We start from the raw sequence: 103,508 nt of genomic DNA, 5'->3' as shown, positions 1-103,508 counted from the left end.
GCTGGTAATTATAACCATATCCAAAAGCATATCAAGCAGTTAGCTAAAAATTCTGAACACATTGAAAACTAATATCCTTTAATTTCTCCAATTTGGAATTGGGCTGTGGGATTTTTATTGGTTTTTTTCTCTGTAAGGAACAGAAATATGTTTTCAAATGTTATTTGAAATGAAAATGACAGTTCTCAAGGAGCCATATGACATCTGAAAAGCTTGTTTGGGTCCCCCACAAAAGCAAAGTTTCTAGTGCAATAGTAAAAGCATGAGGTAGAAGAGGGGATGAAAAAGCACGTAGGCGAGCACATAAAGGAAAGGAAAAGCAGCAGACACTATGTCATAAAAATGGTGTTTCACCAAGGTGTCAGAAGAGGCAGGGCTAGGTTAAGTTTGAGCACAGCAAGGTAAAAAAGAAACAATTGTAGGAATGCCACTAAAAAGTAGGCACTAACATAAGTGTTGGACAGTAGCCACTAGTTTTCTTTGTAATGAAAGTACATTTCATTAAATGCAGGATTTGGTTTAGTGAAGTACAAGCTATGCAGAGATGTGAAGATTACCAAATGAGAACACACTGATTTTTAGAATATTTGGCACATCAGTGTGACAGTTTTGATTTTATCCCTGAAAAAAAAAACTTAGGATGACTATAGTAAATTTACCTTACAATCCCATTCAAAATGGCATCATAATGCAATCTCATAACTTCTGTTTCTAAAAAGTAACATTAACCCCAGGCTCTTTTCTGTCCTGTAACATTTCCTATATTGGCACTGAAAACCTAAAAGTTGTTCTCCTCAACTCATTGTGGGTCCTGTTTCAAATTATGTGCTACTTCTCACACCATACCTTTTTTTTCTTAGGAAATCCTGAGCAGGAATACAGCCATTTAAAAAAAAAAAGCAAGTATCTCAATGATCAGGTAAAGGGAGGCAGTCCTAATAGTGTCCCAGAGAAACCTGGAGGCTACAGTCTATGATTCTAAGGTTGACTTCCCAGCTAAACGATTAATTTGACTACCTTTCTTCAGATTTACTAAACATTAACATTTAAAACAGCTTTATACTATATCCACTAAAAATTTAGAAAACATTTCCAAATTGTCTGAGCTATGTAATGGCTGGGAGGGTAAAATTAATTTCAGTCCTATGACTACCATGACCCCATAACTTGTATTTACCTGAAACCCGACATCAGCTATAAACATGACCGAAGGCTTAGACAGGACTGAAAAAATGGGAAAATATTCATCATCCTGCCCATGAAAAATATGATGGTTACTCCACCATCACTGATAGTTCCTCAGAAATCAGTTAGGATGATCATGAATAACATACCTTACTTCTAAGGTTAAGGCCTGTTCTGCTGCAGCCATTAGCTCTCTTCTCTAAAGACAGCTCCAGCGACTGCCTGATTGATTAGCATTTCAGCAGGCCCCTTAAACCAGACAGAAAACTTGTGGTTTAGTGTACTGCCAAGTACAAGACCAGGACATCTAGAATTACAGATTGAGTAGCACAGCACAGGTGATTATCCTTGGTAAACACAAGACCGCTTGGTGGAAGAGAATAGCCAGCTGAATGACTTCTCAACACGGTCTGTGGCCAAAGCCAGGAGAGTTCTCACATTCACTCTCGAAAGGTTTGTGTATAATGATTGAGATAGCTGTGATAAGACTAAGGACATAATTAATATTTCTCACTGTATGTATCAGCCTAATCACTAATGCATTCCCTCCCCTTCTCTTTTAAATTGTAAAAGTAAATGAAAAACAATCTGGACAGAGAGCATGTCTGATTCTGATTGTACAATGCATTGCTCAAAGAGGACAGAGTATGCAGAAATAACCTGTGTACAAACACCACCAAGTAGTGAGAGACAATGCACTTGTGCAGTGCTGGAATAAAAATATCCCGTACATTCTCTACAATGTTTCTGTGTTGGAAACATAAGTGAATTGTTCCTCTTTGGATCCCACAAAGAAGCACTGGTTAAATTAATCTTGAGACTCTGCATGACTCCTACTATTGAAAGGAAAAACAACTCAGCTTCTCTGCACTGTTAAATATCCTGACACCTCTAGGGATGAAATCTGTCACTTATAATATGTCTATAGCATATTTAACAGAATGAAATTAAACTTGACTACAGCAATATAAACACATAATAGTAAGAGACTTCAAAACAAGCAGCGTGTTGCAAACATCACAAGACTTACACCTTTACGCTCAAACTAGATTTTTTTTCATAAGCTAAGAACATAAGGACTATAAATACTAACAGTAGTGTTTATGTTAGGAGGTCTCCAAATACTTTGCAAAGAATACACAGCTCATCAAATAGAACATGCTAGCCAAAAACATGATAACCAAGTCAGAGATGGAACAATCCCAAGCTAAATTAGAACAACTGCAAATTATATGGCCTCATCCTCAGTCTTTAGAGTAATGCATTCACCTGTGCCCCACTATCAATTTTTATTGAAAGCATCTGCAAGTTCTCACTACAACACTCTATGGTCCAAGAGAAAGACAAGTGTTGCTAAAAAGAAAACAGTATCTTCAAGTTTGCCCCTCTGGGGATTTTTCAGTATAATGTTACCTGTATTATTATCTAAAACATAGCGTGTTCCTTTTGCAGTTCTCATGAAATCCAAGGAAAAAAGGATATCCAGCTTTGATTTTCTGGACTAGAAAATGTGTCTGCCTTGTATGTACCCTGGGTCCTGTTTGCATACATGCTGTAATCCTAACACATGTTCTTGTTTCATTTTATAAGGACCAGTGAAAGAGTTTGTATCCACTGGCTTCTTTACTGCTCCATAAAGCATGCCTCTTCTGTAATCAAAGTCTGTGATAAAAAAAATAAATGAGCCTAAGGAGGCTAATTCATACCTCCTTCCTCCATATCCCCCATCTACTCCATCCTGTGTTAAGGAGTCTGTATTTGACATTGCAAAAAAAAGTTTTAGATTATTTTCTTCTTAACAGACTAACCTGCATGCAGCTTGCTGCTTTTTGTGATCACAGTCCTGTTTTAAAATAATGGAAAATCAGTAATAATTTGCCAGCAGTGAACAATGCACCATATCCAGTTTGGCAACACACTAGAACACATTAGTGGTGGGCAACACTATGAGCTTTTGAACATACAGATACAAATAGATATTGTAATACAAGCATCCTAGGCATTTTCAGAGCATCTCTGCCTTTCACATTCTGCTAATGTCTTTCTTGCTGCATGATCTGACTGCTCAAGCCAGAACTTGATTTATGGGACTTTACCTCAATGGAAAATCTGGAGCACTGAGTGACACACACCCCTCTTCTTCTTTTCTTCTTTTTGCCCTACAAGACTTGCTCCCCTTCCAGGACATAAACACAAGGGTAGCTCTGCTCCATGTCCAAGTCAGCCCTTCCTGCACCCTACCTACCTCAGCACACCAAGGCACAGCCACAATGAAGCTGCAGGGTCTCTCACTCCAGCTGTACCAGGGAGAGATACAGCATGGCCAGGTGGTATAGAGCAGCTGAACCTAGTTAAGGGTAGCCAAGGAGGACAGAAGACAATATCATTAGGGTACTGTGCCTAATAACTTTGATGTCACACTCATTTACCTCATTAATCAGTGGATATACTTAATTTAACTGTAGTGTGTGATATAGATCTACTGCAGCTGGCACTAAGCCACAGCAGCATTGATCAAAGAGTAATGGCAGGAAAGAACTTCTATGCAGAGTGGACTAACACCAACACCAGATGAGGTCAGCCACAGCTTTACCTGCACAAGCTCAAAAGCCCCTATGGATAAAACACTATGGCCTCTCCAGACAGCTTGTTCCAGTGCTGCACCAAAGAAATTACCAGTCTGTACTGATGCACAGGGCTAGTCTACCCCCTCACACTTCTCATCATTGAAATTCATGTTTTCTGTTAAGACTGATTCTGAAGTTTCTCAAAGTCTCTCTGAAGTTCTACCTGTAGGCCTGTCATACTCTCCTACTGAATTGTACTGTCCACAAATTGGGCATCTCATCACAACAGACTCAGCATAACCCTCCCTAGAGAACTGGGACTCTGCTTGAAACCACTGTGTGTGTTTATTTAGTGGGGACTTAGTACAGAGTAAAATCATTAGGAGAAAGAGATCAAAAATTTTCCAAGGCCCCAGCAACTGAATTCATCCTAAGTTTAACATTTTCAGTGGTAGTGAGGAGGGAGACAAAACAAGATCCACTCGGGTCCTGAGAAATAATAATTTTGATTCTTGCCCCTCTAAACATAGCTGGTTCAGTTTTTTTCCTACTGGAAAATTCTTTTAGTGTCCTTAAAGAGCATGGGTTTACCTGTGCACTGAATTTTGCCCTGTCTCAGAAACTGTAACAATTACACAATTAACTATTATCCTGCAATCTGTAATACAGTATTCTGAATGCAAGTAAACATGAAGTAGGAATCAATAATATTTATTTTGTCATATATGCACAGCATGGACGAACTCAACAAAAAACTATGCACGTGGAATCCCGGGGCGGTTTGTAATCAGCTAACAGAAGGTGCAGCCGAGACTAATTGTTGTTTCCAGCAATTTTCAGGATGATGTCTCCAGGATTGAGAGCCAAACGCTGATTCAGTGAGAGCATAGCACCACCTGCTGCCGAAGACAAGGCTTCGGAACGGAGGAAAAGTTTTTGCCATCTTTCCCCGTAATATTGCTAGGTTTAATTAAAAAAAAAAAAGAGAGAGAGAGAGAGGGGAAGAATTACCTCTCTGTATAGACCTCATCCTCTTCGATTATTAAAGAAGTCTCCAACATACGAAACTTACAACGTTTCTGCACCTCAGACATTGCACAGAGACTCCTACTAGGTGTTTCTTGGCCATTTCAATTATTCTATCATGTTCATATTCAGTGCTGACAAGGTGCTTCTCTAGAAAACATCCCTTTTAGATCTTGTACACATGGGCAGTTTAGTATAAAGCAAGGGATGTAGAAGGATCTGTGTCTTCAATGTGTAATTTATTACAATGATGCAACAGATAAGTGACCAAGATGCTTACAGTAATTTAACCTCAAATAAATGTACAGTAGTTATTTTTGTGTGGTTCTGCCTTTGGTTCATAATACTTAGCAGGTGCCTTCCTGTACCGCACCTCTTCCTGATTCACCAGTCCACTCATGGGGATGTGCTCTGCTCTCTTGAGATCTTAGAAGCCTGATGTCAGCTTTCTGAAAAAATGCTGCTGTGCAGCCAGGTGTATTGGGTTTGTGTGGCAAGGTTTTGGTAGCAGGGGGGCTACAGGGGTGGCTTCTGTGAGAAGAGGCCAGAAGCTTCCCCCATGTCCAACAGAGCCAATGCCAGCCAGCTCCAAGACAGAACCATTGTTGGCCAAAGCCGAGCCCATCAGCAATGGTCGCAGCACCTCTGTCATAGTTAAGAAGGGATAAAAAAGAAAAAAACCTGTGCAGTTGCAGCTGGAGAGAGAAGTGAAAATACGTAACAAACAACTCTTCAGACACCAAGGTCAGGGAAGTTCAGACAAACTAGTGTTCCTGAGTCCCCCTTCCCTATCTGAGTTGCACCGTCTCTATATATGTACAAAGAAACTTTAACATGATTATTAGTTTTGCACTGAAAGACCTTTTAATAGCACATAGTTCCATAACTGAGCAAATGCATCTATAGGAAGCCAGACAGATAATGAGCTGGAGAATATAGTGCATAACTGTGAGGAAGCCCACCTAGAAGAAAGTTAAGAAGAACAACTGGAGCTATTTTTAAGGACAACTTTATTTACCAGAAGGCCAAAACTACTTGAATGTTTGGACTGTAGTGGTAAAAGATCTGGAGATCTTCAGGGACATGGTCCCAGAAGAATAAGAAATTCTCCTTCTGTTTGAATAGTCCTTATTCCTCCATGCTCAAAATAGTAACTCATTTGCCGACTACCTCACTTCTAATCCAGGACAGCTCTACCATGTCATACCCTGCCAAACCATGTGTGCAGTGATGGACAGTGGTCTGAGAGAACAGCTGGTAATCACAGAATCACAGAATCATCTGGATTGGGAAAGACCTTGAAGATCATCAAGTCCAACCGTTAACCTAACATTGACCGTTCCCAACTCCACCATATCTCTCAGCGCTGTGTCAGCCCGACTCTTAAACACCTCCAGGGATGGGGACGTCACCACCTCCCTGGGCAGCCCATTCCAACGCCTGACAAGCCGTTCTGTAAAGAAATACTTCCTAATATCCAGTCTGAACCTTCCCTGGCGCAACTTGAGGCCATTACCTCTTGTTCTATTGCTTATTACTTGGTTAAAGAGACTCATCCCCAGTTCTCTGCAACCTCCTTTCAGGTAGTTGTAGAGGGCGATGAGGTCTCCCCTCAGCCTCCTCTTCTCCAGACTAAACAACCCCAGTTCCCTCAGCCACTCCTTGTAAGACCGGTCCTCCAGACCCTTCATCAGCTTCGTTGCCCTTCTCTGGACACGCTCGAGTAATTCAATGTCCTTTTTGTAGTGAGGGGCCCAAAACTGAACACAGTCATCGAGGTGCGGCCTCACCAGTGCTGAGTACAGGGGTAAGATCACTTCCCTGTCCCTGCTGGCCACACTATTGCTGATGCAAGCCAGGATGCCATTGGCCTTCTTGGCCACCTGGGCACACTGCTGGCTCCTGTTCAGCCGGCTGTCAATCAACACCCCCAGCTCCCTCTCTGACTGGCAGCTCTCCAGCCACTCCTCCCCAAGCCTGTAGCACTGCTGGGGGTTGTTGTGGTCCAAGTGCAGCACCCAGCATTTGGCCTTATTGAAGCTCATACAGTTGGCCTTAGCCCATCGCTCCAGCCTGTCCAGATCTCTCTGCAGAGCCTCCCTACCCTTGAGCAGATCAACACTCCCACCCAACTTGGTGTCATCTGCAGACTTACTGAGGGTACACCACTCGTGACCGGCTGCCAACTGGATTTAACTCCGTTCACCACAATTCTTTGGGCCCAGCCATCCAGACAGTTTTTTACCCACTGAAGCGTGTGCCCATCCAAGCCTCGAGCAGCCAGTTTTGCCAGGAGAATGCTGTGGGAAATGGTGTCAAAGGCCTTACTGAAGTCGAGGTAGACAACATCCACTTCCCTCATCCAATAAGCAGGTCACCCTGTCATAGAAGGAGATCAGGTTTGTCAAGCAGGACCTGCCTTTCATAAACCCATGCTGACTGGGCCTGATCATCTGATTGTCCCGCATGTGTTGTATGATGGCACTCGGGATGAGCTGCTCCATCAGCTTCCCCGGCACTGAAGCCAAGCTGACAGGCCTGTAATTTCCTGGATCATCCTTCTGACCTTTCTTATATATGGGCATCACATTGGCCAATTTCCAATCTGTCGGGACCTCCCCGGTCAGCCAGGACTGCTGGTAAATGATGGAAAGCAGTTTGGCGAGCACCCCAGCTATCTCTTTCAGTACCCATGGGTGTATCCCATCCGGTCCCCTAGACTGGTGTATGTCTATGTGATGCAGTAGGTCACTGACTATCTCCTCCTGGATTGTGGGGGGGTCGTTCTCCCAGTCTCTGTCTTCTGGCTGAGGAGGCTGGATTCCCTTAGTACAACTAGTTTTGTTATTAAAGACTGAGGCAAAGAAGGCATTAAGCACCTCAGCCTTTCCCTCACCACTTGTTACCATGTTTCCTCCTGCATCTAGCAGGGGATGGAGGCTCTCCCTGGTCTTTCTTTTGCTGTTGAAATACTTACAGAAACATTACTTGTTATCTTTGACTGCTGAAGCCAGATTAATTTCTAGCTGGGCTTTACACCTCCTGATTTCTGCCCTGCACAGCCTCACAGCCTCTTTGTAATCACTGTGAGTGGCTAGCCCCTTCTTCCAAAGGCTGTAAACTCTCCTTTTCTCCCTGAGTTGCAGCCAAATCTCCCTGTTCAGCCAGGGTGGTCTTCTCTGCTGCCAGCTTCTCTTACTGCAAGTGGGGACAGCCTGCTCCTGTGCCATTAAGACTTATTTCTTAAAGAGTGCACAGCCTTCCTGGACCCCTATACTCTTGATCAGGCACAAATCATTACTCAAAACAGACTGCTCAAGAGCCCTTACTCGCTTCAGCCTTTCCCCACTTCTGATATCCCATTGCAATCACTGCAGACCAAATAACCAGGTCTGATGAAACTAAAGACCCTGGAGCAATCTATTTGGGATCAGCAGTTCTCCACCTGAATAGGAGATTCCATCAGTCTGAAGTCCCCAAACCCAGAGTCAGCATGGCTTCAGACCTCAGAATTCCCAAACAGCTGTGAAGCAAAAAGACAAATCAGCAAAAGACCATGAGGAGTTTTATAGCCAGCCTAGTAGACTAGAACATTTCTGCATCTGGCATATGCTGGCGCTTTCTCCCAACATGTTTTTCACACCTTCTAGTGACTTAAATTCTGAAGTCACAGACTTGACTCAGTACCAGAATCTTTCAGATTTTCTTGTATTCAAACAACACAGCAAACACTGAAACAGTTATCAGACAGTAACAGACAGTGAGTCTGGCAGCCTAACCCACAATTCCCTTTACAAAACAATATGCATATATTATATGTGCTGTGTCCACAGTTTGCTTTATAGCTGGTTCACATACTTACACTAATCATGCATCTGGCATGTGTATCAATTCACAAACTGTCCTTGCTATTGTTTGAAGCAGTTTTGGCCTGTGAGTTTTCTTCAAGTTACATCAGTCAAACATCCTGTTTTGGTTAGTTCTCAACCCTAATTACTTATGTATGTCAACATCAGTACTAGCATTCTCAGTGTGTAGCTCACACACAGCTCCTGTATAATCTTCTTCCAATTTGAACTTCTCCTCAGCCAATAAACATACTTGAAGTGAGCTGGTCCTAAGCCCATAGTTCAAGCACACACACACAAGACTTCTAGTCTATCAGGGTTTCCAACCTTCTAGATCTAAAAGGTGCCTGGATACCCCTGATATATAAAGGCTGTCCTTAAAAATAAATCTGTATGAAGTGGCTAGGATAAAAGAGAAGATTGGTCTGGCAAAATCTGGACATACAATCACCATACAGAAGACGGTGTATAAACTAGGTTAGGAATTTAGAGTGCAGCAAATTACTCCCTGCTAGTTTATTCCATTTCCAAACTGTAGAATCTTCACAACCTTTCCCTATAGGACATTAATGTGAGCAGCTACTTGTAGTGTAAAATTATCATCCTACCTTACTCAGTCACAACACCTCCTTATAGGCAGGCCCGTCAGCTGAGGCACCCTCATTTACCTGAAGAGTAAACTACTGCATGTAAGGATTCAGGCTCGTCTGCAAAGGATATGTATTACTCATACTTAAAGGGTATGTTCCATTACTCACATAGTGGAACAGCTGAACTGCTTACAACCATGGTGAAAACATTTACTTGTAATTTAAGTCAGTTTCAGTTAATGTAGGAATTTAGCTTAGCTTGGAAATGCAGCAAGTAAAATATCACTTGGTTTCCATATAATGGGAAAGTCACACTTCTTGCTAACTGTGATAAATTTCTTTCAAAAATGACTGGATGGGCCTTTAACATACTCTAAAAATGTCTTCAGGAGACACTAATGTGGAATTCCCAGTCTGTCAATTCACACCCTAGTTTACTGGGCAGTAACATCCCCACATGTTGACCAGACTACAGTGGCCACAGATCACTTGGTGAAAATAAGTCACTATTTCCTCTCTGCTGCTTTGTTATCTCTGAAGTAAGAAGGGGAGTTAACTGCAGAGACTATATGGTAAATTTCTGTGCATACCTGGAAACACTGCTGAGAGATCTCTAGTCACTTTGAAGTGACTGCTGTAGCCACAGCAGAATTGGAAGAACTGACAGCCACCTTTACCATTTCCTGCTGTAAAAGATACTGCTGTTCCACCATTTTGGTTAGTTAGTACTTCTAGTACTCATTCACTAGGTATGTATAAGCTATAAAGTTGTGTAAGTCTTTACAGGCATAGATAAGAGTACATTCCCATTGTACAGAGTTTACAATCTAAGCAAAAGGTCTACAATAAAAGAGGATCAAAATACATTCCTTTCAGGAGCACAAGATCAAACTTACAGAACAGCTAAGGATGAAGTATGATAGATTCCCACATCCAAGACTTTGAGTTAATACTGGAGCACACTGATCTTTAATAAATACTCTCATTGCTTTCCTAGGTTGTCCTATGAATTAGAGGTATAAAGTCATAAACAATTCACAGATACTTTAAAACAGCATTTGCTAATCATAATACAGTCTGGAAGCATAACCATATCCATTATCATTAAAGTCTTAGCTATCATTTGAGGTATGAGCCTACCTACAGATTTCAAAAGACAAAATAGAACAATTCTCCCCCAAATTGTGACACTTCTTTAATCCACTGTAATGAGTATCTAAAATAAGGTGTACCTCTTACCTAAAATCTACTTTCATCGTCAAAGCCACCTTACACAAATGAGGTTAAAAGGTCTCATCCGAGATGTTTTTGCCATCAGTGTTCCCAACTGTTATTGGCCCCGTTTCCTTATTTCTACAGATAGGTGCAAAAGATTCCTTCCTTCCCAAACTCCTGCTTCATCCACATTTATTCCATTTACTACGTCTCATCTTGCCTCTCTCCTCCACTGCCAACATCCATATCTCATTCTCTAAAAAATGCAAAAGAGACAACTAGTAATTCTGTAAAAGACAGAAAAGTTACTCAAGAATTAAACACCACAGTGCATATTCTTCAGGGAAAGGAAATGACCATGCCACATCTTGCCATTTACATGTTCTACTAGGAACTTTCACTCAGAAAGCCCGTATCTCCCAGACCCCTCCCCTCAGACTAATAGGCAATAACTCCCCTGGGAATATAAGGAACCATTTGTTCTGCTGGTGCATGTAGTTGTGTTTCCATCACCAACATCAGGATTTGTTATTCACGTGGCAGAGGGGGCATACTGTGTTTGTTTGAGGAACGGGGAAATGGAAAGAAGCTCTTTGGGTTGTCATGGGGTTTGGTTATGAGGTTCATAAGATACAAGGTAACTAAAACATGGTGCCTGGCCAGGGAGCCTGTCATTTCCTTGGCTTTAATAATAATGCAAGTGTGGCTGTTTTCCCTGTACCCTTCTGACCAAATATTTTGTTTGGAGAATTAATCTAAAGGAAGTTGCTTCATATTGACAACTGATTTATGCCATGCACATAATATTTTCTTTCTGCTTTGCTAGCTGTCTTTAAGGAACTGAAGGCATCAACTCTGTGTGGTTGGGATCCATTCAGTATTCCAGATCTTGTGTTCATTCCCTACGAAGGAAGTACAGAGGAAAAGCACAGACACTCATCAGCCTGTTGCTGTCTAACCTCAGACTCCATTCCACATCTCTGCAGTATACCCTAGTCTCTGTATTGTTTTCAGTTTTCCCCTTGATATGCTCCTTGAATCGACTAAAGCTTTATTTATTTTTTTTTTTTTTTTAAGAGCATGAATCACACTGATGTCTTCTCTCCTTGTGCACATGCTGGAAACAATTACAGCCCCAGTCCGCAGTTTCATCAGTCTGCTATGGTCAGTGGAAACATCACTGAAACCAGCAGGCCTCTGAAGACACTGGCATACTGGAGGACTGAAGCCTGCTATCAAATAGTCTTCAATTCTGCATCTCCTTCCCTCTACTCCTTCCCTGTGAGGTTAGAATTGCATCCCCAGATGCAATATAAAACTGGATTGCATTACAGCAATTCAAACATAATAGTGTCTAAAATACCAATGCAAACTCTGATTGCTTGTGGTTATTAAAGACACTACAGTCAGGTTTCCTCAGAAAATTAGATAGTGTGTTCATGTCTATCAACTCCACCCTACCACACGGTAACTTTCAAATCCTAGTGGCCAATTTCCAGTTAAACTGGCAGCGAAGTAGATGTCTCAGAGATAGTAAGTTCCTACAGGTTTGTCCAATATACAAATGAGTAAAAGAAATAATCTATATTCATGGACTTACACAAAGAAAGATTACCTGCTCTCTTTATATGATCATCAGAAAATCTACCCAGAGAAGAAGAAAAAAAAAAGCCAAATTTATTTAAATAGTTTTCTGTGCACAGAATAGCTTATTTAAAGAGTGACAATAGCAAATAGGTGAATATTTATTAGATGACTAATAAATAGGTTCACTTAATTGGTATAGAACAGCCTTGCTCTATGGAAGCTACAAACACTGAAAACAGACCTGAAAGCAAAAATCCTCAGTGCATCTACAGCTACCAGCCCTTTGGGATGGCCAAGCTGGTTAACATTTACCTGTAAACAGAAGACTTAGTTTAGTATCTTATAGTCCCAAAGCAACTTCAGCTACTCATCCTTGCCTTCTACTTCCCCAGCAGAGTTTACTGATTTCTCAGTTGTGCCAAAGAAACCTATGAAATAATTCAAACTTTCTAAATATGCCTAGAAAGATGAATGGAGATAGGCAACATGAATAGTTGAGTCAGCACAGGTGAGGAGACAGTCATACCCAGCAATTTGATCAGCAAAGTGTAACAATTGCCTCCAGGAGGGCCAGAAAAGGCTGCACTGCTGTTTCCACCTATATCACAGAATGCTGGGGGACAGGAGGGAGATCTACAAGCGTTGTGTGCTGTGTGCCTGTTTGGTATCACATAATAAAGAAATGCTTTTTACTTATGCATGACAAGATTAAATAACATTCTGCTATGGATAGCTTGCATCACACTGCTTCCATCAAACCTTCATGCTCCAATTGCATGGATGGGCACAGCAAACGCCAAAACCAGCATGTTTTGTGATTCATTGCCTTCAGATGCAGTTCACAGTCTAAACAGGCCTGGCATAGCCCCAACCTTCCCCCCATCCAGCTGTTTATTCTCCTTCTTTCCAGTGTGCCAGCACTTTTTTTGGAGGGGGGTGAGATTAGATCAGCTCCCCAGACCTGCTGAGCGTGTGATCACATAGATCTGACTGTGTGACCGGGAGCAGTGCTGGGGACACCTGGCAGCTGGCACTCACCTCCTCTTAAACTGCTGTGCATCCCAGCCCTGCAGTGATTCATGAAGTGGGTGAAGCACCAGCGTCTCCCAGGGAGACCTTCCAGATGGTAGGAAGAGCTGCTCCTCCAAACTTGCAAAGCCTAAAGAATAGGATGAACCCTACAGAAGAAGAGGGGGTTTGCTTCTTAGTAATCCTATGGCAAGGTATCTGTGTTCTTTGCAAACAGATGTAACCTTCATTATGAAGACACTTTTTTAAACTTAAGAGCCTATTTTATAACCTGGAGCATGTGACTGTATACAGAGTTAACCTTCCACACAAGGAAGATGGCGGATGGAGCGATGGCTGACTGGCTCCCCAGTTACACTGCAATAACAGCATGCACGTGTCAGCTTCCTCATTGCTATGGGTTTAACCGGTGCATCAGCTGAAGCAACAGCCCTGACACTTCAGTGTTTGCATTAACCATTCAATTAGAGGTGGCTTAAATCCTGAATACCTCTCCACTGTGACTTCCAGCTTTCAAACGCTGGATTTGCCTTCTGAACACCTCACAACAACTTTACAAAATTTGTACTGGGAGCTGTCAAAACACCTAGGTTTTTTGGTTAAAGCTTGAAATACCTCACTGCAACTGAGACTCCTTATTATTCACAATATAGTTTATAACGCAGTCTGCAGAAAGTCTGTTAAAAAGTAATTTCTGCTGAGACTGAAATTGTTTTACAGGAGTACAAGAGATGCGTTACAGAAATGAAATCACTCAGAGTTTCCGACCCAGCAACGCTCCCCCGTCATTCTCGAGCGGTTTCACAACCAGTCGGACGAAACCTCCCGGAAAAGCGGCCGCTCCCCTACCCCCTTAGCCGAGGGGCCGCCGGGGAGGCAGGAAGGCGGGGCCGCCGGCGGGCGGCCGGGCGCCGAGGCGCGCTCCGCAGGCCCGCCCTGCCAACCCCGTGATGGCGGAGGCGGAGCCGGGCTGCTCTTCGAGCGGCTGCCCGCGGGCTGAGGGAGTCGCCGCGGCGCCATGGGGCTGGTCGGGCTGCTGGTGGGGTTCTTCGTCCTGCCCGCCGTGCTGACGAGCACCAGCCTTCGCCGCGGCGCCCCGCGGACTCAGCCCGTGCCGGAGCCGGCCTCCGCCGTCCCCGAGGACTCGCTGTGGCCACTGCCGCAGTGGATCCGCACGTCCCGCCGCCAGCTGCAGCTGGCCCCGGGTCGCTTCCAGCTGGTGCACGGCGCCGGCTCCTCGGCGGGGCCGGCCTGCGGTCTGCTGCAGGACGCCTTCCGCAGGTGAGGGGGCGGGGGTGGGGGGTGCTGCGGGCGGCGGCCCGGTGGTGGGAGCGGTGACCTCAGGGCCCCGCCGGCGTCTCTGCTTCCCCGGCAGGTACTACGAGTACATGTTCGGGCAGTCTGGCCGGCGGAAGCGGGGCCGCAGGCCGCTCGGCGCCCGGACGGAGCCCGAGTTGTCGCAGCTGCAGGTGGTGATCGAGTCCCGGGATCCCGGCTGTCACAGCTACCCGCACCTCGCCTCCAGCGAGGCCTGTGAGTACCGCGCGCAGCCGGTCACCCCCTTCCTCTCTCCTTCCTCGGCTTACACGGCATCCTTAGCGCTCGTCTTCCAATCCAGTGTAAAAGTCAGCAGGTTTTTTTTTTTTTTAAGGAACTGAAAATCATGCTGAGGTGCTTGAGAACATTTCACGGCCATGGCACCCAGAAGATAATTCGTGCTCTTGATGCTGTGGGAAATACCAGCCCGCAGTGAATCATAAGCCGCTTAGAAGCGTAACCTGTGATTTCTGCAGTTCAAATAATATTTAACTCATTTACCTGCTGCTGCCCTTTCTAGTAACAGTCATTAGGAATCGGAGCTATTATGCTGTGCCCGGTTATGTATGGTGAGATCTACACGTAGTCAAGAGATCATCCTTTCAGTACAGGGTGTTGAGTTAAGGCTGGCTTTGCTTATTCGTCTGCTCCCCTTAGAGACAGCTACATTTCAATTGAAACTATCTACATTGGCTATGTACTTGGTTTCTCTGTTTTTCCAGGAGCATCAGAAAGTGTTCATTGAACTTCTTGCAGTATTATAATCCACTTTCTTTCTATCAGTAGATACAAGCGAGGACTTAAAAACATGATGGTTATGTTGGATTTTTTCTGCTATGCTGCTTTAGTTCTATGACTGAAGTCTAGAGTGGAGAAGTACCCTAAAATCAAGTCCTAATTACCACAGAAGTTTCTTAACAGAAATAAGGATGAGTTGATAGATTGGGTTTTGTCTGGGCAGGTTAGCAGAGAATTCAACATACTCAATTCATCTAGTTCTGTCTTGAGATAATCTTCTGTAGTAGACAAGGCAGTTGTTTGGTATCCATGGTACAAATCCTTAGAAAAAGATCTTTTTAATCTTAAATCATACATCTGCAGCAGGATTAATTCTACCTGACTTGTGATAGAATGTACTGATTTTAAGTTTACTCAATTGTTCTGGTACGTTTAGCCAAGTAGTGCAATTTTTGTGTGCAAGTTTATTGTATGTTTCAATGTGAACAAGGTACAGCAGCAAAATTGCTAAAGCTTTAGAATTTCTCTGCCAGTCAGGTTATTACACTGCTTTACTACTAGCTGAACTTTGAACTGCCTTGTGAACTTCAGATTTTAACCAAAGCTGGTTCTTCTCTTCTGTCAGGGCATCTTGTCAGACCATGTGATTTTTAGGTTCCACTCTTCAGAACGGAGTTTTCCCTTTACTGTAGGAAAGGAGTTTCCTGTTACAAATAACACAGAGTTTTCCTCATGTGGTAAGCTGAGCTCTTCAGACGTCAGCAAGGTTTTAATTTTCTGCTTTTTATTAGGATAGCTTGTTCATGGAACAAATGCTGAAATATGCAGTTATTAGTCACTTGCTGGATTCAGCAGTTTGGCTCGTTTTCTTAATAGAGATTGTATGGATGCGTCAGTGACTATCCTGTAGCAAAAGTATTGGATATGTAATCAAAGTACAAGTTATCTGCCCTTCTCCCAGTAGGCTTGTGTAAAAGGTTCCAAATAGCCATCCAAAACTTGTTGTTCTGCATTCATTTAAGATATGATACATATTCAGAAAAAAGCCTGCTGTCATGGAACTAAATCCCTGACTGAATTCCAGTTTACCACAGAAAAACCCATGGAGATTGCAGTAGTCTTCTCAGTTATCTTTCTATCTAGAACTTCCAGTGTATGGAGTCAGTGCTTAGGTTAAAATGGAATCTTGAGGTACTTTCTTTATTTGTTTCTTCACTAAAATTTACTGAATCATCTTAAATGGAAAGCAAAACTACTTCAAGTTCCCCCTTTCCCCTCCCCCCCCCCCCCCCCAGTATTTTGTAAGTACTCAGACTTAAGGGAGGATTGTTATGGATACCTTTGGATACCATTCTTCATTCTACTCACCTTACTTAATCTCACTGCCCCCGTACATGTGCTCATTAAATGGTGGGGTCTGATTTTTTTTTTTTTTTCCTTTGTAATTAAACCTTTATAGCATGCACCTAAGAATATTACTTGACAGGCTGTAATTCTGAAAAATATGTAAGCATAATCTATGTAACAGGAAGGTAAAAGGAGAAGTAAACTTTTGCAGTTAGGTCTGGCTTAGTTATTCAACCCTGTGTCTTAAATGCAAAAATATCATCCGCTGTGTTTTAAATCCGTTTGGGTTAAACGTGGCTGGAATTCTGGCCCACATGCAATATTTAGCATTGCCATTATTAAGCACCATATTTGTTTTATCATCTTACTGATCAACTGTTGATTTTCTGACTAGTAGCTTGCATTATTTTGGGAGTACGTATATGAACAATAGCTGCACAGTATCACTGTTAAAAACAGCATTGGTTGGAATTTAAAAAACAAAGGGAGACATGGCACTTGAAGAATCCCTTTAATGCCTGTTAGCATTGTCCTGTCAATCCATGATTTCTTGAGGAATAATCTTTTTTTTTTCTTTAGATCATTTAACTGTAACTGAGCCTGTGGCTATACTGAAAGCAGATGAGGTATGGGGTGCTTTAAGAGGTAAGTTGATACTTTTTCTATAAAGCAATATGTTCTGGGCTTATAAAAACTCCATGACAGACTAAGAACCAGCTGACCTCTGAGCCTTGTCCTCATTCAGTCCTTCATGGGAAGTAAGCTTGGGCATCGAAGCCAGAAGGATACCCAGATGTGTGTTGGTCAGTCCCTCGGTCCGGATGCTCAGCATCTCAGAGCCAGGGGCACACCATAAATGCACTCTTGTTGTAATCAGCCAAGCCAACCAATCCAAGGTGCTGAAAAGTTCTCTGATCTACAGTGTGAACAAATTATTCTGTGACTGCATCTAATAACTGAACGTACTGAACACATCACCAACAAGACCATAATGCTGAAGTTTCAGTCTGCTGTTCTTACTGGAACGTTAGTCTAAATTAGCAGATTTTTCATGTTGAATTAGAAACTTCACCAGTTCCAGAAATGACAGGAATGACAGATCCATGACACCAGAAATTCCTACCTTGCTCTCAGTAACATCCATAATTCAAGGATTAATTTGGTACAGCTGAAGTGTAGTGCTAATATTCAGTATTTGTGTATAATGGAGAGTTTGAATGGTTCTCTCTTCAGAATTTCTTTAACTGTGGTGCTTGAGCAATTAAGGAAACTCTGCTAAAGAGAAAGAAACTTGGCTACAAAGCATTCTTTCAAGCTATGTAAATAGTTATGGTCCTGTTTTTAACAAAAACTTTAAGGACAAGCACTGGGTTGTCCTCCAGATACCTTTCTTGAATTTTTTTTTTGTTGTTTTTCCCAGGCTTGGAAACCTTCAGCCAGTTGGTTCATGAAGATGACTATGGAAGTGTAAGTACAGCTGTTAGCTAAAACCACAGTCCTGATAACAATAATGTTCTTTATTAGGTGCTCTTCTAGAAACAGCATATCTACTAGTTTCATTAAGTACTTTTTCAGAAAATGATCCTTGGAAAGCTGTTAACTGAAAAGTATTTCTTGTTTGAAATTAATATAAAATGGTAATTCTAATTTTTAAATCTTGTTCTCATAGTTTCTTGTCAATGAATCTGAAATCGATGACTTCCCGAGATTTGCTCATAGGGGAATCTTACTAGACACTTCAAGGCATTATTTACCATTGAAATCTATTCTTACAAACCTGGTGAGTGGTCAGTTTTGTATCATTAATAATGAAGGCTTTTTGTTCTTGTGTTGTGCCCGCTGAAGTAGGTAGCAACTGGAGCTGGTGTGAAAGGAGAACCTGTCTCCTCTGGCTGACTTCTAAAAGGACAGAATGAACTTTGCTAAGTGAAGGTCAGAACATGTACCAGAGAGGAATTGAGTGGGCAGACAGTGATTAGTGAATCACTAGGAGGCTGGGATTTGTGGTACCTTGGGTTTTCTGTATTTTCTGTTCCCTAAACCAACTCATGTATTTCTTGGAAGCATGTTTTCGAGATGTCTGACTGTCACCAAGAGACACACAGGGGACCTTGCAATTCCTAGCTTCAGTGCCAGTGGTTGCAGGAAAATTCCAGTCTTTTTAATAACCAGGCTTTGGTAGTCTTTTCTTAGACTGCTAAGAGCAAGCCAGTAATTAAATACTACAGAGCAAGGGGGGAAATCGGAAATGTTCATTGGAAGCTACTGATTTTTCACTGCATCCCTTTGAAAAGAAAAAAAAACAGACAAAAAAAACTTTCTCTGAAAAGCTTAAGTAAGCACATTGAGAATTCTATACTCCCACCTTGATGGGAAGGTGGTGAATTTGTGTAATCGTACCAGCCAAAGCTGTGGGATTTTCTGTTTTGTACTTCCCTTTTCTGCTGTTGAAATCCATGTAGCAGTGCTTATTTGGTGGGTTGAAATAGAGGGGCCTTTTTGTGGAGTAACATGCAGTTTCCTGTCTTGTGTCTGTTGTGCTTTTCCAAGATGAAATAATATTAGAAATTTCCCTTCCATGGTGCAGAACTTCGCAGAGCAGGCTTAAGATGGGCAGGAGGAGTGCAGGTAAAACCAGTCTTAATTTCCGACATCATCCTTGAACTGTGCTCAGAACAAATGCTCCTGCCATGCTGCCCAAGTTCCAGAAGGCAAAGGCAGGGACTGGAAGAATGAAGAACCATCCACTGTAGGAGACTTCTGATCAGGTTCGAGACCATGTAAAGAACCTGAAGGTGCGCAAGTCCATGGGACCTGATGAGATGCATCCATGGGTCCTGAGGGAACTGGTGGATGAAGTGGCTAAGCCACTATGCATCATATTTGAAAAGTCGTGGCAGTCTGGTGAAGTTCCCGCTGACTGGAAAACAGGAAACATAACTCCCACTTTTAAAATGGGAAAAAAAGGAAGGCCCAGGGAACTACAGGCCAGTCAGTCTCGCCTCTGTGCCCGGCAAGATCATGGAGTGGACCCTCCTGGAAACTGTGCTAGGGCACATGGGGAATAAGGAGATGATTGATGACAGCCAACATGGCTTCACTAAGGGAAAATCGTGCCTGACAAATTGGGTGGTGTTCTGTGACAGTGTTACAGCATTGACGGATAAGGAAGTAGCAACTGATGTCATCTACTTGGAATTGTGCAAAGCTTTTGACACTGTCCTGCACAACATCCTTGTCTCTAAATTGGAGAGACATGGATTTGATGGATGGACCATTCGGTGGATAAGGAATTGGCTGGATGGTCACACTCAAAAGAGTTGTAGTCAACGGCTCGATGTCCAAGTGGAGACCAGTGGTGTTCCTGAGGGGTCAGTATTGGTACTAGCGCTGTTTAACATCTTTGTTGGTGACATGGACAGTGGCATTGAGTGCACCCTCAGCAAGTTTGTTGATGACATCAAGCTGTGTGGTGTGGTCAACATGCTGGAGGGAAGGGATGGCATCCAGAGGTAGGCCCATGCAAACCTCATGAAGTTCAACAAGGCCAAGTGTAAGGTCCTGCACATGAGTCAGGGTAATCCCAAGCACAAATACAGGCTGGATGATGAGTGGATTGAGAGCAGCCCTGTGGAGAAGGACTTGGGGGTGTTGGCTGATGAGAAGCTCAATGTGACCCAGCAATGTGCACTTGAATCCCAGAAAGCCAACTAAATCCTGGGCTGCATCAAAAGAATTGTGACCAGCAGGTCAAGGGAGGTGATTCTCTCCCTCTTCTATGCTCTTGTGAGACCCCACCTGGAGTACCCCAACATAAGAAGGACATGGATGTGCTCAAGTGGGTCCAGAGGAGGTCATGAAGTTGATCAGGGGGTTGGAGCATCTCCCTTGTGAAGACAGGCTGAGAAGGTTGGGGTTGTTCAGCCTGGAGAAGAGAAGGCTCCAGGGAGACCTTATAGCAGCCTTCCAGTACTTAAAGGGGGCTACAGGAAAGATGGGGAGGGACTCTTTATCAGGGAGTGTAGTGATAGGTTGAGGAGTAACGGTTTTAAACTGAAAGAGGGTAGATTCAGATTAGATATAAGGAAGAAATTCTTTCCTGTGAGGGTGGTGAGACACTGGAACAGGTTGCCCAGAGAAGCTGTGGCTGCCCCCTCCCTGGCAGTGTTCAAGGCCAGGTTGGACGGGGCTTTGAGCAACCTGGTCTAGTGGAAGGTGTCCCTGCCCATGGCAGGGGGGTTGGACTAGATGATCTTTAAGGTCCCTTCCAACCCAAACTCTTCTATGATTCCATGAACTTGCCCCTCCATGGGAATTTCCCACTTCACCTTTGAGATCAGTCCCTGTTCAGGATTAGGGTTTGTGTAGTGTTTTATTTGCAACTGAGGGTGCTTCAAAGACTCAAGTAGTTAGTTGTATCAATATTTTTTTGGCTTTTCTAAAAGACAACAATGTCCAAAGAGTAACTTGACTTTTGAGAATTGCATTTCTGACCACTTTTGTGTTTCTGTAACTGTTGCTATTCTGTTTTCTTTCCTTAAATTACATCTGTGGCTGTAATACTTGCCCAGAGCTACATTTTATGCCATTTTGCTGGTTTAAGAACAAGTGTGCTTTTCCTCCCACCTGTGCCTGCTTGAATCAGGCTAACCTCAAAAAGAGCAGCAGTAATCCCTTCACTGATATGTGGTAATTAGATGCTTAAGGCAGCAGTTCAAATACATTTCTTGTTTAATGTTCAGCTGTGGTACTGTATTTCCAGGAAGGGCATTGTCCTTGAGGAAGGAGTGGCTGAGATAAAGGTCAGGAGATGTAATTTTTTATGTGGACAGATGGTATTTGATAGAAATGCATGAAGACATGCAGTAATTAAAACTTCTGCCTAATAAAATAGATGAGAATTTTTGGGAATGGACAAGGTATAAATCTTCCTCTGTATTTGGTGGGAGTTCCTGAAGAGATTTTGTCCCTTCTTTAAACACAGCTTGGTGGAAATAATTGTATTGTGGCAAGGGATTGGAAGCAACTGAGTTGAAATTACTCAGTCACAAACGATGTAGAGAATACTTACGCTGTCTGCTCGCAGCACACACCACTTCTATGACTCTTAACAAACTGCATAGCTCAGGGTATGTGTGTAACTGTCATAATTCTAAAATAAGTGTGTTAACATTTATCTTGATTATCAAGCTCAAAAAAAGGGAAGTACTGAAAACATAAGGGGAACAGTATCTTGTGGCAAAAATGTTAGTGACTTCACAGAATCCATTTCAAATGGATGCAAAATAAACCATAGAAGTAGGGATGTACTAAATAGTAGGAAACTCTCTCATGCTGTTTAGTTTTTGTGTCCAAAGTATTTTAGTAGAAAAGTATAAGCTTTTCTGTAAGCTGAAGTAGCTGATGGTGCATAGAGAATTACCCGGATATGTTCTGAAGTGGAAGAAATTAATAAGTGTTAATAGCAGTTCCCCTTCTACCAGCCAGTGTAGCATGATCAGATCAATAGCTTGTTGACGTGAGTGGTGCAAATAAATGTCAGAGGAATGGAGCAGCTATATAAATAGGCTGGTGCATTTTGGTCTATGCTTCTAGGATCAGTGAAACATGGTACACTTTTTCTTTGGTTTTCTTTGTTGTTGTTGCTTTAGGCACGCAGCATATACTGGGACAAGACCACATTTTGCATAGGTTTTCTGTGAGAGTGAAGTGCTTAACTACACTTTATTGCTTTATTTGTTATAGGATGCCATGGCTTTTAACAAGTTCAATGTTCTGCACTGGCATATAGTAGATGATCAGTCATTCCCTTACCAGAGTATTTATTTCCCTGAGTTAAGTGACAAGGTGAGTAAACGTCATTGGAGCAGGGTGGGAGGGCAGAAATCTGGCGCATATTTCATGAAAATAAAATGCAGAGCCTAACGATGGTTGAATACATATGCCTTGATTGATTGTGAAACAATACCAGAGGACCAGCAAGTCCACATTTAGGATCCTACCTGAGTGTCTGTGTGGATCATATTTAGACCTTCCTTGGTGGATGCCTGGTAAATGACCTTCCTCACTCTTCCATGCAAATTTGCTGGTGACAGTGATCCTCAGTGTTTGCAGGCCTTCAGGCAGTAATGTTGTGCAAATAACCTGTTGTGGCAAACACTGCTTGGATTTCTGTTGGCTGGTTTGTTTAACTTCCTGCCACTCAAAACAAATGTAAGAGTTTCCTGTCAGCTCTCAGTTTGGAACCACTCCAGTAGTACTTCTGCCCTGTCTGAGATCTAGTTAACTTTACAAAACACAACATACCTGTAAGAGGTTGTTTTCTAAAACAAATACATTGCAATGTATCTCTTTATTTCCTGATTCACCACAGATTTTGCTAGTTAATGAAAGCCATCATGAGGTTCTTGCTCTGTCATGGTACAGTAGTAGTCGAATCAAGCATGAATAATTAAGTAGACTGAGCCTAAGCACAAGATTTGTGATTCTGTTTTAAAATGCATGCTAGAATTTGACCCTCATGAAAATTATGTAGGCAGTGCTTGAGCAGATGCCATGATGAGTTTTATAATTCAGAAATTGTAGATGTTGGGATGGTACAGTCACATTATTTTTTCTAATAGTGGCTGTGAAGTTCTGTCCTATTCCTCACTGACAGATGGAGAGAAAGAGATGGCTTTTGTCTCAATAGCCTCCTTCTTGAAAGGCTTCTTGTTTACCATTATCTTTTTTGAGTAACTCAGCTGTGGAAACCATTTCCAGATAAATGGAAGCTTATGGTGCTATTAATCATGAGGAGTCACAATGCTTTTCTTGTGTAGTCTGGCTCTTTAGCAAGCATCTGTTTCACCAAACTGTAGCAGTCTGGGTCATTTGTCAAATTTGTTGGCTGTGTGCAAGTGGAATAACACTCAAATTCAGTGTCATGAAACAAACACACTCTGACGCTAAATTGGGCATTGTATCAAAACTGACAAGTAGAGGTGTTGCAAGAAGACACCATTATTTCTGACTTGGCCAAATTTTTCCATTAGTCTTGCATGTCATGTAACAAAGGCCCTATGTTTCAGAACTAATGATGCAGAGGTGGAAGGAAAAATTAACTTGCCTCTGTACAGAAGAACTGAAAAATATATCTTTCCAAAATCTGATGGAATAGAAACTAGCTTTTCTGGTTTTTTCAGTAACTGTGAACTAAGAAGGAAAGGACAGTCTCCTCAGGAGATTTGTCTTAGTGTGGAAAAAGGGGTTAACTTTTGTGGGTTTTTTGTTCTTGTTTTGTTGTTTTTTTTTTTTTTTCGCCTCTAGTCAACCAAAAAGTTCTGTCAGTGCAGTTGCACTTGTGATAAACCAGAAAAGGCCAACTTGTAAAACTGCTCTCCAGTCTAAATTACAACACTTTAATGCCAATTTTGTGAGCTGCTGGCATAATTTTTTGTAAACTGTCTCTAAATGTGAATACTTTACAGGGAGCATACTCCTGTAACCACATCTATACTCCTACTGACGTCCGTCTGGTGATTGAATATGCCCGGTTAAGAGGCATTAGAGTTATCCCAGAGTTTGATACCCCAGGACACACGCAATCTTGGGGAAAAGGTATGTCCAAAAAAGTATTAATGGTTAAAAGATTTTGGTACATAGGGTGTAGTAAGCAAATTAACTTGTTAAAAAGCTGCCTTTAAAGTGCTTTGAAAGGCCCTTGATAAGAGGTGAGCAAGGGTCAGACTCAGTGATGGTCATGACCTTTATGTTTTATAGGTGCTAAAGTGAACAGAGAAAGCTGACACTTCCTGTGCTGGATGTGTGTGTGAAGGCACAGATATACTCTCTCTGCCTTAAACTTGATGTTGTTACCCCCCAGTCAGTAGTATTCTTTGAGTTTAGAGTAATAAGGCAGTGGGTAGAAATAGTGAGTTGCTGTCTCTAGAGATTTCTGCTTTGGGAAGGTTCTTTCAAAGTGGTTGATGTTTCTGTCTATTAGTAAAGTGGTAATCTGCCAGTGTACAATACACAGCAAAGTTCGATTCACAACACAGCTTCTTTGCTCTCTATCTTCTGGGTTTCAGAGTAGTAATTCTCTTGATAGAGAATTCTTGAATCCTGAGAGTGGTGGTGTTTACCTGTACTCAAGGACTAGGGAACCTTGTGCATTAATTCAAGGTGCACTGACTGTAATTAATGTAAGATGGTTTTGGCCAAGCTGGAACTGGTAAAGATTTTTCTAGTGCTTCACCGCTTTAGCTTTAGACATGGAGTGAGTCTTGTGCTCATCCTGTGGGGATGTGGCCATAATGTTGGAAGATGCCCTTAGACTCTTTGTCACTAATTGTCACTAATTTAAAATGAGGAGGAAAGGAACAAGGCAAAGACTAAATTTGCTAAACGCTCTTTCTGAATTCTTCATCTCATGTGGTCTTTGCTGTTATGGAGCACTAATGAAAGCCAGTGGCTTGCCTGGTGATATGTGAGGTGGTCTGTGTTCATATTAAGAGCAAGGTTCAGCTCCCTTGCCTAAAATTAATTGTTCCAAATAGCTTTTTAAAATGTGATGCACAGGAGCCAGTTCTGGCTTTGCCTGTGAACCTGGGTAGCTATGCTTTGTTTGCATTCAAATTAAAGATATTAAGAGAGAAGTCTTAAGGTATGCAAGGAGGGTAGTTGGAGCAATCTGCCCCCCACGCCCTGTTTGGGAGAAATATGCTCAGAGTAGGAAACTCACAGCCAGGAAGGTGCTGCTGCAAATAAACTGGACTTAGGAATCTCCAACTTACATATAATAACTTTTTCCTATTTTGTTATCCTGGCTCATCTTCAGATACCTTGACTCAAAAAACAATGCTTAGCTTTGATGTCTGTCTAGGGTTTCTTTCTTGTGTAGAGGTAAATTCCTAGCAGACTGAGGTGGGACATCTACCCTGAGCCATATACGTCCCACCTACTTAGGTGTTAGCAGAGTAATAAAAAGAGAAAAGAGGCTTCTGGAGTGCACTCATTAGATTTGGCTTCCTTTTAATTGTCTTCCTTCCTAAATCCATTAAATATTTCTTATTCAGTTAATCATCCAGAAGCTATTTTCCAGGTATAGTGACGTGTTCCATAAATTAGCATATGTTAAATCACAAATCTAAAAGTCAGAGTCCTGATTTCCAGTTAGAGGTTCTTCAACCTTGGGCAAGTTGTTTTATTTCATGCTGTCTCTATTTGATTATACTTAGAATAGATGAGCACTTAAGTCATGAATATTAACCTTTTTAATATGGGTAACTGCCTCTTCCTGCTAGCAGAGTTAACATACCAACATGGAACTGAATATCCTCTATTAATTGTTTCTATTAGGTCAAAAAGATCTTCTCACCCCTTGTTACAGTGGAGAACAGCCAACTGGGTCATTTGGACCTGTGAATCCCATTTTGAATACAACTTATGACTTCATGACTAAATTCTTCAAAGAGATCAGTAGTGTATTTCCAGATGCATACATTCATTTGGGAGGAGATGAAGTGAACTTCGATTGTTGGTATGGTGACAGTTCAAACAATAAATATCTAGTGCCTCTTATACTTGCATAAATCCATCAATTATGGAACTCAGTTGTGTCAGGTTTCACTGCTCAAACCAAGGATCTCTACTCATACTTCTGTAACTATTTACAGGCAGAGCATTTGTGATCCTCAGAAAGCAAGCGATGTGCAGAATTTTGCTTTGACTAGTAGTTTCACAAATGTTCAGGTACTCCGAAGGATTTCTTTATGAAAAGTAACCTGGCAGGAAGGAGAACTAGTATGGTAGAAAAGTACTGTGTAAGATAATTAACTTTTAAATGCTTTGTGTTAAAGGAAAAGCAGTTCGTTCCATTGAGTTCTGCCTTCCAGAAAATCTGCTAACATTAAGTATTACAGTACTGACTTTTGTGTGCTTGTATTAAAAGTATGTAATGTATTAATGGAGTTCTTCGATTGGTTATGGATTTTGAATATTTTGGAGTCTGCTGGAGTAACTAAAAATACGGAGTTTGGAGCAGATCTAATTGGATGAGTATTCAGACTGGTCCAGTTAGTATTTGTGTGCTCTCTTGAAACATCAAATCTGAACACTCTTTTTGAAAAGAAAGAAAATTTCTGACAAATGCTTTATCACAAAATTGTTGGTTTGCTTTTGGGGTATTTTCCCAAATTCTTGATTTCATTCCTGCAGATCCCCTTGTACTATGGCTGCTCAATTTCCAGACCTGCTGGCAACTTTCCCACAAAGTCATAGAGAAGCCAGGAACCCCAGAGCTCTTAGGAGCTTGAGGCAGCCTGCCAGAGATTGTTGGAGAACAGGGACTCCAGTAGTTCTACCAGAGAAGTAGGACTATTGGCTTTATTTCAAATTGAAACGAAACTGTTTCAAAATACCTAAATCACGTTAGCTTGCCGCTTCTGCTCTGTTGTGCACTCCAGGCTATGGTGTGCATAAGGCATCAGCTAGTGTGCTGTGCATAGGTGGAAATGTTTGGGAAATCTGGTTTAAAACAAAACAATTTTTTTTTAATTATTTTGTTGTTTTTAAGGAAATCTAACCCCGAAGTGAAAGAGTTTATGAAGAAGCAAGGATTTGGCACTGACTATGCTAAACTGGAATCTTACTATATTCAGAAGTATGTTATTTTTTTAATTCTTGCTCAGCTTTTCACAGCCACTATGTGAGGGTGGTGTTGAGGTGCAGGTACTGAAGCTGATTTAGGTGAGCCTATAGTGTTTTCAAAAATTGCCATGTATTGGGGACTACCCACTTTCTTTTATTTTAATACATTGAATTGAATTTTACATTCAATGTAGGCTAGTTCTACATATACTCTGAATGTGTTTGGTATCTTAAACTAGGTATCTGCTGGAATGTCAGCGCACAGAGTGGGGTGGAAAAGTCCTATGGTTTTTGCAGCTATTTATTTCTCTTGTTCTTACCAACATAGATTTAGACATCTGTATGAGTTGCTGGTAGTTCTGCACATCCGTTTGTGCTACTGCACGTGCATTTCCTTATACATGGGAGAACATGCTCTTCAAAGCAGAGCACTGAAGACCAAAAGCAGAGAAACCTGTTTTTTCTTGGTCCCCTATACTAGTGCTAAGAAAGGCCTGTGTGCCGTAGGGTAGAAAATGTTGCTACTTTGTGTGCCTGTACTGATCTCGTTGAAGTTCACAGACACGAGCTTATTTCTAAATTCTAGGATTTTGGACATTGTTTTCTCCTATAACAAAGAATACATGGTCTGGCAAGAAGTGTTTGATAACAAAGCGCAGGTGAGATGGGAAAACAAATAAGATAATCTTGCATAACAGCACAATATTGTGGGAGACTTACAAAGTAGACTATTAAGTAGTTACGATTGTGTCTCTTGATAGTTAAAACAAGTCTGCTGACTTTAGCAAGTCACCCCTGGTGTGGGGCCTGCCTTGAATTTATCGTTTTTTGAACATGTAAACTAGGTAGAACAGGAACACTAGCATTGAAGTGCTTTCTAAAGGTGAACACAGGTAATATAATAAACTTTAGAGCATCAGAGTAAAGGGTAGGGAAGTTTCTATGAATTTCCAGGTTTTTTTTTTTTTTTCTCCTCACATAACAGTGCGGCTGGTTTAGTGACACCAGGTTGTCAGGTTTTTGGAGCTGGTCAGATAACTGGTGCATGTAGGAACCCTCTTAGGGCATTAACTGTCTATCGTATAACCTAGGCTTCACTCTAGGGTGAGCTTTGTTAAAAAAAGAGTTAATCAGCTTTTGACTGGGGGGAGGGAAAAAAAAAAAGACAAAAGGTAGCTTCCAAAATGTTCCTCTTCTAAACAAAATACCACACTCCCTGTTTTGAAATCCGTCATCCTTTTTCCTGATAACAGCAATTAGGATTGTCTTTAATGTTTAGAGTTTTTTGTTTTTCCCACTTTTAGCTGAAGCCAGACACTGTAGTTCAAGTGTGGATGGAAAACAACTATGCTCATGAACTGAGCAGTGTCACTGGAGCTGGGTTCACTGCTATCCTGGCAGCTCCCTGGTACTTAGACTACATCAGTTATGGGCAAGACTGGAAGAAATACTACAGTGTTGAACCGCTCAACTTCCCTGGTTTGTTACTTTTTATACGCATGTTCTGTGCATGAAAGTCTTTGGTTCATAGTAAGGTGTAAATAGGAAAAATAAGGCTCTTTATAGAGTAGTCCATGCAGTTACTATAATCAGATATGCTGTAATCAAAGGACCTCAATGTCAGCTAGAACTCTGGAAAATTCTCAAAAAAAAAAAAATGCAACTTTCCACTTCTTGCAAGAAAAAGTGTTACCTTCCTCAAGCATCTGGCAGTGGTTGTGTGAGACAGGATGCTGGACTAGGTGCACAGATGAATCATCCATTTAGGGGCAGAGATGTCTGTTGGTAGACATTGAATTTGTAAGCAAGTTTCTAGGGTGTTAGACTGTTGTCAGAAGGCTTGTTCTTTCCCTCTGGCTAAAGCTGATACAAACATCTTATGTTTTCCCCAGGGCTTTCATTTTGTGCAAGGTAGCTCTCAGAGCTGATTAGGGCAAACACCTGACTTCATAGCCTTTTCAAGGAATGTTCTGTGTGTGATAGAATGAACAGTTTCAATCAGGACTGAGATCTCTGAAGAATGTCAGAAGGCTGAGGAACGTCTTCAGAATGTCCTTTCTGATAGAGAAGGGAAATGGGTTCACTGGGCAAATGGCCTGGTGGTTCTCGCATTCAGTAACAAGACTACCAAACATTGTTAGTGCTCAGATTAGATATTTTATATAATAAAACAAACAACATCAATCCTCTCGGTATTGGAAAATGAAATTGTTGATATATGCCCATCTTCGGAGCAAATAGAAATTCTGACTTTCTGCTTTGAATTCAGGAACTGAAAAACAGAAAAAGCTTTTAATAGGTGGAGAAGCCTGCCTGTGGGGGGAATTTGTGGATGCAACTAACCTCACACCAAGATTATGGTATGAACTGCTTTACTACTAGATTTTAGAAAGCCAGCTACAAGGAGCATTAATTAATCCATCAGGACTGTGTGTTAGTGGTAACAGTGCTCTGTGCTGCACCTGAGTAGCTATAAAAATTGATGCTTCTGGATATATAAGACCTGGTATTAAAAACTTTAATCCATTCATTGTTACAGACCATAACTACTCTAAAGCTCAGTATATCTTTACAGGCCTCGAGCAAGTGCTGTAGGGGAAAGACTCTGGAGCAGCAGAAACGTGACCAACTTGCAGGATGCCTATAAAAGACTGACTAATCATCGATGCCGCATGCTCCGGTAAGATTAATAACTATAGTAAAGCTTGGTTCTCATGCCTTATAAGCACTGGAGTTCAAGTACAGGCCTAAACTACTGGCCTGGAAATGAAGGGAGGAGAGCTAGCAGTCTAATCTGACTATGTAAATGTCACCCCATGTGTTTTTGTGTCCTCAGAAGAGGAAGAACAGATACGTTAAGACAGGAGTTCTAGACAGTTCTGCAACTAGCATTTGTAGAACTCATTAACTTTCTTCAGTGAAATACTAGAACTCCTCTATGTCTCTGTTTCCTCTAAAGGAAAAACCAACACCATGATTGACTTATTTCAGATAATGTGTGAGGAGTACACAAACAGGAGAAAAAGTAGACTTTTAAAAAAAGTTGTTGTTCATTATTTATTATAAATAATTAAAGACATGCAGCACACAGATGGAGCTGTTTGCATGAGAAGTGAACATGAGAAAGCTGTTCTTTCAGGTATTACAGAATCACAGACTCATCTAGGTTGGAAAGGACCTTGAAGATCATCAAGTCCAACCGTTAACCTAACACTGACAGATCCCAACTCCACCATATCCCTCAGCACTATGTTGACCCGACTCTTAAACACCTTCAGGGATGGGGACGCCACCACCTCCCTGGGCAGCCCATTCCAACGCCTAACAACCCCTTCTGGAAAGAAATGCTTCCTAACATCTAGTCTAAACCTTCCCTGGTGCAACTTGAGGCCATTACCTCTTGTCTTATCGCTCATTACTTGGTTGAAGAGACTCATCTCCAGCTCTCTGCAATCTCCTTTCAGTCAGTTGTAGAGGGCGATGAGGTCTCCCCTCAGCCTCCTCTTCTCCAGACTAAACAACCCCAGTTCCCTCAGCCACTCCTTGTATGACATGTGCTCCAGACCCTTCACCAGCTTCATTGCCCTTCTCTGGACACACTCAAGTAATTCAATGTCCTTTTTGTAGTGAGGGGCCCAAAACTGAACACAGGAATCGAGGTGCGGCCTCACCAGTGCTGAGTACAGGGGTAAGATCCCTTCCCTGTCTCTGCTGGCCACACTATTTCTGATGCAAGCCAGGATGCCATTGGCCTTCTTGGCCACCTGGGCACACTGCTGGCTCCTGTTCAGCCGGCTGTCAATCAACACCCCCAGCTCCCTCTCTGACTGGCAGCTCTCCAGCCACTCCTCCCCAAGCCTGTAGCACTGCTGGGGGTTGTTGTGGCCCAAGTGCAGCACCCGGCATTTGGCCTTACTGAAGCTCATACAGTTGGCCTTAGCGCATCGCTCCAGCCTGTCCAGATCTCTCTGCAGAGCCTCCCTATTGCCTAAGTGTAGGGACTGAAAGGGGTGGATAAGGAGTCCCTGATGAATTTTAATTCATTTATGACTACTGTACAAGTTACTGTTTAACTATTGCTAGTGCTGTCTTTGTATATATATTCACAGTTGTAGAAATCAGTGATTTCTAGGTCTTGAAGTCCAAGATTGACTCCACTTTTAAAAGTATACAGTCAGAGAGTCTTTTAGGTTTTCCCAAATGCTGCTGCAAAGTTGGACTGCAGCAAGAATGCAACATAACATTTCATTTCTCTACAAAAGTTTATGACAAGTCGTTGAAAATCCCAACAGTATGAAGAAGTATTTCAGGCTGGATACACATCAGCTTTTTGGAGAACAAGATACAATGGCGTTACAGTCAGCACTTAAAACTCGAGTGCCTCTGCTTGTGTTCCTGTAGATGTCTTAGCATGATTATCTGTTGGAATCACTTTTAGCTTACAGTATAAACTAGCTCTTTAATTAATCAAGTTGAGCGACAACTCTCATAAGTTTTGACTTGTTGGGTTTATTTCAAGCTGGCTTAAAACAATGCTATAGGAAAATAGTTATCTGAGTCATGAGAAAAATAGATATATGGAGTTAACACATACATGTTAAAAACAAGATTAAAGGGCTTAAACTTATATCACTTAACAGGATGGTGCATCTCTTGGTGGGGCTTAGAGAAAACACCGATACAACTGAACAGTGAAGCATACAGTGGCTGTACCTCTAGGATTTGGGTTTTACAGTGAACTAAGCCATGCTGTTCCTGGACCTGGTTAACTGTTGCTGCATCTCCATCTTCTTCCTTAATGCTGGCACTTGTACTGCTGTACAGGGAGCTGATCCAGATGACTGCAGCTGCTCTGGTAGTGCTAGCATGAGAAATGCAGAATGCAGGGGCAGGCTAAGGACTACTCCCTGTACTTGTTGCACACTTTTTCCTTAAACTACTTTCTGGTGCTAAAACAGCTTTGCTGGCATATAAACCTACAGTGAACAATGCCTGTTATAGACAGACTAATAAAAGAAAACCTCCTGAAAATGATTCATTTTATATAGGCTTTGAACCAGAAAAACACTAGAGAAACCATTCCCTTTCCACTGATGAAATAAGCATTCCTTGGAGCTGCAGTTCTGTTGCCTTTCATGTATATGGGGCTTCCTTAGCATTGTGTAAACTCAAAGAACTGATTTCATCAGTCAGGCTGTTGTAGTCTTAGAGGGTGGGCAGAGTACTCTGTCCCTAATAACTTCTTTATATATGGTATATACAAACCTTGGCAGCTGTAGCAGGCCAAGGAGCCTTTCTGAGTAGAATGAACAGCTTTGGCTTGCTCTGCAGCTGGGTACCAGGGAGTGACGGAGTGGGTAGGTAGAACTTGGTAACAGGCAGGTTATGGTCACTGGAAGAATGGTGGTAGCTCTACCTATCCAAGGCCACAGCTGTTGAAATAGTACCATGAAAAGCAGTAGCTGCTGTTCAGATCTAAACTCAGCTTCCTATGGAATGGTGATGGGAGAAGGGAAACAAGAAGGTGGGCATATACTCCAGAGGCCTAGACAACAACCCTGTCTTTTACTAAGGGACTTATGATTTTTGTCAGATGTTTTGTACCTCAGAGATTTCTCCCCATTTAACATACTGGAATCTCAAAGACCCCCAGCAGAAGGAAAGCTTCTTGAAATGTACTTGAGCAAGCAATAGTTCAGCTGAGCTATTTCATTATCCAGTTTCTTCCATTGCAGCTCTCAAGTGCAATTTGAACACCGGTATATATTATCCTACAAATCCCTGTAGCAGTACTATCTAGCTCTTAACTGTCCAAGAAGCAGAATTTTGACTACAACCCCTTTAACTTTGAAACATCTTTTTATACTATCTTACTGCACCATCATAAGCTACAGGGGAGGGTTGTTTAGTTGTTTTAACACCACATGAGAACAGAATAATTTATGATAGAATAGCTGGAAAAAAATCCTGTTTACTAAAACTGGCTCCCCCAAAAATGAATTAAAATACATAATTGGAGCTGCATATGAAGGAAACATTGGGTTTGGGGGCAGGGGAGTATGCAAATGTCAACTGATTAATTTTTTTCCCATTCTTGAGACTTCTCTTCAACGATGCTCTGCAAAATCTATTGCTTTTGAGACAACTAGTCCTGAATTTCAACTTGTTTTCTAATATCCTGGTACATGTAATTGAAACAGGGAACTGTATACTTAACTGAAGAACAATCAATGGTACATTAGGGGCCTTTTTCACTCCCTAAATAGGAGTGCCATCTGTTATTTCTTGGAAGTAGTTTTGCTTACAGAAAGATTAAAATAAAAATAAGAGTGTCAGTATCTCTCTTTCTGCCTACACAAGCAGCCAGTTGTTTGATTATAATCATACACATTCCCCTTTACTTTAACAGCCGTGGCATAGCAGCTGAACCTGTGTTTGTTGGATATTGCGCCCATGAAGCACGAGGGCAGTAACGGCAGCAAGGATTTCCAGTCAACAACCTGAAGTGCCTCTGGGGTATGAATATATGTACATGCAGTTTGATATTTGAACCAAGACTTAAAACTTTCACTTTTAAAATAAAGTTATTTGACATGCTTCTTGGAGTAGAAATGATGGGTTTTAGCTTTCATTAGATACAGGGATTCTTCACTGTGAGATCCTGAAACTTGATACTATAGTTACCAATTCCAGTTTCCTTACATTCTAAAGTTGAGGGAGAATGAAGCTAAGACACTATTTAAATAAAGAGCAAACTTCTTATTTCAGGGTATCTTATTTGTCACTTTTCTGTGTAACCAGGTAATGGCAAATGAGAACCATTACGGCTTCAATCACTTATTCTCAAAGGTCAAAAAAAATCCTGTCTCAACCTACTTCAAGGTGGTAGGTAGAGATCACTGTCCTGGGAGAACTCTGCATTTCTTGTATTTTGTGCACAGGTCTTACTCAATTGGCAGAAACATCCATTCCACTTAATTGCTAAAGCAATGGTAGAAGTTACACCCAGTCCTGAACTCTGGTTCAAAGTGGTTTCTAACAATACAAGAAGTAATACTTAACAGTTGCTATATTCTTTTATTCAGCTGAAAGCAAAGCCAGACAGCCAGAACTATAAAGTTATTTCATTTATAGACATGAACTCCACAAACTTTACTTACTAAGGTAAGAAACAGTCTTAAGGGCACATTAAGGTGCACTTATTGCTCATTTCTATGAAGAAGATTTACATCACTTCTCATTGCGGGTATCTGTAAGATAAGAATTTGCAAACCAGCAAACTGTGGTTGGATCTCTGGTTCAGCTGCTTTGCAATTACAAGGCTGTGCCAGAAGAACAGTCTCTTGAACCTTCCCTTGGACAGTTAAAAGCACAGTCTGCTCATACAGCTGCTAATTCATCATTTACCACGACCAGCTGGTCCCAGAGAACATACTGGTGTACACAAATAGGGTCCTGAAAATATTTAACAGGGAGGATAGCAAATATCTTGTGTTAGAGTAAAGCAATCACACCAACCCCATCCTTCTCTGAAGAAGTGCACTTTGCTCTTGACTGTTCAGAGCTTGATAACTGGCAAGCTCCAGACTGAAGGTTGCCGAGCCCGATGTTAGAGAACGCAAAACTGTTGAATAGCCCTGGACAAAATGAAGAACACATGTTATTCAGTTTAGGATAAAGGAAAGGTAAATTAGCACAGAAAGTTGCTTAGGTCACGGAGAGAGGGAGACAGTCAGAAATATACTAGTAGAAAGCAGAAATATACTACTAGTAGTAGGTTGATTTTTTAATATTACTGTATTAAAAATGCAGTACATGCATGAGTCAACCTAATAATACACTTTTTAAAAAGTATTCTCTTTAAAATCTCTTTTAGTAGTATTTACTGTTTCTTTTACAGTTGAAAACATGCTGGTTTAACAATCTGAATCAGGCACAAAAACGCTACTAGATTTGTGGGCATTTGCTTCAGACCTTCAATAATTAAAATACAGTAACACACATTCACTCTAAACAACAAGAAAAGTGAACTGAAGCCTAATTATTTTTAAGCATATAAAAAAAGATCAGATTTGCATTTTACCATTAATAAGATAATCACATACCATTGTTTCTGCTAGTGGAACAGCAGCAACCACAACTCTGTTATCTTGACGACTCTGTATTTCTTGAATACTACCTCTCCGCTGTGCAAGGTCAGCGAGTGCTGCGCTGAGATGATCTTCACTTACTGTGATTTCTAGGTTCATCAAGGGCTCCAGTATTTGTATACCAGCTTTTTTCAAAGCCTACATGGAAGGGGAGTTATATTGACTCCTTTTTTTCTTTCCCCCAGAAAATTAATGTAATAAGTACTTACATAAATTCTCTATTTTCAAAAGCTATAAAGTCCCCAGCAAGGGCATTACACTGTTAGAGAAGAATAGTTACTAGATAATTGTGTTCCTCAGCAGCTTACAATTTCACTGTACCTTTTGCATGCAACGGGAGACACAGGCTGATACCATTGTGTGAGAGGTGTCAGGATGCACCGTCAGTGATTGCACTGTCACATCAATATTCTGAACTGGGAATCCAAGCAAGGGTCCTAGGGGAAAACAAAAAAAAAAGAAGAAAAAAAAGAAAAAGAAAAAAGCACATTTGTTTTTCAGAATATTAAGACACATGGAAAAAAGTTTCAGGATTAATTTGAAGTTTCTCACTTTCCTCCTTCCCCTTCCTCCCCTCAAGGGCATGACTACTGGTCTTGTTCCTCATGTTGTGATTTTGTCATTACCTACCTTTGCCAAAAGAGACAAAGGAATGCTGACCCATACTTTCCTACTTGTTAGAGATTTCAGATTTTCAGAATTTTCCTTTGCATCTAATGTTAGTATGTACTATCTTTTAGTTTTCAAGCTACCAAAGAGTTTTTCCTCCTAGGAACATACTAAATTGCTTCTTACAGAAATGTTAGTCTAGTATAGCTGTCATAGCACTTCCTTTACCTTGAATGCATGAATTCATGATTCCATTTTCTACAGCTCCTTGGAGTTCTTTGGGTAGCACTTCAATGACACCCGCAGCATACTCAATGATGGGTTTTGTCACTGCTCTCTCCCCTAACTTGGGCCTCACTTCTAACTCTGAAGTTACAAAGTGTCGTTTATCTCCTACTGTTTTATCCAATATATCTGCAGGGAAAAAAAAGCAATGAAAAAACCATTTGGGAAAAAACCTAATACATAAAATTCATCTGAAGGTTACTCATAATATCATTTAAAGTAAATCAAGCTATGAAACCAGAAACAAGATGTTCCTTCCATACACTGATTTTACCTGTAGCTTGGGCAGCATTTAGGATGGTTTCTCTGTATGCTATCTGAAGAGGTCCCAGATAAGTCTCAATTCCATATTCACGTTTGATTCTGTCATGAATGATCTCTATGTGTAGTTCTCCCATACCACAAAGAATAGTCTAGTAAGAAGAGAGTTAAGAGAGAAGAAAAACATGAAAAACTCAGGTTTTAATACAAACTGTTTAAGCAAGGATTTGCATGCTCTTAATAGTCTATTAGAAATATTTCAAATTCTAAGGAGCCTAGAGAGAAAACAGGACTGCTTTAGGCTGTCTGATATAAACACCACGTGAGAGAGTAACTATCACTACTGTAACCACTATAAAAAAGGTTATCTTACATTACCTTAAAGACTATCTAATTCAAACTTTTTTAAATACAGAACTGTCAAAAATATGCAGAGCACAGGATGACTTCCCTCTGCTCTGTAACACACAAGTGCACAAGGCTCCATTTTAGTTTGGTGCACAGAACTTGGTACATATATGATATGAACATTTAGAGAGCCCTTTTTGTTCAAGAAAATCTCAATGTGTAAATGAACTAAGTGAAGGGTGATCTTGACAGTTCTAAAATAAAGCTTGGTTATAAGCTGAGCAATAAAAGGTTCATCTTACTTGTCCTGTGTCAGGATCTATCTTCACTTTTAAACTTGGATCTTCACGCTGAAGGCAGCTCAATGCGTTATCCAAGTCTGTACATGAATAACAAACATAGTATCTAAAAAGACTTCAGTAGTTTGAGAATCAATTAATGTCTAAACATCACTTTCCTCATAAGGTCAAATCTTATTCTCAGAAGGAATCAAAAGGACCCGAGAGAAGTACAGATTTTGGCAAAGTCAACTTAAGTTACCAGCAACTTTCAACTTCTGATTCTCTCCAACAAATGAACTGCACAGTACAGAGTGCTTATTAAAAAAACCATTTTCAGTGTGATATTTTATACTTATACGAAGATAGAATGAAACCTGTAAGTGCTTCATCAAGTCAGTAAGAAGTACTGCTCCCTTTTTACAGATAGAAAAAAATAGTCAGCTACCTCTTCTATTATTTGCCTAAATACTTCAAGATAAGTTCAAGTTCAGCATGAAAAGGTTCAAATGCAAACTTCTTTTTTTCTGATTTCCCATTACCTTAACTGCTGAGGAAAGCAGCTACAGAATAATCTCACAGATGAGACTGCATTTATCTACCTTATAGGCTTTGAAAAAAACCAAAAGAGAACCAACCAAAAAACCACAAAACAAAACATCCAAACCCTCCAAAACCAGAAACATCTTACAACCCAGTGGTTCAGCCTGCAGTCATGTTGCTCCAAATCTGTGTTCTACCTTGCTCCATTCCATCATGCTACACTGGTACTTACCCTTCCTCCTCTTCACCCCCAACCAAGCTCAGCTTCATTGGAATAAAGACACAGAGTTTAAATTATGTATCTCCCAAAAGAATGAAATCTAGTTCTCTAGTATAGATTCTTGGGAAAGGCAGTAAGATTACTGGTCACACTGCAGGGATGAACCCTAACTAGACACACAGAAGTCTTGGTAAGTGAAAATTTTACACCATAGAGTAAAACTGTGAGCGCTGACTGAAAAAAAGCAACCCACTTTTCAGGGTTATTTGTACTCAGGACATTATGTACCGCATACCAGTGTGACTGCAGCAAAACTAAGCATGACAGTAGGAAATGAAAGTGCCTCCATCTCTTCTTTCAATATGAAGTACTACTTTTCTAGACACAAAAACCAGAAAAGTACTAGTACTGCTTGACCTAGTAATAGCAAAGGGTACTGACAACCATGATGTAAAATATATCATCTGTGCAAAACACCAAAATGGGCCTTATTAGATCACTGACTGATGAATCTGTGCAACTCACGTCAATCAGGTGTGCGGCGACAAGCCTTGTTCCTTACATAAGAGAATATGGTTATGCTTGAATATCTCTTTTGCAGAATATCTTGTCATATTCTTAGGTAGCTATGTTGTACCTTGTTGTTTGGCCACTGAAGGAGGTTCAATTGTACAGAAGAAGACAGGGTCAGGGACCTCAACGCCTGCCAGCAGAAGGCTCTCTACATCACTGGTAGACCTCTTCTCTCCCCCAGCATCCCTTCCAGCTCGGCGTGCTGCAGCTACTGCTGAAGCCTTTGATGACACTATGGTATCTCCAGTGGCACTCTACACATAAACATCCAGTGACCCACAAGACAGAGGAGAAGAGGGGATATGAAAAAAAGAAAAAAAACAAAATCACATACCCTGACCATTTCTCTTCCTCAAAACCACTTGTGCTGAACTCCACTTATTCATAAACATTTACTGTAACTTTCTTCAAATAACTAAAAGGATCTGGAAGAGGAAAAACCGTGCTCAAATTTAGACTAACATTTCTTTGTCCAGTTCACTGCATTTTAAATCTAACTTACCAGACAAGATATAAAGTCACAAAGAACAGTATGGGTAAATGAAAATTTGCTTATGCATGCCAAAGTTGGTTACATTTCAGAAAATATATGCAAATGAGATCTATGCAGCCTCTTCAGACAATAAAACATGAATTAGTAAGCTAACAGAAGCAAGCATGAGACAAACTTACTTGAACTTCAGCTGTTACTTTTGGGTAACTTATCTGGAACATCACTCTCCTTCCCCACAGCATGTCCCTCCATGGCATTACATTGTATTTTAAGAGTTACAATATAAATACAAGCTCAGAACCCTAGTAAAATACACCTTCAGTTTTCAGTCCTTTCCATGTAATCAGCACTGCATCTCCCAGGTCAATTACTGACATTTGTACATTCTAATATTTCATTTTAGGAGGAAGTACGTGTATTTCAAATAAAGCAAGTTTATATATGTCACAATAATCAAGAACACGTCTGAGATACAATACCACAGAAGTAGAAAGCACACTAGTGAAACAAGCTCCCTTACAGAACCAGTATTTTCCATTACCTGTTTTAACCCAACAGTAAGGGCAATGTTGCCAGCCATTAGTGATGGTATTTCAGTTTGCTGATCAGCAAAAGGCAGAAGCAGTCGGCTCATTCTTTCCCTGAAAAGGAAACTCTTGTATTACTCAGGACTTTAAAAGACATTCCAATGTTATACTAAACCACACTTCTATCTTACTCACGTGCAACTTTTGTTAATATTATATACAGCTGATTGAGGTTTCAGTGAACCTGAGTAAACACGAATGAAAACTAGTGGTCCACGACATTTATCATGGAGAACTTTAAATGCTAGGGCACACAGGTCGTCCTCGTACCATTGTCTGCAAAATAAAAAGTACAACAAAAAACATACTTGCAGAATTAATCCACTCAAACTCACATTTACCTAAATTTCCACTCACTTAAGAAGCTATGTTTCTTATTGTAATATTAAGAGGCAGATTTTAAAAAAATCTTAATTTATACCAAAAAATATTAAGCTCAGCAGTTCCAGCTCCAGTAGGATACATAAGATGTCATGTGTCTCAGCCAATACTAAAGATGATCCCTAGACCCTGATTTTGTAAAATGTCAGTATCATCAGATTAAAAATAGACTTTAGAAGTCTAAAGTGCAAGTTTGACAACTGGAGATAGATGTATATAATTCCGGTTGCACTGACCAAAGCAGGTTCAGTACTCAAGTGTATTTTTATGTCCTCACATTTTTTACCGTTATTTAATACCTAAAACCAGTAAACATTTTAAAAGATATGAATGCTCCTTTCATGGCTTCCTACTTATTTTTCCTTCTTCGCCTTGTACTTACAGAAACTCATATGAACGCTCATTAGGTGCAGGCAAGTACATAGTAATAGCATCCAGTAATGGCTGCACTCCTTTGTTCTTCAGTGCACTCCCACAAAGTACAGGTACTGCCTTCTGAGCTAGCGTGACTCTGCGGATAGCAGACTGTAACTGCAAAAAAAGAATTATTTTCTGTTAACATGTGAACCACTATTTAGCCTTAAATTATATTCCAGCTATTAGATATTGCTGACAAATCCCCAGAAGTTAAAAAGTACACTTGCAAATATAACATCACTCATAAACTCCTTTCACTGCTTTTAATGAGCTCCAAACCATAAACCCTAAAACTGCTAAAACACAAGACACTGCTTTTCAGATTTCTAAACATTTCATGCACATCTGCAGCTGTTCTTGTTCTTTTTCTAACAGTCCTTTTAATTCAGAATGTTGTACCTCACCACTTGCAACATGCAGTGTCTGAAGATCCAACCAATTCATAGTGGTTGAAATGCTAATTTTGTTAGTAAGAATCCGCAGCTCGGACACAAACTGCTCTGACTCTACCTGGAAATTCCATTCACCTTTCTCTAAATGCTTTCACAGCAGCCTAATGAAAAAAAGGCTTTTTTTTTAAAAAAAAGCCTTCCTGAACAGAGGTACCCTACTTTTAAAGTTGTGCCCAGCATGTCTGAGGATCATAGTGCATGATCACATAAAATTCATACTAAGCTTGAATATACTTTGTCCTAAATTCACAGTACTATAAATTCACTACAAAAGCTGGTGTGATTTTTTTGTTGATAAAAATGCATATCCTCAAAATCCTAATCTGCATGTGCCAACCAAGCCCTTCAGAATAACAGCTAGTAAAAACTTTGTAAATAATGAAATGTAAAAATTACCTTGGCAGCTGGTATTAAGTCGAAGTTTTCACTATATTCTCCTAGAACCAGTTCAGCAAATTCATCATCCAGATCTGCAAGCTTCAACAGAGTAGTTTTTTATTATTTGGCATACAGCAGTTTCACAGATAAGTCACAAATCTTAGTTATTTAGGAAATATAGCTAAACAGAGCAGGAACAAAGCCTTTAAAGACATCAGAGACCATAAACTCAAGCCACAGAAAATTATGGAAATGAAGGTTTCAAGAAAGGATGGGGTGGGGGGGGAAAATCAGCTCAAAGCTGCTATCAGGCAAAACATCAGTGGGAGAGAGAAGGCTTGTACTTCTCCCTGAAACTGAAAAAGCCTGCAGCCATACAGTGACAGCCATGAAGGGTATAACTGAATAAATTTCAGATCTGCAAACAAGGCGAAGTCTGAGGTAAGCAGCAAGTAACCTTCACAAGCCAACAGATGTACAGCTGGAAAAAACAGACAAGACTTCAGGGTATTTTGACCTTCTTCATGGCAAAGGCTTGTAGGTCCAAGAGCTCATCTGTGTTTTTGAACTGTACCACTTAGCTTGACAAATAAATTAACTACTCTTTAAACCTCATCTCACATACGTCCTTGCGCTGTCATAGACTCGGGACACCCTAAGTGCAGGAAGACACTTTGTCCCCTGCAGTAGCTACAACAGCAATTGACCAAATACTGAAATTAATGACTGATAGCAATTAGAAGTCTAACTAAGCTAATAGTTAAAACATAAGAGATAAAGGAAAGCATTCATTTAATTAAGTGAAAGCAAAGTGTGAAAGATGGCTGCTATTCGAACTACTATATTTTAGTGTTTCTGATAAGGAGTATTAATTGGATAGAAAGCATACCAAAAAATACTTTACTAACACAAGGTTATCTCAATTATCACACTACTGGTCCACCCTTTCCTGCTCCAGGAAGGGCCCAGAAACCAAAGGAAAAAAAACCCAACACTGTTCTTACAAAGCTTTCTATCCAACAATACATTTCTTAAGATAAGCTGAGTAATAACATCCCCATTTAAAACCTGGAAATTTTGAAAATCGGGTTGTGTATGTGTTTTACTGAACTCAGAGCAGTAGAAAATGGATGTCTCTGATTCTAATGTTTCAAAGGAAACCAAAAACCTAGCATCATCTGTTTATGAATTTACACAATGTTATTCAAAGTTGTATGGAGGGCAGTCCTTCCAGCAAAATGGATAGATACCCGAGATAAACATAGTTGTTAGCCTCCCATATTTCTGCTTACAAAAGTATGCATTCAGATGTCATCACTACTACACTTTTACATTGTATAAAAGCAAAACGAATGTAAAAACACCCCACTTTTTACTGGAAGAGAAAACTTGCTTAGTCTCTCTCAAGTAAAACCAACTCTTCTAATATAATTATATAAATTACACAAAATAACATGGGACCTTAAAATGCCAGCTGAATGAAGAAAAACACTCTGGACAAACTATTTCAAATGTTCTGCACTGCTCAACAGGCAAATTATTCTTTTACTTCCATTAATTCTTCCATTCTTAACCCCCTCTAAACTCTCTGCTGTACAAAACCTGGTATCAAGTAGATCAAGTTTCTATTATCTTTCTTAGCTTCAGAGTATGACAATTTATGTTAAAGAAAAATTTATACAGTTTTTTTCTCATCTCTCCCATGGACTTTTTGGATGGATCTGGAACAAGATTTACCAGTGGGATTCAGCTCCCTCTAACACAGTATTTAGTGCCAGTTGACCAGCCTGCAACATCCCATCCAGCTTCTAGCTGCCACTCAAGAAGGGTATGGATATCCTGTAAGTATGGGTCACATCTGTCAGGCCTCGTGTGAATGTCCCAAGTATCTTTTGGCATCTAAGACAGTACAAGATGCTATGTTAGCTAACTGAATGCTAAACCTAGTGTCTGCTTTCTTCGGTTCCTTCTGTATAAAGCAGAGAGTATTTTCCATTTTACACACGTATTGTACAGCCAGGGAGTCCAGCTCTCTAAGTTCAGCATGTTCTGCCACCATGTATTAACATTTCCAATGTGCATGAAGTGTCTTTCATAGATGGAAAGAAAGTGAAGAAAACTTGACATTAGTTCGATAAGGACTAATGCAGAATCTTGCATCTGGTTCAGAACAAATCCACATTCTGGTGCAGTGGGGATCAACTAGCTAAGAAGCAGCTCTGCAGAAGTCATCCAGAGGGTGCTGCTGGACAAGTAAGCATGAGTCAGCAGTGTCCCCTTCCAGTGACAAAGGTTAACTGCAACCAGGCTGCATCAGCAAGAGCATAGCCAGTGGATCAGGGCAGCCAGTTAGTAGCCTCTACCCTGCACTTTTGAAACGGCATCTAAAACACTGTCTACTTTTAAGTTCCCCAGCAAAAAAGAGACTGACAAACTGTGGGAAGTCCAGTGGAAAACCACTAAGGTGGTTGGAGTGCAGCTGGAGGCCCAGAGAGATGGGTTTGTCTAACTTGGAGAGGCTACGGGAGGATGCAAATGCTGTCTCTTACTACTTGAAATGGTGGTGGCAGGCCTGCTTCAGGGAAAAGAGAACCAGATTCTTCTCAGAAGTACACAAGGAAAGGACAAGCAGCACCGTCGTAGATTGCAACATGGTAAATTCCCATTAGGCAAAAAGAAATCATGTTTCACTACAAGGATGATCAAGCACTGGGACAGGCTGCCTAGACAGATTGTACTCTCCATCCTTAGAGACTTGAAAACTCAACAAGGCCTGAGCGACCTGATCTAATGCTGAACTTAGCCCTGCTTTGAGCAGTCACCACAGCAGACACTTCCAGAGGTCCCTTTCAGCCTATTTTTTTCTACTGTTCTAAATGACAGTTTTAAGTATATTATGTATTTACTTTAGAACTTTACTTGTTCTATTAATGTATTTCTGGCATCCTGGACTTCTTGGAACAGGTTGGGATCATCAGCCTCCAGCAGCAGCTTTTGCTCAAAATTTTTTCCATCATCCAAATCAGAAGTAGCTTTCCAAATTATTTGTTCCTTAGTCACAACATCAACCAGTCCTCTGAAGGTCCTGGCTTCCCCAATGGGCACCTGCAAATAGAGTGGAGATTTTAGACAGCTGCAAAAAATTAGAGAAGCAGTTCCATTCAAAAGAAAGCAAATAAACATTTAATTTCTAAGCTTACCTGTAAAAGCAAAGGTTTTGTCTTCAACTTCAGTTCGATACTTTCAACAGCATATGTAAAACTATGTAAAAAAAACAGATACTAAGTTACACAAAACTTAATGACATAGTAAAACAGGTTTACCATTCCTTATTTACAGCAAAAATTACTCCTACAATTATACAAAAATATGCATCTGCATAATCAAAGATGTATATATTATGTAAGTATTAACGTAATTGGCTTGCTCTATGCTTAACAGAAAAACTTGAACTTGGATACATTCTTACGAGGTTTTTAGCAACAATTAAAATAACTGTCTAAATACCTTGCCCTGTTTTTGTCCATCTTGTTCAAAAAGCAAATTCGTGGTATCTGATGTTTGTCTGCTTGTCTCCACACTGTCAGAGTTTGGGCCTAAAGCAAAAGACAAAATAGAAACATCAGTGCCTATAGCTGAATTATACACTCCCCAATACTGCTGAGGAACCTAGTTCAGAGTACAGGAGGGAACTGTGCTGAATGTGTTGTGACAATCCTGTATCTAGCAGCACAGATGAAATCCCCAAGCAGCTTTGCTCATCTCTTCTCTCAGCTGACATCATTCCCCATACTTCACTACAGGCACAAAGCCATGTGGGCAAGGGAACATGGAGCGAAACTAAGCATTACAGGGGATACATACGGGAAAAACTCAGCAGAGACTCAAGATTTCGTTGCCAAGATACTTAAGCACACACAGGCAAGCATTTCTATGGCTGCACATACAACACCAAAAACTACTGTGGTTTTGCTAGTAATTTGTGTACTGCTGAGTCATTTATGATACACATTTTTATTTGAAAGTTAAAACAAGTATCTATGAAAATCAGTTCAGATTCAGAAATAAGTCTCTGTCACAGATTGTTCGTAAACAAGAAACTGTTCATAAAGAGGATGTCTCAAACACCTTGAGTTGGATGCCCTATGGGGGAGAAGCAGAGCAAGCTCTGCGGAGGAGGGGCGGTGGGCTGTTTCTCTCCCCCTCCCTCCTGGGGTTGCCCAGAGACAGAACTCGCCTCACTGCGCAGGTACAAGCCAGAGAAAATGAGACCCTTCTGGAACAACCTACTGCGGATGCGTAAGAAAGGCTATATAAAGGCAACACCCCACGTGTGTCTTTGTCGACCCACCACCTACAGACCAAGCTGGCTACTCTGAGACAACGCAGGATCCAAGGGTGGTGATTCCCCTTTTCCTATCCCCTCCTCCTCTCTTTCCTCTTTCTGCTCGCTCTCCTTCTTACATATATTCATGTGTATCAGTTTTGTAGGAATTGAATTGCGATTGGTTGATCACTGACGGGTTATTAGGAAAACAGTCTCATCCTGGAGGGTTACCAGTTGATTGTTGCCAAATTGTCTCCATTCACTCTCTGAAGTGGTCAGTTAATAAAGTCACCAGTACAATTGTTCCTCGGAGTCACTGTGGTGATTCGGCTCACCCTGCTGCTCTAACAAGTGGAGACTGGCTCTTCCACCCAGCAGGCAGGCTCTCGGGGAATTCAAAAGATTACCCCCCCTTGTAACCCACCATGTGGGACGAGACAGTCTCTTACCAATACATCGAAATCATGCAAGAATTTCCTACCTGGTTTTAGAAAAAAATAACCACAAGCAGATCTAATTGTTTTGTTGTTGGGGGTGGGGGCTGTTACTCAGTTTAGGTTCATATATGACGGTACCTAAATGCTTTCCAATAGCAAGTTAAATAATGTGATTCACACTGATCAAGATTCTCTCATCTCCGATCTATAAAAAAGGTATGTCCCATGGAACACAGCGATTTCACAACATGTAACATTTCTACAGGATTGAACTACTCAAATATTTTATGCTATCAAGTCAAATTCCAGCCTGTCTCTATCTTTTCTGCACTATGCTGTATAGGCTGTTGGGGGGGGAAGAAATTCTGGCTGAAAATTACTTTTCTATGTGAAATCTGAAAATGAGACATGAACAGATATTAATTTCTTTCCACTGGTGGAGCTAGCCAGAACACTCGCCTCAATCAACATTTGTAAAGGACAGCAACAAAACAACAAAAAAACCCCAGACTTCAATGGGAATCCCACTTACTTGCCTCATTACCATGGAAATTCCTGTACACTACAGTACTTGAAATTAAATGCTCCTGAAGCTGAATTTTGATCAAAGCATCAAAAGAGCAACATCTCTGTATTATTATTAATTTAGTCTGATTAAAGTCATCAGACAAAAAAAAAGTCTACCAGTTATTTTTACCTCAACGCCAGCTGAAGCGTCAAACACTGCTATTGCTCCATCCAGGACTCTCAAACAACGCTCAACTTCCACTGTAAAGTCCACATGACCTACAAAACAATCTTCCCTTTATACCATCATAATTCAAGCAGGCAATATCAACAGGTCAATTTTTTTTTTTTTTAAAACCATGTCAAAACAACCCTGTCTTCACTTGCAGAGAAATACACCCATCAGTCCTTGAAACACACAAGACTGTTACATTGCAGTCCCAGAACTGAGAGCAATTTAGTGTGGAAATGTGTAAGCTCACTTTAAACAAGATAGACTAGGCAGCAACAAACAATAATTAGTCAAAGCTGAACAGAGCTTAGTATAGGCCTTTATACTGCTGCAATTCAACCAGTTTTAAATATTGTATCACATTTAAAACTAAGGCCTACATTCTATGACACCCCACCTCATCTACTCTCCCCTAATAATGCAAGTACCACTAAAGTGTTGTACCTGGGGTGTCAATCAGATTGATCCTGTAGTCCTTCCAGTCAAACGTAACAGCAGCAGACTGAATGGTAATACCACGTTCTCGCTCTTGTACCATAAAATCTGTTACCGTGTCCCCATCATCAACATCTGTAAACAGGAAGCAGGATTATAGTTCGGTAGGTAAATAATTCAAAAGCTGAACTTGGAATACAGATGCTGAGAGATATTTAGAAATACTGTCCCTTTTATATATGTATAAGCTATGAAAACTACGCTTTTTTCAGAAAATGATAACATCAGCTCATTTACTCAGGCTCCCTTTCCAGGAAACAAATGCTCTGTAAGTCAAAGACAAGCAACTCCAACAACCTTTTCATTGTTCTTAATCCTAGTAACACCATGAGAAACTTAAAAACTAAAGCAAAGTCCAAAATCATAAACAAACTACAGTTTTTTTTAAAAAAATGACTGCGCTCATTGTATGGAATGTGACAGACATTTTAAAATTTAGTAATTAAAAGGCAATGAAGTTAAAACTAAACTTAACAAAACACAACAAAAACCAAACTAAACAAGTAAGAAGTTGGGTTTTGCTTGTGATTTTTTTGGGTATTTTTTTAATAAAAGGAGAAGCAGTTCCAAATTTTTAAACAAGCAGGCCACCAAGTTCAACCACTCCACAAGCCTAACATCTTTTACCATTCTCATACACAGTAGAGAACAGGAAATTAAATTTAAAAGGTAGCACAAATGGAAGCTGCTGTGACCCTTTCAATCTTGAAAAATTCTGTGAGAGTTGGTGAAGCAAGGAATTCTTCCTGTGCTATGGCTTTCAAAAGAAACGGTTAATTTTTGTTAGTCTGGTTTCTTTACAGGTCAAAAGAGAACTGAAGAAACAGCTTTACCAGAACAGCCAATGAGCAACAAGTAAAACAAGGAGAACCTCTGATTAACTGTTAAACAAATCAACACACTAAAACAAAAATATTCTTTTTGTCTCAAAAAGTACAACTGCCTTAGAATGTAATGGAATGTGCATTAAAATTTCATTATATTGCAGCACAACTTTGGAACAACTGGCTTCTAGGTTAAGTATTCCACCATCAACCTCTAACTGCACTGCATGTTACTGTACACTATTAAATCTCTCAAATTTACTGAAATACAAAAAACATTTCTAACCTCCAAGTGTTCTTATGTATCCAGAATAATACAGCATTCTCTCAGTTGTTGTAGTTTTCCCTGCATCAATGTGGGCCATAATGCCAATGTTTCGGATTCTGCGTAAAGCAAAAACATTGCTTTTACTGTGGTAATGTTTTAGTTCAGTGACATTGTTATTTGTATAAACAATTAATATTCACTGAGAATAGCATACCAGATGAGTAATATTTTTCCTCTGTTGTATATCTGATATAGTATGCAGTCTGATACTGAAGTACATTAGTACTGAAATGGTGGATTTTCTTCAGATCAGTAATACTCAGGAGTTTTGGAACAGGCTTCCATGCTTCACTTCAGGGGAAGGCCACTTCTTGGCCTCATTCTCACCCATCTGCCACCCCACAGACAGAAGCAGCCCCTCCATTCTCTTGTCCATCCCAATCCCTAACCCCTGGTGCCTGAACCAAGCATATATACCCTTTACACCCCAAATACAGCTTCCAAGTTCCCATGAAGTCATCCTTGATTCTGTTCAGTCAAATCTTCCTTTCTGAGGTGCCTCACCAACAGCTTCCAAAACTGCTTCACTAGCTCTGCGCATCACAGGCTTGCGATCAGCCCCCATATATCACACCAGCTGAATTCATGCTTGAAACAGAAGTGGACTTCCAAATCAACTTCACCAACAAGCCATTCCTTTGGCAGCTCAGCCCCTAATTACCTTGCCCTTGTTACTAAGGCCTTTATCTAACATGGCTGAGTGCTCCCATGAACACAAAGTATACAGCCCTGCCCACAGTGGTGGTCTAGTTGCCAAGACATCCCTTCCCCCTCGTTCAGCTCCCAGCAATGACCATGAATTTGGAGTTCCCCTAAGAGCCCGTTTTGTATCTGATGATGCAAACAAGAGACAGTCCAAGAACCTCTCTGACACCAATAACTGTTCTATATTGAAAATTCAGGAAGGTAAAAGCAGTAAAGTACTAACTTTAATTCAGAACATGCACATGAACTATGCACGTGATGGGCATACCAACAACCCATGACTTTTTAATCACACCAATTGCTCTCACTGCCAGTTACACCCAAAAAATAAGCTAGCATGACATACCTGGATATATGAGGATTAATGACAGAACGCAGAGACTTAACATCTCCTGGAGACAAACAAAACAAATCAAACCAACAATTTGTAAGACTGATCCCAATGTAGAAATGATAGATTTTAACAAAATTAAATATATTTAAGAACACTCCTAAAAAACTTAAAAAAAAATTCAGAAGGACTCATGACAATCCATAATCTCTAGCACCTCAAATTTCTAAAGATACCTACTTAATTTTCAATAAATATCTCTCTCTCGTAGAAAAAAAGATAAACTCTTCGAAACAGCTGTAATTTAGAAACAATAGGAAAAAGCGAACACAGAAAAGTATCATCAGCACAGTAAAATCTTACTCTGCAGAAGCAATAACAGAACATGCCACAGTTCAAGACAACTGTGACAACTGTTCAACAACAATCATGTGAACTGGCTATTATGATACCAAATTTCAAAAGTAATTTCACTTTTAAACACTGAAACTAGACAGCATAATTCTCAGGGTGAAAATGCAAACTGACCTAGGTTAAGAAAACATGGGACAGAGGAGTTTTAAATGTGTATTTCTAGAAAGATATTTCCTCTCTCACATCCTATTTAGTTGAAAATAAGCTGCCAAGCTAAATTTTCATGAAACTAATCCATAATTTGCTTACTCAAGCCATTTAAATTGTGTTTCAGGAACTCACTTTTCTAGCACTTTATCTTTGACAGGCCAAACAGAATTCAACAATATTTAAACTAACTTTCCTTCACCATCTACAGATCATCCCTCTTACCAGAGAGACATTAAAGAGGCATATTACAGGTTAATGTCTCCACGAGGAGAAAGACTGATCTTAGGAGAAACAAGGCAGCAGGCTGGAAACTCACCAACACCCCACCCCACCCCAATAAGAACTCCAAGTAACACTGCCTTTTTCCCTTCAGTTTCTTAAAATAACCCACAAAATAACACATCACTATGTTTGAGATTTCTTGCTCATCTATGTCACGGTATCTTTTTGTGTATGGAAAGAAGTTTTGCATCCATGTGACACACTGAGGTATTTAGCACAGCAAAACCAGGGATAAATACAGTAGACAGCAAGAACATTGCACAGATGTTAAGTGTTGGAAGTGTGGGAAAAGCAAAACAAAAAAATCTGTAAAACACACATTTCCTTGACACAGGGTGCCCAGAGCAAGCACTGGACGGGATGGAGGTCCAGTGATTTGTGTTTGTAGTGGCGCCAAGGAGGAATGCAAAGCGAGGTGAAGGCCGCGTGGTCCCATACTTTCACTTATGTCAAGAGATGGTTTTTGCAGTAGCCTGTTGACCTTGTCTCTCATCCTCCCTCTTTTCCCACAAAAAACAGCGCACCCCTCGCACCAAGGAATGTGCTGTGTTGTTACTCAAAAGATAATGGCTTGACTACAGTCCCACCCACTCACACATACACACTACTACCCCGTGTTTGTATCTAACTCGGAGGGACGATAATCCGACACCAAATCGGAGGGACAGATCGACGGGTTTGTGCTCCTCGCCCCCACCCAGAAGGGACACCTTTTGGTAAGATTCAAGCCGTCGGCTACACCGAGTGATTACCCAGGAATTAAGTGTGTGTGATTGCAATCGTTTTTCTTTTTGTGTAGTGCTATATAGCCAACCTGAAGTTTGTGCATTTATCGCAGGCAAGTTCAAAGAATCTGTAGATGTTGCATAAAAATAAACCATACTATTCGTGCATCTGATGTCAGACCTATAGTGACGGTCAATAAATCGTACTAGTCGTGAACCTGACTACTTCTCTTGAATGCAACTGGACCTACAGCATAGGGGCTGTTTGTGTATCTGGTGTCAGGCCTACGGTTATGGCCCCAGTTGGCATACCTATTAAAGAGACAAATCCAGCCACCCCTAGACCCTCTAATCTCTGAGAACTGGCTAGAATGCAAGGGGATTCATCTCTTACCAATTAATTCCCCCCTTAAATGCAACAATAGGCAACGACACAGAAACAGTAATAAGCATCAGAGACTGTGTTGCATTAGCAGCTGAGCAGGTGTTCTTAGATACGTAACTGCAGGTTAAAGACTTTTGCTAGGATATACAGTGCTGAATCCATTAACATTTTTTTTTAAAAAAAGAGAAGTTGGTGATCCCCCAGTTACCAATATTTTCTTGCTGTCTCCATCCTGATGTAGAAAAGCAGCCCTGACTCCCAACGCAATTATATCAATCATTTTTCATTCAATCTCAGTGTAGCTACTCAATAACCAGCAAAAGTTCCTTTTAATTGAAATTTTGTTTTCCAAGTATCTTATTCTTTTTACTCTCTTTTATCCTGAATCTGCAAAGAAAATACACTAATGATAACTTTAAAATTCTATTTAATCAGATTCCTGCCTTTCTCCCCTTGTCCAACATGCTGGCTACCATCAGTTACTTGATAACCAATTAATACTCCAGGCAACTGGACAGGGGTTCCAGCACATTTCACAACTGATCTCTCTACTTATATACCTGTAATTTTTCTTTTTCTTATTTTCTAAAGGCTCTATACCATACATGTACTGAGAAAAGAGCAGCAATACAAAACACTTATTTTCAGTCCCTGAACCTTTTAACTGCTCTGTTCGTTCATCATTCACAAAATTCTATAAGTAATGACAAAAAATAAAACACAATTTAGAAAGTATTCTTACTCATTTTTAGAGTAATTCTTATATTAAGAAAATAATTTAAACTTATCACAGAATTGTCTAGGTTGGAAAAGACCTTGAAGATCATCCAGTCCAACCATCATACCTTGTGGAGAACTGTAGCTTCTTACACTGCAGTTTTGCTGTGTCACACTTATGACTCTCATTTTTGTCTTCCTGAAATACACACGCTTAAAAGGAAAAAAAAAAACATACAGAATATTTATAATTACAAATTATTATTTTTATATATATACAATGATTATATTTATACAGCTACATTTTTGCCAGTTGTAGAAAACTAAACTGAAAAAAATACCTACAGGAACTGATAATGTTGTTAGATATTTATATAAGCTCAAAACACCAGCTATTTGGAAGAAGCATGAAGATAATAGCACTGAGGTTTAAACAAAGTCCATTCCAAATATTATTTGGGAAGTCCAGTAAAAATCCATGATAGCATTAAAACATGTTGTCAGTATCCATGGTATTTTAAATACATCTAATTATTTGTGTAAATAATATAAATTTAACAATGACAAATGTTAGGTAATCAAAATCACAGATAACTAAACGTTTACAGAAAAATTACAAATTGAACTTCCACATTCATGTGAAGTCCAACTCCAACGTGAAATTATGTGTTCTGTTTGGATATCAATTGTTAAAGGAAAGAAGAAAAAAGTTTACTCAAAGTGACTCAAGTATTTATTTTGCTTATAAACTAAGTATCAAAATGTGGGAAAAAGCCTACCTCATTGCACAAACTTGATGACTTCAATGCGTTCACCAAAATTGGTCTCCTAATTCTCAACATTCCAGCTCCTGTCTCTATCCCTGTCAAGATAAGCAAACATTGTACAAAACGTTTATGAGGAGAGACAGGTAGGTAACTATATCACTTCCACAGAAATCAATCATGAAACTTAACTGGTTTTCAAGTTAGATGAGGCTAGTATTTTTCAGGTTACTGCTTTGTAGGCTAAATCGGTGTCAGATCTGTAACAATAGTGTTATTAAACCTTAAAAATGCAGCATAAATGCATGCCCACAAACACTAATGTATTTGTCAAAGAAATCTGCAAACAGTGAAGGAGAAAAATTAGCATCACAGTTTACACTCACGTTCAGATAATCTCTAGAGTACCAATTACTAACCAGCAAAGCATAAATAGCTCTGCTGATCCAGAAGGAGCAAGGGGGACAGGGAAAAGTACGTATTTTGAACAGAAATAACAAAAAATATTAAATAATATGAGCTTTTAAGCATCGCCAAAAGCACTTCGACACAAAGCCCAAGAGCAAAAGCTTCAAACGCATTCTTAGCCGGCTGCTGCTTATTTAAGGAGACACCAATACCCAGCTCCGCTGGTTTTATGCTTCGTGTAGAGGTTCACAATAAATCAAAAGAGTTTGTATGCAGGCTCACTTCCAGCCCCCCATGAGCCACGCGCCCGTTTCGCAGAGCCGCCGCTGCACTCTGCTGACCAGGACAGCAGGACTGGAGCGGTGCCCTCACGCTGCCCGTTACAAGCCACCGAGCCCCATCCCGCCAGCGGCCTAGGCCTTGGTGGCCGCTCCCCGGTAGCGCTCCGCAAACCGTCGCTGCCCTCCCTGCCGTGTCACGAACCGCTGGCACGTCACTCCTCCAGCCCCCACGTTATCTTCTGCCCCCGGAGGAAGAGCTCTAACAAGGCCAAGTCTGGGCTTGCGACGCTGCCCGGCCCTCGCCCCGGCCGGCGCGGCCGCCAAACACCCGGAAGGCGCGCTCGCTCTTCCTGTCCCCGTCGGCCCCGCCACTAACCGCCTCGTGTTCCGCCCTCCCGCCCCGCCAGACCCAGGCGGCAAAAAGCGCCGCTCCGGCGTCCCCCTTCCCGTTTTTCCCCCCTCTTCGACCCCACCAAGTCGGGCGCATAGCCTTCGGGCAACGCGGGCCACCGCCTCTCCGTCCGTAGGAACCAAAGGGCCGCGGGGAAGCGTTTCCAGCCGGGGCATCTTCTCAGCCGGCCCGCCCTTCTCGCTGCGGAGGAGGCTGCAGGCCGGAGGGCTCGGCGGGACGAGGGGAGACGCCGCGGGGCCGCCACCATGGTGGGAGCCGGGACGGCGGGGCACGGGGCGGGGCGGGACGGGGGAAGGGGTGAAGGCGGCCGAGAGGGCACCGCCGCCCTGCACCGAGGGTGCCGCCGATGGGCCGCGGCCCGCTCGGGCCTCCGCCGCGTGTCGCCGGGCCCCGGTGAGGGTGCGGCCTCGGGCCCGGCCGCCCGGTGCGCGGCCGCCGATACCCGTTCACCGCGCTGCCCTGTGCCCACAGCCGCAGAACGAGTACATCGAGCTGCACCGCAAGCGCTATGGGTACCGCCTAGACTACCACGAGAGGAGGAGGAAGAAGGAGGGCCGGGAGGCTCACGAGCGGTCCCGGAAGGCCAAGAAGATGATCGGGCTGAAGGCCAAGCTCTACCACAAGCAGCGGCATGCCGAGAAGATACAGATGAAGAAGACGTGAGTACCGGCCGCTTCTCTGACACCGTCCAGTCATCCTGACATGTGAAGGAGGAGATGAGACGTTAATATAGTTACAAAGAACTACTTATTACTTGGATCATGCGTTACACTTTTAAATAGCTCTCAGGATGTAGGAGAAAGTGTGTTTTGCCATAGTGAAGACATACCCGATTTCCTTTCTTCTCCATGTGTGTTAACAGTTCTGCTCCTAAAACCATTCCTTTAAATAAGTGTTAATGAGCAATAGCAGTGACTAATGTAATTATGACAAAATTGTGAACCATTTACTTAGGGCTTTTACATTAACTTCTGTATTAGCATAGCAAGAAGCAGCAGGCATTTTCTTAACACTGTTAACAGAAAAAGTACAGTAACATACAGAGTGTTTGAGCAGAATATGAGGCTTGTCTTCCAGGATAAATTACAGTATCAGACATAGATAAACAGAAGTCTTTTTCTGAAAATTTTCTCTGTTGTTTGGAAGTTGAAATCAAAGCTGTTAACAATATCCTTTCAGCTAATGAGCTTTCTACCTGTCTGCCATATTTTTGTTGTTTTCCAAGTGTAGACAGTCATTTTCCTCTGCTACTTGTAACTAGTTTGTGGGTCTTTTTTTTTTTCCCTTAAATGGCCTCAAAATTAATGAAACACAACCCCCTTTTACACAAACACATTCCTCAGATTTGTAAGCATTGCTATCAAATCTCGGATGAGTAGTAGTATGTTATTTTTTGTCAGAGAGGAAGGCCACTATCTCAAAGTGCTTGGCTGCTTGTTTTAAGTCATTAAGGAATTTCTGAATAAGATGCATGTCTGTGTTCCTGTCTTGATGGGAACTGACAAGCTTTTGTGCAGTTTTGTGCACTCTGCAGTTCGTCAGTTGTTACATGAAGTGAAATTACTGATTTACCTTAAATTCTTTAGGATTATTCCTTAAACATAAATATGTACTTGTTTACAAATATCTCTTAAAAGAAAAGTTTGAGCAGGCACAAGTTAGGTTAAAAGGATTTATCTAAAAATTAGCCTTTTTTTCCTACTCTTAATACTGGTTTTCTTTCCTTGCAGCATTAAAATGCATGAAAAGAGAAATACAAAGAAAAAGAATGATGAAAAAACACCTAAAGGAGCAGTTCCAGCATACCTGCTGGACAGAGAGGGCCAGTCCCGGGCTAAGGTTCTCTCTAACATGATCAAGCAGAAAAGAAAAGAAAAAGCCGTAAGTAACTTATTAGAGTTCAGACACTTAAAATTACTTTTGACAATGACCACTTTGTGTTGCTGATTCTCAGGTGACTTACAGCCTACAAGCAAAGTCAAAATAAAACCCAAAACCTTGAGTATCTGAGCAAGGTAGGATAGAGTAAGCACATGCAATATCTTGATTTTCATAACTGTAAATGATAATTAAAATAAGTAGCTATGAGTTATGTGGTCTACCCCTGTGCTTTAGCGAAATTTTATTTTATGCTTTGGTTGTCCTCTTTCATTTAGCAGTGCAGCATGTAAGACTATTGACTTCTTTTTTCCGCTCCCTTACAGGGGAAATGGGAGGTTCCTGTGCCAAAGGTCCGTGCACAAGGAGAAACAGAAGTTTTAAAAGTGATTCGTACAGGAAAGAGAAAGAAGAAGGCCTGGAAGAGAATGGTTACAAAAGTTTGTTTTGTTGGAGATGGCTTTACTAGGAAGCCTCCTAAATATGAGCGATTCATTCGACCAATGGTAATGTTCTTGAGCCTTAAAAAAATGTTAAGTAATAATTCTTTTGACTTACTGCTTTGAGTTCCTGTGGTGAGGAACCTTCCTTCTATGATAATGGACTTGATTACTATTGATGTAGAACATTCCGATTAGTTTTCTTGCAGAAATCTAAACTTTGAATAGCCTGAGGGTGGGGAGGTGCCCCTGCAGTCGCAGTCTGTGTTGAAATACTGCTTTTACTCCCGTAACTCGGATGATACCAGCAAGTTAAAGCTACCAGCTGTCAAATTAGCATGGGAAGGTCTTTAGCAAAGGCACCTTGAATAGCTTTTAAAGTTGGAGACTTCTTTTACAAGCTGTTATGATTCTGTCAGCTGCAGAAGCCAACTCTGTTCTAGCACTCCAGAACTCCCTCCTGTCTTCTTAAGTAAGCTTGAAGGACAGTTGTAACTGTATGCAAGTGAAGTGCTGCACCTTCAGCCTGACCTTTTCTTACACAGCTGCAGGAACAGTGCCTGGGCTCTAGCAGCCTGGCAGTGCACAGAAGGAAGAACTAGATTCACTAAGACAGCACAGTTTTTCTATAAATACCTGTTCCTGTTTCCTCACAGGAATCAACAGAATTGCCTATATAGGATGCCTGTTGGATTGTACCTCATTACTATTTTGATGGTTTTACACAGAAGCCTTGGATAGATTTTTACTGACACAGAGAAGTTTATGGTACTTAATGGTAAAGTACCCTTTACAAAGCACAGGTCACTACATAGAAAGTGCTATAAGAGATGGGTATTTAATACTATACAAGATGAGGAAGGTTTTTCAGTTTGACAAGAAAAAAGGAAGAATTTCTAGTCTTAAAAACCAGTAGCACTGTTAAATGTGTTACAATAAATGCCTCATTTCTTCATGGAATAGAAGTCACCTGAGGTAGCAAGTATTCTTGTATTACTATTAAGAATTGACATCCTGAAAATACACGTGAGAAGCTTTATTCAGGTTTTTAAACAAATCTGGATTTTCTACAGTAGGTAGATAGCATTCTGTATTCTAAGTTGTTTCATTCTTCCTTGTCTCTCAAAACATATAAATCTGAGGACATATGCCGAAAGTGTTAAACTAGATTAGCTTGAGGGCTTAAAGCAAATACTAACTCATTCTAATACTCCTTATGCAACAGGGCTTACGTTTCAAGAAGGCACACGTGACACATCCTGAACTTAAAGCTACTTTTTGCCTACCTATCCTTGGTGTAAAAAAGAATCCTTCTTCTCCTTTGTATACAACGCTGGGTGTAATTACCAAGGGTACCGTCATTGAGGTGAATGTGAGTGAGCTTGGCCTCGTGACACAAGGGGGCAAAGTTATCTGGGGTAAGTAGTGAAACTAGCTCTACTGCATAAAACTTTTAAAAGTAATTAAGTCTTGATTGCCTGATATACTGTTAAGACTATGTCCTGTAGTCATAACTGATCCATTGTTAAATGTTAGGTTTGGGCTGTAGCAGAAGCAACTACTAGGTAACTCTAGAAAGGCAAGCTTTAAGTTTTAATCTCAGGCTTTCCATTTACACTTTCAAAATCAAATTAGGTGAAGTTCAGAACAAAGACTCAACTTGCTTGCGTATGTCTCACATTAAGCAATGCTACAAGCCTATAAAGACCTAACCTTGTGAACTCTGAATGATTATGTTTTCAGTGGAAGTTCTGTGTAGAAGTATCTTCATAAGATTTTTTAACAGAGGGGTTGACTTGGACAATAGCAAAACCTGTGATTATCCATTTATAAAAAACAGCCTGAAAAAATATTTTGAGAACCTACATTTTCTGCTCAGCAGAAGGCAGATTTAGATTTCAAAATGCATTTCAGTTTTGGAACAGGAATTCCTTACACTTCAAAGAGACTTGTGGATTGAACTTGCAAACACAGAAAAATCAAATTTATCACATGAACTACTTCAAGCTTTTGTAAACATTTAATTCTCTTTTCTTTTTAGGGAAATATGCACAAGTAACAAACAATCCAGAAAATGATGGCTGTATTAATGCCGTTCTACTTGTTTAAGTGGTGTTTGATACTAAGCATTGGACATGGGCTCTTGTAAAATCAGTGCAGTTTCAACAAGTTTGCAAGACCTCTGGAACCTTCAACCATTCAAGAACATGGACCCCACAAGCCGGTGAGGAACTTAAACATGCCAGAAACAACTGCTCAGGTTTTCATACTTGTTTGTTCAGATGAATACTGTCCAAATAAAGTGATTTATTTTCATGTTTTGCTGATGTGGTGTGGATTTGATCTAAACCTTCTTGGTTTAGCAGTTTCCTGGCTTAGATATATTGTATATTTAATTCAGCTCACATTCCTGGTGGTGGGAAGTACAGCCACTCTTTCCCACAGTGGCCTACTGTAATAACTAAAGGTACAGAAGAATATGCTAACTGGTATTCTGCTTCTGGGAAAGCAGAAGAGCTGGAAGAATGCATTTAGAATCTTACTGCAGACTGACATTAGAAATTAAAACACTCAGTTTGATACATGCCCCTACAGAAGCATGGGCTTGAGAACACATTAGCAGCATGGGGGTGTGGAGGGGGTGGGTGTTAAAGGTGGGGGAGGGCAATAGCTGCCCTCCTACTTTACTCCCATGTCTTTCTCCCATTTGCATCCATGACTGCATTAATGGAGAGAATAAGGACTGGAGAGCATAGCACTGTAGTTCCAGGCAAAAGGAGAACAGTTAAATTTATGAAGTTGTAGGGGTTTTAAGATCTGAAATACGAGAATGGCATGATAACCCTGATACTACAACTACTTGTAGCTATTTTGGTGGCTTTAAGAAACATTCAAGAAAAACTAAAGGTCACAAGCATCAACTGATCAATATGTATTTAGCTTGCATCCTCAAAATACAAGAAACAAAAAAGCTGGTTCTAAACAGGAAGCTTTCAACAGTGGCGTATAACTGCCTCTAATCTTCCAGTCAATTTGTTGCTAAACAAACTTAGCACAACCTATCACTACAAATAAGCATACCATTTTATATTCCTACTTCTAATCAAGTACTTCACTTCAAGCCAAGGAGCTTTTAACACAAATTCTAAGTCAAATCCTTATAAGCTTTGTCCAGTTTGAGGACACTCTTACCCTTCTACATTGTAAGGAGGAAATTTTCAAACAAAACTCTTTAAGATATTTCAGAAGCCAGAATGTGAATAGGTTTGGGTTAAGTTACTAACTAAACTATTAACTAAAGTTAAAACATGCAGTAAGCAGGTTGAGTAGTAGATTACAGAATCAGAGAGTAGTTAAGGTTGAAAATGAGATTCTGTGGTGCAAGCCCCTACTTAAAGCAGAGTCAACTACAGCGGTGTCTAAAGGCCACATCCAGTCAGGGTTTGAGTATCTCCAAGGATGGAGACTCCACTACCTCTCCAGGCAACCTGATTCAATGTTTAAACATAAAACACTTACATAAGAGTGGTCAAATAGAATTCCCTGTATTCCAGTTTGTGCCCACTACCTCTTGTCCCATCACGGGCCTCCACTGAGGAGTCTTGCTCCATCTTCTTTATACCCCCTCACTAGATATTTGTATACAAGGTACAATCCTCCCAGGCTTTCTCTTCTGCAGGCTGAACAATTGCATCTCTCAGCCTCTCATATGACAGATGCTCCAATCCCTTGATCATCTTCATGACCAGATCATGTTCCAGATACACGACTCTGGCCAGAAAGTCAAGCTAGTTGCTTTTGTACCAGCTTTGTAACTTCTCTCACGCTATCTGATAGAGTCAGCACTTTAACTATATCAAAGCCTTCTCCTCTTACAGGCTATTTTGTTAGTTTAACTAATACATTGCCCTAGTCTAGGCTTAATAACTTACTATGATTTTTACTTCTTTGTGTAGTGACAAATGATTTGAAACTAAGGAAGGGTGACAAGCCAGTAGGTCATTTGCTTAGAGAGGGCATTTTGTCAAACGGATGAACCTCCGTTTAAGTTCTTGTTGGTTTACCCTTTATTGCACATTAACAAATAACATGAAAATAATGCTTAAGTTTTCTATAGCTGTCTCAAGAACATTACTACCTTTTGTGTTATAAATACATGACTTGTTGGCTGAGTAACAGAACTGTTGCACTTAAAGTATTTTAATGTACCACACTCTAGGGAGTGTGTTACATATAGCAAACTTTACTACTAAGTTACATCTTGCATAGTTGGTATAAACAGCACAATGCATGCAGTAATGTTCAGAACAGGCTATTCTACAGCTTTTTTTTTATAAAAGTCTGATGCATGAGCTAATTAAATATAGAGAATTGTTTTAATCAATAAAAGATTTTTCAATAATCTTTGGGCTTTTAAAGCTCCCTGGTAGCACAGACTGTAAAATGATGCTAGTTCTAGTGAACTGAACCATTTAAAAACATGCCTCCTCTATAGCAGAAAAGACTCAAATACTAAAGACAAGGAAAAAAAAAAAAAATCACAAAATAGAAGTTTAATTACTACTTCAAAACATTTCAAATGCAGCCAAAAGCAGTACTAAACAAAGGAAAAACTAACACTGTAACAAGGCTCAAGTACAATACTTTAAAGTAGCAACACATCTTTCGAAAGATTTGTAAACAAAGTATCACTAGTTTAGAAAACATCTAACACCACAATTGTGAAAATAAATTTAGAAGTATATCCTCTTGGAAATAAAATTTTGGAACAGACACTTAGAGAAGCTGAAATTTAGGCCTATTTGTTGCTATGTTTAACTTAGTAGTATTGATGACATTGTCAATGATCAATTTGATTACGGACATCTACAAATGAAGTGGTATAAAAAAAAAAGCAACAAATGAAGGTCAAACATAACTTCAAATGTTTCAAGAGTCATTTTGAGTTAAGACATATACATTTTCATGTAAAGGGCTATGAAACATGAGAACAAGTAAGAATTCTGCATTAAATGAAAACAAGACCAAAAGAGAACATGGGAGAAGCAAAGCAAACCCTGTGAAAAATTAACAAGCAGTTCAAGAGAGACATTTGAACAAATGTTGGATTCAAATACAAAACTATTTACCATTTAAGAGCAAGGCTGACGTCACAAATTCATGTTCTTTAAACTCTATTCCTAGACTAAATAAATTTAAAAAATAATACTGCTTGCTTTCACTGTACACATGTAGTTCCACAGCATGTTGTAATAGCATTTGGTATAAACCTGTATAAAGTTCATGTTTTAATCAATGGTTGCTGGTGCAGTAAGGTCTTAAAAATTCTTTACTAGTTTGATGGTAGTAAGACAGACTTAAAAAAAAAAATGTCCAAGCCTAGAAAACACTTGTTTTCCCAAGGTAAAACACTTCAGTCAATACAGCTGTCAGATATGTTCCTTTGCATTAACATAACAGAACGTATACACTATTAAACTACTGTTCCAATGGGACAACCAGTACAGCAATAAAAACTATTCTTTAAAGTCAGTATTTTGATTTTGCTACTCTGTATTTACTGCAAGATGACTGATACCAAAGAAGTTACAGAAATAAACTGTGCCCTTTAGTTAAGTGCTGCTGTGATCACAGATAGAACCATGTCCCGTTTTCAAGACTGTACTGGTTAACAGAATTGCTAATTGCACCCCAACTGCCCACATTCTGTATGTAACAGTCTGGCCATCAGCTACTCTCTCAAGTACCCCAGATTTACAGAGTATCTATCTACTCAAGACTGTATTTAAATATGTGAATTTAAGTTCAGTATTTAAAACTGACTCACTGAAATGAGATCTGAAATTTGATTGTTCTCAGTAGAAACCAAGACTGAGTTAATCCCATAATCTTGTTATATTTAATATGCAGGTGTTTTAAGATACTAATCAAAATCAGTTCCAACTTAACCATGAAAAATAAAAGCCAGATGAGTGACATTACCTCTCAAAACAGTATTCTGACCATAGGGAATACAGGTGATACAACATACCTATTCAAAATCCAGCTAGAAGTAATTGAGGGAACTTCGAATCACTTTTCGTAAGCAAAGGAATCTGCAGCTTTTTGAAAGTGGATACATTTGTATCAATTGAAGTATTCGACAGATTAATCTTTAGTAAAGCTTGCTCTAAAAACAGAAGATGAGTCACAATATACTGTATATAACCACACTTTAAGCCACCAGCTCTCACAAATCCCAAATTCTTAGCAATGCTATAGATGTGTTTTCTATACACTTTTTTTACACAATAAATCTTAGCAGTAAAAGAGAAGTCATACAGAAGATAACAGAAGTTTTGTCTCATGTGCATTATAGAAAATGCTTGGTTAGTTTTAGAAATGCTTAAGGTTCACTTGAATGTTTACAAACAATCGTGAAAGATCTTGAGCATTTACCAGTCATGGTGTTCATAAGGAGTACCTTATGTACGTTGATACAGCTACAAGCAACAGTTCAAGAAACCCAGATTTAACTCAGTAATCCCATGCACCCTGAATCTAAAGTTCAGGTAATTCACATTTCTTTAAAACTGCCTTTTTTTTTTTTTTCCTTATAAACTGCTCTTCACAGATTAAAAAGGAGCATGGTACTTAATCAGCTGAAACAAATAGTATGAATGTGTCTTATACAGTTAAAATACCTTATAAATACAGTTAAACTGTATAAGCATAAAATCCAAACCCAGATTCTTACTTTAGCTTCATAGAGGGATAAAACTCAAGATAGCATTACAACTATTCAAGTGAACCTTGTACTTGGAAGTCCTGAACAGCAACTTCTAGATACCTCTATTTTTCAAAGAGATACTGATTCACTCATCTTAGAAAACGAATATAGCAGGAGAAATAGTGGTGTAATTTCCTGTTCTTTAGAACCACCGTTCCTTGCTATTCTTTAGTTTTTAACCCATTATGAGAGGAGCTTCATTTATGGAAAGAAACACATAGCAAACTAAGGACTAACTTTTGTCACTTTATGTGTGACAAACAGAGAAATACATGGTTTGCCAGGAGAACCTCTGAAAGGAAACATGCACAAAAAGCCTGTTTTTATTTCTGTTTGCATACAGCAAAGTTTGGTTGCTGCTTTTAAGAAAATCTGTGACCTAGGAAGCTATCATCCAAGGGATTACACCCAAGTTAGAAAAAGTGGGAATCAGAAGTATTTGCAAGCAATCACCTGCTAACTCCTAAAGACATAGAAGTTTGGCAAACAAGCATTTGCTGAAACACTCACTAATATTCACACTAATGAATGTCACAACCACCTGAAATGCCAGCACTCACAGGCAACACCCCTGGCAGACACAACAGCCAAGTATTTGGAAAACACAAAGCACTGCTTCCATTCCGACCAAAACGAGATCAAAAGTTGTCATATCCTCCTGCTGTAATTTAACAAGTAATCAGGTATCCACTCAACACATGCAAGTAGTTAGGAAGGCTGTTCAAACAATTCATATAGGTACCGGAGCCTACACTCCATACACTCTGAAAAAAATTAGGCTTACCAAGATGCTCGCTTTGGAAGCTACAAATAGTTTACTGTGTAGGCATCTCTTAATCCTCACGTAAAGAAATTCATTATCAAAGTGCGCTATGGCAGATACTATGCTGACCATCATTCTACTGACTCAGCTGTTTCAAGTGATGCTCATGAAAGACAGATGCTGCTTATGTTGTTTTGATCTACCAAGATATAACTTCTTGTATATTTTGAGACCTAGAATTACAGAATCTTATAATTCTTTTAATCTCTTCTGAGAAAAATCTGTGGGAAAGGAACAAGAAGCAACAAATGATTTTCCTTGTTCTGCTACTCACCACAGTAGAGAACACAAAGTTATTAAACAAAATGCTAGAGTGATGTCTAGCCTCATGGAAGTCTATGGGAATTTAAGGGACCTTAATAGGGACAGGATTTTACACTGAATTTTTCTTCCACAACTGTCACCTCAAAGCACCAAACTGTTCCCTTTGTTAGCACAACTGCATTTATTCAGCATGTGTCCTTTATAAAAGGAGGAGACTGGCTGTTTATTTTCATACTTTGATGAAGCTCAATGTCTAGTGCTTAAAAATTCAAGAAAATTTGAGGAAAGGTGATGAATCCTAAGAGGAAGTCCAACCCAGAAGTTTAAACACGTGTGTTCTGTGTCCCATATGGTTTAGTTACATCCTAGTGTTTTACACAAAATAACAAATTTCTTATAAATAGATGAATTAATAATCAATATTTCATTTTTAAGCTGGCTTTCCTTTTTTCTTGGGTGGGCCTTTAGAGCATTTGGCCTTTCTTCGCAAATTTCTCCGATCTACAATGGGTATCTCAACTTCTGCTTCCTCAGAGCTGCTGTCAGCAGCCCGCTCTGCTGCTGTTTGCTGGTGCTGATCCATCTGCTCAGGAGGCTCTTCTGAGTGCTCTTCCAACTGGTTCTTCTGCCCTTCCTGTCCAGAAGGCTGCTGAAAAGAAAAACCCTCGAGTTCAACCACTATCAAAGAGCTCTGACTCAAGGCAATAGGGGCCTCCTGTGAGTTGTGGTCTGCTTCCTCATCTTGATCTTCCAACGAGGAAGCCACTTCAGGCAATACATTTTCAGAAACAGATTCCTCTGCTGCTTCAGTCACCATAGGGTTGGGCAGGCCATTGTTAGAGGGCTCTTCCTTTGATGTCGAAGCAGCTGCATTTTCAGTGGTGGTCTTTTCAGATTCTTGCTGCTCTTCAGTGCCCTCCTTCTCTACTACTGTGCTTTCTTTAGTCAGCATTTCTGAATCATTTATATTTAAAGCCTGGGGTGGGGGGAGAAGAGGGGTGTGAAAACAACCGAAGGGACAATTCATTGAAAATACAAGAGGCTGAATAACTAGAGCCCCTAGCTAGCAACCCTGGAGGCTATTTTGGCATTCAGTAGCTTTTAGTACTACATGTACAGACAACAAACCAGTCCTTTCCTTCTTTTTGCACAAGACTATTTTGTGAACTGCATTTGATATCCAGAGTTACTCTCCTACAGGTACAGTAAAAACAGTTTGAAATTAATCCCAGGGGAAAAAAAGTTTTTTATTTTAGACATATACAGTTATCATTTTGCTAGCATACAACAATCTACTTTGGCACTATAATCAAAAGCCAGTAAAATCTGTGATCTAGAAGGATATTTTACCAGTAATTAATTGCTCAAACACTTAATCAGGGCAGAATTACTAGACAAAATAAGGATGTGGCTTTTCACTCATATCCAACTAATATTTTAGTAAGAGCTGTTTCTTTGCTGCCAAAGCAAACTGGAGGAATCTATCTTTCTTTTTGATATCACATGCATATATGCCACCACTTCTGCATACTAAACCAGAAATGATAGTATATTCTGTTTATGGATTTATATCATCTGGCCTAAAAACCGCTTCTCCCAAGAATTTCCTATGATGGTAGCAGCTACTTTCTATCTGTTACTTAACAAAAGGAAAAACAGCAAGATATGTATACTCTGAAGGAAAGATGATTTCACATTTTGTTTCAATTCTCTCACCTTCTCTGATACAGTGTCTTCTGAAGGTTTTGCCGGAGCCTCAAGGACTAACGGAACAAATAGTGTTAAGGGTTCTTCTCCTTGACTCTCAGACTGCAATTCTGATTCACCACTTCGAACTTCATTTGCTGTTTCCTCTTCAGCCGTAAGTGAGGTCTTACCAGTTTCTTCTGTTACCTCACCATTAAGAGGTTCTGACGGAACGTCCTAAAAAAACCCCCACATTTCTAAGTCAAGATTATGCCCAGCTGTTGTTCCGTAACACTAGTGGGTGTATCTGTGATCTAAATTTGCAGCTTCATGTGAGAAGCAGATAGCTCGGGTACCTAGAAATGTGTACTAAGAAGGCAGAGCTTAGTGCAGAGTAGCTAACTTAACCAGTGTATTAGTTTAGTGTTGTCACCTGCACTAAATTTCTGACCATAGCTTACACTGTCAGGAGCCAAGCCAAGCAGTTTTTATGCACCTCACAAGCATACATGCTGCAGTCATTCCTTGAACCCAACACAGTGTAAGATCCACTTTCTCATGATCAGGAAGAACATAAAACCCTGGAGGCATTGTTAGGTACAAAGGGTATTCAGATTTAAAATCAAGCTGTTAACAAGTTGTAGATAAAAGCTGGGTTTGAGCATCAAAGCAGGCAAGCTTTAAGTGGAGAAGTAAAAAGAGTCAACAGTAGTCACTGAAGCATACCAGTTATCGGCTTCTTCAAAGAATCTTTTTTTAAAATTAGGGATAGTGGATCAAATCTTGATCTTACTCCAGTTCTCCAGAATATTTGAGTAGGAAGAAAATCAATTACGAAAATTAGGTTGGTAGCCAAGCTAGAAATTCACCTTACTGATGATCCTAGGAACTCTATGGGTCAAAATAAGTACAATGGAATATTCCCTGAAACTAATTCTATACTAGCCTTAGCTTCTCATATATACTTCTCAACAAAGCATCAGTATGAAAAATCAAAGAATCAACACTCACATGGATCAAGGCAGCAAGGACCACATTTAACAGAAACTGTAGTTGTATTCCAAACTTATCTGCTATCTTTATCACATCCAGCTCACCTCCTTCTCACTTGATTCCTCAGAGGGTGATACATGTTGCTCCACTTCTGATACAGACTGGTCCTCATTTACAATTGTTTTTTTAACCTCCTCAACAGTATTGTCCTCAGGTACTTCTGCTAAGTCTTCATTGCTTTCAGACGTGGGAGCAGGAAGTTTCACCCTGCATCAGATATTAAGATACATCCTTTATTCGTTTAGAGTAATACATAATTTTGGTGATCTCAGCAGGGAAATTCTCTCACGAACAATTATAAAGTGCTGTATCACATGCGTGCTATAGGAAGTAGGAATCCAGAAAACTAAGTACATCTAAACTCCTGCTGACTCCTCATCAGGCAAAAAACCAAACCATCAACTAGGAAAAATTACTTTGGCAATTATAAAATGAAGACACCTCTCTCACTTCCATCTTATGGGAATAAAACTCAGAAATTTAAGTTTGTTATTTTAAATTTAGAAAGCAGTAATCAATTACATATTTGGAAGCCACAAAGGTGTGAGAAAGGAAGCAAATTCTCCCACCACCACTGTAGAAGCTGTTTAAAATTATGGAGTTATAAAAGCAAATATGTTTGTATAATCATTGAATATACATATATTACAAAGACCATGACTGGAAAAGAATTCAAGGCGATATACACATGTCTGAAGAAGATTCAATCAGCTAGAGTTTAAATTAGCAAATAGCTAAAGATGAAGCTCTGACGTATCTGATGGGTAGTAGCACCATCTCAAACACTCAGTTCTCATTTTTGAGATGATAAAACTTAGATGAACTGGAAGTATTACACACAAGCAAAGAAAAAAGTACATGCAATAGATTTGCAGGAGGCTTCTTCATGTTCTCACAGTAATGGCAGTATTGGAGGGTTTTATCCCAGGTGCCAGTCTTGAGATTAAGGCACTCCACAGGAGAAAGTCCCTGACAGAAGACGCTGCTGCATTTGCTGATGTGCATGGAAGGAGAGAACCAAGCTGATATCCTGCCCTATTGCCATCAGGATTCCCCTCAGCTCTGCTCAAACGCCACGTTACACATCTTGTTCAAAGGAGCAGTGGCATCTCATTGACTTCATTTTGCGAAGCACAAAATACTGACATTCAATAACAGACCAATCCTCCCACCTAGCAGCCAGCTGATTTTTACTACTAACAGGGCGAAGACTTTCTCAACTTGTGGCAGCATCAGACCATACCATTTGGCCTATCTGAACCAGCTTAGGGCACCACACTGACAGTACAGGACAGCAATGCTGTATCTCTGTAGTTCCACAATTTAAAACACAAAAATTAGCTGAAGACCTCAGCTGCACTTGAAAAAAAAACCACACACAACTAATTTTGTTTAAAGAAATCTAATGGAACACATCTGAGGGATTTCCTAGAAAATAATCAGGTTACCTTCAGTTCTTCAAAAGAGGTTTTTGGGTTGCAGTGGGTTTTTCAGGAACAGAATGACAGAAGGAGAGAGAGAGATGGGGAGGGTGGGCAGTGGCTGTCTATGAGCATCCATATAGCCACACGCAGGAAGAGGGAGGAAGAAGAAATTTATTTATTTATTCAGAATAGCCACAGTTGTTCTTTCTGGATGGAAGCCAGTGCAAATTAGTACTTCAGGCCCTGTTTTGTATAAATTGTTATGGCAAACAAGTGTTACAATTCTTCACACGCCCATTTGGCAGTTATTACGTAGGATAACATCCTTTGAACTGGAGATGGTTATTTTTTTTTTCCCCAGAGATGGTTTTAAATCACAGTTTGTCTAAACAAAGGGCTTTACTTTGAAGATGGGTGGCTCCCTATAACTCTGTTATAAGTGACAAGCAGTAACCTGCTCCCAAACTAAACAGTCAGCCTTTATTTTACTGCAATATGTCACCATAACAAGAGGTCAAGAAGGGACACATCTCCAAAGATCACACATAGCGTTGTGGATACACGTCCGGTTATATTATCACAGAAGAAACTATGCCGTATGAATACAGACGTTTTTACCTTCATGCAGACTCAGTTATAACAGAATACCCTCAGTTGTCACTGCTTTCTTACTATTATTTCCAGTATGTACCAAGCTTTCAGAAACACTACATTTTGGTGTAAATCACTCTTCAGGTGAAGTCTCAATTTTCTTTCTCACATCAGGCTTTATTTTTAGTAATTTTAAAATCAAGCAAGTAAAGTAGGAAGAGAGGAGAGGAAATACCAAGTAGCACACTGAGACACTGATGTAGTTTGTGACTGCCCAAGAAACAAAATAAGAAATTGTGGTGGTTTAGCCCCTGCCGGGGTCTGAGACCACGCGGCCGCTACCCCTCCCCCACAAAGGGAGTGAAATACAAAGCCCCAAGACTGAAATAAGGAAAGGTTCAATACAACAATGCAATAGCAACACAACAAGCAACAACAATAACAGTAATAGTGATAGCAATGAACAGAGCAAAATAGCTACCAAATACAGCAGTTTGAAGCACGATGTACAAAACCACGAGTGCACCTCGCTCCGCGCCAGGAAAAATGTGACCTGCCAGGATGTGACGTCCGCATGGTATCTGAATAACCCGGCTAGAGCTCCCCCCCACTGCTGGGGAAACTTAACCCTATCCTGGTTAAACCAGGACAGAAATCAGTAAAATATGGGCTCTTTTACCTGCTTTCGGTCACATGAAGAGCATTTCCCTTATCTCCTTCTGAAGTTCCAGGTTCAGATTCCTGGCTTTTTTTTCCTATCCTGGGACGTCTGAAATGACTGCCTCGTGTCCAAATGGAAACAGGGACTGTGTTAGGGTCTTAAGAAAAGAAAAATCAAAACAACAAAATAAATGCAAGTGAACATAGGCAGTTTAAGATCTGCATATAATTTTTTCCCCCTAGTATTTTATTAAAGAAACTGAGTGCAAGTAAAACAGCATTTCACGGTGGTACTTTTCTGAATACAAGTACATCTTGTCTTCACCAAGAGTCATAAAAATTTTATCCAAAGTCCTCTAAAAGGTTTATGAGTTGAACCTCAGCACCTTAAAGGAAGGCATGTTTTTATACACTTTGCAGATGAACGTGCTAAGACTAAAAACAATAAAAGAGCCTGTTAATCACAGTACTGATCATCAAGGTTATTTTTACCTTTAGATGTGCTCGCATGGACATCTATTGATTCTTTACCTTTTTGAGAGTCATCCTGTGAAGCAAAAGAAAAGCTAATGTTATCCCCAAAACTTCTGAAATTATTGAAATGCCTTTATCTCCCTACCTGTGGTTGCATCTTTCTAAAGCACTATTTCATAGTAATGATCCTATGGAAGACCAACTACAAACATTCTTAATTTAAGATACTTACACGTATGCATCTTGCCTCTCAAAAGATTTTTTTAAAAAATTATCTTTATTAGAAGGATGAATATTTTTACTCTGCATTTTACTTCTGGTCTCAAAACAGATGAAAGTAACCTGTTATTATAAACAACACTACGAAGTTTTTCTCCTAAGCATTCTGTTATAACAGGTGTCCACAAAATTAAATACTACAAGTCTCTTTGTTTCCCCTTTCTGTAAAATCCTAAGGGCCTACACTACAGTAGTTGACAAAAAAGTGACAGAAAAGTTATTTTCATATTTGTATTCTATTTTGTAGTCTTATATTTATTGTGCTATGGAACAGAATATGGCAGCCCATGTGAAAAAAGAGATCAGACAAGAGAAAATAGAACTTAAGTGATTCAGCAGTAATGCAGGTTACATGCACAGTCACCACAGGGACTGCCTATGTCAGAGTTCCCTGTCCCTAGAGCTTTCTCTCTTGTTCCTCCCCACCATCCCAATACTTCCATTTTTTACTGCAAGTTCTGCTGCTTGAATAGTTTCAAGTGAGTTTTAAAGACATCAGAATCTGTAGACTAATGACAAATTATTCTAGCATCAAAACACACAAAATAGGGAGCACTAAGTGAAAAGTGAAAATGAAAGTTGGGGAATATTTTTCCTGGTTTGGGGGAACATGGGATATTTTATTTTGTTTGGTGGTCCAACAGTTTTCAAAGCACTGCAGAACTGCTTACAGATGATGCAGGTACCAAGAGAGCTGCCACCAACTCTACCAATCTATGAGAAGTTGGAGCACTTTTGTATCTACTATATGCCTCTTCTGGAAGAAAGCAAGAGACAGGGCTGAGTTCTTAACTCACAGCAACAAGAATCGTAAGAACTACTATCCCTCTGCTGTTTTCTTCAAGTATATCCACATAGCTATACAACCAAAACACGCATTTTTTTAGATCCGCCTCTCCCCTACAAAAAAAGAAGGTATTTTTAACCCTAGCTTAGTCATTGGTGTTCCATCAGTGGGAAGCATAACATTCACCCAAGTAGTAACAAAAGCATTGGTCTTACATATGTAGTGCAGATCCGAGCCAATTCAATTATGAGATGGACAAAAAGTATTTTTCATACTTTGTTTTTTAGTAACAATCACAAAAAGAGGTAACAGTCTGTGTACCTACATTTGGCTGTGTTTGCAGCTCAATCTTCTGTTCACTTACTTCAGATACCACTGCAGACTGCTGAAAGTGACCCTCTGCTAGGAAACTCTTATTTCCTTTCTGTGAGGCCTCTGTTGTTAAGATTTTAAAAAAGGAAACAGGTAAACAGAAAATTATAGTACCTTCACATAACAATTTATATAACCATTCCAAATATGATCTCTCAGATCTCAGGACAAATAAAAGATCTTTTCTGCTAGTTTCCATTGGCAGTGTGTTCGCAGAAGTCACTGGTGTAGAGTGTTCAACTTTTACAAAGTGTCAGAAAACAACAAAACAAAAGTATCCATACTTGCAGTTTTGAGCTTTTCACTTTGCAATGTAGACATAATAGATGTTTTCTGGAACCAATATCCTGCTCCCTCCACTTCCCACAGAAGGTTATGATCCTCAGGGTACTTCTCAAGATATAGCTTACAAGCTGAACAAACATAAGAACCACTGCATTATATATACTATATACTCAGCTGTACCTCAGTTTTTAAAGTTTATCTGAAAATAAATTAATTTGCAATCTTCCATTACACACATAAACCACCACAGTAAGAAGTGTTCAACAAAACAGTCGAGTCTGAAATAAACATAATATTGCTTTAACCTACTCATCCTTCTCAGTAAATCCTTTCTTCAGATTTAAACACTTTCCATTATCTTAAACCGCAAACAAAGATGGATGGAATCTTCTTTACAGCTTCACTGGTCACTGTCCCTGCCAATCACAAAACCCATCCCAGGATGGAAGGGCTCTTAGGCAGAAGATAAGTCAAGTGATTTTTGTAATGCCATGTTATTATAGGCACTTGTGAAAAGCACTCCCTGGGAATGCTAACACATTACCACTGCATGGTTTATCATCCACTCACTTTACTTCTGGAATATTTTTCTTCTCTGCTGTCCCTCCACCTGTTTTCTCCCAATACACATACTAAACATACCTATGAAGAGGCAGATGTTGACATTATTCTTTAGTAACTACCAGGAAAACTACAGTTTTTCATCTGTTTCACTAGTGATGCATAATCTCAGTGGACAAGATTCCTGACATATCATTCCTTCAACAAGAAAATGGATTAGTTATGCAATTCCACTCAAGACAGTTTTCTGTTTGAAGCCTGACAAACCAGGTCTAGTCAGATCCAACAACTTGGAAAAGCAGAAAATTTCCAATGGTTAAGGCAGCCAGATGAAAATTTTCATAGAAGGAAGCCTGGCAGCTGGCCTAAGAGTAGCACAAGCCTTGAGCAACAGGGCAAACGAAATGGGCTTCTTGCCTGAACAGAGACCCAAGTAACACTGTTTCCAGAATGTGTGTCATTTCCTAGATGACACAACCCTCTTGGGTTGCTAATGCAAGAGCCATAAGTGTTTTCTTTGTATATTAGAACTGTGTCTTCTTATACCCATTAAAACATAGCCTAGTATTCCCATTTGAACAGAAGTTCTAAGAAAGCATGAATTACATGACCTTGTGAGGCTTAGTTGGTGAGCAAGAAAAAAGTGCTACAAAGAAGATATACATTAGGATCACACAAACACCTCAGCCCATTCTGGAGGCTTGCAGGGGGACACAGTGGTAAACTTCACAGTAGCCAGCAGAGATCAAATAATCTTATCTCATGTGGAGGATTTAAAAAAAAAAAAAATCTAATCAGGAACTACTTCACAAATCAGGGGTTTTAGCCTTCACTGACAAGCAGAACATTCAATACAGAAACTGAGGATGCAGTCACAAATATGGAGCTTGAGTGACAGCACTTTTGGACGTGTAATGAAAGCACAAAGATCAGAAAAATAAAGAGCTTGCCTGTATACATGAAGGATGACAGCGGGTATCGTAGGCCGAGAGTGGCTTCTCTAAAGGAATCCACAAAGTCTTCCAACATGATTAACCCAGACTCTCTCTCACGATGTTTCTTTCGTACAAACATTGTGTCTAGCACTGACAGCTTATAACTCTGACCACGGGAAGAGCTACAAATACTTCCTGAAATAACAGGAGGGGGAAAAATACCCATCAGTACTTCAGCATTCACATGCTGCAGCATGGATTTTAGCATATTCAAATAAAGACTTCTATAATTCATAAAAACTATACCAATCTATATAATTGTAAATAATATAAAATTATTATCTCTAATGTTCATTAAAAATAATTACTATGAGCCATTTATTGACTCTTTGGGTAAGCTTCATAATGTTGCCAAGATATATCAATAGATTAATATGTTATATAGCCTGTAGTACAAGAATAGCAGAAATAGAGGAAAGGCTCACTTTGAAATCTCACTATACAATTCCATAGGAAAACTATACTGAAAATGAAGCTGAAAGAGGGAGGAGGAAAAAGGAGACAATAAAATTCTTGACTTGCATTTTTATGTAGATTACATCACTCCTCAGGACAAATATGAAGACTATAATCTACCTCCTGTTTAAGGACTGAAACAATAATCCCGATTTTTTTAAATGAAACTACAAAAAAATCCTAGGACACTCGACACTGGAATTCTCCCATTAAAAAACCCACATTATCCATAATTAAACAAAGATGAAAGAATGTCACAACACACAGATACTTCAGTATCAGAGGATTCAAAGGGTAGTTATGGACTCAGTGGTGATAGAGCAATGCCACGTAATGGCATTTGGATAGCCCATCAACTATTCAATCCATTTTCAGGCCCTCATTTTGTGAGCTGGTGTGAACTATGCAGAAAGTTGCCCCTTCCTCTAACAAGGCCAAAGAGAAAAACATATGCTTGCCTATACAATATAGTTAATCTTTGCATCCTTGCACTTTTGAGACCAGTGAACATACTTATCTCCATTTTTCAAGCAAGAAAAATGTGGGCAGAGAGCTTACATTACTTGGATACCATTTGGGATACAAGTCAAGCTCCACCACTCCTCTCTAACCATCTGTTTCTGGAGCCATCTTTCTCCACATAGACTACTCAATTTGGAGAATACAGCACACAATCAAACATGGGTAAAATGTTGACAATGCCTAGAAAGAATTGCCTTCAGAGTTTGCTAACTCAGGACAAGTAAATGAGAGAGCATCATGAGAAATATAACAAGTGAGCACAAGAACAACAAAATTTCAGTGCCACATAAGGAAGTGTCCACATCCTAAACTAAAAATAGAATCACTACTCTAATATCCAATTTTATTATGCCACACCAAAACCCACTCCAATGTAAATACTACTTTGTGACCACCACACTACAGCAATTTTGACATTAAAAATACTGAGACTTATACAAAATATGCAATGCAAAATTTCTTTTGAAAAAAGAAAAACCACAAAAAGATAACAAAGGCAATCAGAACAAATTAGCTGGTTGTTTTCTGATCTTGATTACCAGACCAGAATAGGTCAGTGACCCAGACAGTTTACAATTTTATTTCTAACAGTTTGCAAAGAAATACATGCATGTTAAATGGGGGAAGTCTCCAGCAAACCTCCAGTACCATCATTAATCCTGAATTAGTTAACCCTCTCTAGAGATGAAACAAAAATGCCAGACCATTTCTCCTTGATCCAATTATTGATATTCTACAAAGTCCTATCAATGTACTAAGCAGTCCACCCAAATATTTTATTCAGCAAAAAATTAAAACCACAATAAATTCCAAAATAACTAAAGGGAAACTATAATGTTTTAGAAAAAGAGAAAAACAGCAAGTCTGTAGCATTAATAACATAAACCCTGTGAGATCATTTGTAATCTGAGGTAATATATGTGTGGAAGGAAAGGGAATCTTTATTATCACCAGGTATAGCTGAATCTTATGCCTGAGCAAAGTCTCTATGCTGTCATGCTATAAAATGTTTGAATGATAATAACATCTGATTCTACAATCATTTCAGATAAACAAGATCTCTGCATTCTGGAGCTAGGTCAAAAAAAACCCAGAAAAAAAGCACAGCCCAAAACAACCATAAACAATTGCTATACAGAAAAAAAAAAAAAAGCTTTCAGGTATACCTAATTTCTACATTTTAAACATATTTTGTAGAATATGAAGAAATCTAAGAACTTTCTTAGATTGCTAAAATACATAAACATTTAAGCTAGAAATTTTAACAGCTATCTAAGATCTTATGATTTCAGGAAAACTCCAATTCATTAGGCCCGCAAGGCTTGTAAAGTCTACTAAATACAGTATTCTTCAAATAAGCTCTCTATCCACCCCTCCCAAACCCCACAATACTCAAGTGTTTTACCTTTAGGTTTAACAGAATAGAACCCAATAGCCTCTCCTTTTTTCCACATGATCTTAGCATAGTCATTGCTACTGTGACAGAGAAATGGGATCTCATTTCTTTCCATTTCTTGTGTCCGATAGATAATTCGATTCAGAACATAGAGAACAATTCTCTCTCCAACAGACTCCACCTAAGGAAACACAGAAGAACATTTCAGAAGAGTGGTTAGATTAGTTAATACACATCAGGGACTTTATTTTTCAAAGTTGCCAGCTGCAGATGGAGTCAAGAAAAGCTGCAAGTGCTAAAGCAGGATGATGCTCTGCAGTCTGAGGGCAAAGAGGTGCTCAGAAGCCATAGCAACAGGTTAAGTATAAAGCACTACCATCAGGCAGAGGATATTTCACAACTCCAACATCACTCCTAATCCAATGGGTAAAAGCTCAGAGAAGTGCTGGGAGCGGGGTGGTGGGGGGACCGTTTTGATTTTCAGTCAAAACTAGTTTTGGATTTAAGAAACATTCAAACAGCAGTACACCAGCCTGAGAATTCCCAGGCTAGCAGGTAATTGGAGTCCTGCAAAGGAGAAATGATGATCCTCACAGGGTAGTACGACTTGGCACACTCAATCACTGCTGATAGTGGCAGACAACAGGATACAATGTAGTGAAAGAACTAGTTACAACAGTTTCTGTGGCATGAAACAGGAACCAGTACTCTCTTCTCTGTTCTGCTGGGTTCCTTTTACATATGAAATTTAAGTTCACCACTATCCTTCCCGCTGTGAAGGACAAACGAAGGAACCACGATCTCTTCCCAATGCCTAGTCTCAGCTACCCTACCTGTAAGAGATTCAGCTTTCCTGATTTAATCAGCATGGATAGCACATGGAAAACAAGGCTACATGCCAAATTCTCTATAGTAAATTAAAAGATATAAAAATGAAAGATAAATGCCCAGATTCCATGAGTACACGCTAATTGCACTCCTGGAAAAATACAGATTTCCAGTTCTGGAACAAACAAAACTTCATGTTACATAGTAACATAACAAAGGTCAGTGACGAGAAACAAAGCAGATACCATGCAACTTACTTTCCCAAACCTCATGTATTGCCACGGCAAGCCAGCAGCTCCAACTTGCCTATCAAACAGGTTCCCAACAATATTTCTATTTTACTAGTCTCCTGATCAGACAATGATACTATGCACCACTCTACTAAGACATTTCAGTACAACCAGACACACAATGTTCTAAAGAGCAAAGAAAAAACTCTTAACATCATTAATATCTAAATAGCTTACATATGAAGTTACTGTATGAGAGCCACTTTTGCTCTCGGTGCTATATTTACAACCAAGTTCCCTTTCCCCTAATACCTATTCCTCTACTCCCATTGACCTTGCTTTTGACTTGAAACAGCCAACTCATTTCTGAATGAAATGAAAGCATGTAACATCTTACACACTAGCTATTTGCCATTACTTGCCATTATCTTGAATGATAAGAATAATTGCTAGGTGAGTGTTGGAGCACTTTACCTTGTGAAGCCCCTGTCTAGTCGTAACAGATGTTCTCAGAATGTCATCAACTGACCACCACTGATTAGCAAGATACAGGGCTACAGCTTGAAAGAAACAAGTGGAAATAAAAAGTTAGTGAGTCTTACCATTCCAAAAGAAGCATAGTCATTAAAGCTTCTAAACAACTAGGAATAACACTGTAGTAACCAAGTTAAGCATCTTCTAGTTGGCACTATATTAATGCAGCTCTTACTACCTGTACTGGGTCTGGCTGAGCTGGAATTGGTTTTCCCCTATAGCAGCCCTCATGGTGCTGTGTTTTATGTTGGGAGCTGGCAGGGTGTTGATAGCACACTGGTGTTGTGGATACTGCTGAGTAGTGCTTACACAGCACCAAGGCTCTGTCTGACATTTTCCCCCACAGTGGGACGGGGTGGGCAAGATCTTGGGAGGGGACACAACCAGGACAGCTGACCCGAACTGACCAAAGGGATATTCCAGACCATATGACATCTGCTCAGTATAAAGCTGGGAGAAAGGAGGAAGGGGGTGGGGTCTCGCTTGGTCCTCCGAGGCAACCACTATGTGTATTGGAGCCCTGCTTCCTGAGAAGGCCCAACATCGCCTGTTCATGGGAAGTAGAGAATAAATCTGTTTTCTTTTTTGCTTCTGTGCGCAGACCTTTGCTTCGCTTTGCTTATATTAAAACTGCTTTTGTTTTACCCACAAGGGTTAGTGGGGTTTTTTTTTTTCCTATCTTATTTTCTTTCCCCTCTTTGCCTGTTGAGAAAAAAAGGGGGAAGGGGGGGGAAGTGATAGAGCGCCTTGGTGGGAACCTGGCATTTAGCCAAGGTCAAACCACCACAGTCTTTTTTGGCGCCCAACGTGGGGCAAGGCAACGGCAGTTTTAATTGTGCTATAGCTATAGCAGTTATTAAGCGACAAGCTTTGTGCTGGTCATGGGTTTGTTGATTGCGCTGCTTATCTTTATTTTGCTAAGCTCGGGAACATGCTGGAAGAAATTGGGAACATCACAGGTGGTTTTATTCTGCAGGCTCCCAAGGTACTTATTCACCCTTATGTTAGCTCTTTGATACTGTTCATTAATGCTATTCGCTATTGTGGGTTGTGTGGAGCTCCGTATGTTTTTGGTGTAAGAGAAGGTAAATTTTGGGTGAGCCAATACCAAAATGTGCCCTGAGGCGGCCTGTCCCTGGGTGGCAGGGGGAGTGGAAGGATTTGGGCAGATTCCTAGGATGGTTATCACCTCCCGTAGCCTGGGATCTTACCCCTGAACAGGCAAGCAACCCCACACAATTGACACAACACCTGATAGAAGGGTACCTTGCCTATCCCAGTGAAAATCGGCAACTTCTAGCGCTGTACTGGGGCCTGGACTATGCTTATCGAGCTGTAGTTCAGTACTCTCAAAGGACTGTGGATGAGATGGGAACTCAAACAACAATGACAAGAGCAGAGATTGCCCCAGTAGTAAAAAAGATACAATGGACTGTTGAAGACTATGTTGAGAGCATTGGACAATGGGGGATGGAAGCACTGGGATATAAATTTAGCAGAAGCCACTTGACTAACTAACATCAGAGGATCTGTTAACTGTCCTGGTCCTGTCCAAAGAAAACCCCTTCACACTGTGGGAGGAGATAAGGTCCCTGTAGTACACACAGCAAAATGGCTGGGGAAGGCAGTGTGGATTGCTCCTCCTTTGGGAAAAGGCAAGCCCACTCGTGGGATTGTTTTTGCTCAGGGACCTGGATGTACTTGGTGGGTAATGCGGGAGGATGGGGCTACTCAGTGTGTGCCTCAAGGACATTTAACCTTGGGGGGAAAATAATCTGTGGGATGAGTTGTATGTTGCAGGAAGTGATGGAGGAAGTAGGAACGATGAAGAGTGAACCAGACACGTGCAATGATCACCCAAACCTAGCTGGTACTGGAGTCCAACAGGTACTGCTCCTGTCCTGAACATCCATCTTGACAGATGGGAGCCAAGTCAATGAACATCTGGAGGAGTGAAGAAAGTTTATGGAATGGATAAATGAGTATTATGTGGGACCTGGGCATAACGTAAATGGTATGGAATAAGGGGTGGAGACTGTACTGGGTCTGGCTGAGCTGGAATTGGTTTTCCCCTATAGCAGCCCTCATGGTGCTGTGTTTTATGTTGGGAGCTGGCAGGGTGTTGATAGCACACTGGTGTTGTGGATACTGCTGAGTAGTGCTTACACAGCACCAAGGCTCTTTCTGACATCTTCCCCCACAGTGGGACGGGGTGGGCAAGATCTTGGGAGGGGACACAACCAGGACAGCTGACCCGAACTGACCAAAGGGATATTCCAGACCATATGACATCTGCTCAAGTATAAAACTGAGAAAAAGGAGGAAGTGGGTGGGGTCACCCTTGGTCCTCCAAGGCAACCACTATGTGTATTGGAGCCCTGCTTCCTGAGAAGGCCTGACATCGCCTGTTCATGGGAAGTAGAAAATAAATCTCTTTTCTTTTTTGCTTCCATGTGCGGACCTTTGCTTCACTTTGCTTATATTAAAACTGCTTTTGTTTTACCCACAAGGGTTGGGGTTTTTTTTTCCCCCTATCTTATTTTCTTTCCCCTCTTTGCCTATTGAGAAAAAAGGGGGAAGGGGTGGAAGTGACAGAGCGACTTGGTTGGTACCTGGCATTTAGCCAAAGTCAAACCACCACACTACCATAGCACAACAAATGTGCTAAACACCCCCCCATATGCAATGCTCCCTAGTCCAAAACTTGTTTGAAAACTGAGAACAATAAAACCAAGTGCAGATTTTGGGCAGTATGATACACAGAAACTGTCCTTCAGACACAAGCACTATTCTTCACCATTGTGCTCTAGCACCTCCTTCCACTAAAAAATGGGCCTGCCAAGAAGAGTCACATTCATACACGTACTTTAGTTTTGGGTTGTTAATGGATATTGTTATTGAAACTGTGAAAGTGTTAGGGACTCAGACAAATGTAAAAAGGCTGATGGCCATGTGATTAGCAGTTAGGAAGAGTTTGATCTATGGGCATTTGTGCAAACTTAGCAATCATATACATGGCATTAAATGGAAAGAGAAGGAAACATGGAGGGCTAGAAGGGAAGGGAGAAAGGGAGAAAACCCCCAGACAAACAGTGAGATGTCATCTTAGCCAAAGCTATGTTTGTACCTAAAGCTAAAGACAAATTTACACTTGATGCTGATCAATCACTGCTAATAAAGAGTATCTAAATTAATCAGCAAATTAATGGATTCTAGGAAAGCTCAATAAATTCCTTTTGGAGAGTTGAGGTGTACATGAAGAGGTCAAGAGATACATGTTGTACTTGGATTCAGATAAGCACCATGTCATTTTGCTACATATTTTCTGAATTCAGTGGGTCCAGTTCTACTCTGATTAATGTGCAAAGTTTTATCACTTGTATATGAATCCACAACAAAAATAGTATGGGGACAAGAACACAGTGAACAACAAATGCAAAATTGTTCAAGTTATGAGCTACACTAGCATGGAATGAGCACAGGCCTGGTTACATGTATTGTCACAGGAAAGATACAGCAACACAGAGAATAAAATCTTAAAATGAAACCTGTAAGTGAGTCCCTTGGTGCAAACAAACCAAGAACTTTGTGCGTCTGTTCTTCACCATAAAGAGGAACGAAGCCCACAGTTCCCAATTTAATAATAACCTGAAATGAGAATGTACAATACTTAATAGACTCTTGCTAAAACAACATTATAAAATATACAGAGAATGTTTAGCAGGGTAAGCAAGATGAATGTTGAAAACCAAGTACTTAACTATAAAGGACAAGCATCAGACACTGGCCCTTACTTTAGGCATTTCTTCCTAAAGACAGACTACATTATAAGAGCTCTGACCATCAAGCTCTGACAGAGTTAGCTACAATAATTTATACTGTTACAGCTCTCTGCTGTCAGCAGTTTGCATTTATGTGCACAACTGAAGTAAGTCGTGCAAAGAGCCAGCAGTATGTTCACTTCAACTTTCCCACCTATGCAAGCTGTCAAAGACAACAGAAGAATGAGGCAGGCAGTCAAGCACAGAAACAACTGCCCAGCAAAACTGCTGTTTGTTAACATGAGCCCTACTGTGCTACAGTGGGAAGGCTGGATTCAAAAGAATTTTCTTCCCTTAAATTACACACATTTTAGAAATTCCAAAGTTGTGTGCTTGATTTCCCTTCAGGAACAACATGAGAAGGGTCAAATCAACCCACCTTTCAGGAAGTGACTACCTTTGTGGAAATGCATTTTGATCTTTAAATTCACATTTTCAATATTTAATTAACGCATAAAAACTAGACAGACAGTAATGGTGTGGTAAATAGACTTGCTTAGCCAATTCAAGAAGATTATGATATACTATGCCACAAATGAGGATGTTAATGCAAACAAATATTTAGGCATACAGCACCTGCAGAAATGCAGGAAAGTACTCAAGACTCTGCTTCTGCCAAGAAATCTGCAGCACTGACCTTTTGTTCACACAGAGAATCCTCTCAGGTAACTTACTTTTCATTAAAACTATACACCATTGCTTTTATTAGTACTAGTTATAATAGAAATGTTCACCTAGACGCAACCAATATTGATCAACTTATCATGCAAGAATTACTTGTAAAATTATTGAAATTTGCTTATCAAGAATAGAACCCAACCATGAAGGACGCTTAACAGATACAAAAAGAGCCAGTTAACTTCAGTAAAACATGAACCCCTTAGTTATGATGACTTAGTTATGATGACTTAGTTATGATTTTTGTGACTGCATGAGTTAGTGCTTTTTAGGGAACAGTTTGACTCATCAGTTGAAATTTTAAGGTTTTTTAAAAATTGCTTAATGCATACAGATCCATTGCCTAGAAGCGGCATAGCCACTGATGCCCAGATTTAAACCCTATTACAGAATGAAAAAAAGTAGAGCTTAACACAAACAGTAATTTGGAAAATACAAAAGCTTTGCCAAAATAATTATGTAATTCAATATTTATGGACAGGATACTGTAAATCTTTTAAATCTACACGTATATCAAGAAAACTGGGACTAAGGTATTTGCTGGTTCTTACTTTGCCGTGGTCTGGCAGAAACAAGAATTCAGAATGGTTTGGATCCTGATGCCGAAGGTCAGACAAGTAGCCCTCTGCTGAGCTCTCCAAGTCCTCATGACTGCAGGTGTTCAACATATCCACAGGGAATGACATCCTCTTGAGAAACAAGCAACACTATTACCGTAAGTAGTTTGAGAGATATGATGCACAGTTTATCACATATTCCTACTAAACATGTAATTAAGATTACTGAGTACCCACCTTCTGCTACTCTCTAGAGTCCTCTATATCCAAGCCAGAAAGGAGAAATGCTCCAGACATTTCATTAGGATGGTGCCTATTAACACCCAGTCTCTAAAACAGTACATGAACCTAGTCTGTGTTTGTAAGCAGAAAAGGATAGGTTTAGCCTACAGATCCCTCTAGACCCAAACGTGGCAGATTTCCATACAAGCCCCTTGTTTGCAGCACATGTACAATAGGCCACATGCTGCCTTGAGGTGGCAGGCTCAGTTAATCTCCCTGATGTTTTTGAGGCCACAGATTAAGCAGTAAGTGTCCAGTCAAACAAAAAGTAAACAGCCCAAAACATAACAACAATAAAGAGCATTTATTTTGAAGATTTTGCATTTAAATCCATCTCTGATGGAACCAAAGCATTGTTCAGAACTTCTCTCAACAACTGGCCAGTTAGTGTGCCTACCAGGTGGTTGTTTCCAAAAGCATTTCAACTGTGAACAGGAGATACTACAAACTCATAAAAACAAGAGCCCACAAAAGACTAAAGAGACACTTGAAGGTGAGAAGACAAAAACTAAAGCACTGAAGACCAACCACAGTGGCAATAGCTCCTTGAAAGCTCTTAGATTCAAATATTCCTTGTCAAAGCAGTGTCAAATTAAGATGAACAAGAGCTCCTGAAATCCACAGTGTGCTCTTCAGCTAAGGCTCTTCCAGTTCTATAGAACTATACACACAAACAGACCTCTCGGCTCCTTTCAAGCTACGGCCCAAATTTTCATAAGCATGAGCTACCACAAGCTCATGAGAACCTGTTCTGGAGGAACATAGGAATCTCTTGATGTGTGCCATTCAGGTTGCAGGAACTCATCACCCAGCTCTCAAAACCACAACACTCTTCACAGTGGGTTTACGATTCCTAGTCTCCACTATGGAGTCTTTCTTAAAAATTTTATTTTAAACCCTAGTCCCCAATTTTTTCCTTTATCTCCAGCCCCTTTCCTTTAACCCACAAGTCAGTATTCTACTGACACAGGTAAATCCAAAGCAAAAGAACTTTATTTCAACTCACCCAGTAGCAATTAAAAAGTCTGCATTTTAAAAGCTTTTTAACAGCAAGAATATACTGCTATTAAGTTGCCTGAATAGATGACACTGCCTCTTCTACAAAAGAGATTTTTTTTTTCCTGTTAAAGTTGAAAAACAAACTTGGACAGGACTTCATTGGCATTTACAACTGTTAACTTTAATGCTTTTGCTGATGAAAACACTAATGTCTTCCATGAATGCTACTGTTTGAACACATACACACATTCCCCACAGCCATTTCCGTTCAAATTCAGCTCATTCCTTTCCCTTATCTGTTATTTGGATATTCTCTTGCCTCCTCTTCCAGTCTCCCACATTTCTCCTCCTATTGCTCACTGTCCCTTTCAGATGCTTAGCTGGATCTCTTAATTCTCCACCTGTTTCTGTCCACCTTCCAGCTGCCCTTGCTAACAGGACAGAGGGAGAAAAGAGACACCTGACACCAGCCAACTCCATTTGCTCCTCCTGTTTGCAAAAGAAGGGACTTCAAGAGCCAAAGGTGAGGTATGTGTCTTTGAATGCAGCAGCAATGCACAGCAGCCAGAGGAGCTGCTGTCAGGTTAGAAATTCATCCACTGTTGGTCTCCTCACCTCTAGCAGATATGGTTTACCCACCTGTATTACAGTTCTGAAACACACCAGCAATACTGTAGTACACAACGGACTAGCTTGGTATAAGTATGTTGCAAGAGGAACAGAAAGAGAGGTGAAGTGTGAGATTATATGTCACTGCTTCTATAGGAGGATGAGGCTTTATCACCTAGTTACCTGCAACAGGACAGGTAAATTCTGCTTTAAGGGAATACAGACACATGAAAAACACTACATTTCATCTTCTGCATGCTGGTAGAAAAAGGAAACCCCCCTCCACTATTAAAGAAATACCTAAGTGCTTGGATAACTCTGAGAATAACAGATAAATTGAGCTGAGCTTTTGTTATTACATGACAAACAGACAAGCAAGCCACAAGCTACAACTGAAAGCCTCTAGGTAATAATTCCTGACATTTTTTTAGAATAAAATAATGCAAGACCAAAGCAGAAAACATGTAATAAGAAATTCAGTAGATATCTGAGTTCCAACAACTACACCACTACGAGAATAAAAGCAACAACCACATCTTTGCTTATAAGCAAAAAAGACAAAAAAGTCTTTTCTGCTGATTAATAAATTCACTGAGTTACCCTCAAAATCATTCAAAGACCTCCTTTCTGTTTAGTTGTTTGGGTTACTTAATATTATAACAGTTTGATTTTTATCCACTTATATTAGTCACTTTTGACTTTTCATCTTATATCATTTACAGAGAATGGGTTATGCAGAAAAAAAACAATACAGAGCAATCTTCAAGATTGAACCAAAGAAAACCTACTCAGCATCCCTGCTAAATAACCATCTATTATTTGTACCATGCAGTAGATTAGACATGTAAAGTGACAAGCCCTCAAACACTTGAGGTAATGTCTCCATGTTGATGAGATCAGAAATATCTCACAACAAATTCACTAGATCCCTGAAGAAATCAGTAACTATACACTGAAAGTTATCAAGTTACATTAAAAGCATTAAACAGGTAACAAAAGAAGAATGTCCCATGCCAATCTACAGCACAGCATAAGGAAGTAGTTCAACAGTCCAAACGCAAGCATCTTCATTTTGAAAGGCAAAATAACCTACCAAAGACAAACCAAATGACTTCCAACAGCAATAAATCAATACATTTCCCTCACAAAAACACAACTGGCTTGTCAGCATCTTAAAGTAAAAGTACAGATGGCTCCACATCTAGCCAATCTCAAGTAATGCAGGAGAGAGAAAAAGGGAAGGAGAAAATAGCTTTTCAGTTTTACTTGACAAAAGCATTACACATTTTTCTCCAAAGAGCCAGCAGGAACAGAACAGGTCTCTAGCACACAGTCTCTCATGCCCCTTTTTGTTGCTCTAAGCCTCTATGTGTTGCATGACTGTAAAACTGTCAGGTCAAATCCTTGTCACACATTGTGGAAGCGTGCTCTGCTCATGGGGTACCACTCCCATTGGTTAGCAAACTGTCAGGCTGACCAAGCACACGTGATGTAGCCTTAAGCAACCAAACTCATCATGACCATTTGTACAAAAGGCGTATTAGAAGTGTATGTTTGGGAGGGTATAAAATTTATTTTTTAAATGAGGCAAATTACACTTTTCGTATTTCAAGAAAATAAATCTTACACTCATAACCACATCATTTTACTATTAAAGATTGTACATAATACACTCACATGAGCGACATTTGCTTTAATGTGGAATCATATGACTTTCCTCCTTGTCAACATTATGCAAGCTACTATGCGTGAAAAGCCACATCCTTTCTTAGGAACAGCTGCAGCACCAGAGGGTAACAGAGATCAATTCAAGGAACACCAACAAAAAACACATTTAATTGGATGAGTGAACACATTCCTGTGCAACTGGGGCAGTTGCTTATTCATAAAATCTTTATTACTATAAGCATTAAGGTTAAAAAAAATTTAAATGTGGAATAAGTGGCCAACATCACAAATTGTTTAGTTATAAATTATAGCTGAAAGCCCTAGTTTATCTTAGAAGTGCATGAAGGGGAGATGCATAGTACATGCAGCTTCCAGCTCACACACATGGATTCCAGCAGGAATGGAGAGATCTGTTCATCCCCTCGCACACCCTCAATACTGAGTGCCACAAAATAGCAGAAAGATAAGTCAAAAGCTATATTGTTTCTTAGCATGTCAGAGGGCTTAAATACAGCTTAAAACTGGTTTTGGGTGCCTTTATCTTAGGGGAACTGAAGCCTAAGTGGTTAGGCTGCCAGCCAAGGATTTAGAAGAATCAGGATGAATTTCCAGCTCTAGCACTGACATGTTACTTGATCTGCCTGAACTCCTCATCTACAAGATGCGAATAATCGTTACCTCAGAGACCAGTATGAGAAATACTTTACGGAGATCATGAGATACTAGAACACAAATTGTATCAAAACTTGACAAGTAGTGGAAGTAGACAATTGCTTACACAGCACAACTTAACTGCACAGCAAATTTTCCCTTTAATTAAAAAAAAAAAAAAAAAAATCACAATCCACCAAGGACTTTTCAACATAGAATAACTAGGACAGATAAACATGCCTAGTATAACAAATATATGCAAAACTAAATCAACAGCTACATAGCAGGTGCACAATCTTCAGATTTAAATTTGTGTTTAACAAACAATTATAATTTAATTTCCATGGGGAGTAGGGGGGTGTGGGTGTTCATTAAAATTTGAAGTTTAGAGAACAGACACAGGGGTGCTCAAACTATGACCTGCAGAACTCTTCTGCTAAACCAGGTCAACTAATCCAGCCCCAGCCCATAGGACACACATCAAGTCCAGTCCTGTGATGAAGTACTGATCTACTTGGACAAAAAGTAAACCACAGTAGTGCCTGACCTAAGCTTTAATCTATTTAAACAAGTGCTGAAGTATTGGATCACAGAACTCCTCAAGGACTGCCATGCATGTCTTATGAATCATCATGCACCTTGAACCAAGTTCTATCTTAAAAATACAATCCTACCATGATCTCCCAGACTAGCTATAAGACACATCTGGGGCAGCATCATGATGAGACATAAATAACTAATTATATTATCTCCATATATACACTAGATGCTGATGTTCCAGAGAAAAAGCCAGGAGTGCAGAAGTCCAAGCCATGCTCCAGAACCAGATCTGATGCACCAAACCAGCAATCATCTTCTCAGTCAAAGCAGCAGGAATATAATTTCTGGTTTGCTATGTTAGTCTCCCACCTTGCAATGTCCAGTTGCTGGTTTGGTGAAAGCTGTTAAACTACATAGAAGTAGGAAGAAAAATAAAAATTTTTACAAAGTGGTATTTTCAGTCTACTAGTTTCAACTACCAAAAAAAAAAGCATCACATCCACCACTTCTAAAATTGTTAAGTTCTACTAACACTAATTCTATTAACAGACAAATTACATAAATGTGTCTTTGCTTAGACTACCAGCTGTCACATACACAAAACATTTTCATTGCTTTTGTTTCTTCTTTATTCAACATCAAATACTTTAAATTGGGAGGGGTTGTTTTTAAATGTTTTTTCTTGTTTTATTCAAATACAGTCTGAAACATTTAAATAAGTAAAAAGGTTGTTCATCCTTTTCTAATATAAAAATAAGTACATTTTAAACCTGTGCTAAAATAATTAATCATTTAAATATGTATAGATAGTACCCGTCTGGTTTATTATGAGTCTTGTAGTTTGAGACAGAGAAAACCCATCCTGTAATTGACAGTTTAGACCATTATTGTAACCAAGCTTTTATGCTTTATAAATATCCCCATCTCTTAAAACTCTATTAATTTTAATTTGTAATGTAATGTACATACATCAACTGCAGAAGCAGTTTAGGAAAGTTTTTAGGACATTTTAGGAAAGGGAAGTTGTTTTTTAAACAATAGAGTATATATTATTTCTTGAAAAACATACAGGCTTGAAGAAGCAACAACAATATGCTATTTGATCTGCCACACTGAATAGACAACTCAAACCCTCCTCACTCAAATAACTACATATTTAGAGGTAGGTTTTCTTCACTTTTAATTCAAAAAGCTTGTTTTTGTATATTCCTAAGTGGTCTTCACACCATTATCTGCACCATAGCACTAAGGCATATAAATACTATTTCCCTGCAATGTGTTTTAGAGAATATAGACATGTCAATCTTAAATACAAGTTCGTGCCAACTCGATAAATTTGCTCTGGTTTCAGGTTTCTTTTTTTTCCTAAAAGGAAAAAAGTTTTGAATCAGCTTATGCAGCTCTGCTTTTCTATCAGAGGCACAAATCAAACCTGTTGATTTGAATGCAAGTAAACAAACAAAAATAAGCCTCTCCATTCATTTATTAGCCACCACAATTGAACTTTAATTTACTTGTGTAACACAGAATTATGAAATCTACATAAAGGATCTAACTCCTCAGCCCTGGTAATTGCAGTGGAACTCAGCAAGAGTTATGGTCAAAAGGTCTATGTGACTGGGTTCAAACAATCTCTTGTCAAATGAAACATGAACAAGGAAGGAAAAAAGAAAGAGTCCTCTACATTAATTATTTCTTAAATTGAAAATAAATCATGTAAATACTTTTTTTTTAAAGTTTGAAAAAAGTATATTAATTTCATTAAAATAAAATACCAGCTTCAAGTATCTAAAAGTTCATTCTACAATTAAATATATTCAGGATGTTCTAACATGTAATAAAAAAATTAACAGTTGGTAGGTCTAAAAGACTAAACTGTAACCAAGACGTACTAACATAAAAATAGATACTCTTAATGAAAGTATAAGCAGCAACATTAGAGAGTGCTTTTAATCAACAGGTGGTTAGATTTGCAGAAAACATGAACTCTGTTAACAACTACAAAATTATATGGCTAGCGGAAACAGGACAGAAAACTTACCAGTTATCAAAACTGAGGTGACAGTAGTACAAAAAGAACATATTATGCAACTTCACTCTCAAATCCACCTTAGGTAGGTAAGGTTCTTAAGCATATGCCTGATTAAGCACCTGTGTAACACCACTGGCATTTTGCTCAAGTGATTAAAATTAGGTATTTGATTACATAGCCTATTCAATCAGAGACTAAATTCTTAGATATACAAACTATCAACATGTTATTTACATTTTTTTTAAAGTCTCACATTTTAATGCGATTATCCGGTTTCTTGAAAAGCACTTTCTTCAGTAGAGAATTTTGGGAAATTAATATGCACAAGTGCTTCCTACAAGGAAAGTGTGCCAGAGATTTAGTAAATTAAAATTTTGTGTTTGAGACTACTCAGTCACAATTAATAAATCTGAAAAATTAGGTTTTCTTAAAGGAACCTTTCATGCCTTCCCTTTCTGTTTCTCAGAGTCAAGGTGAATATATCTATAGACAAAATGAAATCCATTCCAGTTGTGTTTGAAAATAATTGACATCTAAGAGACAGAAAAATAGGACTAAGTGGGATTATTACTTCCTGGATCCACCTCTCTGACATTTATCTGATCTCTCCTGTGCTCAGCACTCACTCTTCTTTCTAATCTCCCACTTTCCTGTATCTCCCCTTCACCACACAAGACAAACCTGATTAGGGTCTTAAATACCACCAAACCCCATATAGATACCCCTAATAAACCACCTCTCGTCACTGGTCTTTCTCCCTTCCATGCCGCAGCAGTTTAGAGCAGCTCTTTTGCAGTTCCACCCTCAGCTCCCTCTAATTTTGCTCCTTCACTTCATATCCCACAGCATCTGCTCTTAAAGGTCTTAAAGGCCTTCCTATAGTCCAGGACTTGTAGCTCACACTCCCTCCTCAGGTGGCTGGCTGGCCACCTTGGACACACCCAACCATACTGCTCTTGCTGATCTTCCACAACTCTGTGTCCCTAGGTTCACCTCCTGCTTCTCCAGGCACATCTTCATCAAGGCAATAAGATATGTCGCCTCTCTGATTTTCTGCAGCTTTATTTGCCACTTGCTATCAGAAGACCACCTAGTCCCACATGGTACCCATGTTTCTTGGCAACGTGTTCAGTTTTCAAATCTTCATACCTTCCTCTAACATTATCCCTCCAGTTTGGACAGGCCACCTCATAAATAGATCTAGTGATTTCAGAGACAAGAAGAAAAAAGAAAGCTCTTCTCTTGACCATACTTAGAAAAACCCCACTGAATCCATTTAGACTGCTAGTGGACTATCAAGCCTAATATAACTAACATAACACTGCAGTGAGACTGGTGTTGCAGTAACCCTATGTACACATTTGCATCTATTTTTAAAATGCTTGGTTGTGCTGACCTCTCCTCTATCCCCACAACTGAGGTGGACTTCAAAACTGCACAGATTAGATCAGCTGATTGCAGACACACCTTGGCACAGTCTAATAAGTTACTGCTTATCAGTCAAACAAGAGCAACTCTCTTTATGGCTGCTTTGAGAATACTACAAATGCAAATTCAAATGTGATGGTGACCATGGTTACTAACAGTGAGCAGCAGGTTATTAAGCTTTGCAATCATACCCTCCATACCCAAGGAGTTACTAAGACAGTGACCTGAGCTACAAGTATGCCACATGAAGTCTGTGGATGTCATGGCTTTGAGCTGAGGAGCTGTAGGAAATTCAAGGGTTAAGTAGTACTCAAGCTCTTTTTGCCCTTTTAAAATTATCTGTAGGTGTTTTTGTTGTTTTTGTTTTGCTTTTGAAGTCATTTGCAGGGAAGACCTACAACTAAGAAAGCAGCAATTGCCTTTGTTTTCTGGGTGATTCAAATGAAAATGCAGAAAGGGAGGTAGGAATTAACATGTGATCTTCCCAGGAGTATGAGTAAGTCAGAAATTAAACAGGGAAAGCAAATAAACAAGACTGCAACAGATCCCTGTCAGTCAACCCTAAAACTTTCTTGCAGAGCAGCCAGCACACAGAATTGAGAAGTTTCAGAGTCTGACTATATAGCACTATAGCCCATTTACAATAGCTTGAGGATCAGAATCCAGAAGTCAGCACTACAGTAAGTATAACATATTTGGAGAAGTAAGAATTTAAACCTTTCTGGAAAAATTGCAATTCTTAATCTGCAGTAAGGGAATAGACAACTATCTCCAACTGTTACTACAACTATCTTCAGAAGATGACAGATGGTTAAAAATACGGTCTTTAATAAAAGTGAATGTCGCACCTCAATTACTGTGTTTAGTATTGGGCCCCTCACTACAAAAAGGACATTGAATGACTCGAGCGTGTCCAGAGAAGGGCAACGAAGCTGGTGCAGGGTCTGGAGCACAGGTCATACGAGGAGCGGCTGAGGGAACTGGGGTTGTTTAGTCTGGAGAAGAGGAGGCTGAGGGGAGACCTCATTGCCCTCTACAACTACCTGAAAGGAGGTTGCAGAGAGCTGGGGATGACTCTCTTTAACGAACTAACAGTGATAGGACAAGAGGGAATGGCCTCAAGTTGCACCAGGGAAGGTTTAGACTAGATATCAGGAAGCATTTCTTTACAGAAGGGGTTGTTAGGCGTTGGAATGGGCTGCCCAGGGAGGTGGTGGAGTCCCCATCCCTGGAGGTGTTCAAGAGGCGGGTTGACATAGCACTTAGGGATATGGTGTAGTTGGGAACTGTCAGTGTGAGGTTAATGGTTGGACTAGATGATCTTCAAGTCCTTTCCAACCTGGATGATTCTGTGATTCTGTGAATTTTACCTGCTATTTGCACTCAGTGTTCCACAGAGCAAATTCTTTCAGCTGCACACAGATGAAGGCTTGACAGTGTACAACAAAATCATGAACTTCACAGGCAATGCAGTTTATGGACTTACCAAACTAGAGTGGGATCAAGGAACACCAGAAGAGCTAGGGACACAGACCTTGAGAAAGGCAAGGTAGAAGTCAGACGACAATACCACAGATATTGAGAACAATGTTCAAAGGAAGTATCAGGGCTTTCAGACACCATGCTTGGGCCACAGCCATTACTGAGTGTCAGTCTGCGCCCAGTCATTCTGTGAAGAGGTATTTTAAGCTACCATCCCAGGTGACAGACACCATTCTCACAAATACAGTGTCAGGTCTAAGCATTTCCATATGCCCATACAAAACAGCACCAATACTTCCTCACCTTTACAAAGGCCACACAGACAGACTACCCTAACCCAGCTCACAGCTGGACTCAGCAGGGAATATGTTTGTCTTCCTCACCCCATCTTCAGAAGGATGGAAAAAAGGCACATACGAGCTAAAACTATAACACTAGAAGTAAACTCCATCCTCTGAAAAATAAGCATTCAAGAAACACAAATTCAAACCTAGCATCAATATGACTAAGAAGCTAGGAAAGAGTCAGGCATCTGGTAGGCTGTTCCAGATAGAAGAAAAAAGCATGTACTGGTATTTCTTGTTTATGTAGAAGTCCTGTTCCCAAAACAAAGGAAGAATAAAACATCAAAAGAGTATTTCATTGCTCAGAGCCCTCAAGAAGCTGTTCAGACTTCAACTGACTTACATCCTTCTTCTCTAAGCTTTCCAGTGGGACCACACAAATGAGCAGCAGCTCAGGGCACACCACCTTCCCCAAAATGAATTGCTTCTCCCCACTGTCCATACCTACTGCCATCAGAGCCAGTATTTAGCAAACTCCTTAGCAAACAAAGCACATTCCTGAGCAGCTCTGCGTTTGCTTTTGCTTTCGGCAGTCTCATACTTGCAGATGTTTCATTTGTTTCCCACAATTGTCTGCATATAACCACTGCTGTTTTAGTTCAACCTATCACAGCTGCATTATAAAAAAAAATTCATTAACTTGCATTCACCAGCTATCAGTAAGCATGTTACCACAGCACAGAAGTTCTATGTCTAAGAATGTTAGCAAGTATATCTCTAATAGCAGAAAGAAATTCACATACAACCTTCTCCTTGGTGTCACCCTGTCCTTATCTCCATCATCAACCATCCTGGCAACCTTCCAAGAACTTACAGGCTTCTGCATACCACATCTCCCATGCTTCTCACTGTAACACATCTGTAAGATTCAAACTTCTAAGCTACATCTCCCTAGTACCTCAGCTGTCTTGTTATGGATGTACTTGAAGTTTTTAAAAAAATACCTTAAGAGCTTCAATAACTGATCTCTAGAAATACAGACACTACTTGCTTGTTAGGGGTGGGTTGAGAACAAAGACAAGGAAGTTAATCATATCTCTGAGCATATCACCATACCATACTGTATAAAAAACTGGAACAGTATTAGCACTGCTAACTCACGATATTAACCCTAAACTAGTGTTTAGCTTTAAGCCTCAGTTGCAGGAATCATGTTGTAACCTCCAGCTTCTTCAGAAAACTCCTTTCTGCAGCTTCAGAGTAAAAGTTGACAACATAAACTCTCAATGCTGCAGTATCAAAAGAAATAAAATACTCCAACATTTTAAAATCCTTTTGTCTGTGCTGCATTGTAATAACATTTACATTGTTATTGTTAACATCCTCCACTATTTTATCAACTCACAAATAATTCAAATTCCACAAAGTTGTGATTATTGCTGGCTAATTCTACAACAGCTCTGAGAAATGCTATTCAAGTTAGAAAGCCTTTCTATTTGCAGGGTTTGCTACCTGCAGTAGAGCTAGATAAATGGTTGGTCTTCTAGCAATACAGTTGCTAACCTAAACACATTTCACATTTTTACACCTGGTGTATTAGAAGTATAAAGTCAGTTAGGGTTAATGCAGCATTCCATATCATTCAAAGTTCATTGATACTTAGTTCTTGGAAAAGGCCAATGCAGCAGCAGGCTCACCGCCACTGCTATATGCTCGAACTTCTGAACAGGGTATATTCTTCTAGCATTGCCTCAGCGACTACTGGACCACACCTTTACCAATTATTCTTCCTCTTCAGTGATCCACAGAACTAAAGAACCCTATTTAACTACCCTTATTTTACATGTTCTAATGAAGCCTAGAAGAAAGAGTAATGATAAATTCAATTCATCCTGGCCCACAAACAACTTCTAACCATAAGCAGAAGGGAGAGACACCAGCACTGGTCACCAATTATACACTAATAATAAAATTGTAAGATGTTATTTTACTACAAAAAGTACAGGACCAAGAGAGGGACAACTCAGATTTGAAAACAAATCAAAAGTCTAAAATGCTATTTTGAACAGCTGTATAACACAGTTCAGTACACAATTTAGAAAAATGCATCTTCCTGGATTTTCAGTTCAAGGAATCATTTAGTACATATAGATGTATCATTTAAAACAGCAGTAGGTTTTTCAGTTAACTTTGAAAACAAAGAATGAGAGATGTTGTTCCTGACAATTCTCTCTAATTTTGGTGAGACTTTAGGGAAGATTTGAAAGGTCATCACTCTTTTGGGACAGGATTCTTTTACTTATTTTAGGGAGATATTTAAAGGCTTCCTTGAAATCTCAGGCTCAGTGGAGAACACCAACTAAGTTTATAATGATTAAATAAATACATGCTGTCACATCCCATTGTTCAAAAAAAAAAAAAAAAGTCAGCAGTAGCAGACAAAACTGCAAGAATTCCAGAAAAGAGCTATCAAGACACTGTATGTGCTATTTCAGTCATATTTAAAATAACGCAGTAGAGGAAACACATTAAAGCAGGTTTTTCCACTCAGGACTGTTTAATCCATACTGTAACAGCCGGAAGCAAAAGTCTGAGTGTTGAATTTTGCTTGCTTGATTTTTTTAAAACCCATTTCTACTGTATGAAAAAGGTTTTTTGTTTTTAAACAGTTTATTTATGAAATGATTACCTAAGATGCATTCATTTATGAAAGCTGTTCCAAAGAAAAGCACGCACCTCTACCATAGCTGCCCCAAACTACATTTCACAGATCAAAGGATGACTATGGCTTTCTGGAATGTGTAGCTGATACAGTTCAATGACTAGGTTACAACTTCATAAGTCTGGAGGAAGGTATTTATCTGTGAGGAAATGAGAAGTTAGCAACTTGAATAAAGAAATATTTAAGGAACAGCAATGTGTAAATAAGCATAAGTAAATATTACTTCAGCTCTAATATTACTATTTGTATTTGAAGTTTAGAAACATAATTGGTAATATCTTTAAATCATTAGTACTACTTGATATTCATTGATTGTTAGGAGATTAATACTGTGGGAATATAAGGAGAGACTGGTGAGAAGGACTATAAACACACTCAAGTGTCTTGTAGGTGGGGTGTCAAAAACCACACATACTAATTGTTTACTTTTGTGTGCCTGACAGGTAGAACATCTGTGTATAGATAATATAGGCCTGTGATAGACTCAGAGGCACCTTATTGAACATCCTTGAGATTCCTGCCCTGCTGCAGCAAAGATCAAAGTACAGTGGAAAACTATGCCTGTGGAAATCCCTGATATATAGGCAAAAGCAGCAGGTTCAAGATTTTTTTTTTCTGGCTAGCAAGGACTGAGCTCCACAGTGCCTGTGTCCCTGCTTGCATGCCTCTGCCCAGGTGCTGCTGTGCAGATCCCCCAGGTCACAAGATAACAAGAATAAATTTACCCTTTGCTTTTCATCCTTGGTTTTGTGTTTTTTTCTGCATCCTGCCTGTGTCATCTTATACAGATACCAACCCTTATTATACCTAAGAACATAAGAAAGTGAAGGGCTCTTCTACTCTGATAAATTTCTCTAATATCACCAAATTCCACATTCTTTAGTGATTTCATATCAAACATTTCAATTTTTCACATCTAAAAATGAAAACAAAAGCATTAGTAAGTGTCAGTCTTAACACTGAAGTGAACTTTCCATCTTTCACTGGCAAAGATTCTGTACAAAGATTGTGTAACAGGTATGTAACTATAACTATTTAAACCAACCTGCACAGATAGGATGTTTGGATAAGTAAGGAAAGTTCTAAGTTCATTCTGAGTTGTGTTATGTTTACAATACTAACAGGCATAAACACCACCACCACCCCAAAAACCTGGTTTTAGTTATGAAAGTGAAAAGGCATTATCTACCTTAATATGCATATGGAAGAAACTAAGAGTACTTTCGAGTCATTCATTTCATCAGAGTAATGCCCCTTTGCAAAGGAGCTGGTTAAGAAGCACTCCAAAAAGACTTGGTACTGTGTCTTGATCACACATTGTTGGAGACAGTATATTGGAAAAGAATCCCATTTTCCACAACAGTAAAGAAAGGCACTGTGAAACATTTGCTTCCATACAGAGCAGATGTTAAGCAAGATCAGATTGGAGGAAGGGGAATGGGGAAGCAACTGAAACACCTGTCTGCTATATCAGAGTCCTCAGCACCTTTTCATTCATAAAAGTGTTGAAATTGAGACGATCATTAAGGTTAACAACACCTGAATTAAACCACTCTCTGCCCTAATGTTTTCCCTCTATGAAACAGGTGCTAACATGTTTTCTTACTAGCACCATTAAGACAAGAAGTGAGAAGTTCTTCAGTATCTAAATAAAGCAGAGGTCAATTAAACAAGAAAGGTACCAGAATGATTAAGGAAACAGAGAGAAGATGCACTCAGTTCCTATAAGAAGAGTTTGAAGGAGAGGCAAAACCACAATCATTCTGATCTGCAGCAATCTTTTATAGGTCCTCCAGTGAGGCAGCACTGATTTTATTATACTGATCATTTTGTCACAATACTTACACCCCTTAAAAAAACTGGTGGGTTATATAAAAGACTATGACCAATGGTGCAGCCCAACACACAAAGCAAGTATCTGCACTTAAGCAGAAAGAAGAAAAAGTTCCCTTCTCTCTCCTGCACGCACATACACAAAAAAACAAGTATCAGCTGGACAGTGTCTCCACACCACAGGCTAGTTTTCCAAACTCCTCATTACTGATACTGAAAACTCCAAAGCCCAGAAGAGCTTAAAGATCACTCTTTAATGGTTTTCTCTAAATAGGACATTAATGTGTATATAAAATCAGTGAGTTAGTTTATTTCAGTATCCATTAATGTCAGTAAAACCTTTCTCAAGCCGGATTTAACACTCCATAACAGGATAGCAATGGTACACCAATGGATAGCTTAGGCAAGATGCTTCCCCTTGTTTTCAGAGGGAAGAATCAACCCCATCTCAAAGTAAAATTCAAAAAACCTCACACATCACATACAGGAAAACAGAAGTGCATGTGTGTGACTGCACACATCCACACGTACTTGCACATATATGCACACATACAACCATCTTTTGTGGAAGGCATCTATTGTAGCATTGCAATTATTATTTTCATATATATGTGTAAAGTATATGTATGTATAGTTAATGTTCCATACCCGTGTGGCTGTAACACATAACTTACAGAGCTACAACAGATGCCACCACAAAAGATGACTGGTCCAAAGCAACACGGAACACCAAACTTGGCATCACGCAAGCCCCGGCCCGCACCCCGCGGAGGCCAGGCGAGACCAGGGCCGAGGGGAGGCCGGGCCAGGCGGTCCTCCGCGCCCGCGGGAGAGCCTGCCCAGTCCCCCGCGCCTGACGGAGCCGCCACCGCCCTCCGCCCCGCTCCCGCGGCACCGGCGGCCCCCACGGAGCCGGGCTCGGCGCCGCCACGCCGGCCTGCCCGCCGCTGCGATGGCCGCGGAGCGCGGCGCCCGCGGAGGGTGGCGGCGGGGATGCCGGGGATGCGGGCCTGCCGCGGGCGCGAACGAGGGCCCGCGGGACAGAGGCCGCTCCTGTCCGCCCCCCGCCGGGCAGCACGCCCCGCGCCCACCGCCGCGGCCGCCAGGGCTTTGCCTCCCTCCATTCCCCCGGCCTCTGCGGGCGGGCGGCCGCCGAGCCCGCCCTCCCTCCCGCCCGGGCGCGGCTGGGTGCGCGGAGAAGCGGGACGCCTCAGCAGGTTACCCCGCAGAGCCTCACCCCAGCCGGCCGGGCAGCCTCCCGCGGCGACGACAGCAGCAACACAGAGATGAATGGAGGCGGAGGATGCGACGACCGCACGCCTTCACAGCCCTCCCCAGCGCACCTCCGGCGCCTGATATCCTCCGCCCGGCGGCTTCCCCGCCCCTCGCCGCTGACGCACGCCCGCTGCTGCGCCGGGAGCCGCCGCCGCTCGCCCCGCACCGCCCGCCATGGCGGCTGCCGGCGCCCCCGCCATCGCCCTCCGACATGGCGGGTACTGTGCTACCATCGCCCGCCTCCATGGCAGCTAGCGTGGTACCTGTGCCATCGCTCACCACGGCGGCAGCCCCGGTGCCTGTGCCGCGGTCAGCCCCGGTGGCTGCGGTGGTACCCGCGCCGCCACTCACCACGGGGGGCCGGGGGGGGCAGGTGCCGGTACCCGTCCTGTGGCCCTGGCACACAGGGGCAGCCCGGCGGTTCCCGTGGGGAGGAAGGAGCGAGGCCACGCCTAGTCTCGTAGTGCTGGGCAGCTCACCGTGAGGCTGGGGGTGCAGCACCGCCCGGGCCAGCGGGCGCTGCCTCCCCGCCTCCGACAGACACCCCGGGGGGCCGCGGGCCAGCCTGAGGCCTCACCACCGCCCCTGTTCACCCAACTGGGGGGCGACAGCTGAATCACTAGCAGGGGCGTGTTTTCCAAAGTAAAACGGGCAGCCCTTTTCCCCAGCACTGACCACCACCAGGCCACGGCACCAGAGTGCCCACCCCCAAGAAAATCTGTGTGCCGGAGAGCTAAAGAACAAGAAAATCAGACAAGGGTTCTTGCGGGAGGACAGCACTCACCCTCGACTCAGGCTACGCAAGGTACTCTTGCGTTGTAGCTTATGATCCTTTGTTCCAGTCTGGGGAAGTACTATGCACAGCTGTGGTGACACCAGTGGGACAGAGGAGGCTGGGCACAAAATGGAGTCACTGCCCAATGTGGGGGACAGCGGTCATTCCATGGACTTCTCAGTGGTGGCTGCCAAAGATAGGTTTGTTGCTCCAGGGACCAGAGGAGCAGGGATTCAGTGCGTTAATAATGATTATGGGTGAGTCCAGAATAATACAATTCTGCTGAAACTGTCAGATTACAAGAGGAGTTTGGGGAGACAGCATGACCAAAACATTTAAAATGCAGTGATTACCTTAAAAATGGTTTTACGACCAAGCTTTCACAAAGCTTTCTGTTGGCTACAGAAAAAGAGATTAACATGGGAATATCCTTTAGGTAATACTAAAACACATTTATTCCATCAAGAAGACTTTTGAGCTCAAAGATCGACTCATGCACCTCTATGTAGTAGGACCAAGATTTATGCTACCCTAATTTTTCCTCCTAATTAGAGTAATAATGATTATATTCTGCACTTGCCTTTCAGAGAAAGACAGAAAATTTTACACAGTGTTACATAGTGAAAATTGTTCTGCAATATGTAGTAGGAGAAAATAAGGCATGTTGATGGAGTAAGATTAGATTAGATTCCCTGTGTTACACAGTGAAAATTCCCTTTGTTACATAATGAAAAATGTTCTGCAACATGTAGTAGGAGAAAAGAAGACATGTTAATGGAGTAAGATTACATTAGATTCCCTGTCGGGAAATTCTTAAAATTATTAACTCCACTTCCTGTATATTTTGCTTTCATGAAAAATTAAGGAAAGAACCTAGAGACTGTTTGTGGGTTTCTATCATCATTTTTGCTGACAGTTTCATGGAAGGACCAAGCACCTTTGGTGCTTTTTCTGTGAAAAATTTTTCTTCCATTTTTTGTCATGGTTATTTAACAGGTATTGTAAAGGAGATAAGGAGACTTTAACATACACAATGTAATTTAATAAAAATATTTCCCTTCTTAATTGCTTAGGATATGGTTTTACTATTAAAATCCTGGTCATAAAGTCTTTTAGGAAAATAAATATAAAGACAGATCTGCTCTTAAGGCAGAAAAATAAACTCAGACACATATCCTTCAATAAATTATTGCCTTCATGGGTCATGTCCAATATTGTTTAGAAATAAATTTGCATTTAATTTTCTTTTTTTTTTTAAATTTTAATTGTTATTACTTCTTTCATGCCATGTTTTATGTCTGGAAGAACCTCCATGCAAAACCCACAAATAAAGACCCACTTCTGCTTTACCTTAGGTTGTGAGGCTTACAGAACTCTTGACATAAGATGCTTAGTCATGGCTAGTGCTTTTTCTGGTAATCATATTAATTTCACTGTGACTTTGTGTATCCATTCCTTCTCTCCTATATCATGATTACATTGCAAATTTTTAAAAGCATATTCAACCTTACTATCATGACTATTCACATGAATAACATTAAATATATGCAATGAGCGATCTTACAGATCATGTTACAAAGAACTGGGATGATCCGCTGAATATATGTGCAATAGATTACACACACGCACACATTCCCACCTTTAGCTCTCCTTCGGCATTTTGGGTTGCCATGATAATTTTTACAGCAAAGATCATAGAATAGAATCATAGAATCATTCAGGTTGGAAAAGACCCTGGGGATCATCAAGTCCAACCATCAGCCCTACTCTACAAAGTTCTCCCCTACACCATATTCCCCCAGCATCTCATGTAAATGACCCTTAAACACATCCAGGGATGGTGACTCCACCACCTCCCTGGGCAGCCTATTCCACCGTCTAACCACTCTTTTTGTGAAAAATTTTTTCCTAATGTCCAGTCTAAACCTCCCCTGTTGCAGTTTAAAGCCATTGCCTCTTGTTCTATTGCTAATCACCTGTGAGAAAAGACCAGCACCAACCTCTTTACAATGTCCTTTCAGGTAGCTGTAGAGAGCGATGAGGTCTCCCCTCAGCCTTCTCTTCCTCAAACTGAACAGTCCCAGCTCCATCAATCACTCCTCATAGGATCTGTTGTCCAGGACCTTCACCAGCTTTGTTGCCCTCCTCTGCACTCGCTCCAGAACCTCGATATCTCTCTCATATTGAGGTGCCCAAAACTGGACACAATACTCCAGGTGTGGCCTCACCAGTGCAGAGTACAGGGGGACTATCACCTCCCTACTTCTGCTGGTCACACTATTTCTAATACAAGCCAGGATGCCGTTGGCTTTCTTGGCCACCTGGGCACACTGCGGGCTCATGTTCAGCTGCTTGTCAATGAGAACCCCCAGATCCTTCTCTTCCAGACAGCTCTCCAGCCACACCTCCCCAAGCCTGTAGCAATGCAGGGGGTTGTTGTGGCCCAAGTGCAGGACCTGGCACTTGGCCTTGTTGAAGCTCATCTTGTTAACACTGGCACACCAATACAATCTATCCAAGTCTCTCTGTAGTGCCTCCCTATCTTCATGCAGATCCACACTCCCGCTTACCTTGGTGTCATCTGCAAGTTTACTGATAATGCACTCTATGTCCTTATCAAGATCATCAATAAAGATGTTAAACAGAAATGGTCCCAACACCGAGCCCTGAGGAACACCACTTGTGACCGGCCACCAGCTGGATTTAGCTCCATTGACCACCACTCTCTGGGACCGTCCATCCAGCCAGTGCTTGACCCAGCAGACCGTTCGCTCATCCAGGCCATGGGCAGCCAGTTTTTCTATGAGAATCCTATGGGGAACTGTGTCGAATGCTTTTCAAAAATCCAGGTAGATAATATGCACAGCTTTCCCCTCATCCAGTAGACGGGTCATTTTGTCATAGAAAGAGATCAGGTTTGTCTGGCAGGACCTGCATTTCATAAACCCATGCTGACTAGGCCTGATCCCCTGGTTGTCCATTATATGACTTTTAATGGCACCTGAGATGACCTGCTCCATGACCTTCCCTGGCACCGAGGTCAGACTGACAGGTCTATAGTTTCCTGGATCCTCCTTCCTGCCTTTCTTGTAGATGAATGTCACATTTGTCATCTTCCAGTCCGATGGGACCTCCCCAGTTAGCCATGACTTCAGGTAAATCATGGACAGCAGCTTGGCCAACACATCTGCCAACTCTTTCAGCACCCTTGGGTGTAACCCATCCGGTCCCACAGACTTGTGTGCATCCAAGTGGTGTAGCAGGTCTCTGACCACCTCCTCTTCAACTGTGCTGACCTCAATCTGCTTCCCCTCCCCATCTCCCAGCTCATGAGGCTGGGTGTCCAGGGCACAGCCAGTTCCACTGCTAAAGACTGAGGCAAAGTAGGCGTTGAGCACCTCAGCCTTCTCCTCATCCTTAGTTACCATGTTTCCCTCTGCAGCCGGTAAAGGAGGGAGATTTTCCCTAATCCTCCTTTTGCTGTTAACAAATTTATAGAAACATTTTTTATTATCCTTAACAGCTGTAGCCAAGATGAGCTCTAGCTGCACTTTGGCTCTCCTAATGTTCTCCCTGCATAACTTCACTACATCTTTATAGTCTTCATGAGAGACCCGGCCCCTCTTCCAAAGGTCATAGATCCTCCTTTTGTTCTTGAGATCCAGCCAAAGGTCCCTGTTTAGCCAGGCCGGTCTCCTTCCCCTCCTGCTTGTTTTTTGACATGTGGGAACAGCCTGCTCCTATGCCTTTAAGACTTCTCTCTTGAAGTATGTCCAGCCTTCCTGGACTCCCGTTTCCTTCAAGGCAGCCTTCCAAGGGGTTTTGTTAATCAGTCTTTTGAACGGGTCAAAGTTTGCCCTTCGGAAGTCTAAGGTGGCAGTTTTACTAACCCCTCTCTTTGTTTCTCCAAGGATCGAAAACTCAGTCATCTCATGATCACTACACTCTAGATGGCCTCCAACCTTTAATTCCCCCACAAGCTCTTCCCTGTTCACAAGAAACAGGTCCAGGAGGGCACCTTCCCTGGTCGGCTCACTTACCACCACACATTCCAGGAACCTCCTGGATTGTTCCCTCTCTGCTGTGTTGTGATCCCAGCAGATACCTGGGAGGTTAAAGTCCCCCACAAGAACAACAGCAAGTGACCATGAGATTTCCCCCAACTGTTTATAGAAGGCTTCATCCACCTCACTGCTTTGGTTGGGAGGTCTATAGCAGACTTCCACAGCAAGATCTGCTTTATTGGCCCTTAACCTAATCCAAACACTCTCCACCCCATTATCACTATACTTGATTTCTGAGCTCTCATAGCATTCTCTTACATACAGGGCCACTCCACTGCCTCTCCTTCCCTGTCTATCCCTCCTGAAGAGCTTGTAGCCATCGATTGCAGCACTCCAGTCGTGTGAGGCATCCCACCATGTATCTGTTATAGCTACTATGTCACAGTTCTTGTGCTGCATCATGGCTTCAAGCTCCCCCTGTTTGTTCCTCATACTGCATGCATTGGTATAGATGCACTTGAGATGAGCTAATTAATCCAACACCTTTTTGTGAGTGTGGGCCCCATTTCCTACCAGACCCTTCTCAGGTGCTTCCAGGGTTTCTAAACATCTTTCCCTTCTCTCAAATGAAATGGCAGAGGGAGAGCCCTCCCCAGTCCACTATCCTTCAAGCTTTGGCATGCTTTCCTTGAGCTTATTCTTAACAGGCCCAGTTATCACCCCCTCCCACCTCATATCTAGTTTAAAGCCCTGTCAATAAGCCCTGCTAACTCCTGCCCCAGAA

The 103,508-nt window shown here is 40.5% G+C and overlaps 4 protein-coding genes across 17 annotated transcripts; 2 read left to right on the top strand and 2 right to left on the bottom strand.

Annotated features, from left to right (window-relative positions):
- Nucleotides 1-13,976: 13,976 nt before the first annotated feature.
- On the top strand, nt 13,977-33,676 carry HEXB (hexosaminidase subunit beta). 3 transcript variants are annotated; one of them, XM_074857024.1, is made up of 14 exons: nt 13,977-14,328; nt 14,423-14,580; nt 17,029-17,094; nt 17,870-17,916; nt 18,119-18,229; nt 22,195-22,296; nt 23,919-24,048; nt 25,789-25,969; nt 27,005-27,091; nt 27,665-27,737; nt 28,383-28,557; nt 29,348-29,438; nt 29,654-29,758; nt 33,488-33,676. In XM_074857024.1, the coding sequence occupies exons 1-14, from the start codon at nt 14,066-14,068 to the stop codon at nt 33,549-33,551; spliced, it is 1,653 nt and encodes a 550-aa protein (XP_074713125.1). In that variant the 5' UTR covers nt 13,977-14,065; the 3' UTR covers nt 33,552-33,676. The 3 variants fall into 3 exon arrangements, with proteins under 3 accessions (XP_074713125.1, XP_074713126.1, XP_074713127.1); XM_074857025.1 differs by lacking the exon at nt 13,977-14,328 and adding an exon at nt 14,699-14,933 and having other exon boundaries at nt 14,494-14,580; XM_074857026.1 differs by lacking the exons at nt 13,977-14,328; nt 14,423-14,580; nt 17,029-17,094; nt 17,870-17,916; nt 18,119-18,229 and adding an exon at nt 18,295-18,381.
- Nucleotides 31,568-53,705, bottom strand: GFM2 (GTP dependent ribosome recycling factor mitochondrial 2). 9 transcript variants are annotated; one of them, XM_074857008.1, is made up of 22 exons: nt 53,297-53,705; nt 52,869-52,936; nt 52,692-52,774; nt 52,041-52,125; nt 49,255-49,300; nt 48,162-48,259; nt 47,001-47,126; nt 46,515-46,603; nt 44,561-44,649; nt 44,254-44,314; nt 43,973-44,158; nt 41,072-41,152; nt 40,189-40,337; nt 39,561-39,701; nt 39,380-39,479; nt 38,410-38,599; nt 37,034-37,110; nt 36,397-36,535; nt 36,066-36,251; nt 35,550-35,665; nt 35,184-35,366; nt 31,568-34,715 (listed from the first exon to the last, which is right to left on the bottom strand). In XM_074857008.1, exons 3-22 carry the CDS (start codon nt 52,752-52,754, stop codon nt 34,587-34,589), a joined length of 2,334 nt encoding a protein of 777 aa, XP_074713109.1. In that variant the 5' UTR covers nt 52,755-52,774; nt 52,869-52,936; nt 53,297-53,705; the 3' UTR covers nt 31,568-34,586. The 9 variants fall into 9 exon arrangements, 8 of the variants coding, with proteins under 8 accessions (XP_074713109.1, XP_074713111.1, XP_074713112.1 ...); XM_074857010.1 differs by having other exon boundaries at nt 53,367-53,705; XM_074857011.1 differs by having other exon boundaries at nt 53,568-53,705.
- Nucleotides 53,706-53,905: 200 nt separating this feature from the next.
- Nucleotides 53,906-58,411, top strand: NSA2 (NSA2 ribosome biogenesis factor). Its single transcript, XM_074857031.1, has 6 exons — nt 53,906-54,025; nt 54,249-54,436; nt 55,508-55,658; nt 55,982-56,161; nt 57,321-57,513; nt 58,137-58,411. Exons 1-6 carry the CDS (start codon nt 54,023-54,025, stop codon nt 58,202-58,204), a joined length of 783 nt encoding a protein of 260 aa, XP_074713132.1. The 5' UTR covers nt 53,906-54,022; the 3' UTR covers nt 58,205-58,411.
- Nucleotides 58,412-60,633: 2,222 nt separating this feature from the next.
- Nucleotides 60,634-98,238, bottom strand: FAM169A (family with sequence similarity 169 member A). 4 transcript variants are annotated; one of them, XM_074857020.1, is made up of 14 exons: nt 87,703-87,723; nt 87,259-87,298; nt 82,135-82,272; nt 80,633-80,732; nt 77,025-77,110; nt 75,502-75,673; nt 73,074-73,253; nt 71,562-71,690; nt 71,231-71,340; nt 69,858-69,912; nt 69,385-69,523; nt 66,735-66,897; nt 65,668-65,874; nt 60,634-64,927 (listed from the first exon to the last, which is right to left on the bottom strand). In XM_074857020.1, exons 3-14 carry the CDS (start codon nt 82,267-82,269, stop codon nt 64,382-64,384), a joined length of 2,022 nt encoding a protein of 673 aa, XP_074713121.1. In that variant the 5' UTR covers nt 82,270-82,272; nt 87,259-87,298; nt 87,703-87,723; the 3' UTR covers nt 60,634-64,381. The 4 variants fall into 4 exon arrangements, with proteins under 4 accessions (XP_074713121.1, XP_074713118.1, XP_074713119.1 ...); XM_074857017.1 differs by lacking the exons at nt 87,259-87,298; nt 87,703-87,723 and adding an exon at nt 98,209-98,238; XM_074857018.1 differs by lacking the exons at nt 87,259-87,298; nt 87,703-87,723 and adding an exon at nt 97,908-98,019.
- Between the last annotated feature and the right edge of the window lie 5,270 nt (nt 98,239-103,508).

This window comes from Strix uralensis, chromosome Z, assembly GCF_047716275.1.
Source record: "Strix uralensis isolate ZFMK-TIS-50842 chromosome Z, bStrUra1, whole genome shotgun sequence".
NCBI classification, from domain to species: domain Eukaryota; kingdom Metazoa; phylum Chordata; class Aves; order Strigiformes; family Strigidae; genus Strix; species Strix uralensis.
The sequence above is the reverse complement of the archived record's forward strand: the minus strand, read 5'-3'. Positions and strand labels throughout refer to the sequence as shown.

Excerpts from the sequence above, each read along its gene's own strand:
- HEXB (XM_074857024.1), top strand. The coding sequence starts at position 14,066 with ATGGGGCTGGTCGGGCTGCTGGTGGGGTTCTTCGTCCTGCCCGCCGTG. Across the intron at positions 14,581-17,028 it reads CCTCGCCTCCAGCGAGGCCT|ATCATTTAACTGTAACTGAG; the intron begins GTGAGTACCGCG and ends TTTTTTCTTTAG. Across the intron at positions 17,095-17,869 it reads GGTATGGGGTGCTTTAAGAG|GCTTGGAAACCTTCAGCCAG; the intron begins GTAAGTTGATAC and ends TGTTTTTCCCAG.
- NSA2 (XM_074857031.1), top strand. Across the intron at positions 54,437-55,507 it reads AAGATACAGATGAAGAAGAC|CATTAAAATGCATGAAAAGA; the intron begins GTGAGTACCGGC and ends CTTTCCTTGCAG. Across the intron at positions 57,514-58,136 it reads AGGGGGCAAAGTTATCTGGG|GGAAATATGCACAAGTAACA; the intron begins GTAAGTAGTGAA and ends TTTTCTTTTTAG.
- FAM169A (XM_074857017.1), bottom strand. Across the intron at positions 75,674-77,024 it reads CTAGACAGGGGCTTCACAAG|GTGGAGTCTGTTGGAGAGAG; the intron begins GTAAAGTGCTCC and ends GTGTTTCCTTAG. Across the intron at positions 73,254-75,501 it reads CTATTCTGTTAAACCTAAAG|GAAGTATTTGTAGCTCTTCC; the intron begins GTAAAACACTTG and ends CTGTTATTTCAG.
- GFM2 (XM_074857008.1), bottom strand. The coding sequence starts at position 52,754 with ATGTTGAGAATTAGGAGACCAATTTTGGTGAACGCATTGAAGTCATCA. Across the intron at positions 48,260-49,254 it reads ATTAATCCTCATATATCCAG|AATCCGAAACATTGGCATTA; the intron begins GTATGTCATGCT and ends TGCTTTACGCAG. Across the intron at positions 39,480-39,560 it reads AATATTAACAAAAGTTGCAC|GGAAAGAATGAGCCGACTGC; the intron begins GTGAGTAAGATA and ends TTTCCTTTTCAG.